The sequence below is a fragment of the Papaver somniferum genome, chromosome 3 (genome assembly GCF_003573695.1).
Source record: "Papaver somniferum cultivar HN1 chromosome 3, ASM357369v1, whole genome shotgun sequence".
Classification (NCBI taxonomy): Eukaryota; Viridiplantae; Streptophyta; class Magnoliopsida; order Ranunculales; family Papaveraceae; genus Papaver; species Papaver somniferum.
The window spans coordinates 68,780,920-68,925,098 of record NC_039360.1 but is presented as its reverse complement, the minus strand read 5'-3'; the positions used below and the strand labels follow the sequence as shown (position 1 = coordinate 68,925,098).

The 144,179-nt window shown below is 36.6% G+C and overlaps 5 protein-coding genes, 1 non-coding gene and 1 pseudogene across 7 annotated transcripts; 3 read left to right on the top strand and 4 right to left on the bottom strand.

Annotated features, from left to right (window-relative positions):
- The first annotated feature begins 4,711 nt into the window (after positions 1-4,711).
- On the top strand, positions 4,712-4,794 carry LOC113362527. Its single transcript, XR_003365777.1, has one exon. It is a non-coding gene; the product is annotated as a small nucleolar RNA U36a (small nucleolar RNA).
- Positions 4,795-9,943: 5,149 nt separating this feature from the next.
- Positions 9,944-13,702, top strand: LOC113356420 (N-glycosylase/DNA lyase OGG1-like). Its single transcript, XM_026599544.1, has 3 exons — positions 9,944-11,071; positions 12,445-12,655; positions 13,233-13,702. Exons 1-3 carry the CDS (start codon positions 10,257-10,259, stop codon positions 13,476-13,478), a joined length of 1,272 nt encoding a protein of 423 aa, XP_026455329.1. The 5' UTR covers positions 9,944-10,256; the 3' UTR covers positions 13,479-13,702.
- A 16,555-nt stretch (positions 13,703-30,257) lies between these two features.
- LOC113359551 lies at positions 30,258-31,103 on the top strand. Its single transcript, XM_026603165.1, has 3 exons — positions 30,258-30,345; positions 30,448-30,645; positions 30,781-31,103. The coding sequence occupies exons 1-3, from the start codon at positions 30,258-30,260 to the stop codon at positions 31,101-31,103; spliced, it is 609 nt and encodes a 202-aa protein (XP_026458950.1).
- A 30,387-nt stretch (positions 31,104-61,490) lies between these two features.
- On the bottom strand, positions 61,491-62,763 carry LOC113359550 (beta-galactosidase 3-like). Its single transcript, XM_026603164.1, has 4 exons — positions 62,739-62,763; positions 62,541-62,646; positions 62,073-62,409; positions 61,491-61,866 (listed from the first exon to the last, which is right to left on the bottom strand). Exons 1-4 carry the CDS (start codon positions 62,761-62,763, stop codon positions 61,747-61,749), a joined length of 588 nt encoding a protein of 195 aa, XP_026458949.1. The 3' UTR covers positions 61,491-61,746.
- Positions 62,424-69,471, bottom strand: LOC113356419 (annotated as a pseudogene).
- Positions 69,472-78,683: 9,212 nt separating this feature from the next.
- On the bottom strand, positions 78,684-86,225 carry LOC113356417 (beta-galactosidase 10-like). 2 transcript variants are annotated; one of them, XM_026599541.1, is made up of 19 exons: positions 85,730-86,225; positions 85,541-85,636; positions 85,304-85,416; positions 85,142-85,208; positions 84,964-85,056; positions 84,501-84,644; positions 84,281-84,369; positions 83,831-83,936; positions 83,606-83,693; positions 83,318-83,436; positions 82,951-83,115; positions 82,209-82,408; positions 81,372-81,481; positions 80,690-80,799; positions 80,405-80,512; positions 79,939-80,049; positions 79,579-79,790; positions 79,053-79,389; positions 78,684-78,974 (listed from the first exon to the last, which is right to left on the bottom strand). In XM_026599541.1, exons 1-19 carry the CDS (start codon positions 85,901-85,903, stop codon positions 78,855-78,857), a joined length of 2,562 nt encoding a protein of 853 aa, XP_026455326.1. In that variant the 5' UTR covers positions 85,904-86,225; the 3' UTR covers positions 78,684-78,854. The 2 variants fall into 2 exon arrangements, with proteins under 2 accessions (XP_026455326.1, XP_026455327.1); XM_026599542.1 differs by having other exon boundaries at positions 85,541-85,626; positions 85,730-85,862.
- A 4,292-nt stretch (positions 86,226-90,517) lies between these two features.
- On the bottom strand, positions 90,518-97,750 carry LOC113356418 (beta-galactosidase 6-like). Its single transcript, XM_026599543.1, has 19 exons — positions 97,165-97,750; positions 95,334-95,429; positions 95,107-95,219; positions 94,795-94,861; positions 94,480-94,572; positions 94,079-94,222; positions 93,816-93,910; positions 93,620-93,725; positions 93,401-93,485; positions 93,203-93,324; positions 92,920-93,084; positions 92,643-92,824; positions 92,454-92,545; positions 92,107-92,222; positions 91,896-92,003; positions 91,655-91,762; positions 91,391-91,539; positions 90,936-91,281; positions 90,518-90,829 (listed from the first exon to the last, which is right to left on the bottom strand). The coding sequence occupies exons 1-19, from the start codon at positions 97,318-97,320 to the stop codon at positions 90,719-90,721; spliced, it is 2,454 nt and encodes an 817-aa protein (XP_026455328.1). The 5' UTR covers positions 97,321-97,750; the 3' UTR covers positions 90,518-90,718.
- Between the last annotated feature and the right edge of the window lie 46,429 nt (positions 97,751-144,179).

Genomic DNA, 144,179 nt, shown 5'->3' with positions numbered 1-144,179 from the left:
ATGACACTGGCTTTCAATTTTCCTCATCATATCTTTATTCTTCTTAGCTGACAACAAAATATTTTTATTTATTGTTGTTAGGAATTTTTCATGGGATTTTTTATTTATTGTATAATACGATCCTATAATTAAACTTTTTTGTTTTAATACGAAAAAAGGGTTTTATTTTATGATAATAAAGTGTTACATTGTTGAATTAATATTGTATCCCGTCAAGAGGGCCTTATCTTTCCACTCTTCTACTGTTTAAATAAATAAAACAAGTTTTGCTAGAGTAATAACAACATCGTTTGCATCTCAATGCACAAAACTACACTTCCAAGAGTTAAATTGAGCTAAAAATAAAAAACAATCCTAAATAATATTTGAGCTTGTCCAGTTCATTGTTCCTTAATTTCCATCGATGTCATTGGTTCCCCTTTGGCTATCCCCTTGCAAGTGTATGCTGCAAAGATCTTTAATCCCTGGCCTTCTTATTGCTATCAAAGATGCCAATGCCTCTACATGTTCAGGGTCTATTGCTGACTCAATGACTATGGAAATCTTCCAAATCCATTGGATGTACCTTCATAATTCCTTAAAGATAAGTCCCACCCCATCTTTATTACTAAACTTACAAAAGGCTACATCAGAATTAATTTTGATTCATTGATGTCGGGACCCTTCCAAATACGAGACTGAGATTGATTCACAGTACTGTGTCGACATCCACCTGCAAGTTACCAAAGACCATGTTGTACATTCCAAATATGCCAAAATGTAAAGAAATAATTGTAAAATTGATTAACATTAGCTGGCTTTGCTTGAAGAGCATGATCAAACCAAGAGGATACCCGCTCATAAGTATTTTTTCCATCTAAACTTTGAAACAAATTTGTATCTCTAGTAGGTAAGCAATGGTTAGCATGGGATAAAAAGTATCAACATGAGAATTATGCTTAGCAATTTTATCTTTAACTGGTAAGCATTGATAGATGAACTTCTAAATAAAGTGTTGGATCTTAATGGAGATATTATTTCTCCATAGAGAATTCCAGTTTATGGCTATTCTGTATGTTGTTTCATAATAACTGACTATCAAACGGAGCATGTAGGGTATTAAGATTCCAAGACTTTAGTGTTCATGAACTATAAATTAGGAGACCAACTTGATATTAACAAAAGCAAAATCAGATTTAGGAGGTCCATTTAACGATGGGATCCAATTATCTTTCCAGATGGAGATATTATTTCCATCTCCAACCTCCCAATAATAAAACTAAGAATCTCTGTTCCATTACATATTTCTCTCCAATCTAGTTCATAACATAAAATAGATGGTTGGAATTCTTAAATTACTTGCACTATAAAAATAGAAGCCCATAAAGAGTCAGGTTCTCTAATATTTTGGGATGGAGGGATAAATTCAAAATGGCAGATTGCTTGATATTTAAACTTCCTAAGTCCTTAAAAGAGAAACACCTTTCTCATTTCCTTTTTTGCTCCATCAAAAATCTCTTCCGATGACATCCATCATATCAATGATGTGTCTTGGCATTTGTAAAACAACCATATGACTGGTCGGTCAAGCGGCCTAGCAATGAAGCTCAATGATGGTGTGTAAATGCAACTTGGAAAATGCCTCAGAGTTGCAGGCTAGGCAAAGGCATGTGTCAAATAGGATTTGGACATGGCCAAAAATACGAGATTAACATCAGTAGGCGCCAAAAGAATTCGGCACATGGTCTGTATGCATGAGGCATGCAGGGATTCAAGCAAGACTTGCATAAACACACTTGCATCATTGCGAGAGTGATACACAACAATGATAGCAACACTTTGGTTGGTGTGAGCTATCATGGCGCGACAAGGCTAGAGACATGTGCCAGGCACATGGCCTTGACGGTTAGGAATTGGTTGCACCGAGTTGGTGTTTTATTTATGCTTTGTGAAGTCTAGGAACTGCCTCTATGGCTTTAGGAAGGAGTTAGGCAAGTTGGCATGGTTGGCCAACTGCCTTGCATAAAGTGGAATTTGTAACTGGTAGTCAGTTTTTTTGTAAATAGCTTTTGTAAGGCAATAAAAGCCTGATCTTGTGAAGGTCTGGGTGTCTGGTACAAGAAGAATTGGTTTAACCCTAAGTGTGTAGTAACAATAAGGCTTCGGCCAAGATTAAAACTAAATTCAAACTAAATTCTGTCGGTGCATTTATACATTTGCTTGGCTTATTTTTTATGCATCAGGTGGAGTGTGTGTGCTGATCTGGTAGCTTAAATGATTGCGAGCAGAACCTCTTGTTATCATGAGCTAAATAGAGTTTTAGTCAACATGATATATTTTTTGGCTAAATGCGAATAGGCTAAGACTGTGTTGTGGAGCATAGTGTCGTTGTTAAGGTTGGTTGTTGCATTATATAGTTTGATCCTGTGACACTAGCTAGACTAGTACCCAAAACAAATTGTGTTTCTTTTTTGACCTTTATTTTTGAACGGTTTTTTGGGGACCAGCCTTTTTTTTGGGGGACCATTGTTTTATTTTGGGTAAGACATTAGAAGTAAATCTAGGTCACCCCTTATCTAAATATTTATATTAATACCAAAATTATCCTGATTATTTTTGTATAATGATTAGTTAATGTGATTAATCATTGATTAAGATTAAATTAATACATGATTGCATTTAAAAGAAATAGAATTATTGAGTGAGCAAAGTAATAGTAGAAGAAAAAGAAGATGGAGAAAAAATTTATTTTGAGATGGGTAAATATGGAGAAAAAACATTCTCTCGGTACCGAAATATGCTTGTAACTTAGTGAATGTTGTTATAAATGGCCTAAAATATCGTCAAAATCAAAATTGTAACAAAAAATTTCAACCAAGTCAATAAAGTTCGGTTATATTATATGAAGAACATGTAACCGAACTTTCTGTAAATGTAGTTCGGTTAATAAATCCAAAATCATAGGCAACCGAACCAAAGCTTTAATGGAGTTTTTGTTTCTGCAAATGTAGTTCGGTTGGGACATTTTTTGCGACGTAACCGAACCCAAAGTTCGGTTGAGACATTTTTTCGCGACGAAACCGAACTTTTTTGCGATGTAACCGAACTTTAACCGAACTTTTTTGCGATGTAACCGAACTTAAAGTTCGGTTGGGACATTTTTTGCGACGAAATCGAACTTTTTTTTTGCGACATAATTGAATTTTTTGCGACGTAACCGAACTCAAAGTTCGGTTGGGACATTTTTTTGCGACGAAACCGAACTCGAAGTTCTGTTGGGACATTTTTTCGACGAAACCGAACTTTTTGCGACGAAACTGAACTTTTCTCTGGAAAAAGAAAAACCTCCATTAAAGTTGAGTTCGGTTAGTTCGACAAAGTTTTTCAATAATTCCTAACCGAACTTCTCTTTACAACTTCCATTTTCAACTCATTTTGGTGATTACTTCTCATTTTTTTCAACCAAAAATGATATATATATATATACATATTTTGATGATATATATGTATATATATAAACAGAGAGGTGGTGGTGGTAGTCGGAGATGGTAGGTGATGGTCGGTAGTGGTAGCGGCGGCGGTGGGAGGAGGTGGTGGTTATTTATATATATGTATATATGTGTGATTATTATAGCCCGTTCGTTTCAGGTAATTGGGAACCCAGTAATTGGATTCCAAGGGAATAGGCCCAATTCCCCTGAACCGAACAGCCCAAAAAAATTTAGAATTGGATTGCTAAGGAATCCAATTCCCTTCTATGGGCTCTATTCTATTGCATTGGTGGGTGGGTGGAAAGGAATTTGATTCCGTAAAAAACAAAGGGAATTGAGCGAAAATTACGAATCTGTCCCTCTGAAAATCTGGTTTTCTTTTTTCATTTTACTGAATAACCATTCGTATAGGTACTGAAATCGATCTGAGATCGAGAGAGAAGAAGAGATCGAGATTTTCTAACCATCTGAGATCGAGAGAGAAGAAGAGATCGAGAGTTTCTAACCATTTCGTTCGATCTGAGATCGAGAGAGAAGAAGAGATCGAGAGTTTCTAACCATCTGAGATCCAGAGAGAAGAAGAGATCGAGAGAGAAGAAGAAAGAAACCACTGAAGAATGAGAGATGGAGAAATACGATGATTAGGTTAGGGTTTTAAATTCTCGTATTTTCTTTCTTCTCTATCTGTATGTAATTTCATTTTTTTTAACTGCTCGTTTTGTTAGGGTTTTGATTTCTTTTCAGTTTGTTGCAGGAATGATTGATTAAAAGACCAATTATCATCTCAATTGGATTTTCGGCTTTGTGATAATCGATCATCAACTCAGGAACAATAATTTCTTCCACAAGAACTCTAACTTTCATTTTCAACAGTACCTATTTCTTCTTCTCCCGACTCAATCAACTACAGTATTATCAGCGTTTCCCTTTGATTCAACTAATAAGAACTTTCAAGGTATAATTCGTTCACCAATTTCATTTAAATTGATTTCGGTAATTTTTTAGTTTTATGATAAAATTAGCTTATGCATGTGTATGTTGGGTTTATGATATAATCCATGAAATCATCTTTTAACTGTCTCTTGATTGTGTTATGTTTTTTTTTACTTACTGATCTAATTACAGCTTTAGTTTTTCGTTGGTTTTTGCCTTTAAAAGTTCTGGCTGCACTTTTAACTATTGAATCTAAATTTGTGTTAGATTATGAGTACATGTTTATGTTTAGTCTTTGATCGTAAAGTTGGCTATGATTACAAAATACCCGCGCTTCTGAGAGTTATCTGTGAAGCTAAATAAAAATGGTTGAATTTCTTGATATGATCCATTATTTATAGTTATTGAATCTAAATTTGTGTTAGATTATGAGTACATGTTTTCATAATGATTTGGCCTGTAATGCTTTTATTTTTCTTAATTCTGTGGTGTTTCAGAGCCTTAGATAATGGTCTGTTGAAACCCTGTGACTGTATGATTGTTAACATAAGTTTGATAACATGTCCTTCAAATGATATTTGACTTGAGACACCCTGTGGCTGTATGATTGTTTACTGTTTTATCATCCGTGTATGTATAGTCATGTATGGTTGACCATTTTGTTCTTATCCTTTTCAAATTCAGACCCACTTCCAGTATGGCACCTCTAGTCTTGACAAAAAAAAAGAAAACTTGAAATGATGACAGACAATATCCGAACAACGATGGATGATGTAACTTTATTTTACATTTATTTCTATTCATATGTCTTGCGTCATCAAAGCTGTGTGTTAAGAGCTAATGATCGTTTTGAATTAACTATGGTACGATTGTGGGTGATGGAAGATTTGGTATACAAAAGTGACACCAAATGTAAATCCCAACTTCGTCTCGATAGACGCACTTTTAGAATTCTTTGTCATAAGTTGCGCACTGTTAGTGGACTAGAAGATAATAGGAATTGTGATGTCGAAGAAATGGTGGCGATATTTTTATATGTAATTGCGCATCACCATAAGAATAGAGTTGTGGGTTTTCAATTCAAGCGATCAGGAGATACGATTAGTAGACATGTGAACACGGTGTTGAAAGGAGTTATTAGGCTTCAAGGAGAGTTGTTAAAAGAACCGGTAGCAGTCTCTACAAGTTCTGTTGACCAGAGATGGAACTGCTTTAAGGTATGAGATTGTCTCAAATGAAATATTATAACCTTTTTAATCTTATATGTCATGAATATCACTAATGAACTATTAACATCACCTTGTTTACCTTTAGAACTGCCTAGGGGCATTAGATGGAACACATATTAGTGTCCACGTTGCAACAGCAGACAAGCCTAGGTATCGTACAAGGAAAAGCGCAATTGCTACCAATGTCTTAGGTGTATGTTCTCAAGACTTGGAGGTTATATATGTATATCCTGGATGGGAAGGATCAGCTGCTGATTCTCGTGTTCTTAGGGAAGCCATTTACAAAAAAAATGGCTTAAAAGTTCCACATGGTAAGTTTGTTAGAGTATTATAACTTGAATCTGCGGATTAGCAAGTGTTTTTCATGTTTTTTATTAAGATAGTGATGGTTGTTTACATGCTTACTTGTTTAGGTTACTATTACCTTGTTGATGCCGGTTATCCAAATAGTGGAGGATTTCTTGCTCCCTTTAGAGGTCAACGTTATCATTTGAAGGAATGGGGGCGAGATCGTCTAGAACCCAGGACAGCTGAAGAATTGTTCAATATGAAACATTGTAGGGCTAGGAATGTGATTGAAAGAGTTTTTGGATTGTTGAAAATGAGATGGGCAATACTTAGGGGTCCCTCATGGTATCCTGTGAACATACATTGCCGTTTTATCATGGCCTGTTGTTTGATACATAACCTTATTAGGAGAGAAATGCCTATGGATGAATTTTTACCGGAAGATGAATATGAAGATGGACCAATTAATTTGGTTTCTCCTCAAGAAAGTCGAATGATCGAACATGTCGATTCCTCGAATTATTGGGATGTTCAGAGAAAGGAGTTAGCTGATCAAATGTGGGAAAGATGGACTGCACTTAGACGTAGGCGCATAGTTAGTTAAAATGATTTCATCATTTTCCTGTATTAGCTTACATTTTTTATAACTTCCATTTGTACTGAACTGGGTATGGAATATGCGCTTTCCTGATTTCGGTTCAACTTCAAGAACCTGTTTCCTGTATTAGCATGTAATCGGAAAAGGTATGCTGTTTAAGTTCATTTAATTGTTTTAGTAGACTTTTCGGCCTCTTAGATCAGGTATATTTTGTTGAGTGCTACTTATCCTCTTGATACGCGAACAATTTTAACAAGGGTGTGAGTTTTGAAACACTTCATAATGGATCGTTTTGTGTCATTATAGCAGGCACCAATAATATCATTTCATGATCTTGAGAACAATTATAAATTGAAGTGTTATAACTGTTCTTTAACTTGTGTATTTACTATTGAGGCTCCTTGTCAAACCTGGAATAACACTCCAGCTAAGAAACCTTGAACCTCGAATCAGTCATAAATTCAATACTGGGGAGCTGATCTAAGGAACCTTGAACCTCGAATCAGTCATAAATTTAGTTTCTTCACTATGCACATTCTTCCCAATCTTAACTATGTTTAAAAGAAGAGTTTTTAATTAACCATTAATATTTTTGGCATCATAGATTATTACTATATTCAGTTGATTCATATTTCAGTTTTTAATTAACCATTAACCTTTCTATGAAAACGTACTAATACGTATTACTATATGTCTGTTATTCAGTTGATTCATATTTTTTGTGGGGATGCAGGCAACTTGCATTTCCTACCTTTCAGGAATTCAACCTTACAAAATTTTGTTGTAAACAGGCAGGTAATGGCACCTCATCGGAGTTGGGTACAAGCTGAAGATGACATATTGGTTGATGTTTTGACGGAACTTGCACTTGATGGCAAGTGGAAGAGTGATACAGGATTTAAATCTGGCTATTTGAAAGTGATTGAGCAAAAATTAGCTGAGAAACTACCCAATTCCGGGTTAAGTACTACCAACATTGATTCGAGAATAAAGACTTTAAAGAAGCATTCAATGGCAATCAACGAAATGTTAAGTGCTGGCAGTGGTTTTGAATGGGATTATGTCAACAATAAGCTTGTGTGTGAGAAGAATTTATTTGATGAATGGGCTAAGGTAATTTCAAACCATTATTAAATATATTCCTTTCTATTTAATTAGCTGTGTCTCTAATTTCTCCTCTAATGAGCATCTTCAGTGTCTAATAGATTCTTGTGTAATTTATTTTGTACCCTGTTTTGACAATGGACACCATAATCTTCCATGCATTGGTTCCACATGGTTTGGTAACTTAGGTTAGGATGGGTCCTTGTTGGCTGTATTTGGAATTGAACATGTTGTTTAGTATCTCCACCCCCTTTGCTCTTTGCATTTGTGGGTTGTTGTTACCTTCTAATATGTGATTACCTTCTTATGTTACACCTGATGCATAACATGTAGTTCCATAAAGTTAGCAGAGACAATTAGGAATGCTCACGTTCTTGTCACGACAAACTTGAATTATTTTGGTTAATTTAGAAAAAGGACTCTTAACAATACTTAGAACTGCAGTTGCCAATCGTTGATGCAGATCAATTGCCACCTCTTTTTTGCCTTATGAGAGAGAGAGAATGTGTACTGAGGTGTTTACATTTGAATTATTATGGGTTTGGTATATCTTGATGTATCTCTGTGATTTGGGATTATCATTTTGGTAAAAAATTGCATTTGGTGATTTTGTCCTGTTTATATTACATGATGAGTAGTCCTCAATCGGATCTGAAATGGGTAATCCTCTTATCTGGTTTCAGCTCCATTCACTTGTGACCTAATCTGATTTCTTGTGATTGTTCTGCATTCTTCAGCTTTACTTAAAATAGTGTTTTGCTTGTGTATTATTGGCTGGTAGTCAAATGGAACAGTTCCTAATTCATACAATTATTGTTAGCTTAGAGTCTCTTTCGCCTCTTGATTTAAGCTGTAATTCTCCCACTGGTGCTGTTCCTAATCAAATGGGTAATCATAGAAATCCTGGATTGAATGACATGATTTAAAACTTGGGTGTTGAAATAGACAAGACTAGAATAAAGTGTTATTAATTGTGTTCTGACCTTTCTAAATGGAATTAAGTCGCAGGCATTGGTCTAATATCTTTAGTTCTAGGTCTGCAACTCTCAGATTACTGCACTGTTATTGCACTGATACTCAGTGCACTGTTTATTTTAACTGCACTGTTACTGCACTGATTCTCAGTGCACTGTTTATTTTAACTGCACTGATACCCAATTTGTGGATTTTGCAGTCTCATCCAAGTATAAAGGGAGTGTATGGGAAAGTTTTTCCTCATTTGGACGCATTGGTTGAAATATTTGCTGAAGATAAAGCAAATGGTAAAGGAGCTGCTTCTTTAGCTGAAGAGTTGGAAGAGATAGATAAAGAAGATGAGCAAGAAAGGGAGAACGAAACAAAACAGGAAACTGAACAAGAACAAAGTAACCAATCTGGATCAGTGGACGAAGCCAATAACAGTAATGATAAAGGTAGGAGGAGGAAGAGGGTTAGATCATCTTCTTTGGATGTTGTATCTGGTGAATCAAGTGGTGATTCGAATGGTCTTAATCTGATGGCTAATTCTTTCAGCAAGTTTGTATCAGGCACTCTTTCACATTTTGAAGCAATTCGTAGTACATTGGACCAAGAATCAGACACCAACAAACAGTTGTTTGAGGAGCTACAGAAGATTGATGGTCTTACTGATGATGATGTGATAGATGCTGCTTCGATTATACTTGATTCATCTACGAAGACCAAAATGTTTTTCGGGATGGAAGAAGGGAAGAGGGCTCACTATGTGAAGAATAGAATACTCAAGTAGTAGTGAAAAAAAGAAGCTTCAGAAGATGGCAAGACCTCTTGATGACAAATCTAGGTTCAAATTTGTTTTGAAATTTGTTTTGAAATTTAACTCTTCATACACAAGTGGAACAATAGTCATCCATGGTTCAAATTTGTTTTGAAATTTTGAATTCTTAAATTTTTGAGTTTTAGCTTTATTAGAAGTTTCAAGGATATTTAAGTAAATAATAGATTTGAATTACAATGGAATCCAATTATCCCAACCAAACAGATTTTGTTTTACCATGTAATCCTTTTCTTGGAATCCAATTCTAAGAATTGGATTACCCTGTAATCCAATTCCTGAGGTTTGAAAAACTTGAACCGAACAAATAGTTAAGTTAGTTTTAAATTAAGTTAGGTTAAGGATAGATTAGTCATTTCCACAATTTAGGACACCCCTTATAATTATAGGGAAAGTGGTCTAATAAGACCACGGTCCCCAAAAAAACCATGGTCCCAAAAAAAATTGGTTCTTATTTTTATGGGTTAGGTTAGTTTGTGACCTCTAAATACTACTAGCAGTTACAAGGTTCCTAACTCCTCCAACCTCCTCCAAGAAAGAGAGCACAAGAACCATCAAGCCACTTAGATTTTCAAGATGGTTCAAAATTGATTTACCTAACTGGTTTAAGAATTTAGATTTCCTGGCTGCAGGGTTATCAATTAAGATGAGAAAAACACTCCACTTTACTTCTTTGGAGCATAAGGGGCACTGCCCCTCCAATAGTTTTCCGACCCTAAATCACTCTGTCGACACAAAATCCAGAAGGGTCATTAAATGGGAAGGAAAAGAAAGGAAGTAAACAAGCTAGCATCGGATTGTCGCGGTCTTTGAGCTACATAGCAACGGTCTTGCTAATTTGGATGTATTCCCTTAGAACTCTATCAGCAACATCAACAGCAATCATGAAGACAGCGCCAAAACCCAAAGTCAGTGATGCGACCAAATCCAAACTCAAAACAACAACAACAAAATCATCAAAACAGCCTAAAAGCATCTCTACATTTTTCAAGCAAACCAAGAGAACTCTCAGTACCAATACTTCAAAAATCAGCATTTCAAAAACCAGTAATAATCTCATAAAACCAGAAACCCTAATAGTTACCCCAAAAGACGAAGGAGACCTAAAATGGGAACCCCTTTTGAATATGGGAAAATCAGAGCTCTTTCTACCTCTCACTTTCCCAACTGGGCAAACCTTCAGATGGAAACAAACAGGTCTTCTTAGGTACACAGGTGTTATTGATTCTCACCTCATTTCTCTCAGACAGCAGCTAGTGGATGATGGCAATGGCGACGGAAATGGAGTTTTCTACTTCGTTCATTCAAATGGCGATAAGGATGATGCAAAGGCAGCTCTTGAGGATTACTTAAATGCTGGGATTTCATTGAAGGAAATGTGGGAAACTTTCTCTGCTTCTGATCCTAAGTTCGCTGAATTAGCGTTGCATTTAGGCGGTGCTCGTGTTCTTAGACAAGACCCTTTTGAGTGTCTCATTCAATTCTTATGTTCTTCAAATAATAATATTGGTAGAATTACAAAAATGGTGGATTTTGTTTCATCTTTAGGTAAGTATTTAGGAACTGTTGAAGGGTTTAAATTTTACGAATTCCCGTCACCAGAGCGATTGTCATCGGTCTCGGAGGATGAGTTTCGAGTTGCGGGATTTGGATACAGGTTAGCACGCTGTTCCTGTCCTTGTTTGTTAGCTTACTGTATTAACATCATGGCATTTGCATATTGGGAAGTTTTTGTGTCTAACTACTTGATAAACCTTTATTTTCTAGCATTTTGCGTGTTACACTGACTAGGAAAGTTACATTTCTTTCATAGTCATGCTTCTTTGCTGTTTAAGCTTCTGCTTCACAAAACTCTTTAGATTTAAATTCTTGACCTGATTACCTGGAAAGTGCTTAGAGCATTTACTTGCTCAGTGTTCAAATAGCCTATCCTTCGCAATTCAACTTTGGCAGTTGCACTGAGTTGAGAGCAGGAATACTTCTAGGGATTGAGGTAAAGGAATTTGTTTTCTCACGTTCTTTGGCCATAAGGAAATGTAGTAGCATATGAGACTAAATACACCCTTGTGAGTAAGCTTCATATTCAGCTACTGCAAATGCTGTGTTTCTATATGTTCTTTCATTCTAGCTAAAGAAGACAAGTAGTCCAAAAATATCACTCTTTAGTATGTGCAGCTGTTTTCATTTTTTTTTGCACACGCAGAACACGTCGTTTTGATGAAACCAATTGATAGGAGTCCTGATTGTGAAAATTTGGAGGGTTCTGAAAGAGGTAATAATATGTTCTTTCAGTATAGCTACCTCTAGATGTTTAGCTTCATTTTTTGCACACGCATGGACAAGTTGTTCTGATAAAACCAAACAATAGGAATCCTGATTGTAAGAACTTGGAGGGTTATGGAAAAGGTACTGAAATTAGCAAACCTGTATCAAATGGGTTTGAACTGGCTAAATTGTGGAACTAATTACTCTGGGTTTTTATTAATCGCTAGATCAATGTTTCTAAAAAACACTTATAGTTTCAAGTTGTGTTGCCGGACTTCCTTAAACTTATATTTCACAAAGACATAATGATTCAAAAAGCATCTGTTAGTCAACTATGATGAGACAGTGCCAGTACATATGATTGAGCATCCCTGTGCCAGTGAAAGAGAAATCACTGAATTGAGTTGTTCCTTTTGAATCTAACAAGAAGTATAAAGTAAAGAGTTCAAGACGTAGCCCTCCTTATGTTTTTATACATGTGTCTCTACACAATTTTGTTGATAAACTGATCATAAAAGAAAAGGAACGCAAAAGGAAAGAAAATTGTTAACAGTACCCTTTTGGTAAGGAAAATCAGTAATTTCGAAAAATGTAAATTTGTGTCAGCACTTCTCACATCTGTGTTTTGACCTGTATCCTTAATGCTGCAGTATTGTGTAAGAGTTTATTATATATAATGTATCCTGGATCTTTCTCTTCTACTGAGGTGTGTTACTCTTAGCTGTTTCTACCAGTTAATGATTTCATCTTGGCTTACTTGAGCAGGGCAAAGTACATAGTTAATACGATGAGTGCTTTGCAGTCGAAGCCTGGTGCAGGTGCGAAGTGGCTTATTTCTCTTCGTGAATTGGGTCTTCATGAGGCTGTTGAAGCACTCTGTACTTTACCTGGAGTAGGTCCCAAGGTAGCAGCTTGCATTGCTCTCTTCTCTCTAGATCAACATCATGCCATTCCTGTTGATACACATGTGTGGCAGGTGCACCTTTTTTCTCTTCCCTTGTCTATATGTTCTGATTATGTGAATTTGAAATTTCTTTTTTCATATTAACCACGGAGTGTAGATTTAACTTAAGTTTTCAATTACTGAGAAACCTAAATTACCTAATAAGCTTAAACAATATAAATTCATGCAAGGATATCATCTTGGCATTTTCTTGATTCTGTATCTCCAGCTGAGGGGGATTTAGAATTGATATAGGTTTAGAAGGTGTAGAATCTCATTTCGGTCAGATATTATGGTTGAGGCATCCAAAGCATATTCATATGACCTTGGCATTGTTGGCAATACATGTGGGCATATACCACTACAGAACTGAGGCGAACAGTTATGGTTTGTTGCTGAAAGTTGGAAATTAACATTCCAATTCACGTCTTTAGAAGCTCTTTTAAAAGATCCAAAATCGAAATGTCTGCTTTGTACTCTCATATGTACTCTATCATTCAGCTGCAGATATTATTCAGCTCTCTAGCTATGTTTGATCAGTTCATAACTTCATATAGTTTATGGTTATCAAGTTCTGACATGTGACTGTTTGTTTTGGGGTTGATTAAAGATTGCAACTCGATACCTCATACCAGAGCTTGCAGGGGCACGTCTGACACCAAAACTTTGTAATCGTGTGGCTGAGGCGTTTGTGAACAAATATGGAAAGTATGCTGGTTGGGCACAAACTCTACTTTTTATTGCTGAATTACCGTCTCAGAAGGCCCTCCTAGCTACAGATGTTGGGACTGTCAGAGTGATCAAACCTGCTTTAACAGTAGCACAGGACCGGTCAACCTCTAAGCAAACTAGGTAATTGCCTAGGGCCTCATATTGTTGGAGAGCCTAGATCTGGCATATTTATTTATGTTTTTATTAGCTTACTCTTGGGGGCTATATATAATTCTATATCCTTGTATATTAATTTTATCTTCTCTGCAAGTTGATATTGCTTTGGTAGACAAACCGAGCCAAATTGTATTTTTCTATATTCTACTCCTATGATATCCTCCCTGGTCTGGGCCTATGCCTTTTATTCGAGACGTACCATTACAAGACAAAAAAAGATATTTTGAAGTAAAATAGAAAATCTCTTACCCACCTATTTTACTTAATGGCTAAATTATCTCGGATTAATAGAGTCAATTGGGTGATTAATTGATGTTTAATCCTGTTAACTTAGAAATCAACTTAAATCATCATCAAAAACATGTAAAAAATTTGATTTGATTTCCGAAAAAATTCAACCCAGAACAGGCTGATGTTTGTGCATTCGTTGAACACTTTTTCCTTGTGGTGAATGTACTTTCCTTCCCCATTACGAATTCGCCGTAGATGATTGAATCGTTCCAGCTACAATTAAATGAACGTGTGCAAACATTAAATGATGTCATAGGTATGAAAATATCGAATTACTCACTTTGCCACTAGAGGAGCTTGTGGATGACGGTCGTACACCATTTTTTATAACTTTAACATACTCTCGCGTTGCACTTTCTATGTATGCAAATCGAAACGCTAAGTCTCTCCATCTACGGTTTTTTGGATTCATGGTGCACTCATAATAGAACTCTTTCACGGTCTTCCAAAACATGGAATATAATTCATTGGGACGTTCGTGGAAGGAGAATGAACGATTTCACGAGTTGTATATCTTCTTCCGAATCCAATTCCATTTTCCAAGCTTCATTTAAATAGTGGATGATGGAGGAGTGGCTTAAAGAGTTTGTCATTATATAGATAAAGACTCAATGATTATTTTTTCCGAAATCAATTTATACAATCGGTTTTAGAATTGTCAACATAGACCGATCTTGGCCTTGCAAAATCATATAAAATCTTCCTTGCCACAATCGGTTTATAATATTCCACATGTAATCCGATTCTTGTCAAAGAAAGATATAGGAAAAGTGCCACTTTTTCTTACAAGAATCGGATTACATGTTTCACCACAAAGACCGATTTTGTAGGTTGTTAATTTTTTTTTTCTTTTTCCAGAATCGGTCTTTAACTATATATAAATTCCCAAAATCGGTGTATGTCATGAACTTGTAAAAACCGATTATGAAATTGTAACCCTAGAGAAAAGGTGGAATCGGTTTTTATGTAGGTAAAGGTAAACCGATGTCTTTATGGAGCGTTGGATGGTGTCAAAGCTTTGGTGAAAAAGCGGGGGTCTAACAACCACACCCAATATTTTCGATTAGCAATCTATATGGACTAACTCCAATATACTTTCTAGAGAATCAACTAGAAAATCAGACTCAATCTAGAAAAAAGTATATCGAGGAGTTAATATCTCTCTCTTGATTTGATTTTTACTCAAGCAAATAGAAATCTGCGAGTCTTTATCAAATACAAGGATAATAAACTTGGATGCTACCAAAGACCAATATCCAAGGATCAATCATTTCCGATCAAAACCAAAGGTTGGATTTCACAATTGATCGATACAAACGCACAACCTGTGATATTTCAATTATATAACAAAATATAATGCGGAATAGAAATAACACAGACACCCGAAATTTTGTTAACGAGAAAACGGCAAATGCAGAAAAACCCCGGGACCTAGTCCAGATTGAACACCACATTGTATTAAGCCGCTACAGACACTAGCCTACTACAAACTAACTTCGGTCTGGACTGTAGTTGAACCCTAATCAATATCACACTGATTCAAGGTATAGTTGCGCTCCTTACGTCTCTGATTCCAGCAGGATACTACGCACTTGATTCGCTTAGCTGATCTCACCCACAACCAAGAGTTGCTACGACCCAAAGTCGAAGACTTTAATAAACAAATCTGTATCACACAGAAAAGTCTACGATGATAGATAAATATGTCTCCCAGAGATAAAACTATGAGTTTTGTTCCTTCTTTTGATAAATCAAGGTGAAAAGGAACCAATCGATAACCCAGACTTATATTCCCGAAGAACAACCTAGAATTATCAATCACCTCACAATAATCTAAATCGTATAGTAGCGAAACTAGATATTGCGGAATCACAAACGATGAGACGAAGATGTTTGTGATAACTTTTTATCTTGCCCTATCAGAGATCTAATCTCAAGACAATCTTATAATTGAACTCATACTATAGAAAATGGCAAGATCAGATCGCTCAACTACAAGAGAAGTAGTTTCATCTGCTTCACAATCCCAATGAAGTCTTTTAGTCGTTAACCGACAGGGTCTCGAGAAGAAACCTAGGTTAAAGGAGAATCGACTCTAGCAAACCAACTAATATCACACAGGAGGTGTGGGGATTAGTTTTTCCATTTGCTAGACGTCTCCTTATATAGTTTTCAAATCAGGGTTTGCAATCCAAGTTACCTTGGTAACAAAGCATTCAATATTCACCGTTAGATGAAAAACCTGATTTATCCAAGCTAATATCTTTCAACCGTTAGATCGAAACTTATCTTGTCACACACACAAATGAAATGTATTCATTTAGGTTTGAGTGAGCGTACCTAAATGTGTACACTTAGTTGGTTCACAAATAGTTAACCAATGGTTAGCCATATGAGCACTTTCATATTAACCGTATTCATCTTTGTCATAACTAGTTCAAATGACTCATAAGAACTAGTTCAAGAGTTTTTCAATTGCTTAGATCTTTATACATAGACACAATTGAAACAAAATCGGTTTGATTCACTTGAATGAATTCATGAAAAATATAGCCACGGTTTGCAAAGATTGCATTCCTTACTGATTTATTGTTTAAGTTCATGAAACTACCGATTTGAGAGATATAACCAGCTTAGGTACGCGTACGGGAACATGTATCATAGCAACCGGACTTGAGTTTGAAAACTCAGCAGAAATTTTCGGTTTGAAAACTTTTGTGGGTACGCGTACGGGTATGCATACCAAGGTGACTGGTTTTTCAGTTTGCAAACTTTACGAACTACAACAGAAATTTTCGGTATGAAAACTTCCGCCAGTACGCGTACCTAACCTGTCTCCTTCACCAATACCGCATGCACACATATGCACGCACTTGGTTTCTGGCACATGGATTTATACACTAATGTGCGAACACACTATATATGCTTATATCCATAGTTGATTACGTAATCTCAACTCTATATTTCAATCGTTGAAACATTCTTCTATAATGTTATAATAGTCGTTAGAGATAAAGAATCGACTGTCGTCATCAAAGCTATTTTCAAGATTGAAACGTCATCATGACTTTCGTCACGGATAAAAATGAAAATGGTTAAAGCAAAAGCTTACCAACACATATTTCGAGAAAAAGATAGGCGAGTAAACTCGGCTCTAAACAGGAAATGTGTATGTATGAAAACTATCATACCTATACGACTTTTGTCTCAAGAGTAGGAGATTGGGTAGATATACTTTTGAGTGACAGATGAGTTCAAGTCTGCACATACCTTTTGGTCGGATGAAGTTCTACTGGTTCCTTGAGTAGTTCTTCGTCTTCGTAAGATAATCGCCATGGAGTCTGGTGCTCAACTATTCTTACTATCCTAGACCGAGACTTAGTCATAAGTATACTAGAAATCAAGACATATAGTTTTGATCACTAACATTGACAAATATGCTTGAGATAGAAACGCGTGCGAGTTCGACCGATCAATGCTCTAACAATCTCCCCCTTTGTCAATTTTAGTGACAAAACTATCAATACATATGAATTACAAAACAGATAAAACTTTGTAGCTTCTCGTCCACATGTTTGATCTCCTTGGTGCTTCAAAATTACTCGAAAACTTTGTCTTTTCCAAGTACTCCCATGATTCCATAGATGTTCAATTCAGCATCATAGTTTTTGAAGTTCCGTAGCCATAACAATGAGAAAATAAAAGCTCTCGATCATTGTTATACAGTGTCATAGTATTATTCCACAGCATCAAAATTCTTATATCACAACTTCGACAACAATGCTATGGTGATATGTATCACCCCCCCTTAGTCAATACTCTCGTCTCAACATGAAAACCACTCCCCCTTACATAATGACCCGCAAAACACGTAAATCATATGTATTTGTAGTGTGAACTACATATTAATTCTCCCCCTTTTTGTCAATAAAATTGGCAAAGGTACGAAAACGAGATCCTAATGAAATTTCCACGAAGACGCTTCAAGACCAAAGAAAAGTACATATCAACTTATTTAGATGCAATCATAAAGCCGAAGCTAAATGCATTCATCAAGGAGTTTATAAAGATACAAGATAACCCCTAAATAATTCCACAGCTGCATTCCCCACAAAGATATGGAAATTAAGCGGAAGTTCAAAAGAACTCTCACCCATTTGATGTCATTCCTGAGAGAACAACAAGAGCGGCCTTACTTTTACAAGAAAAAAAGGATTTTATTGGACATCAAAAAGCATAATGAAATGATTTTCTATATCCAAAATTCTCAATTAAACTAACCACAAGTAAAACCATGATCAATTTAATCGGAATACATAATCAAATTAAACACAAAAGTGATCAATTTAATTGAACATGCTCAACATAAGAGAACTTACGGAGCTACGACTATGTTAACCATAAAATAGTAATTAACTCAATCGTTTTACGCTCAACACAAGAAAACGTTATGGAGCATTGCAGTATACACATAAGATATGGATCAGGAAAAGATCAATACTCCGACATATACAAAGATTCATTCTATTTTCATCATTATTTGCATAACGACATATAATAGACATAATCTTTGCAAACAAAATATTTTAACCTATCTTCCATCAAAAAATTGACATAATAGGCTTAACTTTTGTTTGTCAAAAGTTCATCGATCTTGTATCAATACTTGCATATCGACATATAAAAGAGATAATTTTTGACATCGTATGGGACAATAATAGTTCACGGACGCAAACACACATACCCCATAACATATTGCAATATATAAAACCATAAAGATTAAAATTGCAATCATCATCTTCCAAATCAACTTTAGAATTTAAATAAATAAATCTAAAAATATGAAGATGAAAACGTTGGACATAGCTATGTGTACTCACAATAATGGTTATTCCAAACTCTAGTTATTCTTCTAAAAACACAAGAATAGAATTCTTATAAGAAGATTTACTAGACATTATAGAGCTTTCTCAGAGCATCTACTGAGAATTCCTTCTCATTATTGAAGAAACTATTGATTATGGGATCATTCAATTCCTCCAGATCTTCAGAATTGTCAGGTAACTCACTAAGTTCTCTTTTTAGTACACACAAGGTGTTCTTGGTTAGAGACAACATTTGTTCGTAGTGAGTTATCCTTTCCAAATAGGAAACGATTTGAGATTTTAAATCATTTCTCTTGTTGATGAAATCTTTCACCATGCCTCTAAAATTATTATCATAATGACAAACAGATAAGAGACAGTTAGAGGAATAACCTTCTCCATTAGTTATCGATTTTTCTTTCTTTATCCTTGAGAAATAGATTCCTTCACACAGATACATATTAACTGCTTCCACTGCATCTCTTTTTGTGATCCCTCTAGTTACAGGAGCCATGAGACTGTATCTTATGAACAAGAATGAGGAAGGAACACAAAATCCTAAAAAGACATTAAATGAGTCTTTCAAGATTTGTTATCCGTCTTCCATCTTCTTAGGAGAATATTTTCTTAACAAATATAAGAAAAAAGAAAAAGATGTACAAACCACAAAGACTTGAGCCATTGTAGTCCAATCCTCATTTTTCCCAAGCTAAAAACGAGGATGCGGACGTTACCAATATTAATAGGTGACTGAGTGAGCAATATGCTCAAACCTCTTATTTTTTCGTGGCTTATCACTGTTTGTTGTGTAAACAGATTTCTTACCTCGTCTAGGTCTGGATTTCTTTAAAAGAGCTTGGTTTTCCAGACCCAGATTCATTTTCTGCATGTTCTCTTGAAGTTTGTTGATTCTCTTATTGCTCCTTCTGAATCTCCAACAAGAGTCTTGATCATGCTTCGAATGTCCACAAAAAGAACAAGTCAATGAGGAGTTTTCGTCTCTATGTGATTTTTTCTGTTTAACACAACAATCAACATTCGTTGTTCCTTGATTAGTTGAAATGGACAACTTTGAGATTTGAGTTTTGCTTTTGAACCCTAAACCATTAGTGTTTCCAAAGGATCTCTGACCAAACAACATTGCTGCAATTTTGTCAGAGCTTCCAGATAACCTTTGCAGGTCATATTTGAGAGTGTTAATCTCTTCTTCCTTTAGAGACATGGTTTTGACGAACTTATCATTAAGACGCTCTATCTCAATATTTTTCGCCAAGAGTGATGATTCAACACTCTTCAAGGAGGCCTTTAAGTGAAGGTTTTCTTGAAGAATCTATTCATTCAAGAGATCAAGAAACTCTGTGTCATTCTCAAGTTCTGAATCAGAAGTTGAAGAGGAGAGAGAATCTGTAGTAGACTCATCCGAGACATCCAAAGTAGTTTTGACTTCTATTGAATCATCTGAAGCATTAAATGAAGATGGATATTTATCACATCTATTCTTCCTCTTTATCAAATCCTTGACCTTTATGATTATCAGTGATTTATCAAGATCAACATGATTGGGGCAAAAATCATCTACCCCAATCAGAGTGAGAGGATACACTTGTTTTGGTCACAGCATTGAGCGCGATGTTCTGCCTGTGTCAAGATCAAGAATTTTTAACTTTCCTATCAGAGTGTTTCTGGAAAGTGTATCAAGGTTATTTCCCTCAACGATGGCATGCTTCTTAGAGTCGTATCTAGATGGCAGCGATCTGAGAATTTTCATCACATTGTCCTTTCCAGGAATAGTCTTACCCAATGCAAAAGATGCATTAACAATTTCAGACACTTTGTGATTAAACTTATCAAATGAATCTTCATCTGCCATACGAAGGTTTTCCCAATCGGAATTAAGGTTTTGAAGCCTAGCTTCCGTTTCACTGGTATTTCCTTCGAATACGGTTTCTAAGATATCCCACGCATCTTTAGACCTAGTGCAATTCGACGCATGGTGCTGAAGATTTGGGGTAATGGCATGTATGATGGCATTCAAACCGTCGGAGTTTTTCTTTGCAACAAGTATCTCGGCAGCATCATATTCGACAATATTTTTTAAAACATTAACGTTACTTACTGCAACAACGGGAGCATCATAGCCATTAACAACATATACCCATGATTGAAAATCACGCGCTTGAAGAAAAGCTCACATAACAATTTTCCACCATAAGTAATTAGAGCCATCGAAGACTGGTGGTACGTTAATAAAGATAACACCTCTGTCCATAGAGTCAGATCACTACAAACACATACTTGTAAGGTCTTGAACGTGTTTGCCTGCTCTGATACCAATTGAAAAAGATGGGGTCTAACAACCACACCCAATATTTTCGATTAACAATCTGTATGGACTAACTCCAATATACTTTCTAGAGAATCAACTAGACAGTCAGACTCAATCTAGAGAAAAGTATATCGAGGAGTTAATATCTCTCTCTTGATTTGATTTTTACTCAAGCAAATAGAAATCTGCGAGTCTTTATCAAATAGAAGGATAATAAACTTAGATGGTACCAAATACCAATATCCAAGGATCAATCAATTTCCAATAAACAACCAAAGGTTGGATTTCACAATTGATCGATACAAACGCACAACCTGTGATATTTCAATTATATAAGAAAATATAATACGGAATAGAAATAACACAGACACCAAAAAATTTGTTAACGAGGAAAACCCCCGGGACCTAGTACAGATTGAACACGACACTGTATTAAGCCGCTACAGACACTAGCCTACTACAAACTAACTTCGTTCTGGACTGTAGTTGAACCCTAATCAATATCACACTGATTCAAGGTACAGTTACGCTCCTTACGTCTCTGATCCCAGCAGGATACTACGCACTTGATTCCCTTAGCTGATCTCACCCACAACCAAGAGTTTATACGACCCAAAGTCGAAGACTTTAATAAATAAATCTGTATCACACAGAAAAGTCTACGATGATAGATAAATATGTCTCCCACAGATAAACCTATGAGTTTTGTTCCGTCTTTTGATAAATCAAGGTGAACAGGAACCAATCGATAACCCAGACTTATATTCCCGAAGAACAACCTAGAATTATCAATCACTTCACAATAATCTAAATCGTATGGTAGCGAAACTAGATATTGCGGAATCACAAACGATGAGATGAAAATGTTTGTGATTTCTTTTTATCCTGCCCTATCAGAGATATAATCTTAAGCCAATCTTACAATTGAACTCATACGATAGAAAATGGCAAGATCAGATCGCTCAACTACAAGAGAAGTAGTTTCGTCTGGCTTCACAATCCTAATGAAGTCTTTTAGTCGTTAACCGACAGGGTCTCGAGAAGAAACCTACGGTTAAAGGAGAATCGACTATAGCAAACCAACTAGTATCACACAGGAGGTGTGGGGATTAGTTTTTCCAGTTGCTAGACATCTCCCTTATATAGTTTTCAAATCAGGGATTGCAATCCAAGTTACCATGGTAACAAAGCATTCAATACTCACGTTAGATGAAAAACCTGATTTATCCAAGCTGATATCTTTCAACCGTTAGATCGAAACTTAGCTTGTCACACACACAAATGAAATGTATTCATTTAGGCATGAGTGATTGTACCTAAACGTGTACACTTAGTTGGTACACAAATAGTTAACCAATGGTTAGCCATATGAGCACTTTCATATTAACCGTATTCATCTTTCTCATAACTAGTTCAAATGACTCATAAGAACTAGTTCAAGAGTTGTTCAATTGCTTAGATCTTTATACATAGACACAAGTGAAACAAAATCGGTTTGATTCACTTGAATCAATTCATGAACAATATAGCCACGGTTTGCAAAGATTGCATTCCTTATTGATTTATTGTTTAAGTTCATGAAACTACCGGTTTGAGAGATATAACCAGCTTAGGTACGCGTACGGGTACGTGTACCATAACAACCGGACTTGAGTTTGAAAACTCAGCAGAAATTTTCGGTTTGAAAACTTCTGTGGGTACGCGTACGGGTACGCATACTTTGGTGACTGGTTTTTCAGTTTGTAAACTTTACAAACTACAACAGAAATTTTCGGTATGAAAACTTCCGCCAGTACGCGTACGGGTGCGCGTACCTAACCTGTCTCCTTCACCAATACCGCATGCACACATATGCACGCACTTGGTTTGCGGCACATGGATTTATATACTAATGTGCGAACACACTATATATGCTTATATCCATAGTTGGTTACGTAATCTCAACTCTACATTTCAATTATTGAAACATTCTTCTATAATGTTATAATAGTCGTTAGACATAAAGAATCGACCATCATCGTCAAAGCTATTTTTAAGATTGAAACGTCATCATGACTTTCGTCACGGGTAAAGATGAAAATGGTTAAAGCAAAAGCTTACAAACACATATTTCGAGAAAAAGATAGGCGAGTAAACTCGGCTCGAAATAGCAAATGTGTATGTATGAAAACTATCATATTTATATGACTTTTGTCTCAAGAGTAGGAGATAGAGTAGATAGACTTTTGAGTGACAGATGAGTTCAAGTCTCCACATACCTTTTGGTCGGATGAAGTTCCACTGGTTCCTTGAGTACTTCTTCATCTTTCATAAGATAATCTCCATGGAGTCTGGAGATCAAGTATTCCTAACTATCCTAGACCGAGACTTAGTCATAAGTATATTAGAAATCAAGAAATATCGTTTTGATCACTAACATTGACAAACATGCTTGAGATAACAATGCATGCGAGTTCGACCGAGCAATGCTCTGACAGTTGGGCATGTTCCAACAATGAAAGGTGAAGGTGTTTTTTGTCGTGTGGTGTTGTATAAATACTTATTCATCTTTTAGTGATTGTCATTGTCTTCGTTTCACTTTATATATTCACATGAGACATTTTAATCCTTCTGAAATAGTTGGGTAGTCGTGCTAGATGTGGTTTATCTGCCTTCATGGTTAGAATCTGTGAGTCTTTTATCTTTTGATGTTTTTTATCGTTTCCTGCTTCTTTTCCATTTTCTTTTCAGAGGATCATTGAAAATATGTTATTGTAGTTAGTGATGCTTTTGGCAGGAGGTTTATGATAGGGTTCTCGCTACATTAGCTTATGTTCATTATAAATCTCTTGTTGATGTTATTGCTTTTCAATGTCTTCGTTGTAACTCTTGATGTGTCGTATATGGTTTCCCGTATCCTTCAGAGAAGCATGGTGATTGGCTGGTGTGTTTGTGTCCCAGTCCCATGTCTTCCGCTGGCTTTCCAGAGGTACTAGTTTTTCCCCACTTACTTTCTTCTTTCTTATGACAGCATGAAAATCAGACTTATATTATGATGAATCTGACCTGATGGGTTAGGTCCAAACCAAATAGCTAGGTCGGTCTTTTAAGATATTAACTTTGCAACAACTTATTTTTTATTTTTTCAAACAGAATTAATAAGAAAAAAAAATAGAAATTTAAATACTTTAATCTTAAAAAATTAAATAAAGAAAATTGTCCGAAAATAAGCATAAAACAATTCGCTTAAAAGTATTAAATAGTATCACCATCTCATAATAATAATAAAAAAAGTAAAACAAATAATAAATCTATAACTCATAAAAAGAGTTAAATATTTTCAATGCTTCTTATACTTACATGCATACTGTTAGAGTAATGCTCGGTTGAACCCACAAGTTTTGCTATCTTAAGTTTGTTGTCAATGTTACTTGATCAAAACAATTTCTTGATTTCTAGTTTACTAAGTCAAGTCTTGGACTAGGTTAAAATTATGTAGTTGAATATCAAACATCACCCTCGAAGACTGAAGATCGATGAAGACATTTGGAGAACTTCATTAATCCGGTACGTGAAGAATGAACTATTCTATTTACTCATTATCTCACCATTCTATTTTATGAGACTATGTCGTATGACTTATAGTAGATGTATTGCAAAAAAAAAAAAAAAATGAGTCAAGCTTGTCTTGTTAAGCATCTCAAAATGTGATTCAAGCATTGGATGTTCAAAGGTCCTTTAACAATATTAGTTGAAAACGATTTATTGTTCAAGAATAAATTTGTGAATCAACTAAACATGGCCCAAACAAATTATTTATCATTTAGGAATGTTTCAAACATCAAAAGAGAGAAATTCAGAACTTCTGATATTTCGACTCATGATAGGTTGGCGAACCAATTCGCAAACCACGTATATATGAGTTTCTGAATTACATGGAAGGTTGGCGAATCAGTTCACAATACGCAAGTTTAGTTGGGGACAATTCACAAACCGTGGTGATCTGAAATTTTCAAGTTGGTATAAAAAAGCTAGCAGTTGACGAACCCGGTTTATGAACCGTGCCCATCTGAGTTCACAAGTCGAGTAGGGTTGGCGAACTTGTATCATGAACCGCATGTAACACCCCACTTCGAATTCTAGGTCGGCCTCCCTAAAATCCCAAGTGTGGTATACTCATGGATCATACCAACAAATGGAGATCGGGCTATTATATGGAGCACATTGACAATAATCCATAAATTTAGTTGATAAGGAAAATTATAAATTAAAATGAATCTTGGTATAAAAAAGCTAGCAGTTGACGAACCCGGTTTATGAACTGTGTCCATCTGAGTTCACAAGTCGAGTAGGGTTGGCGAACTTGTATCATAAACCGCATGTAACACCCCACTTCGAATTCTAGGTCGGCCGCCCTAAAATCCCAAGTGTGGTATACTCATGGATCATACCAACAAATGGAGATCGGGCTATTGTATGCAGCACATTGACAATAATCCATAAATTTAGTTGATAGGGAAAATTATAAATTAAAATGAATTTTTATGAAATAAAAATAATCCTCAAATCGTATGTCGGCCTCCAAAATAACTGCGAAGAATTTATTTAAAAGAAACAAAGTATGGTCCTTGAAAGCATTCAATAAAATGTTTAGCTAAACACCATAAATAATAGCGAAGTAGCTTTTCGGAACATAAATGCAATCTACAAGCTAGGTTACTCCACGGTCACGGTTTCCTGAAAAAATAACAAGTTGGGTCAGATCCCAACTAAAAGCAGATTTTCACACCCTTATATTCTCTATGGATAATCTAACAAGCCCGAAATTCCTTATAAAAAAAATGTAGTAAAGTAGAAGACACTTTAGGAACTAATTAATCAGTTTCAGACAATGAAGTACTGCCCGCAACTCAAAGGTTTATATACACAATAAAAGAAAACTCGTTGTTTAAAACAAGACAAGTCAAGACTTCCCACCCCCAACTGATCTAAATGACAAGGTGCTATCGACTGCCCCTCTCTTTACTCCTTACTCTAACTGGAGTATGAACCGAAACACTCCCTAAGTAGTCCAAATAAGTCTCCTACAGTGCACCGGAGAAATTAAATGTTGTCGATCCGAATCAAAGATAATAGATCCATATTTTTTATTAGGCAACTTTTCGGTCATCGCCGTAATATCCCATGGGAATCGAACCAACTACGGGCAACGGAACAACAAATCCTGTTCATTTTCACATAGCATTCTTATTTAGACTGTCCTCACACAATCAAACATATAAAATCACCCCAAAAAAATATCAGAAACAAACACCACCACATACTAATTTGTCACTGGTATATCCATTTTAATTACGATTAGTTAGCATCACTATCCTACTAGAACCTTGAATGATGTTAGATAATTCTCTCAAATTCAAAAAAAATAGTAGCCAGTACCCTTATAGTACCTGGATAAATTGGGTCCTATAGCTGCATGACAAAATAGGATCATTAATTAAAAAATAATTCATAGAAACTCCTTATCCACTATTTATGTTAATGCCTAATATGTCCTTGTTAATTTAGTGCTAATTCGAATAATTAAGTAATTGCAATGAATTTTATTAATGTGCGGTATTTTTCGGAGTTTCAGAAAAATTTTCGTTTCTTTTTTTGATCTTTGATCTATGATCTTTTGATCCGCAAGTTTAATTGCAATGAAGTTCTTACCGATTTCACACTATTCTACATGAGTTGTCTATGAATTTTCTTTTCATTTTTCTTTCTTTTCATTCTATATTTTTTTTTTCAGTTTTACGTAGTTTGTCTAATTAGTTCTATACTGCACCTTCTCTCTTCTTTTCCCTGTTAGAACTCATGTCTTCTTCTTTATATTTGCTTGATATTGTTACACACTATCTAATGTTTCCCTGATTTACTTGCAGAGTCTCATCCACGTTATACCATGGGGGCATCCATTATTGAACCTATCTAATTCTCTTCATTCTTTAAGCCCTATTGTCCCATTCATCAGCAGTATGCACTCCACCGTCTTCGGCAGTTCTGCGAACCATCAAACTCACGATGGATTTTAACAGTATGTCCCAGTATCTTGCTACAAATCATGTTTATGATTTCAATATCTCAACCGAAGTTTATTTTCATGATACAAATTTCGATCTTCAGCGCATGGTCAACTCTCACAATGTTCTGGAGCCAGAAAAATTTCAAATTTTGAAAACCCTTGATTGGCGGCATCTTAACAGCTGTACGATCATTTCGCAGAATTTTTCAAAGTCATTCAATGCTTATACTAGTCATCTATCTGTCATAGAGTATATCTCGCTAATTAAGCCAATCTTATACGCTTTTAAGGCGGAGTATTCGTCAATGATATTTGTTGTTATAGATTTTACGAGGTTCAAAGATTCTCCTTATCTTGCTGTTGCAATCTTTGGTAATTCTGGAGCTTTTTCCACTCTTTATAACCTAAGAAAGAGGTCTCATTCTTATCATACTCTTTCATCGAACTCTCTGTTTCATCCCCAAAGATCAAAAATAGCTTCCTCTTCAAAAAATCCTGTAACTTCTATCACCAATCAACTTCAGAAGGCAAACATCAGAAACATCTCCGCTACAAGACTAAGGCAATCTGTTGGTTCTGTGAGGGCACTCTCGGATGCTCAGGAAGAACGAGGTCATACTTTGATAGGGAAACTTTACAATGAAGACTCTATAGAAACAGACACAGTAAGAAGAGAACTCAAGACACTCTGGAAGCCCTATAAGGCAGTGCTTAAGAAAAACCCTTGGAACGTCTGTAAGTCTCACCTAAATATACTTCCTTATGATGATGATGTTCCCTTACAAGATTGGAATTTCACTCACAACAAATGGACAATACAGTTTAAGAACCTTTTACTTGAACATCACTCTTTCAAGTGATTGATGAAGCTTTGATCGAACTTGGACCAAAAATTTCAACATATCCACCTAACTGTAGGCCTTCTTATGGAAGCATGATTTCTGCTAGAATTACAGTGGATATACGCAAGCCTCTTTTTAGAGGTGGTTGGTGGAATATAAGGCGGGGGGCGTCACTTGGGTAAGATATCATTGGGAGCGCCAACCCCATAATGTCTGTAACCTTTGCTGGACTATAGACCACAACAAGGAGGAATGTGCAAATGTGGCACATGATTTAAAGATTCGAAGATACACAAATGAAGAGTATATCAAATACATCCATGATTTGGCTGAAGAATATGGAGTTGAAATCTGTGAGGACATTGACATTTTAGTGCAGAGAATATGTGAGGCTTGCAAGAATCAATCAGCCGAACAAAGCGATCACCATGAGGAATCTATAAGTCTTAAAAGATGCAGAGGTAATGAAGATGTTGAGGATGACTTTACTGAGGAAGTGGAGAAAAATGATTCTTCTAACCAAAATATGCAACATTCTGGAAAAAATCCTTCGTCTGAGTTTGGTGGAATGGAGCATGATTTAGTAGAGGAGGGAGAGAATAATATCAAGGAGTACCCCCAGGTGATGGATGAGACTGCTGCTGCACCAACTGATTTGGTAATTTCTTGTTCTCGTTTTTTTCTTTTTCAGCAAGTTTTTCTTACGGATACCTATTTGTTTTATTTCATATCATTTTTAGAATCCAAAGTTATTTTCAGCATGAAAATTCTTAGTTGGAACTGCCAAGGGTTCTTAGGCATAGACACTAGAGAGCATCTCCGCTACCTTACCAATCTTCACAAACCTGATATTATCTTCATTTGTGAAACTAAAATTAACGACAACAGGATAATAAAGTTATCTAATTCTCTAGGAATCCCCAATTTGTCCTTTGTTTCTTCTGTTGGTCGTGCAGGGGGGTTACTTTTGCTTTGGAAAGACGGATTTTCTTTCAGCATAGTTCATCAAGATGATAAGATTTTCCATACTAGAATCATTAATGATCCTAGCAGAGGTGAATGGTACTTAACCTGTGTGTATGGTATTCCTTATAATCATGAGAAAGAAGTTCAATGATCTCATATTCCGAATCTTGGTAGGTCTATTAATAAGCCTTGGGTTGTAATTGGTGATCTAAACATCACTTTTACACCCAGTGATAGAAATATTGATTGTAATAATATCACTTCTAGTGATGTGCTAAAAATCATCAAAGGTTCTGATCTAACAGACTTAGGTTTCTGCGGCAAACCCTATACCTGGACTAGCAACAAACATGGCACAGGTAAGTTTAAATCCAGATTAGATAGAGCCTTAGGTAATAGTGAGTGGTATCTTGCCTATCCTGATTCTGTTCTTAAGAATCTTCATCATTATGGTTCTGACCACACCCCTATCATGTTGGAACTCTCTAATAAAAACAGGGATGTAGGTAGAAATTGGAAGTTTTTTGAGCATTGGCTCAAACATGAAACCTTTTCTGATAATATTAAAGCTGCTTGGTCTACTAACTTTTCTGGTTCTAATTCTTTTGTCCTCACAAACAAGCAAGCAAATACTAGGCATGTGCTTTCGGTATGGAGTAAAAGTACGTTTGGCGACTTCAACAAACGTATTACTGATCTTCAGTCAGAGTTGACTCTACTCCAATCTGCAGATGTTAATGGCTCTAACACGGATGAAGTTATCAAACTAGAGAGTGAGATCAGACAATTCAATGAAATCCAAGCGAGTTCTAATCGACAAAAGTCTCGAGATCTTTTTTACAATGAGATGGATATGAACTCAAGATTCTTTCACATCAGAATGAATCGAAGAAAAAGTAGAAATCGAGTAGATTCTCTCATGGCTCCAGATGGTAAATGGTGTAATGACAGAGGATCAATTTCCCAACTCCTCAAGCATCATTTCCAGAAAATTATGACTTCTTCAAACTCGTAAAACAGCTAGAACTTTATCAAGCATATTCCACAATGCATCTCTATGGAAGACAATGAAGCACTGGAAACTATTCCGTCAGAACAAGAGATATATCAAGCCCTTATGATGATGGAACCTTGGACTTATCCTGGACCATATGGTTTCCCGCCTGGTTTTTACCAGACTCAATGGTTAGTGGTGAAGGAAGATGTTTGCAAGATGATTCAATCTTTCTTTCACTCGGGTTTTCTTCTTCAACAACTTAATAACACAAGAGTATCTTTGATTCCCAAAGTGAAAGTAGCCAAAAAACCTGAGGATTTTCGTCCCATTTGTTTGTGCAACATAGTACACAAAATTATCTCAAAGATAATTTCTTTGAAATTGAAAAAACACATCGCAAAAATCATCTCGTCAATGCAGTCAGCTTATGTTCCTGGCAGGCTTATATCTGAAAATATTTGTTTAGTTCAGGAAATAGTGCAAGCTATGAAGAAAAAAGATGGTATAAGTGGTCATCTTGCGCTTAAGATGGACATGTCCAAAGTGTTTGATAGGCTCGAATGAAGTTTTTTGCTTGATATTCTTAAGCAATTCGGTTTCTCAGATAAATTCAGGCAACTTATCTCTCAGTGTATTTCTACCACACAGATAGAAGTCATGTTGAATGGTTCTCATATAACGGCGTTTAAACCAACTCGTGGAATTAGACAGGGTGATCCTCTATCACCCTATGTTTTTATCCTAGCTATGGATTCTTTCTCTAGGTTTTTAGCACACTGTGAAGCAACGGGGAAAATAACAGGTATGAAAATCTCACGTTCTGCTCCAAAGATCAATCACCTATTATTTTCAGATGATTGTCTCTTGTTTTGTAAAGCTAATGAACTTCAAGTCCAAAAATTGTTGAATGTGATCCAGCAGTTCTCTTCGTGCTCAGGACAGCTGCTAAACTTCAATAAATCAGCCGTGTACTTCAGTTCTAATCTTCTACCTGAAGACTGTCAAACCATCGGTGGAGCTCTTCAAGTTAGATATTTAAACATCTCAGATGAAAAGTACCTTGGTCTTTCTTTTTTTGTAGGCAGGAAGAAGCGAATTCGTTTCTCCATACTCTGTGACAAGATGGATAATAAATTTGCAAGGTGGAATGGTGAAAATATGTCTGAGGTAGCAAGATCATTTATGATCAAGAATGTTTCCAATGCAATACCGATTCATCACATGACCAGTTTCAGTTTACCAGATGCCACTATTAAATAGATGAGCTCAAAACAGCAGCAGTTATGGAGGAACAAGAAAACGTGTAAAGGGAACCACATCATTACTTCGAAAAGAACGTAAAAACCGAAAGAAGAAGGAGGGTTGGGCTTCCGTGATATGAAAATTTTCAACAGGGACTTACTTGCGAAATCCACATGGAAACTTTGTTCATATACGAACTCTATGATGACAAAATCCCTTCAAGCTAAGTATTTTCAAGATGGAGATCTTTTTAACCTTAAGAAGAAGTCTAATACAACGTGGTCTTGGAGAAGTCTGAGTTATGAGCTAGGGTTTGTGCACTTAAACCCTTGTTGGTGTCTAGGGAATGGCCGGAAAATTCTAATATGAAAGCACAGATGGATCAAAGCCTTCACGAATCCACCAGTTCCAAAACCAGGATGCATAATTCACCATCATTACAAGTATGTGCATGAACTGTTCTGTCACAGCACCGGTTCATGGAATTTACATACTCTGCAAGAACTGTTTGAACCTAATATTGTCAGTATCATTAAGGATTTAAGGATCCACCTCAACTGTGAAGATAAGTTAGTTTGGCTGTTGGAAAGGAATGGCAATTTCTCTGTAGAGTCAACTTACATGAAATTGTATGGGGAGCAAGATAACTCAGAGTCTGTAGGACCGAGAATGATCAAGATCTATAAATCCCTGTGGAAGCTGCATTTACTTCCCAGAATACGATAGTTCTTGTGGAAAGTTGTTTCTTCTCTTCTTCCTACAAGGGACGTTCTTAGCACCAGAGTTCCTGGAGTTACTTCCCTTTACCCTCTCTGTGAATTAGTGGACCAAACTCCATCCCATGTTTTAATGGAATGTCATCTGGCTAAAGCAGTATATTTTTCAGAAGCTGGATGGTCTGCAGCTGTTTTTATTTCCTTCTCAGAATGGACTCAAAGATGGTTTGATGATTTACACGCCAAGAGAATCACTATTAATGAAATCTGCAAAAGAGCAATTATAGCTTGGTGTTTATGGTTTGATCTTTGCGAGAAGACTTTCCAAAATATCAATCCAATCCAGAGAGAACAATCCTAAAAGCCCGCAGTTTCATCAATGAACACATAGCTAGAAAAACCATGCATCCTGTCATTCTTAATAGAGTTTGTCGTAGTAATGTTCATTGGTTGCCCCCATCAGTTGATGTTACTACTATTAATATTGATGGCTCTTATATATACTCTAACAATACTGGAGGAATTGTACTAATTGTTCACAACTTTGCAGGTCAACAACAGGCAGCAAAATGCATCTATCTAGAAGGGATGAGGAATGCGGCGCAGGTGGAATGTATGGCGTTGTGGGAAGCTGTTAAACTGGCACAAAGGACGAAGCTGGAGAAAGTACATTTTGAACTTGACTCTAAAACAGTTGTGGAAGCGGTTATAACAACGCCTCTATAGACTGGCAATTGCTCAATTTTGTTAAGGTTATTCAATATTTTTTTATTTCTTATCGATCTTGGAAATGTTATTACATTCCAAAGGAAGGAAATAAAGTTGCAGATATACTCTCTAGACTAGCTAGAGAGAAATCTCTTTCAGTTGCTTGGTCTAGTTTTTCACCTGTGGAGATTAGAGCACAACTGTTTGAAGACAATACTCATGTACCGAACTAATATTCATTTAATAAAATTCTTCTTTGCTTCAAAAAAAAAAGTAATGTTTAACCAAGTTAATCCTGAAATTAACTTTCATTAATGCATAATCAACACTTGTAATTTTTTTTTTCAAAAGACTCGATCCAGAATCGGTTGATGTTAGTTATTTTGTAAACCGATTGGGTTGAGTTTATGCCGAATGACGATGTAAACCCATAATCGGAGTTTAATTAATACACACATAAACTGATTCTTAAAATCGGTGTTTACATAAGTCATTATAATCCGATTATGCCTTACTTTAAAAAACAAAATATTGATTACATAGTTTAGGAAATTAGCGCACTACATATATAGGATTCAGTATGGGAATTCTATAATTTCACACATCAAATGCTCGTCAATGAACCTCCGAGCACGTCGGTACAACGTCGTATATTCTTTGTGGTGAATGAACTTAGTTTCCCCATTACGGATTCTCCATTGCCTGTTGAAATGTTCCAGCTGAAATTCAATGAATTCTTAAATGTTAGTATGTGAACTTTTGACATAGGTATAAAAATAATCGCATTACTCACTTTTCCCCTAAGAGGAGCTCGTGGATGATAGTCGTACACCATATTTCTAACTTTTACGTACTCTCGCATTGCACCTTTAATGTATTGGAATCGAAATGCCAAGTATCTCCATTTGCGGTTATTGGGATTCCCGGTACGCCCGTAATAGAACTCTTTAACTCTCTTCCAAAACATTGAATAGATTTCATTCGGACGTTCACGGAACGTATTAACAAACGATTTAATGAGACACAAATCTTCATACAGTTCCCATTCCATTTTCTAGGCTAAGTGTGTGATATGGGAGTGGCTGAAAGAGGTTGTCCTTATATAGATAAGGACTCAACGGCTATTTTTTTCAAATTCAAATCAAACAATCGAAGTTTAGGTATGTCCACATAGTCCGATTGTTTCCTTGCAAAAACATAAAAATTGTGCCTCTCATCAATCGGGCTTTTGTAATGCACATGTAATCCGATTCTTGGCAAAAAAAAGTTACAAAAATTTTCTTCATAACAATAGGATTACATATATGTACATGAAAACCGATTCTTGGCATCAAAAGTTACAAGACTTTTCTTCAAAGAAATCGGATTACAAATATGTACATGTAAACAGATTCTAAGTAAAAAAGTTACAGGACTTTTCTTCATGACAATCGGATTTCATAAAGGTACATGTAAACCGATTCTGAAACAGAACCTCTGGAAAACTGTCTGAATCGGTTTACATATAGGTACATGTAAACCGATTCTGACTGAAAAATGCCAGAATCCTGCATTTTTTGCACACACATTGTAGTTGGTTATTTTATCGCGTCTTGGAGAAACACCAACAATTTTCAAAAGAAACCAGATTAAGTCATTCATAAACTAGGAATATAACCAAACATAATTCGACAATAAGTTTAAGACAAGACATAAGTTTTGACTTCATAATTATCCATAGTTAAAGACTAAACATGAATATAACCATTCATTCATGAACATCCCCACCACCGCCACGACCACGTCCACCGCGTCCTCGTTTACCAGGTTGGGAGCGGCTCGATGCACCTTCTGACATTTTTTTTTTTTTTTTTGGGGGGGGGGGGGGGGGGTCTTCATCTTCTTCTTTGGCTCATCCTCCTCCTCCTCCAGCTCCCCAAACTTTGCACTAGCTTCTACATCTTTGAGAATGTTCAATTCATCAATCAACTTTTCATTGGCCTTAACATTTTTCCCTTCCCTGATTTGTAGCTTTGCTTGGGTTATCAAGTACCAGACTCGGCTTCTCTGTTTTCATTTTAAATAACAAACATTCAACAAAAAACGCTAATAACATTAACAAAACCGTAATTTAGTAACAATACGCATCAGACATTCGAGAGTCGTATCTTTGTACTCTATCTTGGGCCTCTCATCTACTCGTATCACTCGAGTATGCAAAACATTGAGGTACCATGGCATGTAACCCGGAATTGCATCATCATCTGTTCGAGATGGACCATCCAAAGGATATCTGTGAAACGCTCTGTCTTCCCAATAATCACATGATGGTAAAGGCTTGTGAACAATGTCAATATCATTATCATATGATTTGGTTTTTTTTCTCATTGATTTTGAACATCTTGTGCTCCTTTGGGATTTTTTGTACATAACCGCATTGTCTTGCGACTCTCTATTGATGGTGGATTTTAGTTCAGGGCTAAAATTGTAAAACCAAATTTATGCGCTAGTATCCTGCAAAGGATAATGCCCCTGATAAAATAGAGAATACTTCTTCATTGAAAACTTATAGCATTATCAATTAATGCATTGCCAGCCTTGTATTTCCTGTACTGCTTCACTCTTATCATTATTGGTGAGAGCAACACGAATCTCCAAGCATTAAATAAGGAGACATGTACGAAATACCCATACAGGCTATAACTCTCGGAGTGTTATACTAGCCCGATCGAGCATCTGGACTGTCTGTATCAGTCTCACAAACGATCACGACCATCCAACTTCACCAGCATGATTGGATGACTTAGATCGATTCCATAACCCTCAAGCAGGTATTGGAATGTTCAACACCGGACCAATGCGAACCCGCATGGTCGGCCTCCCCAAAAGGGTAGCATGGCTTGCCAATTCGTCCAGCCAAAGCATCGTGGACGAGAAACCCTAAATTAGTGTTTGCAGCACATTACATGTGTCGCAAATCAGTCTCAACCATCCATTTTCGCAGGCATAGATGGAGGGTGAAGATGTAGATTCAAAGGGCCCAGAATATGTCAACACAAACACCGTGGGCCCGCCTACATACATGACCGATCGGTCAGGACCAAACATGGATGGTTGTCCCAATTCGTGCGCCCAAACAAGGCATGACGCACGGCTGGCAAAACCCTAATTAGGGTTTTCGATCACAAGCGTCCATTTTCACCTGATCGAACGAAGGGTCTAGGAGTCGATTAAGCAGGTCCAGTGAGTATCAACACGATCACTGTGGGCCCACATATCTCCACACCTGATCGGCCAAGGCATATCATGCCTAGTCATCTCGATTCGCACGCTCAAACTAGGCGTGGTCACACCTCCCAATTGCAAACTAATCTCGACCACTCAACTTTGCCGGACAAATTGAGTGGCTCTGATCACGTTTCTATGGGGTATTAAGGTATGGACGTGTACACCAGCCCGCCGTCTGTATACCAGACTAATCGGCCAAGATCAACCAAGCTTGGCCGTCTCGAAACGCGCGCCCGAAGTTGGCATGACGCACGGCTTTTGCGGCATCGGATTTCTGTCGCAAATTGATCTCAACCACTCAACTTCGCCGTACAAATTGAGTGGCTTAGATCACACTTTCACGAGACAATGAGGTATGGGCGCCTACACCGGCATGTCGTCTACACGCATGCACGATCGGCCCGGCCAAAGTTGCGTCCCAAGCTTGGTTTCGACCAAGCTGAAGAGTGATGCTTGCGCACCTCTTCATAAACCCTAATTCCACTAACGGTCGCAGATGAGTGTCTCAAAGATCATCTCGTCCATTCAACTTCACCTGCTTGGTTATACAACCCTGGTCAGGAGTTAACTGGTCAATAAGGTGTCGTGGTGATTATCATCCGCCACTCTACCACACCATGTGGTCGGCCAAGTCATGACTTGCTTGCGCAGCCTCCAAACCATCACATGAATTAGGCTGGACATGAAGCTATTTTAAGACGCTCAAACAGCGATGCTTCATACATGCTGAGTATATTCGATGCACTACTTGCATAGAATACACACGATACTTCACAAGTATCGACTTTCTAAATAACTTAGTTATTTAACCTAGCATTACATGCTACCTTATGTGGGTCCCACGATCGACACACTCGAGACATCAATCATGTCACAAACTGGGGGATACATACTGGGGTATTGGTCTGGTGGTTTACAGCGTGCAGCGCACAACGCGCCATCACAAGAACGTGTCAGGAAGTCATGGACAGTTAGTGATGATGGGAGAAGTGGGAAAGACTGATCGTGTAACACTAACATCCGCAACTCCACTACTCCATCACTCCACTTTATCCACTTCCAACTAGATACGTGAGTAAGGATCAATGACTTGTATAAATAGGTTCTCCTCCCTATTTCGACAAGACAAGACAACAAAAACCAAGTGTTGATACAATCGTATTCCAACACCAGAACTGATAGCTTTCATTCTGTAAGTCAATTCATCTTTCTGATACAAGTCATACATAGCCAACACCTTCACAATCTCAACACTTTCTTCGCTTCCCTCCCTAATATCAACCCCATCTCCCTCACTTTGTGACCGAAGCAAGTCTGGAACGGCCATTTCTTGGTTTAGGCCAGAATTGTACAGATTGATTTTTCGAATCATAAAGCACTCCCGTGGAGTGCATTTGTTTAGGGTTTAGATTCATTCCTCATCCACACACCCCAAATTACCAAATTCGGCAGGAATAGTTTTCACCCATAAACAATTGGCGACCACAGTAGGAGATTAATCTCTCGGTTGTGAAGTCAATTTCTTCAATACCAATTCAATTTTACTGATTTCGAAAATGGTGGATCTTAGGTCTGGATCAGCAACCAATCCTGACGGGACTAGCGTTGAAAACACTCTCGGTGTTGATATCTCAGGAGTCACCGTGCAGCCAGTCAATACCATCAATGTATCTCATGGAATTTCTTTCTCTACTACCAGCACCAGCGGATCAGAAGATGTTCCAGTAAGTGTAACACCTCCCATCACCAGAGCCAGAGCAGCCGCAAATCCCGAAATCTCCTCAAAGTGTAACGCCTCCGGCGGTCACCAGAGCAACAACTTCCACCCCTTCATCAGAACGAGGATCTGGAGGAGAAAGAGGACCATCTCCCAATACCATCGCATGGATATGCAGGAAGTCCTTGATAAGACTCAAACGGATATGGCTGTAACTCAGAAAGAGGTACTCACTTTTCTTAAGACATTAACTGATCGATTGCCACAAGAGCCACGACATCCCCTGAAGCCAACAAGGAACGCATTCAACGTACCCGGATAAGGTACTTCAGCGGCGCGGACCTACATGGACCTGATCAAAGAAGCGACATCATATATGAACGGTCCTATCATGGAGATTCATGCACTGGGGACTGATCCTCACAACGATCCTCCTCAAGTCAATAGTTTCACTATGAGCCGGAGGCCGGTGGACCAAGAAGCGGTTTCTATAGTGGAAAGTTTATGCGGACTTTTACACCTCTCGAAGAATCAACGGGCAAAGACGTTTTGCTGCAATCAACCAGAAGAAGGTCACAACCGGTCCCTACACGTCACTGCACGCATCAAGGATTCAGAGTTCAAGAGGTCCCTCATCGACGCGGGAGCGTCTTCGAATGTGATTACTCTCAAGACCCTCAGGATGGCCAAGGTTCGCTCAGGAAAGATCGTACGGCATCCTACCACAATGACAGACTTTGAAGGAAACCAGACCAGCACATACGGGATCGTCCCTTCAACGTATCACCAATTCCTGAAGACTATGATGGATAAAGAAGTCGTTCGTATTCCTGCATCATTGTCTCCTTACGCACCAATATGCAGAGTAGAACTGTTCGAACTGAGGGAAGCTCCGCGGGAAGGATCAGACAAAGTCCATTGCATCCCACTCTCCACGTGGGCGTCAATCCAGGAGGAGGACCGACTTGCATCATTGAGGGCTAATCCCCACAATGCACCTTTGCTGACAAGGCATTCCTCTTCATCCGGTGAAGCCACAACCCATGTTTCGTGGCAAGACGTGACCAGAAAGGGAAAACAATATACCGAAGCCGCTGTTAGCAATTAACAGGAGAGACTGGCACCCAGTCTCTCCGCCCAGATGAGTGCTTCAAGAACGATGGGTCGCAAGAAGAAGTATTGGACGCTCCGTGACAGTTACAAGATGGTACCAACTCCATAACTGATGAGCTCGACGATGAGGAATCTCCTAGGCCTATCTCCATCAGCTCGACCTTGTGTAAGCATTCATACAATCTCCGATCCAAGCCGGTCAAACAATCTCCGAGGTAATTCAGGCGCGAGATCATGTGCTACATGGATTCCAGAGACTTGAACGAATGCTTCCCCAATGAAGATTTCCTCTACCTAACATCGAAATGTTGGTAGATGCTACCAGCGAACACGGCATGTTCTCCTCCATGGATGGATGTAGCGGCTACAACCAGATAAGGATGTATGAGCATGGTGCAATTATGACAGCACCTACTCTGCTAGAAACAACAAGCCTGTCAGTAATGAAGAGCCTCACAATGTTCGTGGAAACATATATTTCACCAACGGGCAATACAATCTTCAGCCTTTGTAAGAAGTTCCGCTGAAGCAGTAAGAGGAAAACCACCGAGATACAACATCCTACGCGTCTAAGATCGCCAACTCCAACTCCAATAGCACATGCACAACCGCCACAATGATGAAACAACGTCCAAGATATTCCATGTCTGGATCGACTGCATCAACATCAATGAGAGACGCTTTCAGAATTTCGTCTCCCGTAGAAGAAGTAGCTGCGTTACCAAAGGAGATTGCACCTGGGTATTAAGAGGTACATACAGATTCTCCATGTCAAGAGCTTCATCATTAGTTAAGTCATTCGCATGAAGGAACTTCCCTACTCCTCAAAGACACTATCCGAAGATGACAATGGCAAAGGAGTATGACATTTAGCACTGCCCATCTCAAAGATGGTGAATTTAGAGAGATGCAAGCACGCTATCGTTCCAAGATGTCCAAAGACGAATATATACTCAAGAGTGAAGAAGTATTGTCAAATGCCGGTGATATTCTTAGACGTCTGTGAGGCGCAACGCGGCGTAAAGACGGTCTCATGAACCCAGCATGGCAACATCTATCAAGTCGAAGGCTCAATGGATACTCGTGGGCAGGGGACTGTCCCCCTCTTCTTCATTCCATGAGGCAACATCAAGAAGCCATCGGTTCCATTATTAGCTTCTCCCTCTAATAACGAGACGAGCTCTACCACTATATGAAGACCGCCAAGTTCGTGCCATCTTCCTCCCAGTGTCTTCTGATCGCAGCTGCGATTGAGAACCGTTGTTCAAGCTTCACCGTAGCAACAACCACTACGGACAGAGGTAATCCGAACTTCTGCATATTTTATTTTCCCACAGAGAAGTAGTAGAGTCACTGAGGAGAGATGGCGATATCTTTATTATGGTAAACCCACCGACCATACAAGATAGAACCATGTAAATCACGCTTGGGGACTGAGGCTCAGCATGAAGTTCCTTCACCGTCAGTCAGGGACTTCTTCAACACGGTCAATCAAGAAGCATGTAATTCGCAAGTGTAAATCCAACTGAAGAGGAAGCTGCTTCACCGCTCTTACACAAGAAGCTTCTTCAACACTCTTTCCAGCAGAAGCCGCTTCAACGCTCCCTCCACCAAAAGCTGCTTCAACGCTCTCCATGACCTGCTCGCTCCAGAAGCTACTTCAACGCTCTCAGCGGGACCCACGCCACGTTCGAACATACAAGGTTCACGTTCGGGCAAAGCAAGCAAGCTGGTATTAAGCCACATCATCAAATGAGGCCGGTGTTGCCCGAGTCCACGAAGCCGGAGTTGATCAAGGTCATAAGGCTGGTATTCGAATGAAATAGGCGCACACAGCAGGGCCGGTTTTCAGTCGAAGCACAGGGACGACGTTTGAAGCATGTACACGGTGGACCCGTGTTTAATTGAAGCATGCACATATTCCCATATTCGAAGCAAGCATGGTTACATCGGGTCTCACGTTCGACCAAAACAGGCACATAGTGGACCCACGTTTAACCGAAGCAGGCACAACAAGCCCACGTTCGATCAAGCAGACGCATGATGAGTCCCACGGTTGAGTGAAGTAGGCGGGCCCACATGCCTATCAAACATGTGCAACAGGGTAACGTTTGGTCGAAGCATATACATCGTGGGTCCACATTCGTTCAGGGTTACATGCACGGTTGTCTATGGGAAGAGGAGCATACAAGTTCTATTCCCTTTTTGGCTCAAATATCTGAAGAAGGAAACCGGTCCCACCAAGGTCGTCGTCACACCTGGCGTACTCCCACGAACGAAGCAGGCGCAGCAGTCCGTCGATTAGGCACATCAAGCCCACGTTCGATCAAGCCCCTCGACCGAAGCAGGCATAGCAAGGTCGATCGAAGCAGGCAACACCAACATCATGCTAGGGGAACGCTCGCCTGTATGCCTCTTGAACATGACATGCTCCAAGGACAAGACGACCCGTCTCTCCTGGTAACATCTAAATTTGTCTCATAAGTTTTATCTTTAACTGTCACCATCTCATGCCTACCCCACAATAATGCAACCATTATGCGCTAGGCAGGGGACTTAATGTTGATGGAGAATTTTAGTTCAGGGCTAAAATTGTAAAACCAAATTTATGCGCTAACATCCTGCAAAGGATAAAACCCCTGATAAAATAGAGAATACTTCTCCATTGAAAACTTATAGCATTATCAATTAATGCATGACCATCCTTGTATTTCATGTACTACTTCACTCTTATCATTATTGGTGCGGCATGACGACTGAGTGTTGCTCTCAGCAGAGCAACACGAATCTCCAAGCATTAAATAAGGAGGCATGTACGAAATACCCGTACAGGCTATAACTCTCGGAGTGTTATACTAGCCCGATCGAGCATTTGGACTGTCCATATCAGTCTCAGAAACGATCACGACCATCCAACTTCACCAACATGATTGGATGGCTTAGATCGAATCCATAACCCTCAAGCAGGTATTGGAATGTTCAACACCGGACCAATGCGGATCCCGCATGGTCGGCCTCCACAAAAGGGTAGCATGGCTTTCCAATTCATCCAGCCAAAGCAGCGTGGACGAGAAACCCTAAATTAGTGTTTGCAGCACATTACATGTGTCGCAAATCAGTCTCAACCATCCATCTTCGCAGGCATAGATGGAGGGTGTAGATGTAGATTCAAAGGGCCCAGAGCATGTCAACACAAACATCGTGGGCCCGCCTACATACATGACCGATCGGTCAGGACCAAACATGGATGGTTGTCCCAATTCTTGCGCCCAAACAAGGTATGACGCACGGCTGGCAAAACCCTAATTAGGGTTTTCGATCACGAGCGTCCATTTTCATCTGATCGAACGAAGGGTCTAGGGGTCGATTAAGCAGGTCCAGTGAGTATCAACACGATCACTATGGGCCCACATATCTCCACACCCGATCGGCCAAGGCATATCATGCTTGGTCGTCTCGATTCGCACGCTCAAACTAGGCGAGTCACACCTCCCAATTGCAAACTAATCTCGACCACTCAACTTTGTCGGACAAATTGAGTGGCTCAGATCACGTTTCTATGGGGTATTAAGGTATGGACGTGTTCACAAGCCCGACGTCTGTATACCAGACTAATCGTCCAAGACCGACCAATCTTGGTCGTCTCGAAACGCGCGTCAGAAGTTGGCATGACGCGCGGCTTTCACGGCATCGGATTTCTGTCGCAAATTGATCTCAACCACTCAACTTTTCCGGACAAATTGAGTGGCTTATATCACACTTTCACGAGATAATGAGGTATGAGCGCCTACGCCGGCATGCCTTCAACACGCATGCATGATCGGCCCGGCCAAAATTGCGTCCCAAGCTTGGTTTCGACCAAGCTGAAGAGTGATGCTTGCGCACCTCTTCATAAACCCTAATTCCACCAACGGTCGCAGATGAGTGTCTCAAAGATCATCTCGTCCGTTCAACTTCACCTGCTTGGTTATACAACCCTGGTCAGGAGTTAACTGGTCAATAAGGTATCGTGGTGATTATCATCCGCCACTCTACCACACCATGTGGTCGGCCAAGTCAGGACTTGCTTGCGCATCCTCTAAACCATCACATGAAGTAGGCTGGACATGAAGCTATTTTAAGACGCTCAAACAGCAATGCTTCATACATGCTGAGTATATTTGATGCCTTACTTGCTTAGAATACACATGATATTTCACAAGTATCGGCTTTCTAAATAACTTAGTTATTTAACCTAGCATTACATGCTACCTTCTGTGGGTCCCACGATCCACACACTCGATACATCAATCATGTCACAAACTGGGGGATACATACTGGGGTATTGGTCTGGTGGTTTACAACGTGCATCGCACAACGCGCCATCACAAGAACGTGTCAGGAAGTCATGGACGGTTAGTGATGATGGGAGAAGTGGGCAAGACTGATCGTGTAACACTAACACCCGCAACTCCACTACTCCATCACTCCACTTTCTCCACTTCCCACGAGATACGTGAGTAAGGCTCAATGACTTGTATAAATAGGTTCTCCTCCCTATTTCGACAAGACAAGACAACAGAAACCAAGTGTTGATACAATCGTATTCCAACACCAGAACTGATAGCTTTCATTCTGTAAGCCAGTTCAGCTTTCTGATACAAGTCATACATAGCCAACACCTTCACAATCTTAACACCTTATTCGCTTCTCTCCCTAAGATTAACCCATCTCCTTGACTTTGTGACCGAAGCAAGTCTGGAACAGACATTTCTTGGTTTAGGCCAGAATTGTACAGATTGATTTCTCGAATCATAAAGCACTCCCGTGCAGTGCATTTGTTTAGGGTTTAGATTCATTCCTCATCCACACACCCCAAATTACCAAATTCGGCAGGAATAGTTTTCACCCATAAACACTCTCGTCGGGTTGTACATTACATATCCTCTTGGGTGAAACAAAGGCCCAAAATAATCACTTTGCTCTATGCACCCAACCTTCTTTCCTTTTCCTTTTCCTTTAGCCAAATCCTCATTGTGAGGATCAAAGACAACATCTTTCGTTGTCAAGTTGTCCAACTGGCGTCTCAACTTCAGATAACCCTTTTTTCGGTTCTTCAGCTTACTTTTGTAGGTGTACTTGTCTCCATAATACTCGTGGTCCCATTCCTTATTCTCAAAAGCCCTTTGAGCAAATATTGGGAAGTGCATATATATCCACGCCTACAGAAAAGCCATATTCTCTTCGATTTGGTTCCTTCGAGCCCTAGAAGCCTTTCTCAACTCGTTCAACGAGTGTGCAAGGATGGCAGTGCCCCAAGAGTATTCGTGAATCTTGTCAAATGGTTGCAACAACTGGATAAAGTTGGCGCTCACACGGGCACCGAAAACGTCGGGGAAAATAACAGCTCCCAAGACGTAGAGGACATACGCATTGGCCGTGGCGATGATACGTTCCGGCGTCACCTCTTTTCCCTCAGCACGAAGCTTCTTTGTTCCTATGAAGTTATCCCTCAGCTTCTAGAGATGGAATATCCTCTGCTTTGCTTTTCCTACTAGAATCTCTGACTTGGTCCTCTCCTCATCCCATTGGAACACATTCTTGGTAAACGCGTAAATCTTGTCCCAGTCAAGCTCTTGCACGTAGTCTTCGTGCTTCACGGCTTTACTTCTATGCTTAGACCGGTAATGAACTTCGCATCATTTGGAGTTATCGTCATCTCGCCAAACGGAAGATGCAAAGTATCTGTTTCCCCGTAATATCTCTCGGCAAAGGAGGAACAAAGAGGTTTGTCGTAACCAAGGTCCAAATTCTCGACCGCAGGTACCAACCCCGTAGAATTGACTAGATCGATTACTTCCTGAACTTCTCCAACGGTTGATTCCATTCCTTCCAGTGGCCATTGCCTCATCATACTCATTGACGTTCCTGGCTTCACACGACGAACGACATCCCTGTGATCCTATAAAACAAAATAAACCCGGTGGACAACAATCAAAACACTACACGGATAATAATTTTTATGTTACATAGTATAAGGTTTAGGTACTTATTATGGTATGGCAAACGATGTGAACCAACTGTCTTTGTACCCCCATAACATCTGTCCTCCATCACCTGGTAACCCATAAACGCGATCCTTAGGGCCGCGAGGAAACATCTTCAACGGGTCGGGCATGTGGTCATCTTTCTTCTTCTTTGGAACATGTATCTTCTTACCATCTGTCTTACCTTGTTCTTGAGCGTCTCCTCCTTGGACTTGTTCTCGAACTTCTCCTATCTCTTCATCAACTTTCTTCTCACTTTCTTCTTCATCACTTTCATCCTCACCTTCTTCTTCATCACTTTCATCCTCACCTTCTTCTTCACCACCTTCCTTGCCACCAATTTCTTCTTCATCGATCTCATTTCCACCACTTTCTTCCTCATTAACTTCCTCATCACTTTGTTCAGTAGGTGTATCGGAATCAGATTCTTCATGTGTTGGTTGCGCTGGTTGAGGTGGTGGGTCATTGATGTTGATCCCTTTGGCTTTACTCCCCGTGGCCCTTCGGTGGGAAGCATTCAAATTTTGACCGTCTTTTCGACGAGGTCCCAAAGGCTTAGGAGAAGCAAGGTCATGTTTCTTCTTATATTCCTTTTCGGCTTGCTTTTGTTGGTTGCCCTTGTTTGGCCTGTAGAATACGGAGTTAAGCGACAAACAACAATGTAATCGAATGCATTTTTTTTAAGTCAAGGTACACAATCGGTATACTCGATACACATATAAAATCTGATTCCTAACATAATAAAACCAACAATCGGATATTTTAACTGCTAATCTAAACCGATTTTAGTAATCGGTTTTCTCGATATACATATAAAGTCCGATTATTGACTAAGCATATAAGAATTCAAAGGCTACACAATCGGTTTTTGGGAACACATATGTAATCCGATTCTAACGAAAAAAAGTTACAGAAACAACGGTTATCCCTACCATAACTGAATCGGGCTATTTATTCACTAACATTTTCCGATTCCTATTCACATGCAGAACAATCGGTTTATGTGAGCAAGAACATAAACTTTTTCTAAACATAATCGGTTTACTTGTACACTAACATAATCCGATTCTGTAAAACGCGGGAATTTTTGACTTCAAAAATTTCGATTTCTAAGCGATTGCATGTTACTAAAACCTAGTTTAAAGGATTGGGTTGATAGAAAAGTACCTGATTTGACCTATTTCCTTCTCTTGTGCGATACGAGAGGCTTCGACTTCCTCCAGCACTTCCTTCGTTTTCTTTCGAATAACTTCAACAATTCCGGGATCGTTATCACTAGAAAAATTCCTGTTAGTAGGATGCTTCATTCTTGATGGTTTCTACATTATATAGAAGAAAGAAAACGATTAATCGTTTTTGGATCGTCGATAATCGACGATTTTTGGTTTTAAAAAAAAAAAGAGGGAGAAGAAGAGATGAAGAATCGGTTTATGAGATAGAAATGAAAACTGATTTTAGTTTTAGATTTATTATTAAGAGTTGATGAGGGCAATTTAGTAATATTAATATTTTTTTAGAGGGTAATTTTGGTGGTTTCAATAAATTTAGACATCACTTATCATTGTGTATAAGGTAGATGAAGTAATCTATCGGTCCCAATTAAGTGGCATAGGCCCCAATTTATCCAAGTTATAGTACTCCGAAAGTGCCAAGAGCCACGTTTACCCCATAATCCCCACTACTACAGATTTGATCCCACCCAACACTTGAATAGTGCTGCGTGCTCCATTCAAGGCTATAATCACAAGTCACAACTTAATTAATTACTAGTAATACACAGATCGAGCAAAAATGCACCAAGGGTTGACTATTTCTTCCAAGCCTAATTGGGTACAAAACTAATAACTATACACCACCTGTGTACCAAAGCATTCACAAGGGAAACATGTTGTGTGTACAAACATGTATACATGAAGCAATTAATCCTACGCAATTAGCTCATCTAAACGAGCGCAACTCCATCACGGTTAAGATAACAAAACATGATAATTAATTGATTTGTACAAATACACCGAATTGTCATAAGCCCATCTTCCTCTTATTCTTCGCTGAAAGTCACTATAAAGCTATTAAAAATCTATAACCTCGGTTCCTTCTTCTTTCTGTCTTTTTATCAGCGAAGGGTTCCATAAAGCTACTTTAGATTTATCAGACCATACTACAAAGGTTATAGGAGTTAGAAAACCTACCTGATTTCGCAGCAATAGTAATCCTGCAAGCAGTAGCAACACCACTTTGCCTCAAATCAATCGTCTCCCTTCTTCTACTCCCTTCACATCGTCTAAGTTTCCAAGAAAAAATGATTTTAGTGCGGCTGTTTTATTTTCTAATATTTTTGTGACAAAAAGATATAATCCTAATCTCCTAAAATATATTCTCTTAATTAACTTTCTAAAACAGTCGAGGTTTTCCTTCACCAAAAATCTCACGACCATTACTGCTATGTGGATTAGTATAGGTCTGTCAATGGATACCGATTTTCCGTTAGCCGATACCGATAATCCGTTAGCCGTTACTGCTACCATCCGACATAGCGGTAAACGGATATCCGATACCGATAAGCTAACGGATAATCCCTTCTTAACGTAATGGTAGTGGAACCGTGTATTTCCGTTAGGTTTAGTTCCGTTATCCGCTAACGTGTGTACTGCATAACTGGTTATGCACATTTTCTTTGTACTGCATAACTAGTTATGCACATTTTCTTTGCATCTGCAGTGATTTATGATAATCATAACCTTTGATGCATCTGCATAACTAGTTATGCACATTGTTCTGTACTGCATAATGTCTTATGCATCTGCATAACTGGTTATGCACTTTTTTTTGTGCCACATAACTGGTTATGCATCTGCATAACTGGTTATGCACATTTTGTTTGTACTGCATAACTAGTTATGCACATTTTTTTTGGGCCTGCACCTAAGTTCCCCTTTTTATACGTTATGTATTGTTTGGTTTATCTCATCTCATTCAGTCATTCTTATGTTCTTCACTTCGACACAACAGAGAAGTTCTCAGAGAGAAAAAGAGAGAAACTACGGATGCTGAATCAAGCATCGTCTTCTCTGCCTTAGAAATCATCATCTTCTCTGTGTGATTACTGATTAGAAACTAGGGTTCTCTTCTTCAAATGGAGATGGAGATGTCTTTTTTTTGCAAAAAAAACATGAAGATTATGAACTTGTTTTCTTGTGTGGCAATGGCATGAACATCTGTATGTCTTTTTTTGGTGTGGCATGGATTTAGAACCTGTTTTGTTGGATTTTAAAGCTGTTATGTGTACTTGTTCTGTGTTTTTAGCCTGTTTTGTGGCTGTCCTGTGACTTACCGGATGGCAGCGGAAAAATATCTGTTATCCGGTAAGTCCAACGTAACGGTAACGTTTTTGAATTTCTTATTTCCGCCGGAAATGAACGGTAACGGATATCCGCTAAATTTTAACGAAACGGCAGCGGCAGAGCCTATTTCCGTTACGTTAGCATCCATTGACTGGCCTAGATAAGTATGGAAACCCAAAACCAAAGGTATTACTAAACAACATGCATTTTTAGGATAAGGGATTTTACACAGCAACACCCTGACTCGTAAACTATTGCATTACGATTCACGAATTGTTTTACCAACAGTCCCAGTAGAATATATCAGATGCTCAAAGACTTATCTTTTAAATATATTTAGCATTGCTATGACTCTCATCAACACATCTAAGACATCATTGATCAGTAAAACACTTGTGTATGTGTATCATGATTAAATTCTTAAGTGTTTAAGTGAACATCAAATTGCTTATGGTTCATCAGGCATATTTGCCAAAGAACGGTCATTATACACGGTTCCGTAACCGGACCATTGTGTATACTCTTCTGTACGATTTCATGACTAATTCTCACATACTTACTTGAAACCCTAATTAGAGTTTCATCTAAACAGAGAAAATTTTTCCTTGAAATTCAAGTTATCTTAGCTTGAATTCTAAGCAATCCTTAGTCTTGAAAAACTATAAATAGAGATGCTCTTTCAAGTGGGAAGTTCAATCCCTGAAACTTCGTGTTCTAGTTGATAACTAGAGTCGTCCTCTATATAGACCTTTTTAGGTTTACGACTGAAATGACTTCACTTAGGGATTCGTGAAGCCAGGTCTTACTATCTTTATCTTGATAATTCATGTATCCCGATCTTTTTGTTCTATTATCGAGGTTCTCGTAATCTCTTTCAGGAAAGATATACCGTAATCACAAAGTTCTCTACGTCTCAGACTATGTGATTCCTCAAGATAGATATCAGAAAACTATCCTTAATTAATAAGTTAAAAATTGTTCTTCAGAGGTGGTAAAGAATCCAAACTTCTCATCTAAGTGAGTGTAAGTATTTTGGATTTGTGAGGTTTGATAACTTTGTCTATTGTAAATAAATTTCCAAGCCTTAATATTTGATCTAAAGGGAAATCAAATAGGCGTATCTGTTAGAGGCAAATTAGTATCCAAAGTCTTCACTTAGATTGAAGCAACTCTTAAACTGTAAAGGACGTCTGCTAAGGGAATCAATTGCGTAGAGACTTTCGAGGTTCAAGAGATGTAAAGAGCACGACTATAACTGAATTTATTAGGGGATGGATTTGGTCTCAACTACATTCCATTCCGAAGTCTGATAGTAGGCTAGTGTCTGCAACGACTTAATACAGTTTGGTGTTCAAATCTGGACGAGGTCCCGGGGTTTTTCTGTTGTTGTAGTTTCCTCATTAACAAAAGTTTTGGTGACTTGTGTTTTTCCTTTTCCGTATTATATTTTTTATTTTTATAATAGGATTTACACAAGTAGTACATATTCAATCTTATTAGATATGTCCATATAATAATGATCGATTATGAGACTTGTTTCTTGTAGAATTCGTATCTTGAAAGATAGATAACAAGTTTATTACTTGGAAGAATCTCGATTGTATTATTTCGATACGACTAGATTAATCTTGGATATTGATTTTTGGATCGTCCAAATACTCTTCTTAACAGTCAGGTTCACCAAAGACTTCATAATCCATACGTTCTGATTGAGAAGAAATATAAATATAAAGTTTACATACATATTGGCAAGGATCATTATTAAGTTGGTCTACTTGCAATTGTATCAAGTTTTGTCCATACAGTTGCCGAACGAAAAAGTTGGTGGTGTACTTGGTACCCTCTCCTTTTCACATGCATTACTTATCAATATTTACCTGATCAGGCAACGATCAACAAAACAGAAACAACACTTGTAACTTTTCCACTATCCATCTCAATTTTCTTATACCAACCAAACTATATATACTGTTTCAAATAAATGTTCTATTGTTTTTGATAAAATTTAATGCTAATATGATAGTGCAATGACTTTGATAAGCTTTAACGTTAATGTGATGATGCGATGGCTATGATTTTCAAATTTATAATGAGCGATTTTCAGTTACCTGCATGCATTAATATATATTTAATTTGTAAAGATATTTCAAAACAAATTTTAGCATTCTCAGATAAAATAATAAAATCATATTATTAATTATGAAATAACATGCACAAGACTGACGAGTGAATTTATTGGCTTTCTTACACGATATATCTTTAAAACAATTCTGATGACATATTTTCTAATTTTGAAATCCATGATTAAATGTTGTTTGGACTCCTTTAATTTAACACCTTATAGATTTTCCTAGTAGGTCACATTCGTATGAGATCTTCTATAAAACCTAGCTACATTTTTATTATCTAACTAATATAAAGAAAATACTTGTTTTCGATCAGAAATATATTTTTTGGTTTGTACCTAAAATATTTAAAATGCCCAGTAAGCAACTTTCCTTTCGGATGAGATTTGATTTCGCGATTTGATTTACAGATTTCTCTGAACTTTTCTCTTGTTGTACCAATATTGCAATAACACATACATATTTAAAGTATTTTTTTATTCATGAAATTGATATTAATTTCTGAAATTTGGGTACGCTTAATGGGTTATTCATGATGGAATACTTAAGTTGATTTGGTGTTTGTGATGTTCCAATTTTGAGTTTCCACAATCATCAAGGTTTCAAGGTTTTGATTGGTGCCAGTTAGGGCTTGAAACCTTATTCACTTTGCAGTACTTTAGTTGTATTTGCAAACGACTTTCAATGATATGAATATGCACTAGTTTTGGTTCTTAAGTGCACTAGGCTTAGGAATTGTAATTTCATATTGAGTTCACTGCTGCAGTGATCCATAACACATGGTTAGAACCGGAAACCAATCAAGAACATCTGCGGACCCAATGGACTCTATTGTATCCATTTTATCAATGTATGTTATTTTATTTTATTTTGCATCACTGGCCATTATTTTCCCCGGCTATGTTTAAGTTGGAACTGATAACAACAATACCCAGAAATGAAGATAACTTTTATTCTGCTTATCTTTTTTATGATTTGTGTTTCACTCACAACAATAATTTTGTCAAAATCATGTAAAGCAACCACGTCTCCGCTCTATTTAAGATGGTGTGGATCGCATATCTTTGCAACTTTTGGAACATAATCACATGGGCATCGTGCAACGGGTTTTTGCTAGAACGTATTCAAATGCATCCGGTAAGAGCTGAATATGACCTAAAAATCTATATTAGGGAGCGTTCATGAAAAATATTCTATATGAACAATTTTTCTGTCTTAAAAAAATTAGGGTAAAAAGTGAATCCTGAAACTTTTTAATGGATATTACTGATTGAGAAATTGTTTTTGAAGAGTTAGATTTTTATTCGTTTTTGAAGGAACGACAGGCGCATCGCGCGTGTGTCTAGACTAGTTGATATAGACAAATTTGATTAGTTAGGTGATATGTTAGATCTTATAATTAATAATTTAGGAAAGATATTGTTTAAATTTTATTCTTTGATACAGTGTTAAAAGAAACTACCAAATAGATTACTAGGATATGAAAGCATCTTTAAAAGATTACTCAAATGATGATGTCACTGTAGTGCAATGGTCAAGGTATTAGGTGACAATACCGATGATCTGAGTTCAAAAGTTGTCAACATCAAACTCTTTGTCGATAATTGCTTTTTGACTGAAGTCATAAATACAACCACTGATTCATACAAACATTGATATAGTATATTTTGGGTGTGTCGAACGATCGATGGAACCTATAATGTATCAGGTGATCGACGTAACCTAAAATGTATGGGGTCCTCCACAAATATGATCGGAAGATTTTCTTTGATATAGAAATTGGACTTTTTTATGAGTGACGACTCAATACCGTCCTTTGTTAGTTGTCTAATCATCTCATAAATCTCATCGTTCAGCAACCCGAAGGTGGATAGCTGCGATTCCAGTCTATGTATAATGTTGAAATCTAAATACAGTAGACACTCTTTTAAAAACAGTTATTTTGATATTTTAATTTGGTGATCTATATAGTAAATAATCGATTTCATTGCTCCACATGTTAAGAACCTCTTCTGTTATATACTACTAAAATTACGGGGTTCCCTATTTTAGTTAGGTGCCAGATTTCCTTGCATTAAAAATTAAATATTAAATAATTATGGCTTATCATGTTTACTGTAAAAAAGAAAATGTCATGATTGTTTGTCTTGTTTCTTCTTCTGGCAAGTAAAATTAAGGTTGAAGATGAAATACTGGAGTGGTTATGTTTTTTATGATCCTAAGAAATTGTTTCCATGAAGAACCTTTTTCCATGTAATTATTTATATTTACTGTGTGTTTGATTGGAGGGAATGAGAAAACTTTTCCAGAAATACAACACCATTCCCATGTTTGGTAAATATGTATAGAGGGCAGTTCGGAATATGAGCCTCAAAAACTAAGGGAATACAAAAACCATGAGGAGTGGTGGGTTTTAGGATTCTTTCCGTCGGGAAATGTGACTCATGAGAAGGAAACAAATTCACTTTCCACCATCCAAACACGTTGTTAATTTCTCTGTCACCAAGCATAGTATTTGATGTTTACAAGTGATAAATCTTTCTCGATTTTCAATGTAAATGTAAACTTGTCTCATAAAACTGATACTATCAAACATATATCCTTTGTTAGAAAACAAATAACCTAACTTTTAACCAACCATGAGATTTAATATATTAAAAACTATTCTCATTTGTTTTATTACTAACATTAATACTTTTTAAGAAGCCCAACAAAGAAACTATTACATGCATAATTTTAATCTATTCATGATCAATTACATTAAATTATGCCAGATGTCCTCGTCATCATCTGACCGAAAATTCGTATAATGCGACGATTATGCATGGAAAGATTTACAATGACAAAGCTGCTTTCCGTCTGCAATCCTACATTCTCCTATAGACCCACAATAAGTAGTGCAAAGGTTCCAGCATAATCTCTGGTCAGATAGGCTGTTTGGATTGCAATTACCGATGTTGGCATCGTGACTGCACAACCCGAATGGATCAGCATTTGTTACCATGACTACGTTGTTGATATCTGCATATATATAGTTCATGATTTTGTTAATAAATATCTTTGACGATAAAACAATATATATCATCATGAAATTGAAAGGATTCAATTAATCTCATTTAAATTGGTATTATATAAGAACTTAAAATAACACTATGAAGCAATTTTTTTTTCATTTTAAAATCAGTAAGTCGATAAAAAAAAATTAAAATCAACAAATCTAGTAATCACTTCATAAAGAAACTTATCGATAAATACCCGAGCAAACAATGAAGAACATGACAAAGACGATAAACGCTACTTTTCGACTAGCCATCTTAATATTCTTGAAAAAAAGAACTCTAATGGCTGATTAAAAAATTTTGCGCTTTCCAGAAACTCGGATACAAATGCAAAGGGTGCAATCTTTCAAATTTATAGACATAGACCGATTTTGAATTACACTGTGCATTAATTTGTATTTAATTGTTAAGGATATCTAAATATTAATTAATTTTATTTTTCCATTAATTGTTTCCTTCGCAGAAATGATAAAACATACATCTCCTTAATCTCGCAAGAAATTTATGGTTTCATAATTTTGAGGAAATAAAGAGACGGTGACCAAGGTCTTTTTTTCTTCTTCTGTTTATACCCTCATGCCAATAATGTAGTAGAACTTAAAGAGTGTGTAGTTATAAATTTTATATTGTCAAGAAATTATTTAAACGACCTACGCAGTGAGTATAAACATGATTGTCAAATTATATAATTAATACAACGGGTAATTTTGGAAATGTTATCTCACTTCTTTTCATTTGTTATCTATCAATTTTGAAAGGGACAAAAAGAGAGAATTAATTGATGTTTGATATTGTACTCAGATTCTATCCAAAATTAGTGTTTGGTCTAATCCAATCTTCAGATTGGTACTTACAAATAACGTTGTCTGTGTTTAACGTTGTCTTTCTTTAACTTAACGATAATGTTGAGTTGACAAATACAAGTATACCCTTGAAGTGGTAATAGATCCAGTTGCTTCAATAAAACCATTATGCCTATGGTCACGATGTGATATCACTTGTACCCTAAAACTCTACGCTTCTTCTTCTGCCTCTATGGACGACTGCATATTACTCTCTCTGTACCACATATATAGGCGAAATATGTTAAATCTCGTAGATTATGAAATAATTTTGATTTCACAAATATCCAATATTTTTCCAGTTTTAATTTTTCTCATATTTCCAACAATTTAGTTGTTATGGTACCCCAAACAACATACATAAGGGTGGTGAGAGGTCATCTTCATGAAATTGGCCTTCAACCTATTTGGTGGGACAAAGAAAATACAAAATTCTATTTTTATAATAGGGACGAAGGGAATAAAAACTACACTAATGAAGAGCACTAGTAGTAATCTATTACAAAATCAAAATAAACAAACTCAAAATTTATCCATTGCACAACCAAACAAGTAAGTCGGTTACATAATCAAATTTCATCCATCGGAGAATCACACACCAATTTCAAATATCAATTAACCCAAAAATTAGAGAAAAATAACAATTTCTTAGAAGACGGAGGAGTATTGTTCATAAAGAAAGAAAAGGTTAAATACAAATAAGAAATAAGTTGTGCAAATCATTCTTAAAATATTTAGGTTGTGTAAATCTATGAAAAATATTAGTTAATATTCAATTATTATGCCATGAATGCACTGGTTGGTATAAATTTTGTCATATATTGTTTGTTTTATATTAACTAGGTACTGTATATTTTATACACAACGGTCATCTGACAAGTAACATATATAGATCACTGATTCACTGTGGAAGATGACTTTACCTACAATAACAGTTAATTGGAATAGCATTTTAGAAAATGATGAAACAACAAACACAGAAGGGCAAAGGAATTGAAGACTATCTTTCCCCAGGTATCCTAATTTTTATTTTGAGAGTGTAATCCCATTCGGATATTAATAAGACCAAAGGTTAAGGGACGAGTATAAGCATCAACATACTATTACTTCGCAATTTAGTAGAAAGGAGGTGAAGCAGAGAGTTTGCTATTATGGGAAGTGACTTAATTATTAGTACTCCCACGTCCCTGTTTAGAGTTTTTTACAGGTTCCATGATGTTTAAAGGTTTTTGCATTTTTCCATACAGTTTCTTGATTTGTCTTTATCTTAAAATCATATACTAAGTTAGAGAATCGTAAAGTTCCAAATTTCTAATCTTCAATCTTAAATACTCGTCTATATACTCCTAAACTAAATTACCTTTTTATGTTTAAGTTTTCTCTACAACTAAAACCAAGAGACTTTAATATTTTAATAAGTATTATTTAATTACTTGAGGTATCTGGAAAAAATTATACGTATATTTTTCTCTTAAATTTTGTGAAAACACCAAAGTTTTATATAAACAAGGATGTAAAGAATAATACTTCCTCCCTGCCATAATAGGTGACCTAGTTTAAGTTTGCACAATTTTTCTGGTAAGGAGGACATATGAGTTTTTTTAAGTATTTTTTGAGTTATATCCTTATGGATAACAATTAATAAAATTTAAAAATGATATATCTCTCAAACTTTATCACAGACATTCTTAAACATTATACAATTGAAAAACCTTTTAAAACACCTATGCAACGGATATAAATATGCTATCAAATCATGCATATTTCTTATACTAACAATAATCAATTAAAATGGTATCGTTAGAAATATACCAATGTTTAATGATATAGATCAAACTTTTAGTGGGAAAACTTTAATGATATAGATCAAACGAAAACATCGTCGATTAAAAAATAATTAATCGTTTTTCTCTCTATATATATAATGATGTGAAACTGATTTAAACAAGCCACTAGAATTACTTATCCCTGTGCCAGTAATCCAGGAATTGATCAAGTGATTCGAAAATCAGAGCAACTCCGTGCAAAAAGGAGAGTTGATTGAACACTGTATCAAGGATGCAACCTGGGCACATACTCTCTACATCTTGGGATTTTTTATCTTTCCCAATGTTTTCGGTTCTCGTGCGAACGCCAACTTACACAACAACTATTGGAACAAGTACGCAAAGTTCACGATTACTCTTGGGGCTGTAGGTGCCTCGCATACTTGTTGAACGAGATGAGAAAGTATACTAGGATTAACATGACCAATGATGAGGGAATATGACTTTTATGTTGGTAATTCAAGTGGTGAAGTTATTGTACTATGTTTATCTTACTCTTTTCTTTTTCGCACTTTAATACTATGTTGAGGTAGGTATGGATATACTTGCACTTCCCAAAGTTTTCTAAAGGGACCCATGTGAACGATGTTTTTTTTGGAGACTGATACTCCTTCAATTATAAGACGAAGATTCAAAAAAAGGAATTTATGGATTTGAGACACCAATTTGATAACTTGATGATAAAAGACGTAGTTTTTGACCTTTATAAAAAAGCATTTGCTAACAGAAGGATGATCCATTGCGAGGACCAATATTTATTTTGGATATATATTTCACCTAAAAGATATGTAATGTGCAATCCAACGAGAATGGAGAGATAATATTATGTTGTATAACAAATTCCAAGATCCAACCACCAAAAGTTTAAATTGAATAAAATCCAATGTAAGGCTCTTGATAACGTTCATGTGGTTGTTCACAAACCTTTACCAACATACTGGATAGCACGGATACCGACATGGTGACGCGGACACAGACATGACCAAATAATGAAAATACTAGGACGCGGACACACATAGATAAATACGAATATAATATATTATAAATGTACGTGAGTATAAATTTCATAAACAAAAAATAAAATATTATGTAAATGTTACGCAAATTTAAAATAATTATAATATAAATATAGAATAAATGCAAAATATGTACAATTAATATCCGAGAAAGAGCTCCGGTGCGATGGTTAAGGGGAAAGGTTAAGGAGTTCAAGTTTTGAGGTTCAAAACTCTCTACCAACACTTGTCGTCGAGTCAGCGTCCTGACCGTGTCCCGCATCCATCGTGAGTCAAACACCGACGCGGCACCAAAACTGGCGGGTCCGTGCAGCCCAGCCAACATCTAATGATTGAGAAGATATGAGGTACAATATAATGAGATAGGTAGGTCTTTGAAAACAAATGATGAGCTATCTCCATATTACATCTGATGGTACTTTAATATTTCTGATACTCGTGTGATACGAAAAGACGAGAGGTCAAGGAGCGAGATAAAGCTCTCGATGTTTAGATACGTATTTTTATTCCCTTGTGGTTTTGTTAATGGTTTTGACATGATTTTTTATATTTTATTTTATTTTTGAAATGAAAACAAAGAAGGAGAATCGGGGTTTGGATAAACAGAGCAAAAACATGTATAAGGAAAGGAGAAAATATTGAGGAGAATAAAAAGAGAATTGAAGAATTGAACAGTCTGGAAGATGAAAATGCCAGTGCATATTTTAGGGAAGCGATGCAGACGAGGCCAAACTGATAACTAGCGCGAGAAAGAACGCACGAGGCGAATCAAGCACCAACTAACATAATAGTGGTGATAATGATACCGACGAAAAACAACCTGCTAAACGAGGCCAAAGTGGTCGTGGTGGTTGTGATATGATGGTGGTGAAGATGATTTGACGGATTCTTGATTTCCAAATCTATCTATCAAACACAAGAAAAATAATGAGTAGTTCGACTGATAATTCGTTTCAATTGTAAGCTGAACTTCACTCTGTAACTGCCATTTAACCCTAGTTTTTTCGATTTAAACCTAGTCTACCTATCAAACACAAGAAAATAAGATATCGGTTTGTGGTACTTTATATTGTACATTTGCGTGCAGTGAGGATATGGTTCTTGCTCTCCAACTTCACTCAATTCAATTCGATTTCTACTTCAACTTCTTCTTCTTCTTTTAGACTAATTTGCAGATTAAAAAAACGATTAGAGCCTCTACATTTAGTCGAAGATAATGAAAATTATAGTCGGGTTAGCATGGTTGGAGTAAAGGAGAGAATAAAAAAAATTAAAATTAACAAGAAAAAAGTAAATAAAGAAATTAATCAAGGTTATCTAAGTAATTTAACTAGCTTTAAACACCAATTATCAACCTATACTAGTTTGGGTAAGCGTTTTGTTTGCCTTTAAACATTTGAGTATGCCTCAAAACATGATTCAAAAAGAAAGTGTTTCAAAAAATTAAAAAAATAAAAAAAGACTTGCTACTAGTGGGCCCAATATATTAAAATATAGCATAAATATCTATAAGTGAAAACTAGTACCACACCCATTTTTCAGACTTTGGACACTGTGAAACCCACAGGCGGAATTCTTCAGGCGCGCATCCATTTTCAGGGGTTAAATTTTTCTCACACCCATATTTTTGAAAACTATTTCTTCCCTCTTTTTTCTCGTGGCTTCCTCTCCTCCGTCTTCTATTTTAATCAAGGAAAGGTTTTTGTTGATCAAATATGGAGTCAGTTTCATGGATTATTGAGTGAAATCAGAGAAGATTATGAAGAAATTTAACCTAGCCGATATCTATACTCCATTTCTGACAAGCTAGGTCTAAATTTATCGGACAAGATTCAACTCGATTGAGAGAGTAATCTGATGCCGTGAAGGAGAAGATAGAAGAGGTTAAGAGGATTATTGTGAGGCTAGAGAGATCCAGGAAGTTGGGTTATGGTTCAATTCGAGAAATCAGTGGTTGGATTTGCAATTTGCCGAGAAGAACACGAAGATGATTATCAGTTGCTGATGATGAGTGAATAACGAAACTGGTGCTGCTACTGAATTTGAGATGGAAGAAAGAGGATTTGATGTTGCAGAAAGAGTGGGTTTCTCTACGAGTTCAAATTGTAGCTTGTGAAGATCATTGGAGATGTTACAAAGATGGGTTAGTTCTGGTTCGACGTTATATGAGAAGATTCGAGAGATTTATGGAGGTTTTGGAGAATCTGAAATTGAACAAGGAATGGGGTTTTTTTTGCAGGTAATTGAGAAATGAATGGATGGGTTTTCTTTGATTTTAAATTGTAGATTTGGTAGTGTTTGTGCTGAGATGTTGTTGGAGTTAGGGGAAGAATGAACTGATTGTGGTGCTCAAATGGAGTCTGCTAGTTACGGATGCAGTGAGAGATTGTTGGTCTGCAGGTTTTCTTGACTATTAGTTTTTCCAACACACAGTAGAATCCGTATTCGATTGCACTGCACAACATGTCAACACCATATGTATCAGAGAATGGACTTGAGTGTTCAGGCTTAGTCACATAGTAAAGATACTTAACGGTCTCTTTTTGTCCGGTTGAAATATATATAATAGCAGTTTAGAGTGGTATTAGGTCTTCATCATCGCCCATCTGGATAAGTTTTGGATTCTTTCTTACTATTGCCTCGGCAGTTTTGACATTTCCATATAAGGCATCTCCATGAAGTTCTGTATAATTTGCGTTATCCTTCATTTCCTGGGCTTCAGGGGTCATGAGTTTCACAAGCTCTTGTGCAAAGCTCCACCGTTCATTATCTATCGCTATATGCAACGCGGTTTCATCATCAAACGTAAGAAGCAGGAGACCCTTTTTTTTACAGTGTAGTACTTGTTTATTGAATTTGGTGTTAAATTTTGCACGAACTGTAAATGGTTGCCACGCACTTTTAAGGATGAATGCTTATAAACTATTAAAAGAGTAGAGATGAGTGGTTTGATGAAGGAAATAATATCTACGTTATGCAGATACCTTTTTCTTAGTATTGAAACCAACAAAAAAACAAGGTTGTATAACTTGTTATGCACCTATAATAATATCTACATACCATGTTATGCAGTAATGAAAGTGGATGCATAACCTGTTATGCATCCGAAAATATGACTGCATAATGCATTATGCATCGAGAAAATTGTTGCATAATCTTTTATGCATCGAGAAATAGATGCATAACCTGATATCCATCATTTAAATATGGCTGCATAACGCATTATGCATCAATTTTTTCTATACGAACTAAAATCAACCAAAACAATGGCTACATAACTTGTTATAGATGCATAACTTTGTTATGCAGAATACATAACTTGCTATGCAGTCGAAAAAATGGTTGCATAATTCGTTATGCATCTGCATAATGTGTTATGCATCTTTTTTGGAGGCTGCATAATGAATATGCAGTCAGTTTTCGAAAATTTTCCCTAAAACGATGATCGCCTCCGATTTTTTTCGTGAAAAACAAAAATTTGATATTGTTGTTTGTACTCGTTGCGTAGTGCTCTTTAAAAGATTTCCAACGATATAAAATTTTTAAAATTCCAAGGCGCGGATTTTTAGATATATTATATCCAAGTTGCGTTGCCAATTATACCCTGAAAAATTAGGATGCATAATGAGTTATCCCTGAAAAACAGTATACATAATACGTCATGCGGATGCATAAACCGTCATGCAGACAAGTTTGAATAATTTCGGATAATTATGGGTGTCACAGAAATATTTATGGGTATCCAAAATTAATTATGGACCTGACAATGAGAATATCTTTTTTTTGGGTCTCCCCCTAGTTTCCCCTATCTATAACAGAAAAAGCTTCTTACAGTCGACTTACGTTTTTCTCGAAAAACTTTTAAATGGGCTTATTTTAGAATATATATATATACACACAGTATGCTCCCTCCGTCCCTCTAAAATTGTCCTGTTTCAAATTTACACAATTTTTAAAACAATATGGACATAGATAGGTTCAGGTGTTTTTTTTACAATTATATCCTTATGTATACCAAATAGTAAAATTTGAAAAAGACATCTCTCAAACTATGCCACGGCTATTTGTAAATTTTATACCGTTAAAATTCATTCTAAAACACCTACGTAACAAATGTAAACATCACTATCAAAATATATATTTCTTACACTAAGATTTAATAACAAATAATCTACTAAAGGACAATTCTAGCAGAGCAGTTCGAGACTTAACGAAGGATTCATTTCTGAAAATCCCGAAACACCTATAGAGGTTGGGTCCCACCACCCCCAGAAAATTAGTACTGGCAGTCTCTATTAGTGCTTCGAGATTTTCCGAAGTGTATTCTTCCGTCAATCTGTCATTTTTCTTTTTTTTGAGAATAAGGAAGAAACCAGACAGAAAAACAGAAAAAAGATTGTTGTCATGGTATGAAAACAGGACATGTCGTGTTCTGAATTTGAGACAATAACCTGTTGGTAGTACTATTACCTTCTTCTTGATTACTTAACTTATATAATAAACATATTTAAGAAGGCTGGTAAATCTTCTGAATTTGATACGGAGGGAGTACTATTTATTTGGCACATTAAGTATAACTCCACCCACAAACTTAGAATGAAAACCCAAATCAATCATATAAACAGAAAAAGAAGGAAGAACAACGTTATGAGACAAAAAGTTCAACTTAAGGAATGGAGAAACACAACCTGACACATTGCAAGTATCTATACATCTTTAGGGATGTTAAGACATTCAATTTCAGTTGCCTTCAAAATAACATACAATGAATTACATTTTTAAGTTAGGACTAAAGTCAGGTTTCGTTCTCGTAGTAGTGGATCATCCCCCTAACAATTTTCTTATTGAGGTGGTCTATGGAGTGTAAACCACCAAATTTTGTGCTCACTGGTATAGCTTAAATATCAGCTGCTGCCACTACATTCAGCTTCAACGGTAAGCTTCTTTGTCGAGCTACGGCATAAAGTCATATTGAAGTTCCTGTTTGACAACGCTATAGAACACTCTAGCTTGTTTAAGCAGACCTGCAAATGAATTGAACACAAGCACTTAACAATATTAGAACATAGCAAACAAATGTTGTAGTCCGAAAACCAAGTAAAATTGGTATACAAATCAAATCAGGAACTGTCGTGTAACATTTTTGTCATGTTACTGTTCACAAGAATCAAACGGACACAACATATTGGTATGACAATAACAAAAACTGCATCAACAAACAGATATTTACCTTTTCAACTTTTAAAAGTGAAGTAGAATCATGACAGTCTCCCACGCTGTAAGATCCGCATTCTCCGGTAGGGGTCCCAAAGCTTGCAAATTTTATTGCAGATATTATTGTGCCCTTGGGACAACTCAGATGGAGAGTTGGGTTGCTTTCATTTTTCACTGTCATGTCCTCTTTCCATGATTCATATTCAAAAGAGGGATAATCCTCCGATATTAGAGCACATACACTGGTTACTTTTCGTCTTGAGAATTTAATTTTACTTGGATCTCCCCCTTTCTCTTCAAAAATCACAAGAATATTTCCAGATGGCTTAAACCAAGACCTTGGAACATGGTACCTGTTTCAAAGATGTTGAGCACATTAAAGGGATGCAATGCCTCCATGTCTAGCTGTGCAAATAAACACATGCCGGCTTAATTATTTACTTTCAATAGAATGATGTATCGACATGTCAATGAAAAATTATACAAGTCCACCCAGATAAACACCAGAAGCTTGACTTCAGGAATCACATTAGTCAGGTCACCAGTTTGAGAACTGATGATGTCAGTTTTCTTTTCCAACTTTTGCCTAACTTTGAGTCATACCAAATTTCAACCAAGGGAACTAAATTTCTTAGATATCAAACTCCAAGCTTAGATGAGAATAGTTGGACTTCCCTCTAACTTGATCTATCAAGAGCCCAGCTCATTCCAGGACTAACTTCAAGCTACTAAAGAAATGTATTAGCTAATCACGCTCAAAAGGGTGAGACTCCAGGTTAGAGACTCAGAATGCTGGGCTGGATTTTCATCTGTGCTGATCTTATACCCCTAGTCTGATTTTGTTATTTTTTAGACAGTTGCACTATATTATATGTAGGTTAGTTGCTCGAGAAATTTCTTTACAACCGGTCCAGACCAACCGGGTCATCTCCAAGTGGAGGATCCACTACGGTCTGCAAAGTGTGGAGCATGATTCAATTTATAGGAGTACCAATAAAAGTCGGCAGATGACAAGTGAAATTCTAAAACTATAATGAATATCAGCTCTTCAAAGATCTATAACCTAATCAACCTAACTGGGGGAACCTACCATGTACCATGTGAGAGGCTGATTTTTTGGTGGCTCTGAGGTTGGCTGCCACTTCACACTGTTCAAACCACTTGGAAGGTATATCTTTAAGTGCTCTCCTTCTAAACCAATCTGGAAAGAGTAAAAAATAGAGAGGAAAGAAACAGGTTAAAAAAGAGGAAAGTTACAAAACTCCATAAATACTCCCTCCATTTCTAGAGAAGAGATGCTATCACTCTTCCAATTTGGCTTATTTTTAAGCTAAAATGAAAAAGTGATAGTAACCCTTTTCCAGAAAGGGAGGTAGTATAATTTCTAGTTGCAAAAAAGATGAGTATGTGAAGCTATATGGAAAATTATGCTCAAATATATTGATGGCTTTTTCATTTTTTATCTTCCAAATATGTAACTCTTTAACATTGACCGCTTAAGGCAACAAGTACTAACTTCGGTTACAACTAAGATTTATACACATACACATGTACATAGTGATTCATGAAAAAGAATTGCAACTGCTACAGAAGAAAGGCTTCACAGTTATTAAGTCAGAAATGCTACTAGAAGCTATAAAAGCAAAGAATGCTAATCAAGGAATCACCTTATAGATCCAAGCATTTGATGACAAGTCAATGGTTCCATTATTGAACCCCTCCAACTTGACACTTGTTAGGCCTGCCGGCATTGAATCATAAAATGGCCCTGCATGCTGATATAAAAATAAAATAGAATCTGTTGATCATTAAATTATAAGCACGAATTACAGTTGTTGTTTCTTTGATGGATAACACTGTAGAGTATATTAAGGATGGAAAAGGGGTCAGGACAGTCCAAAATCCAAAATTTAGAACTTTTAAAAGGATTGACATACAAAAATACACATATTTTGAGCAGATGTTAGAACATATTTAACAGGACCACCACATTGACAAATATATAAAGGGAAGTGGGTGAAATTATTTCCTGTAGGAGATCTACAGAAAAAACGTATGTTTATACAACTATTATACTCTGGCGGGCCTCCCTATCTCATTCATCATGTATCTGTTTGTCATCTTTTAGGCCTGGTCAGGATATGTGTTCTGCATGGTCTGTTAAGTTTTTCCCCCTATTGTTACCCTCTTACTAAAATGTTATGAGTAGCAGCTTTATGGTCCCTAAAACTCAAGTATGGTGTACTCTAACCTCAATTTTAAATGATGAGTGGAGAACAAGTTATACACTCCATGAATGTGATGCTTTTAGAATATCCACACGGCATCAAATGATTATAGGCCAGACTTCGATGATTTGGTCAGATGGTATGATGTGTTCATGATACTTTACTGAAGCCAAAAGGAGGTACATCGGAGAATACAAACTTTATTAAATGATTGTGTAATTTTCTGGCACTATTAGGTTTCGAGTTGTAAGTTTCTAGTCTCAAGAAACTTAAGTGGAACAAGGCCCCTAAAGAAGCACGGGAACTTAGATTACTGAAGAAAATAAATTACTTACTTGTAATCCCACTGTCATGCCAAGAATTGCGATGTCATTCTTCCCAGCCTTCAAATTAACGAGACTTTCAAATTTAGAATCTAAACATGTGCCATCTCCAGAAGCGCTAGCTACAAACGTATACAGTAAGATTAATCGTGGAGCCAATTAATAAACATGCTGATATCAACGAGAGTGATGTATGTATTGGTTTGGGCAATTGTCATGACGGTGCTCAACTGGTTTTGCATTTAAATCCCCTTCCCTATCTAGTATTTTTAGATCATGACACTGGTAATCAGTTGCACCTATGTTGGGACCAAATAAAGGATGGGAGTCACTCAGAAACAATCCAGTCTACATCAAGAAGAAAAATTCGAAGATAAAACATGTACATGAAACTTACTTCTCAATTTGGAAACTTCACTAAATAAAGAATCTCCTTCCAGCTTTTGATTGATAAAAGCATATAGAGCATGACCGTTCGATGAAATTACAAGCTTTGGAAGGGTTCCATTACTCAAGAAGCTCTCATTTTCATAAACGTACACACTGCCAGTACAACATCATTCGGAAACAAATTAGTATCCTAAAATGTCATGTACTTCACACAAGCAACAAGGCGCAGTTTTTGAGAGACATACATGAAACATAATCGATATAGAGAACGAGTTATGAGAGATTCTCTATGAAGAATCAGATACACACTTCCACTAGACCTCTAATTCGCTTTCTATTTGAAAGAGAGGCATGTATTCTTATAAGAGGTTGAAGGAAAAGCTTAAAGGTAACTGTTATGTACCTTCCAAGATCTGGTTTCCTGTCACCTCTCGGTTTTCCTAGAGCATTTTTATTCAAACAGTGCACAGAAGTATTATAAACTGCTTCTCATAAAAAATAAAGGTTTTCCAGATCAAAGTTTGTCGGCTTCCACACCCCAGAGGTGAACAAACACAATAACGGTGCATTTTCAATTTATGGAATCTTTAAAGGTAACAATAGCATGATTTTCTATTTTTCCTACTATCCACTTCAAAAACATAACACGGTATGGAACACTACGATCAATACGGATTAACAAAATTTGTGCCATATCCCCCGAGAGTTTTCTTTGAACTAGGTTTTCAAAAGACAACTTGTTCCTATGGCTTTTGTATGAGAAAATAAAAAATATACCTTGTTGTATACCAAAGATAGTCGGTAGTATCTTTTGTGGTATTTATGTACCAAATTATGTTTAGTAAAATCAGCTTCTCCCCAGACCCCTGCCTTTTCCATAAATATATTCCACTGCATTGGTGAGGCCTGCAAATTTTCTGGTACCATTTCCATTGTGGAGCTTTGGGATCCAACCTGTTGAACATGTTCTATAGTGAGATAAAATTAAGAAATGGTAACTCACATTCATAAATATGATAGCAACCAGTGTATTACATCCTTAAGTCTCGATTCCAGAGAAGAAAATTAATTGTATCTGATGGTTAGTGAAATTTAGTAATGAAGTAAGGCATTAAGTAAAATAGCTTTGTGAGTGACATGTGCAGAAGGCTTCAATTTTGCTATGGAAGTTTCAGAACATTTGTAATGCAGTTAACTAACTGAGAACTAATAGCATTAAGCACACAGCCCCATGACAGGTATATCTAGAAGAGACCTTTGCCGTGTTAAAAGCGACATTTTTGCAGTCGGGCAAGATGCTGACTGACCAAGCTGGAAGGTGATATGATACATTCTGAAAGGTCACTGTTTTATCATTTTTGTCGTCGGTGTTAGATAGGAAAGCAGCACATGCTCCTGAAGCTTCAGAAAATACATCAGCCTGCATAAAGATAAAAGATTCGATGAATATTTGTATGAACCATCCTGGTTATCGATTAATTGGAGAAGCTATTGCAGTATCCTTGATAACCATAATTTCCACATGATTGTCAGTTTAAGAACTAAATATTCACTGAATCGGAGTTTGCATTTCCATCTAACTAGATACTGGAATTTAAAAGGAACTGTCACCTCTTGAGAAGGACCAAGCGACAAAAGGGTTTGTTCACCATGAAGCAGTGCATGCTCACATGACATTATAGCTTCATGGAGTTGCTTAAGGTGTCCCCATTTTGGAAGCTTCACAATTCCTGTAATCAATTAGGCCATAAGGATTCTGTTTTCAAAATAATCGAAACATGTGTTTTTCTAGTCCTCTACAGTACAGAAAATTTGCAACTAGCTATTCTTTTTAGAAATGTGATAGACGATCATATTTAAAATGTCAAGGGATAGCTAACCATATTCATCAATTGGTGCATCATAATCATAGCTAGTAGTAACAAAAGGTCCTCCTGAGGTCCGACCAAAATTTGTTCCACCATGATACTGAATCCACAAAGTTAAAGGTTTAAGTGAATAATTCATAATGAAGTTCTATGCAACATGTAGGTAATAAAGTGAACTGAGTATGAATAAGAAGATAGACGCAGTATCTTTCAGTTTATAGTCAGATTACCATGTAGTAATTATGTACACTACCACCTTTTTGAAAAAAACGAGCAACGGAAAAAGCAACATCTTCAACTGGCCTGTGAGGATCCCTTTCCCCAAATTTCTTAAACCTGGATGATTTAAGAAGAGAGAAAGAATAAAACCAGATAATGACTTAGAGAGACATTTAACTATGGGGTCCTCCTCCGCCACCTTCTTTAATGGTAGTATATGATTCCGCACAAACTATCTGGGATAGTAAAAACCAGAGAAAACTACATGTTCTTACTTAAATGATACTTCAAAACAGCAGGTACTGCAAACGTGACAGACCATTTTAAATATGATTGAAAACACCAAGGGAGAGCATTACCATCCAGGCCAGTTCTCAGTCCAAATTTTTGGCTTGCTGTCAGAATTGGGCTTGAATTGATCACAGTAAAACGAATTGCAAGTATCGATCTGCACATGCAGTAAGGTAAAACTCATTTATCAAAGTTGAAAATTGGCCTTCTGAGTTGCATTTTTAAGACCTAAACAGAAAGCATAGAAACACAATTCAAAAATACTACTACACTTTACTTGCAAGAAGCAAATATCACTATGTTGATTGGACTGCTTATAGGTTCAACCAGATACATTCGTAAGTGTCATGATCGACTACTAAAACCTTGTTGGTGGAATGCCAACCATTATAATGTATATCTACTTACTCTTCTCGAAGAAGCGTACCTACCTACTACAAAGCATAATGATTAGACTCTGGTGTACAGTATAAAATGGTTAGATTCCTTATTACAGCTTAAGAACACGATAAATAGATCATATGCTTACCACTGGATCAGGTGCATCATACTGCCAGCACATTATCCAAGGCCAGCACATTATCCAAGGCACACCTATATTTTGAGAAACAGCCATTTCTGCTGCCCACATTACATATGACTTGCCCCCAATTCCATAGACTCTCTCAAGATCTCCTCCATATTCATTTTCCACCTACGCAAAATAACATATCCGACTGAAAACAAAAATCATTTGGATGTGCATAAAACAGGATAAATCTAAACAGCAAGATGAACGAAAAGATGCAAAAAGAAACTCTAACCAACCAAATCTAGAAATTGTGGTACAAAACACAACAGTACAACAATGGGTTATAGAGGTTCTACATATTCCTATTAGTCTGTACTAAAAAAATGCAGCTATGCACCAAAAAACTAACCTTCTAAAATGAAAAGCTACATCCCAATTTCCATACATATCGACAAATATTAAGCCGAAGTTCTAGTCCTAATGATAAAATTACAGTTAATTTTCCCTTTTCACATACCAGTTTGAAAATGTTACCTGGGCCAAGATGATAGGGCCTCCCTGTGATGCAAAAAGTTTCTCTTTCTTCATCATGTTCACTATATATGTAGTAAAGTTTTGCAAATAATACTTGAAGTGCAACAAAGAAGGAAAAAAAAAAGATAGTTAGAGGAGTATTCGAAATTCAAATAGGAACAAGCTCATCATTATAACGAAAGTTTTATTCTTCAGGGAGAACCAATCTACTAAAAATTATGATCAAATAGACTGCATTACCTTAAAGGGTTCGTTATCAGTTCTAAAGACAGTTCCAGGCACATAATCGAGCCAAACAGGTATACCCCTGTTACCGAATTTACAGTTAGGAATTTTCACTCAACAAGGAGTATTAAATTGAAATGAAATAGACAAAAAAGTTCCTAAACAAAAAATTACCCAAAATTCCATTCAGTAGCAACAAATGGACCAATCCTAAGAATCAAATACATCCCTTCTTGTTGCACAATCTTTGCAAACTTCACAAGATCATATCGCTTATCGAAATAATACTACAGATTGAAAAGTAACATACTCAGTTTCCAAACTCAATCCTCCTCAAAATCAATTAACAACTGAAGAAACACTCACATTTCCAGGAGAATGTTCATGCCCATTCCAAAACACATACGTGTCGATCACATTAATCCCTCCTTCTTTGGCCGTCTTAATTAGTCCTGGCCACATCTGCATAACAAACAAGAACTCAGAAACAAAACTACCGAAATGGTAACAAAAATGAATAACGTTATCAAGAATTCAGAATACTTACAGCAGGTACACTGCGAGGGTAATGTATTGATGCAGAGAGGAACAATTTTCTTTGTCCGTCGATATTCAAAGAGCAATGATCATAAGTAACATTAGAAGCTAACGAAAACGAAGAAAATACTAAGAAGAAAACCAAACTTAAAAGAGTAATATTACTAGCACTAGACATAATGGAGTACAACAATAACAAGTTCAAGGTCTCTTCGGGTTCAATAGCAAAAACCAGAGGCTTATTTATAATAGCAAAATGAAAGTACTAGTACAAGGTGTGCATCAAATGAGATAGAAGAAAAGCAGTAATAACGCGGTTATCATATAATGTAAGTGGACGTCAATATCAACTTTAAGATAGTTACGTTTAAGACGATAGTGACACCCAATATCTGTGTTGGGGAATTTTACATACATGATTCATTCAGGTTCAATTATGATTCTTTCGGAAAAGACAAATACACACACAAAAATTGAGTTTGTTTCCAAATCTGATGAAATCAAAGTTTAATTTGAGAGTACCTGATTCAACAACTTTTGCCATTTCAGGTTGTCACGATTGTTAGATCGGCAGATGCATTAATTGTTGTGCAAACCGCTCTGCCAAATTCTCTTGACTTTGTTGGCCAAAAACCACCAAATCATAATTACTACTAGGGTTCTCCATCCAATTTCCTTTTCTGCAACTTCTAGTTCAGGAAGTAAATGAAATTTCAACACTCTTTGATAGAATTGATGAACTGAATTACATTCCAGAAAAGGATTAGCTCTTGGTAATGCCATTTATCAAGAGTTTGGGTCTAAGGTTTAATGGCAGCAGAAATGAAACTAAATAAATCAAGCTTATTATAGGGGCGGCATGGTTTACTAGAGGGGCGTATTGCGATAGTAATGTCCCTTTAGTTGGTTAGGGGATGTCCAAAAGGGGATGTAAATTAACTACATTATCCTTTTCACCTTAAATCAACCAAAATCAAATCAATTTTTTTAAAACCTAATGAATCAGAAAAAATCAAATCAGTTTTTTTTTCATCTTCTTCTTCATCTTCTCTTCTCCTCCATCAACTGTAACCTCCATTAAAACTGGAAATTTCGTCGTCTTCGATTAATCAGCGATTCGACAATTAATCAAGTGTAATGACTTATATGAGGTATATTATGAAAAACCCAGTTAGGGTTTAGTTTATTTTTTCGATTTAAGTTTAATTTCTATCAGAAATTAGGGTTTTAGGTGAAAACTGGAATTCAAATTTCTGGGTTTATGTGAGCTACGGTTGATTTTAACTCTATTACGAACCGTAACTGGAGAATTTGATGTTGTTACGGTTGGTAATAGTTCAATTACCAACCGTATGTTCTTATATCTGAAAAGTTTCTTCAGTTACGGTTGGTAACCATTTTTATTTACCAAGCATAACTCAGTTACGGTTGGTATCGAGCATTTAGTTACCAACCGTAACTGGTTAAATTTGGGGAAAACCAGTTACGGTTGTAGTTCATCTTTTACGAACCGTAACTATGAATTACGGTTGGTTACGAGCGAAATGCCAACCGTAATTAGTTCTGAGAATGTAAGAAATTGAATTTTTTTACGTAGTTGAGCAACAAAAAGCTAGTTGGGACTAATTTAGAAGTATACCTGGTCATTTTCAGGCATATGGTTTTCACTTTGTTGGTTAATTTCTTCAATTGATTGAGATTGACCTTCACTTTGGGTTAAAATTTCTCTACCATCTTCAAACTTTTTTTTTAAACTCTAAAATCTGATTTTGTTTTGATTTTGAGTTAATATAAGTGAATTTAATCATTAACATTAAACTTGATTATCATCACTAAACTAGGTTATCAATTATGAGGGTTAATTTTTCATTTCCAATTTTTTTTGGTAAGGGACACCTTGAATGATCATGCAATGATCCTTTTTGTCCTATTAAAATGCCGCCCTTATAATAAACCATGCCGCCCCTCTAATAAGCTTGAAATAAATACATAAATAAATTGTTACAAGAAATCATAAGAATGTTTGGTCAATGGTGGTCTTTGATAGTCAAGCAACACCAATTTTAGCCAAAATGCACCAACACTAAATAACCTCGCATTTTTAGGGGCGACCCAAAAGGAATTATGGGTGACACTAAAAGACGAAAAAATGTCACCCAAACGTAATTCTAAGCTACCCCTTATCTCTGATTTTTCGAAATGGCCAATATGCCCTTATATAATCGGGAGCCTACACCATAATCGGTAGGTTAGAGGTGAATCGGTAGGTTAAACTGAAACTGTACCTACCGATTATAGTGTAGATACTTCGGCTAATAATCCCTTTTATAATCGGTAGGTTATCCAACTTATATGACTACCAATTATAAGGAGCCCCATATTCAACCTTGGCCAAATTATATAGGTTCTAAGGGGTGTAGATCCAACCATAACCACTTGGCTTAAGTTGTGGATGTAGCCATAATCGGAAACTAAATAGGTTACAAAACCTACCGATTATAAGTTGCCCCAAAATGAGTTTTTTCTAAAATCCTTCACGTAATGAATTTTGAAACCTGTTATAATCGGAAGTTTGTACAGCTTAACAACCTACCGATTATAAGGAGTCCCAGATCGATCCCTTGCCATATTTCATAGGTTTTGAGTGTACACAGCCATCCACAACCACTTGGTTCGTGTTTTGGATGCAGCGGTAATCGGAATTTTAATATGTTCCACAACCTTCCGATTATAAGTTGCCCCAAAATGAGTTTTTTCAAAAATCCTTCATGTAATGAATTTTGAAATCTAGCCTAATCGGTAGGATATATTACTTCTTAAAGTCCGATTATACGAAGTCCCAAATCCAACCTTTGCCAAAATCCATAGGTTTATAGGGTACAGAGCCAGGCATAACCATGTGGCTCGTGAATTTTGAAATGTGCTATAATCGGTAGGATATACAACTTATAAAGTTCCCGATTATACAAATAATCGGAAGTGTAATCCTGTAATCGGTAGTCTGGGGTCTATATATTAGTGTTTGGAAATTGTTTTTGGGTCATTGTGAGATATCTTCCGATTGAGTGAGAGAAGAAGAAGAAAAAAAGAAGAAGAAGGGGTATATGTCGCCAACTTCCGATTGTTTCCAACTTCCATAAACATGGATGGGTACGAAGAAGAACGTGAATTTGTTGAAGTTCAAGGTTCACTACCGTTTAGAGATGACGATTTGGGGTATATGTTGAATGATCAAAACTTTAATGGAGATGAAACCCTAGACAACGACGCTTTCATGGAAGAATATGGAGAATCACCCGAGATCGAAGCTAACGATGCATCAAACGCACAGGTATGTTGTTATCAAACTCTAATACCCAAGTTATCCATGTTATGTGCATTTGTGTGTGTTTTTGAACGTGAAAATTCGATTTCTGCATGCATTGAATGCCATGAACGACATATATTCGGTAGTTAATTTAGTACCATATCGACCGATTATTGGAAATCGGATATCTGTTGATGTAATAATCTGCCGAATATGAAAAAAATCCCCAAATTGAAAGCTTCAGTTTCTCACAATCGGAAGTTTTATACATCCACAAACGTCAGATTGTAAAACTTCGCTCCAAATACGAAATTATCCAAAAATGAAATATTTGTGATTCTTGATATTTCATAATCGATTGTTTATGAATTACTTTTACCTCCGATTATTGAAGTTTTCTTTACAGGAAAATTGTTCATTTGTCTATTTCGTTAATCGGTAGCTTATGGTCGTAATAGGCTGCCGATTAATCTATAATCGGTCGGTCTGTGTCCTAATGGTACCGATTAATCTATAATTGGGTGTGTTGTCTCTAAACTATGTTCCGATTATTAATCAACAACTTGTTCTTATGGTGCGTAGGCGATTGTAGCGGTTAATGACGATTATTATTTGAGGCCGGATACTTCCCTACGCTATGCAAACGATTTGGTATGGTCATGAATCATCTTCTATTTTTCCAATCATGTATGTTACATGGTTATGCTTATTATTTTTGTTTTTTTATATGCACATTTAGATATTTGGAAGTAAGAAGGAGGCAAAGGTATGGCTTGTGAAGAATATGTGCGTGGTAGTTCAGAACCCTTGTGTGAAGGACGTTAGGTTTGAAATGGTGTGTGAGTCAGGTGGGAAGAAAAAGAGTCACGAGGGAAAGAATAATAAGTATGTAAGGAAGACGCAGAGGAAGAAGTATCGAACTCATACAAAGAAGATTGGATGCGCATTTAAGATTGTCTTATATAAGCCCTATGGTAAGGAAAGTAAAGAGTGGGAAATGTCTAAAGTTGATAATGGTTGTCACAACCACGATGATCCGGATACTCTTATTGGACATGTAATGGTTGTGAAGTTAAAACCACATGAAATGTAGACGGTGAGGTCTATGCGTATCCAAAAGGCGAGTGTGATCTTAAGTAAAATAAAGGCGGACGACCCCGAAAACTTGTCTTCTTTGTCTACAATTAAGTCGTCCCTAGCTACGATCAAAATGACGGAATGGGATGGTAGAACGGTCATGCAACAATCAAAGTGGTTAGATGAGTTACATGACTACACGTTGAGAACGGAAGAAAAGGATGGTAAAGTGGTACGTATTTTCTTGGCACATCCCGAAATGATAAAATTAGCTTAGTGTTTTCATCAAATTTTGTTGATAGATGCCACATACAAGATAAACAAATATAACATGCCTTTGTTGAACATTGCTTTTCACACTTCGGACAAAAACATGTTTACCATTGCATGGGGTTTAATGGATCATGAGAACAACGTGAGTTTCATTTGGATGTTGGAGACGTTGAGGTCCATTTATAATGGAAATAATTTTCCAAGGGTTATTGTAACGGATACGATCAAGCCTTAATGCATGCAATAGCGGTACTGTTTCCTGAAGCCCAAAATTTGCAATGTACGTGGCACATTCAATGCAACATCAAACACAATTTCCATCTCCATTTCCAAGCTAAAAAAACAAGGAAGGGTACCAAGAGGTTGAAGGAAGAGGACGAGCGCATTAGTAAATTAACCGTGGAACAAAGAGAGGAAGAGAAGAGGTTATTTGATGAAAAATGGAAGGAGGATGGAATGATTTGGAGAGCGTTCATGAAAGCATGGGACAAGATCGTTTGGTCAATAACCGAGGAAAGATACGAACGTAACTTGAAGAAGTTTGAGGATGAATATGGCACGGACTACCCAAAGGCCGTTGAGTATTGTAAAACACAATGGTTACCGATTAAGGAGAGGTTTGTGTATGCATGGACATATGAATATCGTAACTTTAAGAACGAGGCGACGAGCATTGCGGAGGGGTCTCATGGCCGATTAAAGAAAATACTTCTAGGTAATCAAAATAGAGTTGTGTCGATCCAAGAAGCAATCCATGAATTCACCAATCGTGATCTCGTAAAGATTAAGGATTCTATGCAATTTAGTGTGCATAAATTTTCTACGGAACATGAAAAGGAAAGATTGCTTCTAAGGGGCATCATTCATAAAGTTTCAAAATGGGAAATAAATCACATGATGGAACAATTGAAGTTATATAAGGCTTATGATGACGAGAATACGGTTTGTGTTTGCAAGGATATGATAGGTATTGGTCTCTCATGTCGTCATAAAATGGGTAGGTACGTCGATGTGATTGACATCAATGATATTCATCCATTTTGGAAGCAATTAACTTTCACTCCAAGCACCCCCGTAGTTGATGGTCCGTTGTTCATGGAGTCGGAATTGTGTGCAAGAATAGCCGAGCGTTATGCTACATCAAATGGCGCCAAGAAGCAAATATTGATGCATGATTTGAAGAAAGCTCTTCACCCTCGTTTAAGGGAGGTTGATGAACCTATCAAGAAAAACAGTGCAGGTAGGCCAAACACCGAAGTTTCGAGGACCATTGAAAGAAAAGAATTGAAGGAGTATTTGTCTAATAAAAGAATATTGTGTAGGCATGAGCATTCGGAAGCCGAATTTGAAGATGAGCCGGTACAAAAGAAAAAAGGTTGTCCAAAAAAAGATCAAAGTGGACCGACCGTTCGACAAGTGAGGCCAAAGGTCTCTACCGAGCCTTCTCAAGTAAGTCAAGCCGAGGCGGTGGAAGAAGTTGTGTTGGTGGAGACCCAAACTAGCTCCGTAGTTATTGATCAAATGAGCAACTCGCAACAAACACAATCAACGGAAATGGTGACTATAAGAGAGAAGTATGGTACTCTTCGTTGTCCTAGGGATTTTAATGGAAGACCAACACGATCAAGGTATACGATTATAGAAGAGTATATGGAACAACTCCCTCCACTCATTGTTCCATTTGTTTTGTCCACCGTCGAGGTTGATGGGGATGGCAATTGTGGGTTTCATGTCGCTATGGAACAAATTGGTTACTTTGGAGAGACGGTGAACGAAGATGTCACCCAATGGAAAGATTTAAGAACTAAGATGGCGGTACAACTAATCAAGGACAAGGATTTCTATATTGGGATGATGAAGGAAGAAGATAGACACGACAAAGAACTACAATTCAAAGACTTAGTTGCGCGTGTAAAGTGCCGAAACGGATTGAAGACAATCAGATCCAAGTATTGGATGACAATGCCTAAATGTGGATATCTCTTAGCGGACACTTTGAATTGTGTGGTACATTTCTTTGTTCCTCCTAAGTATGGACACTCTTTTACGTTTGCACCTACAAGGATGGTTTGCGATGAATCGGTTAAATATAGAAGAATTGTTATGGCATTTGTGAATGAGATGCATTTTATCGGTTTAAGAGTAAAGAGAGAGTGCCCATTACCTCCGTTGGGTGGTTGGAGTGATTACTACCCAACGAATCATTGTAACGATTGGTTGAAACAATATGAGACCAACATGTTGGATTGGGATCGCGTCATGAAGGACAACTTTCCGGAAGGCCTACTCGAATTGGTTCCGTCAGATGATGAAGATGAATGATCGTTACTTTTGAAAGATGTGTTTTTTTGGAACTTTTTGGAAACTTCTGTGAAGTATAAAGCTATAATCGGTAGGTATATTATTAATATATCAACCGATTATACAAGCTTTTGTAAACAGAAACAATCAATGTTATAATCGGTTATCATATTTTCTAATGCTACTTCCGATTGTAAGTCTGACAAAAAAGCTGAAAATTTTTCCCAGAATCGGTAGATTACATATTAAATAAACATCTGATTGTCAACAAACTCTGACAAAAAAGAGTGAAATTTTTTACCAGAATCGGCAGACAACATCTGAAATAAACTTCTGGTTTCCTGTACTCGGTAGACTACATAACTTAATAACCTCTGATTGTAACCATCGATCAATCTTCACACTGTTGCCACAGACTTCAGGAATTCATAACTCCCATCATAAGTGAATTCTTCACCCTTTTCCACTAAGTACTGTCTTTTTGCGAGTGTCTCCTACATAAACAAACACAAAATTATGTCAACTTCGTTTTAGTAAGAAAGATTAGACACCCGGTGTTATTTAAAAAAAGTATGCAAATACTTACAAATTGTTGGATCGACAAGCTTAAGTGGCTAGTGTTAAACATCCTCTTTTGTATCGTTATGTAATCATTTACCCCTTTTTGGACAAGTCGGAAACGATCATGAACTTGTTGGAGTGATCTTTGCTTTGGATTTCCATACTCTCGCACAAATTGGCTATATACCCTCGCCCAAAAGACTTCGGGTGTTAACCTTCCTGCTATGACATCTTCACGTCTTGTTTCATGATACCATGTTTTCACAATGACCAAATCTTCAGCTGCGTCAAACGTTGCCATGCTTGTAAATTAAGATATAGAATGAATTCACAAGAGTAGACGATGGAAAATGTATTTGTAGAATACACGATGCTATATATGTGTTTTTTGGTGCACAAATAAGAAGAGTTTACTCTCCTCATATAGATGAGAGTCCCAGCGTCTCTATTTTTTGAAAATATGGCCGTTGATGCGTACTTTTACAAGACTGTACTGAAATTACGTACAATTATTCCATAAAATCGGTAGGAAATGGTTGAACCAAAGCAACCGATTATGCGTAATCGGTAGACATTGATAGTCATATACTGCCGATTATAGGTTGTTTTGTCAACAGAGTTCTCAGTCTCATTAGAGTGGTATAATCGGTAGACATTGATAGTTATATACTACCGATTGTGTGTGGTTTTCGAGGCACGACTAGATTCTTTTGAAAGAAATAGCCGTTGGAGTATAATCGGTAGGTATACAAAGAATTAAAACTTTCGATTTTCATAAATATTTTGAAATTCATAACAATATCACCTACATATCATCATAATTTTTCATTGAACTTCCATAATTCTATTACAGGGTACTGTGATTAGCGTCGTGGACGTGTTGGACGAGTCCTAAACGGATTAAATCTTTCCATCGCCCTAAGGATTCTAAAATGAGCTTCATAACGAAAGCTTGATCTTTTTCATCTCCGCCATTCCCCGAGAGATCGTTCTATAATCTCATCATTGGTTTCACCCCTCAATCGATATTGATTCACAAGATAAGTTAAATGGACGAATTCTTCGACGTGTCCGTTTATTGAACCAATTCGGCAGAAAAGATCAGCGGAGTGGCGGTTGTTTGGGTTACCGGTGTCGGTGCAAAAATTTTCGTGAATTCTCCCCAAATAACTCATACTCATTATGCCGCCTTGCCTACGTTCTTCTCCTCGTCTCGGATAGAATTGAACATACCGCCTACATAAAGATAAATCTTCTTCAATCGTGAACTCCGTTGGATTGATGAATGGTTGGGGCATTATGTTGAAGATGATGTTGGAGAGAGTTTAAAGGTTCCATAGAGGGTAAAAGGATACAATCCTTATATAGAGTTTAGAATTCCAACGGCTCTATTTTGTTGGGGAAACTGTATAATCGGTAGTCAAATAAGGTGTTGTAACTTCCGATTATACAGTTGCCCCAAATTTGGTTTTTGCAGAAATCTCAAATTTTTCGAATTTGAGAACTAAAATAATCGGTAGATAATAGGACTTCCGATTATGCAGTTGCCCCAAATTTTGTTTTTGCAGAAATCTCATTTTCTCGAATTTGGGAACAAGAATAATCGACAGTTAATCTGCCTACCGATTCTAAGTTGCCCCAAATTTCTTCTTTGACGAAGTCACCAATTTTGGGAATTTAGGAGGTACTATAATCGATAGCTTAGTGAGGTTCTCAGTCCTATCGATTGTTATAGAAGCCAGATACGAGTTAGGCACAAAAACGCACTTAATCGGTAGTATAATCACGTTAATAAGCTTCCGATTGCGGTATATTAATCGGACACAAAAAAGCTTCTGATTGTGTAAGGGCACTAACGTATTCTCCGCGTTTTTGGACATCCCTTAACGTTGTGTATGGGTTGGGAATAAAAAAATCGCCCCTAATTTTTTTTGGGATCGCCCCTAAAAATGCCAGGCTAAATAACCCAAGCAAAAAAGTAAATGAAAAGAAAAAGGAAACTCTTTATTTCCCTCTTGAGGAAAAACATTTATATCGTTTATATATTGCTTCTATAGGCTAAGAATCTGGCTGGACCCGTATGACTGACAAAAATGGAACATTTGTAACGTGTAGATGTAAGCTGACTTAGTTGCTGCAGCTATTATAACTCATCAGCTGCTGGTACTGCATTCAGCTTCAACAGCTAGCTTCTTTGTTGAGGTATGGCATATGGTCATATTGAAGTTCCTCTTTGACAATGATAAAGCACACTCTTGCTTGTTTAAGCAGACCTGTGAATGCAATTGAACACAGTCATTTAACAAGCAAATAAACATAGCAAATAAAAACTGAATCAAGACGACATTTACCTGTTCAACTTTCGAAAGAGAAGTAGGATCGTGGCAGTCCCCCTTGCTGTAAGAACCGCATTTTCCTGTTGGGGTTCCAAAGCTTGCAAATTTTATTGCAGATATCAGTGTACCCTTGGGGCAATTCAGATGGAGAGTTGGTCTGATCTCTTTTTTAACTGTCATATCCTCATTCCAAGATTCATACTCTAGAGAGGGATAATCCTCTGAAATAAGAGCACATACACCTGTAACTTTTCGTCTTGAGAATTTAATTCGACTTGGATCTTCCCCTTTCTCTTCAAAAATCACAAGAATATTTCCAGATGGCTTGAACCAAGACCTTGGAACATGGTACCTGATTCAAAGATGTATTAGTTTGTCGTTCAATAATTATAAAACAACTGCAGAGTGTGCAAACAGAAATGCCACAAGTTTGACTTCAGGATTTACATTAGTACGGACACAAGTTTCAGAATTGATATCATCAGTCTTTGTTATGTTTTATATAGTTGTGTAATATATGATTTAAAAAAAACGGCCGTACCATCTTTGAGTTGGTTCACCACAACCAGTGCTGCATTTGTTTGGATTAAATTTGCCTCTGTAATTGCAATCAGCAGTGCAGGTCTCATATATAGAGCTTGGCCTTGGCCAGTATCTTCCAATTTCTTCTCCATTCAGCCAAGCAAGGCCTTTGCCCATGTCTACCATATCTAAACCAATTGGTTCATCTCCATTTGGAGCATCCACTACAGCCTACAAAATGTTGAGCATGCTGTAAGAAACAGCCATAGGAGTTGGCACATAACCAAGTGATATTTCTCCAGTTACTATCCCTCTGGAATATCACATTTGTAAACATCTTGAAAAGATTAACCTTGTCAATCGAACTGGGGGCACTTACCTTGTACCATGTGAGAGGTTGATTTTTTGGTGGCTCTGAAGTTGACTGCCACTTCACACTGTTTGTACCACTTGGCTGGTATATCTTAAGGTGTTCACCTTCTAGCCCAATCTGGAGCAGAAAAAGAAGAAGAAAAATAGGTAAAAACGAGGACACTTGCGAAAAGCTATGTAGAAAGTAAACCATTGTCGCTCAACAGCTTAAGCATGTTGCTGTTGCGCAACATTTATTACTTGCGTTATTAAATAGTTCAGTAATAACGTCCACTGCAACTCATTTGGATCAGATGGGTTGGCTCGGTCATATTTCTATATCCCTAGTTGCACAATACACTAGCACAGAAAGTGATACATGAAAAAGATATTGTAACTGCTACAGAAGAAAATGCTTCAAGAATATTGAGTCAGAGACTCAGAAATGATACTCAAAAACTACTCAAAATAAAGGATGTGAATACTGGGATCACCTTATAAATCCAGGTATTTGATGACAAGTCAATGGTTCCATTATTGAACCCCTCTAACTTCACACTGGTTAGCCCTGCTGGTACAAAATCATAAAATGGTCCTGCATTCTGAAATGAACAAAACAGAAGTTGGTGATCATTATGTTATGACTTATGAGCTCGAATGGAAGTTGGAACTTACTTTTATAATGATGTAATTGTGGGAATTATTACAATAGTTTGGTGTTACTCCGCTGGAAAAAAACTGTTAAAAAATTAGATTATTAAAGAGAATCAAGTACTCACTGATAAACCCACTGTCATGCCAAGAAGATCAATGTCATTCTTCCCAGCCTTCAAATTAATGGGACTGTCAAATTTGAAAGCCGAGCCACCACCGTTTCCAGCTGCGCTAGCTATAGATGTACAGAGATGAATGTAGCTGTAAGATATAAGTCATGGAACTCACTGATATGTATCTAACCAAGATCATGATAATAAGGAAATTGGTGTATGTGTTTTACTGCTTTTGCATGTGAGATACCATATTAATTCTAGTACGGACAGATTGATAGTTTGAATCCTCCAGTTACAAAGTGGGGTTATGTGTTTTTTTTAACTAGAGTGTACGTTTCCTTCGATTCCCTAGTTTTGTTAAATCCATGATATTTGTGAATTGCATGGTCTAGCCCGTCAAATTGGTACTAAATGAAAGGTAGGAGTGAATTTGATTCTGGAGGCACTTGAGGTGAAGTGGAGCAGGGGAACACGATCCCTGGTAAAAAGACTGAAGCATGGTTTTTAATTATGAGTCCCATGACTATGTCATGTGACATGGTTAACAGCAGACTTGAAGGTGTGGCTTTGAATGAGTAATTGAGCAATATGTTATATAAATTCCACAACCAGATGAAGAAAATGGAAGAAAAGACAGGTCAAGAAAGTGATTGTTCAGGTAGAAAGTTTTGCAGGATAAAGAAAGAATTACCTTCAAGCTTCTGATTGATAAAAGCAAGCAGAGCATGACCATTCGATGAAATGACAAGCTTTGGACGGCTTCCATTACTCAAAAAGCTCTCATTTTCATTAACATACACACTGCCAGTACAAGGTCATTTGAAAAAAATACATTAGCATCACAGAATGCAATTTACTGAACGCTTGCACTTTTTCTTTTCTTTTTTTTTGCTGCTAAGAACGCTTGCGCTTTAGTGCCATTGGGCTAAATAGATAAAGCGATGCAAAAACTACGAGATGCTTGAAAAAGAGGCAGCTATTTACTGTACACATCTCCAGTAGACCTGTAATTTGTCTAATGTTCAATAAAGTGGCATGTGTATAGCGAAAAGGTAACTGTTATGTACCTCACCAACACCTAGTTTGCTAACAATAATGCTTTATCTTTCTTCATAGATTGCAATATCAGGTTATTGCAGGGAACTGAAAGAAAGTCTCTGTTTTAGAATGGTGAAAGATTGCACCGAGTAGCCCTTCAAACATCGTGTGTGGTTTTGCTGTCTATATGCTTAACTAGTTGTATGTAAGAGAACTATTGGTTAATAAACTGCTTCTCATCAAAAATGGGTTTTTACGATTTACGTTGTTTTACTTGAACACATTCTAGTTGTGAACATAGACAACACTAGTGCAGTTTCTATCAACAGAATCTGTAAAGGTAATAATAGCATGGTCTTCAGTCCTACATACTGGTCGGTTTGGAGCACTATGATCAGTACTGCTTAACATAATTACCCTCTGAGAGTCTACTTTGGACCAGGTTGTAAAACCAATGCCATAACATTTTATACGAGATAACAAATCCTACCTTGTTGTGTACCAAAGGTAGTCAGTAGTATCTTTTGTTGTATTTATGTGATCTACCAAACCATTTTTAGTAAAATCAGCTGCTCCCCAGACCCCTGCCTTTTCTGTAAATATATCCCACTGCAGACTGCCCGACTTTTTATCTGAAGACACCTGAAGATTTTCTGGTGCCATTTCCACTATGGAGCTTTGAAATCCAACCTGTTGAAAGTTATTGTGAGGAATGGTTAAAAGTACTAATCATCCTGGAATTACAAGATCAGAGGAATTCCAACTATGCAGTCTATAATTATCAGGAATATGATACCAAACAGGTATTGATAGGGGAGATAGCATTTAACTTGCATCGTTGATAGTGCAGTTCATATTCTATTTTATGTCCTGAAGTATTTGGTTCTAAAGCAGCAGAGAAGTTACAGTAAGTGATGGTTAATGACATTTACTCACGCGGTAAAATAGCTTTGTACACCAGCTCAGGAGTCAGTAAAGTATTGGATGCACTATAGATAGACAAGGTTAATGAATATTGAATATTGACAAGGTGAAACCTTATAACTAAATCCATGAATAATGACAATGCCTCTTAAGTATGCAGCGCAGTAGGCTAATATTTTGCCTCATCTAGAGAGAAAGCTAATTTCTGTATGCAGGTTTTTTGAGATATTTATAATGTTTTTTGAGCATTAACAAATTTTAATACTCCTATAAGAATTTGAAAAATTGCCGTATGACAGGTGTCTGACCTTTGCCGTGTTAAACGCCACCTTCTTGCAGTCTGGCAAGATACTGACTGACCAGGCTGGAAGATGATATGTTACATTCTTAAAGGTGACTGTCTTATCATTTTCTTCATCAGCATTAGAAAGGAAAGCAGCACAGCCTCCCGAAGCTTCAGAGTAAACATCAGCCTACATAGAGATGAAAAGTTCATGAATATTTGCAGGAACTATTCTGGTTGAGATGGATGCAGACTACGCACATTCTCTTTTGAAAAGCTATCATTAAAAATTCTTGATGTTCCTAAGCTTCACATGATAGTGTAGAAAGTTCCTTGATAGGTCCCTATTCCATCAAAGTAGATACTCAGTACTCAAAAAGAAAGAAAGTCACCTCTTGAGAAGGACCAAGAGACACCAGAGTTTGTACACCATGTAGCAGTGCATGCTCACATAACATTATAGCTTCATGAAGTTGCTTGAGGTGTCCCCATTTTGGAAGCCGAGCAATTCATGTAACCCATTAGGATATTGTTTTTATTGAAGTCACATGCAGTTTCAAATAGATCAAATACGTCCTTTTTTAGTCTCTACAATTTTAGACAATTTTCCAGGCTAGTACTCTACTGAGAAAGCTTTTAGCCGTTCAAATTTTGAATGTCAGGAATCTGGAATAGCCAACCATATTCATCAATTGGTGCATCATAGTCATAGCTTGTAGTAATGAACGGCCCTCCTGAAGTGCGACCAAAATTTGTCCCACCATGATACTGGAAAAAACAAATGAAGTGTGGAATTCAGTAATGTCATTAGGAAGTTAGATGCTACAAGTAGATAGGAAGTGAAGCATATTACACCAAGACAAAAAAAGAAAGAAGTTAAGTATCTTCCTTTGTAGTTAGATTACCATGTAGTAGTTATGTACACTACCGCCTTTCTGAAAAAACCGAGCAACAGCAAAAGCAACATCTTCAACTGGCCTATGAGGATCCCTGGACCCAAATGTCTTGAACCTGAATGAAGTACAGAATAAAGAAATAAGCAGAAAATAAGAACTGTTTTTTGGAATAGAATCACTAGAATGTCAAAATAACATGTTTCACCAAGGAGATTATATTTTTTAACCACCAAAGAATATTGAAAAATTGCCTACACATCTATATCATGTGACGTAGGACTCAAGGTAGCTTAAGTGCATGAAATATGGTACCATGCCATCTCTTTTATCAGAACTAACAACCAAAGGAAGTTACATTTTATACTGAAGTGATCCTTCAAGAGAACAGGAAGCTGATTCTGAATAGGAAAGATACAGTACATTTAAGCTAAAACTGGAAGCATAAATGTGAAACATTACCATCCAGGCCAGTTCTCAGTCCAAAATTTTGGCTTGTTATCGGAGTTGGGCTTGAATTGATCACAGTAAAAAGAATTGCAGGTATTGATCTGCATTCATATTAAGGTAAAAATGCCTTAAGTTATAATAAGACATGCGATATGTCCACAGATGCAAAATGTGGGGTACAGAACATGGTTACCATCAAAGAATTGTTATGTTAAACCGACATTATGCTTACCACAGGATCTGGTGCATCATACTGCTGGCACATTATCCAAGGTACACCTATATTTTGAGCAACAGCCATCTTTGCAGCCCACATTGCATATGGCTTGCCCCCTTCTCCATACACTCTTTCAATATCTCCATACTCATTCTCTATCTGCAATATAAAATATCATACTAAAACCTCAAAAACTTCGGATTTGTTAAAAATAAGACAGGAAAAACTGAAAAAAAATGTGAAAAGAGAAGTAATCTACAAGATCTAAAAGAATGCAGTACCAAACACAATGTTGAACCTATGCCTATTGACTCGCATTGAAAAATGCAGGTGTGTGCCAAGACACTTACATTGTGGATTTGGAATTTATGGCACAATTCCCATACATTCTAGACATGTTAGGAAAAAAATCCAGAATCCGGTGGAAAATAATACAACGATCCTTTGTTACTCCATTTAGCAGTTTGAAAAAGTTTACCTGGGACAAGATGATAGGGCCTCCCTGTGATGCAAAAAGCTTCTCTTTCTTCATCAGGTTCACTATATATGCCGTAAAATTTTGCATATAAAACTGGAATCACAAAAGAGAAGACGAAAATCCCAACAATTAGAGAACCTAAAAATTCACAAAAAATTATCAAATCATGCTGCATTACCTTGAAGTGCTCGTTATCAGTTCTAAAGACGGTTCCTGGCACATAATGCAGCCAAACAGGTATCCCCCTGTCATCAAAAGTATACGCAGTATGATTTCTAACTCCAACAAGAAGTCAAAAATTGAAGTATGAAAAACTCAAAAATTCCTAACAAGACATTACCCAAAATTCCATTCAGCAGCAACAAATGGACCAATCCTCAGAATCAAATACATCCCTTCTTGTTGAACAATCTTTGCAAACTTGACCAAATCCCATCGCTTATCGAAATAATACTACAATTTCAAATTAACATAATCAAAATCCAAACTCACCCCTCTTCAAAATCTATCAAATTACGAAACAAAAATACTTCAGAAGGAAAAAAAAAATTGAACTTTATTTTGAGAAAACACTCACCTTCCCAGGAGAAAGTTCATGTCCATTCCAAAAGACATAAGTTTCAATGACATTAATCCCTCCTTCTTTGGCAGTCTTAACCAGTCCTGGCCACATCTACACAAAAAATCAGCACTCGTAAACTTAAAAAAGAAGCACCAAAATGAAGAAATTTATGAAGAAAACAAAGAGAGGAAATACAATACTCACACCAGGTACACTGCGAGGATAATGTATAGATGCAGAGAGGAAAAGTTTTCTTTGTCCATCAATAATCAAAGAGCGACTATCATAAGTAACATTAGACGCTAATGAAAATGAAGAAAACGCGAAGAAGAAAATGACGCATAATAGCAGAGTAGAATTACTAGTATTAGAAGACATAATAAGGGAATGGATCAGTGTAACAATTTGAATTTCTCTTCTTCAGGATGTTCTAATTTATATAGTACCAAAATTGAAGTAGAAAAAATGGATATGGAGAGGATTTGCATTAAATGAGACTGAAGAAGAGAAGTAGTACTATAGTAGTAATAATGTGGTTAGCTGGTTATAAAGTGGGAAGTAAGTATAGACGCGTTAATTTGAGTTTGAAGAAGACATTGGACAGTTAAATTTTTGGACAGGAGAAGATAGTGATATCCAATCCAATACAACTGTGTTGATACACATTGATAACCTGCAGATTTTAAGGGGTTTTGCAGAATGGACTGACAGATTGATGATGACTACCCAAATTTCTCGTGATGGTCAGAGAGTGAGAGAGAGAGAGAGATATGACATAATTTAGATATCCAGGATTGATTGGATCATTACTTTTCTACGACCACGATTCTTTAGTTTATTTTTCTTGTCTTTTTATTAGGGGTAGAAATGGAAAGCAAAATGGACGCATAGGAAAAACAAAGTCGAAAGATGTGTGAAGATGATTTTCTGCACAAAAAATTTTATGAACAACTGAGAGTGAAATCGAGAGATTATAAAGGTCGCTTAATTGGGGGCCCGGAAAATAATTAGGGGCCTCATCAAATTTATACCCATTCCATTTATGTTAGGGATTCCAAAATATAGTGAAAATATTATTTTTTCCTTCCCTAATGATAAAACTTTTAACTCTATTCACCTTTAGTCCCAAGCCTCTATTTCTTTTCCATCTTTTAACAAAAAACGGAATCTCTTCTCCTCCTCTTTCCCTCTCTCAACTATCTCACTGACGACACGAAGAAAACAAATTCAGTTACGGTTAAAGGTCGTTAACCCGAAAATCATAAAGGCTAACGATTTTTCATATGCATGTAGAGACTATGAAAAATCGTTAGGATATATGAGGAGGGAGATAACGACCCTAATTCTGGTTTTTCATTTTTTTTGCTCCAAATTAGAGTCGTTACCAAAACATAGAAACATATAGCGATCATTTGCGAACGACCCCATTTTAAAAATTAACGACTCTATGAGAAAAGAAAGCAAAAAAAAACGATGCTCACTTTAGAAGTTAACGACTCCATGTGCAAAAAAATAAAAGACGGTAGCTAACGACCCTTTTCATGAAGATCTTTGTAACTAACAAGCTAACAACCCTTTGTTATAAAGATCTTTGTAGCTAACAAGCTAACGAGCCTTTATATTAGAATTAATTGTCCATTGACGATCATTGTTGGAGTCGTTAATTTTGAGGGTCGTTAATGTGAAATTTTTAGATGACGACCTTTGTTAGAATTGTCAGTGTTCATCATATTATCATGACGATTTTTCATAATCTGAAAAAGTTGCAGGTTTGAGTCGTTAACGGAGGTATCAATTAATTGACGACTTTCTAACTCAGGACAGTTCGATTTTAATCTAACCATAGTAATTAACTTAACTTACCTAATTATTAACACTAATGATTTAGGAGTAATTTAACCATTATTATTATTTTTGGATAAGAAATAACCCCCAATTAAATTTTGATGATATTTTTTGTCTTGTAGTGTGAGGCCCAATTATTTTCCGGACCCAATTTTGCCTTGATTATAAACCACGAACAATTGTCTCTCGACAATAGTAAGAACCATAATATTGGGCATACCAAAAACTTTATAGGCATACAAAGTCATTTTCCTAACCAGGGTGTATTGATAAGGGGTGTCTAATGGGCATGCAATGACCTATACACCCTTAAACACTTCGAAAATATTGATTTATAGGCTTTAGGTTCGGCTGACTCGTGTTGATGAGTTATCAGCCGAACTTCCCGTTGTAGACTGAATTTTTTCGATCTTGTTTTGATCATGACTTCTTCGTCCAATGTCGGAATGACCTCATTCTTTTTGCGTTATCTTCGTATTTTCATTCTCTTGAAGATGAAGATAAAATCTACTTGATTTTAATGGGTTAAAATCTACGATTTTCATTATATAAGCTGAACCATTAACATTTTTTATTCCTGAACTCTCAGGAATAGGTTCGGCTTACATCTATGAGCCGAACCAACCCATTCATGAACAGTTCGGCTTACATCTATGAGCCGAACCTCACATAATTTTTCTTCCAGATCACATAGGACTAGGTTCGGCTCATTATGATATTTTTAAACAAGCCGAACTAGTTGGTTCGGCTCATAACAATAACACTTTCAGCTTGCCGAACTGTTCATTAGTTGTCAATATCCAGGTTTCACATCAAGGTTCGGCGCATAATTTAGGTGAGTTGTGAGCCGAACCTAGGTTCGACGCATAATTTAGTTGCGTTGTGAGCCGAACCAAAGTTCGGCGCATAATGTTGTTGTTTTTTAAGCCGAACGGTTCTTCAAATTTTCAGCCTGAAAGTGTATATGAACAGTTCGGCTGATACGGTTTTCATTATATAAGCCGAACCATCAACATTTTTTATTCCAGAACTCTCAGGAATATGTTCGGCTTTCTAGGAAAATTTTATACAAGCCGAACTAGTGTCTAGCAAATGTTCGGCGCATACCTAAACAGTTTCAGCTAGCCGAACTGTTCATAAAGGGATCGGTTCGGCTCATAAATGTAAGTCGAACCTTTTCATCCTCCAATGGTTTGGGAATCATTGGTGTAGTTGATGTGCATTTTCCTAGGTTTTTTAGATGATATATGACCCTCCTCATCCTCCATTGAATCAAGAATTAGAATTTTCTCACTTTCTCCTTCTCTTTCTCTCCTTCTTAACCAAACCAAAACTTTGATTTTTTTTTCCTCAAATTTTTCATCTAAACAACTCTTATAATTCAGAAAATTATTTTAATCACTAAATAAAATATTTAATCACTAATCAAAATTATTAACACTAATACGTAAAGGGCAGATTTACCATTAAAAAAATTTGGGTTAAGGGGTTATCTGATTTTGCTATTTCACAATCTTTTTTTGTCTTCATTCAATATGCCTTGGAAGATTTTGGTATGCCCTCCATTATGGTTCCAATAGGAAAGGGTTTCTTGTTCGGTGAGGATTAATTAACGACAACAATTCTGGTGCATTAACCAAAACCACACAATTTGTTTGATTTGATATCAGAAATACTAATTTAAAATTGATTGATCAGATATGACAAGAGGAGCCCACCCTCACTTACTTAAGATGATCTACCCCTGTCCCTTTTTGAGCACCGATTTCTTTTTTCTTTTCTACTTTGTGTGTGCTTTGGGACCAGCGACCAACCAAGATTTTATGTTTGGATGGGCTATTTTTCTTTTTTTCTAATGACCTCTCAGTTTCGTTCATCCGAAGAAAAAAAAATGCAATCTAACAACTAAAGTGAGCAAGGTCCACAACATGTTTTGCCTTTCCCTTTTCTTGTATTTTTTTTTGATGCAAAACAGGGGATTTTATTAACTTATGAAACTGGAACAAAAGATTCATATATTCCAATATTACACTTGTAATAAAATTTGGAGGACATTCGTACCAAGTCTGCGTCCGTTTCAGAACTTGCAAACGTTGTCTTTCCTTTAAAACACAAAACACTGAATCAAATACTTAAGGTTTAAAATTTGCAAACTTGCCCAAATTTTTTCTGGTTTTGTATGCTAATTTTAGCCCGCAACAATACTATAAAATACTTAAGGTTTGTTGCACATAAGCATAGTGAGTTACAACATTTTTCATGGTCATAATGAATGTTAACATTTTCAATTATTTAAAACAATGAAATTAGTTCATACATAATAGGAAAAATGCATTTTTGGGACAACCAATTGCATTGGGTGAGAACAAAATAACTCTACATTTCTCATATTATAAGCAATATACGTGGTTAAGTCTAAAATAAGCGATGCATATGTATCATGAGAAACATGTAATAATAGACGGCTGTGATTTGAGTAAGTTTCCTTGCTTTTGTCTCATGTCAAAACTACACTATGTAAAAAGTCGTTGGATACTCATCGAGATGACATCAGGTTTGGAAACTATTGGGCTATCCAGATTGAAAACTATTGGGCTATCCAGATTTCTACCTGGGCTACAGCCTGGGTAAGCCACCCCACCTCCGTCCCTTTGTTCTTGAAATTACTTTAAGATGCCGGATTGGTGAAATCGCTTGGTGTTGCAGATATTTATGATTTCATTGACATGGGGAACTCAGGTTCTTTGATACGTATTGCAGGTTCATTGTGGTACAAAATGTTCTGTACAAGGGACATCTCACCGACTGGGTACTTGATTAGGCATGTGGCTTCATATGTCAAGGGCGCACTAGCAATTAATAGGATGGGGGCCGGGGCCATACTTCCTCTTCTCATATCTGCATGTGCCTTTGTCCTTAGACTCACTACCGGATGGTTAATTTTCTAAATACTGATGGATCTACTGCTAGTCACATGATACTTCCCATGACTTATGGTGGGTGCATTTTAGGTTTAGTCCAAGTTTTCCGACATCATCCTAACTATAACATTTGTTTGTTTGCTTCTTGTTAGAAAAAAGCAAGTACCTACAACATTTGATTTGGCAGAAAACATATGGAGTCACTGTGGGAAGACAAATGAAATGATGAATTGGGAGCCAGTTCTACCTGCCATACCTTAGCTTATTATTCTTTATCAACATGTATATAACATATCACTCCGTATGATTTTTGCATATACAACGCATTTTATATTGATTTCTTTTTCTTTTTTTCGCTATCAAAGGATGAAATTTTAGACATGTGTAAGGTGGAAAATGCAGCATGAACTGCGGAATGGACATTCTTTCATCGGCATTCTGCTACAACCCGTAGTCTTTTGGAAATTCCTGGACATGGATCTTTCCCGAAATAATTGGTCCATTCCGTGATGATGCAGCGGCTCTTCCCTAAACAAGCCTGATCATCAATTATCAGAACAAACAAAGTTTATTATTCTGTAGTAAAAAATGGGAAATAAAAGTGAAGCAAAAGATACGAGGGAAGTAGGGGAGATTGAACTTACCTTCTCGACAACTGTTTTCGAGTTGGATGAATGACACCTTCCGACGGCATATTTCTTGCAATGACCTGTAGGTGTTCCGAAACTTGCAAATACGATCTTTGAGATTGTTTTTCTTGAAGGGCATTTAATTTGAACCTTAGGCCTCCTACCAAAGAGCATCCTAGAAGTTTGTCCAGATAAATTTAACGGGGAACTATGGAGGTGTGAGACCTTCCCGCATACCCGACATTTTGGCTGTGATAATGTGATTGTATCCAGGGAAATCTGTAGAGGGTCCCCATGCATTTCTTCCAACAGAACTAGCTGATTTCCTGAAGGTTTAAGGAAGGATCTAGGGATATGATACCTGTTGTTGATACCGAACAGTGAACATGTTAGAACGGCACCATAGGGTAGCAATTTTGATGAAAGTAGAATCAAAGGATGTTATAAGTGAACTTAGAACAGTCACATACAGAATTTGGGACGGAACTCCATCAGAGTTGTTAAATGACACCCAATAACGACCAATGCTTTCGCCATTTATCCATGCTTCTCCTTTTCCCATCGAATGAAGGTTTAATACAACCGGGTCATCATTTTGAGTAGGTGCGTCAAATGTCCTCTGTGGTAAAACATTCTTAAAGGTTTTACATACCATTGGATGACAAAGTACAACGCTGATGACAAAAGCAGGCATATTACACTGAACAGTCAGACTGCAGGTCCAAATTGTTTACCTTATACCATGTGAGAGGTTGATTAGTAAAACTTGTAAAACTGCTCCATTGGACTTTACCAGATCCATCATCTTTGTATATCAGTGATTTCTCCCCAAGTAAGCCAACCTACAGCAGTACATACGTAAATTTTGAATCAAATTCCCTGAATAATATTATGTGTCAATGATACAATTAACAACGGAGAGTAGAACTTGATAACCATATCCTTTTCAACAATCTAGGGAAACAAGTAATTAACCTGATAACCCCATGCATGTCTGGTGAATCTTGTAAGAGTTTTGCCGTTGTATTGAATATACACATCACGTAAACCAGCAACCCGCTTCTCAAGAAATGCCCCAGAATCCTACATTTTTATTGTCCAGCTAAGAATAATTGTTTTCTAATGTCACAACTGAAAAGGTGATAGAATTTAAGAAAAAGATGAAGATATAATGAATAGCCAGTACCGGTAGTCCAACCATAGCACTCAGTATAGAGACATTGTTCATCTGCCCATCATTTAGTGGGATAGGGTACTCAAGAGCACAACCTTGCCGAATGTCATGACTCCCATGTACAACTCCTAATCAAACAAGATGTTCCAAGAAAAATTGTCATATGCACTTTGTTAATAGTGTTGCAGAAGTCTATGCAAGTCTGTCTCTAATACAATGAAGAATGTTTGCAAATTGCGGCAATTTAGAACTGCAAATATTGCATTTGTCTTTCACATACTTTTGTGAGCCTTAAATGCTTAATAGATGATTTCCTCAAGTACTGATGAATGTATGCACTATGGTGAGTAATAACCTACCAATATATTTGTTGTTGACAAAAGCATGGACTACATGCCCAAGTGAGTAAACATGAAGAACAGCATCCCCGCCACTTTGTTTATTTTCAAAGCTGCAGTTCCACATACGAATATTAACTTCAAACATTTATAAAGAAAATGGCCCTTAGTAATATATTTAGGGAAAGTTTAATTGATAACGACTGTTACCTGAAAGTATACCAAAGATAATCAGATACATCTTTAGTTGCATTCATGTGTTCTAACAACATATTTGCTCTGATTGACGTATCTTCATAGTTAGGTACTACATCTTGGTATTGCTGCCATCTCTCTGCTGAATTAAACTTTTGGCTTGATCCTATCGACCTCGTAAGGCCTTGAGCGCTAACCTATAAAATACAGGACTATGGTAAGGATCCATATTATACTTACTTGACTTGCACCTCCGCGAGTGAAAACTTTTTAATCATAAAACATAACATACCTTGGAAGTGTTGAAGATTACATTTCTGCAATCTTGTAATATAACAATTGTTCTTGGAGGCAAGTCATAGAAAGAATCTTGATACTGAACTTTGACATGATTTTTCGGGTCACGGTTTGATAGAAATGCAACACCTTCTCCCGAATTCTTTTTGAAAACATATGCCTAAAAATGAAAAATGGGCGTTTGAGATAATGTCATAGTCGTAAAACCAGAAAACACTAAAGAAACCTGCGTGCTCTGTGATATTGACAATCGAGAAAAACTAGGTTCAGGCTCCTACATCTTGTAAATCGCTGCCTAATGAGGAATTAGTCCTGGTTCCTGAGAGTAGTGTTTCAGATATTTGCTTTATTACAGAATGGAGCTCCTTCAAATGCCCCCATTTAGGTTGCCTTATAAGACCTGCGTGGTTACATCAATTACTGAATATCATACCGAGCTAAATATTAAAAACTCTACATTGTGAAACACAACTCACCGTATTCATCAAGAGGAGCTTGATCATAGTAACTTGTAGTCACGTATGCCGCACCTGTTCTTCCAAAATTTGTTCCCCCATGATACTATATTGAAATACAAAAATGAGAAACGGATATATGTGTACATTAACTGATTTATTAGAGAAACCATACTCTTTAGTGCACGCCGACTTACTAGTCTAGTGTGTAAAACCAAGATGAGTGCTGTGTATATATACCATGTAATAGTTTATGTAACTCCCACTTTTTGCAAGAAAAAGGGCGACAGCAAAGGCGATATCTTGGGCAGATCTTATGTTTGCTTTTCCCCCAAATACTTGAAAACTACAGGAACAAAGAGCAAGGTCAGTCCATATATCTATTACTTGACGAATATGCTAAACATAAGAAGATGAAGTTAACTGATTAACTTACAAGGAAGTCCAATTCTCTGTCCATATTCCCGGCTTATTAGGTGAGTTTGGTCCAGCAAATGTTTCCCCACAATTCCTTCCGTTGCATGCATTAATCTGCACATATATAGACAATTCAAACAAAAATATGTATATTATGAAGTTACTTATTGAATTTGGTGTGTGCATTTCATCGAATAGCTACTGGACGGGATCGCGTATTTGCAATTTCTAGTACTAGAGATCAGTATAAGCGAAAATGTATGCTAAAATACATGCACATACCACAGGGTCAGGAGCATCATCTTGCTTGCACATGACCCATGGAGAACCAGTTTGAAGATCCACAGCCATTTTTGCAGCCCAAATAACATAAGGTGGTCCTTTCTCATGAAATGCTTGTTCCACATTTTTGTACTCATTCTCAATCTGCATTGATTTAATTCTCAGGACCAACATACTAACATAGACAATAGCTTGCAGCGAGTAAATTTAAACCATATAACTCCGGACGCAAACTGAGCTCACGAATGCGTTGAAGGCGGAACTCAAGAAATGTGTTCAAGACCACTGATATGCCCATGAGTCCATTCAATGGCATGGCTAATATCTTCCACAAATGTGTATATGTTTACGTATATATGTTGTTACTGACTGTACTAATATTCATGGATATAAGTAACTACCTGTGACAAAATGATAGGCCCTCCTTGTGAAGCATACAATCCTTCAGCTTTCATCAAATTTACGATCTTCGTAGTAAAATTTTGCATATAGTTCTTGATTATTCATATCCACATATAAAACCAGCATAAATGTTAGGGAGGTTAAATGCAGTAGCTAAAATGTGCAACGAATAAGGAAACCTGACAGACTAGATTTTTCATTAGTCATTAACTGTAAGGAACAAAGAAAGAAAAAAATCTGTGAAACTGGCAATTTAATCAGCATTTACAGGTATCTAAAAAAACAAGGTCGAAAATATGGATTTTTGATCATACCTTAAAAGGTTCATTATCAGATCGATAAACAATGCCTGGGACATCATGCAACCAAAATGGAAGGCCTCTGCATCCAAAGCAGGGTCTAGTTAGGATTTGTAACCAACAAAAATATATAGTGCCATAACAATTTTACATTCTTTTTGGGCTTTCTCTTGGGTATCTCTTCTTATACTTTCGATTCAAACTTCAAAGTTATATTTGCTTGTAATTTTTCTGTTTTGGATGTCACTGCAAACATTTTTATTTTTTAATTAAATTCTCTCTTTCATATATATATATAATTAAATAAATAAATACTCCCAGACGTACCCGTATGTCCATTCGGCTTCAATGAAGGGTCCAATCCTAAGGCATACATATAAGCCTTGTGCTTGAATTTCTTTAATAAATCTCACCAAATCATTCCTTCCTTGGAAATCATACTGAAGATGTAACACACACGAAAGCAGGTACACCATTACATACATTAATTTCTACCGAAACAGAATAAAAGAAGAATTGTATATATAACATGCTCAAGAGACGGATGTACAAACCTTCCCAGGTTGGGGCTCATGCAGATTCCAGAACACGTATGTTTGTATCACATCAAGTCCACCTTCTTTAGCTTTAGATATCAAAGACGGCCACATCTGTGTTTATACATATTGGTAAATGCCGTTAATTATCTAGCAGTATTTTCTTAATGAAGGAGGATCCATGGACACTCTTAGATGGACAAGGTCAAACAAGATTTGAAAATAAAACGAACCGCCCAAAAAACCGCTGAAAAACACCGCTCCTTACGAAATTTTGAAACTTGTGGTCCCTAATGGGTCCGCCCTCGAGAGTTTAGCAGAGGTCACATGTATTATGTCTTGACGGGTTTTTTTGTTGTTTTTGGCGTGGTTCGTGAAGACTTATTGTTATTAGTTATACTACCCATTACTATGCTAATAGCTTACATTTTTTTTCCTCGGCAAAAATAATAATATTGAAGAACACACAAACCATGTGCATGCGTTTACAACTAAAAGTATAAACTAACAAATATAGGATGGGCTTTAATTTTAAAGTAGCCTATCAAAATAAATCAGTTGCCATCTAATCAGGGGCGGAGCCAAGGGTTGACTAACCGTGGCTCTAGCCCCCTAAAATTTCCAAAACCATAAAAATACCCTTAATTTTATAATATATTTTACATTTAGTCCCCTGATTTTTATATTTAGTCCCGTTGTGTGTATGGAATGTTTTTTTAGTCCCCTCATTCCCAAAGTCCGGCTCCGCCACTGCATCTAATGATAAATGGTGAAGGAGAGATCTCATCTTTTATTGTTTTTTTTGGAACTTTTGTATAAGTTTGTTCGTATGCATGGATTGCCAAAACAGTGTGCATTTATGGAGCCAAAGGAAACTATGAGCATTGGAATTGAATTTAGTTTGTTATGAACCATACTTTCTTGTAAGCAACTTTTTTAGAGAAACAAACAAAGAATATGAGCTCATTGATTTGCCGATCAAGAAATCCTACCACGATGTCTAAACGAACCAAAGTAAATGGTGCCTTTGTTTCTTACTCCAAAGGCAAATATGCAAGTTCCCCTGACATTCACGAGCACATCGTCCCATGCATCATGCATGCTTTACTTTCCATAAGAGAAAACAAATTTCTTGCAGTATTTAAGCATGTAATTAAAGAGAGTTTCTCATTATGGTCACGAAAATTCTTTCCCCTCATCAATATTTTCGGCATATATTTAGGGGACGGCTATTTGGAAAAGATGCCCAACCAAATTTCCTCCGTTAAATCTTTCTGCTAAATTATTAATAAACCCTTGCATGTGATGCATTTTTATCAAAAACTAAACCAGTCTAAGATTTCTTCCCCTAGAAGGTCATGCAGAATTCGACAGACTTTTTTTTTTTACATTTTGTTGAAGTTTGATTTTTCTGTCTTTAATTTGGTTACTCAGAATTCAAAACTTCTGCGAGATAAATTTTTGCGTAAATTACACAACATTTTTTTTTACAGATATTGAATCATATGTATAACTTTTTTTTTTGCAAAAGCACGGAGAAGATGCGAAACCAACTGCAACAAGTTTAGAGAATTACCTATAAATTTCAACTCTTTCCTCATCTACCGAACATTAATGCATGCAATGATCAGACTCACCATCAGAGTATATTATAATTCTCTCAGCAATAAACATAATAAGTTAAGGTGGTCTTTCAAGTAATTGTGTTGTTTGATGAACAACTGTTACTATGCAACCCGTGTTGTGAATATAATGAAATATGTCTTTTACTGGATATATATCTGTTCATCATAGAGCTAAATATATACTTTCAGAGAGAGAGAGAGAGAGAGAGAGAGTGGTGCAGTACCTGAGGAGTACTTCGTGGATAATGAATGGAACCGGAGAAGAGGATCTTCCGTTGTCCATCGATAATCAGTGATCTTCCATCGTACGTAACATCACTACTATATCCTCCTATGAACCCTGAAGTCACCACCAAACAACACCACCAAAACCACAACATGTTCTTCTCTAGCTAGTTTTCAAATTCAACTACCTCTCTCTCAACAACCACAGTGCATGACCAACCTTTACGCATTTAACTTATATATACACATGATCTTAAATCACCTCTAAAATGTGAAGGTACAATGTACTTCTTATGCAAACTTAAACTTTGAGAATGAGTTGCAAAATCAAACCTTTAAATTCCTTTCCTGTTTCCTAAGTAATCAATAGTAATTGCTGGCTTACAGGCGTATGTTTTTATAAATGGAAATTTAACAAAGACGGGTATTAGTTTCCAAGAAAACTTTCCTTGATCTGTATAAGGCAACTGTGGTGCTCATTACTAGAGATGCAAAGGTATGTGGTAGAGTTTGTCAACTTTTGTTTGCTGAAACAAATCGATTAAATAGAGAAACTCTAAAACGAACTTACAAACAGAATGTTGTTATTTTGGCGAAGAGGGATATGTATATTACATATACCTTTTGACTATGTTGCTAGTTGCGTGTGTTTTGTTTGGTAACGGAAATCTTTGCTCAAATCCTCCATTCTAAGCCACTGCTACTACAATTTACACAAAAGTGACTTGTAAGTATGGGTAATGGGATGATATCACTTGTAAACAGAATTAAAGACACGTCCACATTATTGAATTGAATTAATAAATGGAAAATGGGTCATTTGTCCAAATATTTTTAAAACATGGTTCAAATGGACGAGTAAAAATTATTATGGGTGAATGGACACCAAAAAAATAGCAAGGATGAAAATGGATTCATCCTGACTTAAACTTAAAAAATAGTAAGGATGAAACTGGATGCATCATGATGTAAATTAAAAATAAGAAAGAGTATTTGAAAATGGGTAGGATAAAACTGTTTACATCCTGGCTATTTTTACATTTTTGTCCATTTAAACAGTATCAAAATCTAAATGTCATTTTCACCCAGGAATTGTTGATTTTGATCTTTTTAATCAATTTTGTGAATAATAAACTCAACACACAAATTCACGAATCCTCAACATAAAAGGGGAAAGCATATTATATCCCGATTCATAAGGATATGGACTTGAACACACATACCCAGAGAGATAGCCAGATAGGAGGTGTTTTAAACTTTGCCAGGGATATGTGTTTCGATGCACACGCAGAAATTACTTATATTAGACGTCAAAAAGAAAGAAATCAGTTTGGATATAGAATTTAAAATGGCTTTTAGAAGCAAAAAAGTTAACCTTTTGTGAATCAAAATAGTTTTGCTTAAAACATCTTTTGCGTCATGTTTAATACTCTGTGCGGTCAAATATAGGATTCTTAACAAAATGGTCTATGCTATTCGAGGTTAGGAAAGTTTAAAAAAAAATTACTCAAAAAAGGCGAATTCATTTGTAAAAATAACTTTCCCCTGTAGAGTTGAGCAAATTTACAAGAAAATCTCAAAAAAAAAAGGCTTTAAAGAAAAAAAGATTAATTACGGCTTCTCTTAAATATCCTGGCTAAATTGGGGCCTATGGATTTCTTCATCCACCCAATAAAGAATGATAAGGGGTGTCTAAAATATTGTAAAAATATTAAACTAACCCTTAATTATTCTAACACAAATACAAATACAAAATCATAACTTAATTAACAAATACAAAAATCATTAATCAAAACTCAATTTATTTTTCAATTTCCATCAAAACCAAAACTAAATCTTAATCAATCACAAACAACAATTAAAATCTTCTTTTGTTGTTTGTAAAAAGAAAACCCAAAAACAGACAATTCAAGTGATTGAGTTAAATCCCTTTAAACCATTCCTTGTAAGAGATACTCTACAATGATTTACCTCTAAATCTTAAAAATTCACTCATCAAGTTTTCTGAAAATCCACCCAGAATCGATTTATATGTTCAGCACAGTAATCCGATTGTAATCTTAATCGGATTTTAATGTGAACCTACATAAACCGATTCTGGGTTGATGTAATGAACATCAACTATAATCAGATTACATTACTACACATATAAACCGATTTAGGATTCCTGTTTGGATCATTTTGGACCATATGATTGTTTAGTTAAAAATCTTTGTACCCTTTTCTTCCAATAATCGGATTACATTATCCTCCATATAAACTGATTCTGGAAAAGCTGCAACAAACTAACTCCAGAATCGGACTCTATAAATGAATAAGAAGTCCGATTTTGTTACAAATTTCTATAAATGAGCCCAAGTTACCCAAAAAAAGAAAACCACTTTCATTCATTAAGGTTGGTTCAAGTTTGCAAAATACAATATAAGAAAGCGACAAAATGTAAGCATCCGATAGATCAAGTTTTTACATAAGGAAAATACTCATTCCAATAAATGGAGACCATCGAATTGATCCGGCACGATCAATTCCTCTCATCGCCTCATGTTGGGATCATATTTTTTTAGTCACTCCTTGGTGACCTCTGAGACCTCATGAAACTCATCTACCGGTGGTAATGGACAATCATCACGTACTCTAAGACCGATATAATGTATGTTGTTATGGTTGAATAAAACAATTCTCCGATCCTTAATCGATTCATCCCAAATGGTGTATTTTGGTGCGTATGTATAACATGATCCCTTACCAAATAGATGAACAACGCAACTCCACGTTTCCGCCAAGAGATGACCATATAGAGGCATACACATCCAATGATCTCGGGTAATTGGTCCATTCCCCCTTGGCCCTTGTACTCTACCAACCAATTTTTCAAAAATCCCTTCTTTGTCATGTCTTGTTTTTCCTTCCTTCATCATAGGTCTGTAAAATTCCTTGTCTTCTTCTAAGCGCAATGCCATCATCTTTCTAAAATATTGACATTGGGTTAGGTTCTCATCGTCTGCCAAACTTATATGGCCTATTTGTTCCGATGTAACGTGATAACCACAATTCCCATCCGCATCCACGTCGTCGGTGGATAACACATAGGGCTTAATGATTTCAGGAAGTTTCGAGTAATACTCCTCGAATATGGTGTAACAAATTCGATGGGGTCTACCTCATTCATCCCTAGGAGTGCTTCCATCACCAAGAGCGACCCTTAGAGTCACCATAGAACCCTTTTGTCTTGTTTCTCCCTTCCATGCACGTAACCTTGATACTCGTGTTGTACTCGCTTGACTCTCTTGAGAAGGATCAATTACATCCATATGTTGCGAAGGAGCGCTACTTGTCCCACTTTCTCCCTTCTTTGGTCGACCCCTTTTCCTCTTAGCCGGTGCCTCTTCATTCTCAATTTGTGAAGGAACGTTTGAAACATTTGTCTTGGCTTGTGCACTACTTGTCCCGCTTTCTCCCTTCTTTGGTCGATCTGTTTTCCTCTTAGCTGGTGCCTCTTCATTCTCAATTTGTGAAGGAACGTTTGAAACATTTGTCTTGGCTTGTGCGCTACTTGTCCCGTTTTCCCCCTTCTTCGGTCGGCCCCTTTTCTTTGGAACCTTCGCCTCTTCATATGTAGCGTCTTCACGCTCATGTTGACAAACGATTCTTTTATGACTCAATAAAGGGTTTTTGCCGATACTCATTGCAACCTTAAACTCTTTCCTTTCTTCCTTCCAATCCATGTTGGTAGGTGGTCTTCCCGTTGGCGGTAGCATCGTTGGTTCTCCGACCGGTACCATATGGGGGTTCGCGGCTAGTTTTAAGTCGTACATCAAAACTTTTCTTCCCAAGACATCCTTTTTTGCGAAATTCTCGATGATTTCCCTTCCAATATCCGTGTCCACAAAGGATTCGATTGGTTCTTCGGTTGGGGGCGGTTTGAAACTAAGTTGCTTCCAAAACGGATCAATGATTTCAAAAGGAATTTCTTGTTGGTACTTCGCGATCATGTGACGACACGGAAATCCGAAGGCCGTCATCATCATACATGAGCATTCAATTCTTCTTCTCCCCATCTCCTTATCCACATAATATTTGTAATCCTTCATCATAGAAATGATTGCCCAGTGAGACACCCTATAATTTAAATTTTTAATCAACCGATGGTGTTCCTTGTAGCTTGTGATGATTTTCATCCCACTCTCTTCCATTTGAGCGGTTATCTTGATGATATCGGCCTTGGTGTATTCATGGATGGCATCTTGTAATGTAACCACTGTGTTTTGGCTCCCTCGGAGCAAGCTTTTCAAACGTCCATGAGATCCTTCCGCGATACTTGTCGCCTAATTCTTGTAATGCATGTGTTGGTACGTGTAAGCATACACAAATTTTTTCTTGTACGGATCCAACAATTCCTTCAAGCAATAAACCACACACTTCTCGTAATCTTTCTTCCATAGCCCAATAAAACTCTCCAAGTAGGATTCAAACTCGGCCATGGACATTGAGTGTACCATTAAATCCCAATGATGTTGAAAAGCCTTCCATAGTAACCCATTCGCTTCATACTCCGATTGCATTTTCTTCTTGTCCTCCTCTCTTTGTTCCGAATTTAGTTTTTGAAGACGCTCATCTTCGGCCTTTTCACGAGCGGCACCTTTTTGTGGCTTTAAACCGTGAAAGTTTGCTTGTCGGAAGTATGGCAAACAATGTTTAACAACGGCATATTGTACTTATTAGTCTTGTATGTACAATCTATTAACAAAACTTGATAGAAGCATTGTGCCAACTTGATCATCTCCGGATGCGCCAAGAAAATACGAGTCACTTTGCCTTCCAATACTTGCTTCCTCATTGTGTATTCGTGTTGATCGGCTAACCTTTGAGATTGTTCCATAACCGCTCTACCATCCCATGACCTCCTCATAAAGGCTGCTCTTGCCGTGTAAATTTGTCTTAAAGTGGACAAGTTATCCTTATCATCCTCCTTAATCTTCCTAAGGATGTCACTTGGTTTACATGCTTTCATCGACCTCACCGTTTCCAATTGATGTGGTTTCAACCCACAAACGGCCACGTGTCCAACAAGAGATTCCGGCTCATCATGATTGTGACAACCATTCATCACTTTAGAGAACTTGTATACCTTACTACCATCGGGTCTCTTGGGTCTATTAACTATAATCTTAAATGGGAAACCATACTTCTTTGATTTAGTAATGTATTCCCTTGTCGTCTTCTTCACGTACAATCTTTCCTTTTCCCAGTGATTTTCTTTCTTTCCACCTCTCTCACAAACAATTTCCAAACGATCTTCACTTGAATGACGGCCTAAAACTAAGGCGCATTTGATCTCTATTCCCTTGTCTATAAACCATTGCTTTGCATCGTTTCTATCTTGCCATTCCAAATCGGTGAAATAGTGGGAAGAGGTATCAGGACCCAGCAGAGATACAACTTTGGGTTGATCTTCTTCAAACACCACGACAATCTACAACAAATATCAACAAATTGATGATTCAAAATCGGTTTATATGTTACAGTAGATTAAACTGATTCCTCGCAATCGGTTTATATGTGCAACTATAAAGACCGATTTAAGATTTGTCTAAAAAATTTCAAAGTCCACAATCGGTTCATGTCTCGTGTCATATAATCCGATTGTTGTTCATATTTCTCCTGGAACTTTAAAATCGGATTACATATACACGAAAACAAACCGATTGTCGACTTACATGATTATTCAAGTGAAGAAATCGGGTTATGAACATCACCAATAAAAACCGATTCTGGTCACGTACCCATCGCGCCAAAAATTTACTACAATCGGTTCATATGGTGATGAACAAAGACCGATTTCTGTACCCAATTTGGGGATTTTACCCAGAATCTGTTTATGTAGTATCGAATAAACCGACTCCGGGTTAAAGTTTTGAAAAAAATTCCCTTTTTGGGAGATTGAGACATGCAAATACATGTTTCTAGATCATTATCATCTTCTTCCCGACGAAATTGTTCTTGTGCTTGAATAATATCCTCAAGCATTCTTTGGTTGACATCCTCTTATTCTTTCAACAAATTATCCAATTCGGTAGGATCGAAATCATGATAATCTGATGCACCCACTTCTTCATCACTATTAGAGTCTTCATCATCACTATAAAGTTTCATTTTTGCTAAGAAAATCACAAACCCTAGTTTTTTTCTTTTTTCCCTCTACTTCTTCTTTCCCTCCAAACCTTAAAAGAGGAAATGAATTTCTACTCTAGTCCTAACACTATAATCAAACTCAAACACTAATTAATTTAACAAATACTAACTTAATTAATCATCACTAACTTAATAAGGGCATATTAGGAATTAACATAAATAGTGGATAAGGGGTTTCTACAAATTACTTTCTAATGACCCTATTTTGTCATGTAGTTATAGGCCCCAATTAAGTGGCATAGACCCCAATTTAGCCAGGTTAAATATGAACGCGAAATTGGGGGATAAAAAAACAATTGGGGGATATAAGAAAAGGACAAAAACTGGATCCAGATATCAATTCGGGGTCACCCCTTATCTAAGTATTTTATGTATTACCTAATCTACCCCTCACTAATCATGATTAGTGATTAATAATAATTAGTAAAATCATAAGATTTTTGATAAATGATTAGTGTGTGTTTTATTTTAATTTGGGTGAGTGAGGTGAGAGTAGAAGGAGGGAAAAATATTTTTGAGTGGAAATTTTTTTGTGAAAATGGAAGATGATTTTGAGGAGAGAATTGAAGCTGCTGAATCTTTAGCTCAACTACAACAAGGAGCTAACGACAACAGCTCTCAATTACAACTCTTTGTTGAGCCAACACCCTTGAATGATGATTTTGACGAGTATGGAGAGTTTTTCAAAGAATCTACACAAGAAAGTAAACTTGCACAACATGCAAGCATCCCAATACACAGGTAAAGCTGCTAGGAGGTTGAGAAATAGATTTTTTTCTTTAAACCCGCCATTTTTTTAACTGTAAAACCTAGGTGCCGGCATAGAAATGGTATGAATACCATGCCGGCAGACTCAATACCGGCATGGTATTCATACTACGACCATGCCGGTAGAGCGATATCCCCCATTTTGAATATTGATCCTGCATAGTATTCTACCAAAAAACTATGCCGGTACGCAGTTAACTTTTTTACCTACCAAGGAATATACTACTGAATATTCAACCGACATGGTTTCATTGATAGGTTTTTATGCCGGAACTGCATGAAAAACATACATGAAACATTTCCATCTAAAACCAAATACCGGCATGGGAAATTAATAAACATCAACGCCGGAACTTCGTACCGGCGTGGTACCATCAATATCAAGAATGCCGGCAGCGCAACCGGCGTTGTTAAGTTTCAATTTTACAATGTCGGTACCTACCAAAAAACATACATGAATAAATGTTTTCCAAAGCTAAATACCGGCATTACATATCAATTATTTTAATCCCGGAAGCGTGTACCGGCTTGGGACAATAAATTACGAGAATGCCGGCACCTTGGCTTCCGGCGTTGCTGTCTAATGAATCTTTTATGCCGGAATATGTTTCAAATTTGGTCTTCAGTTTTGGTTAAGTTCGACTATGCCGGAACATTGGTCGAGCATGCCGGTACGGGTTTCCGGCATAGTGTTTTAATTTCGTTTGGAACTAATTTTCATTCGATCTTTAGGTGGTGACATATATTGATCCAACAAATGCAAAGCCGCTTCATCGGGATACGTCGGAATACTATAAAATACCTCCGGTATGTGACCAAAGAATACTTTTCACCTAGTATCTTGAACTTCACTAATGGATTGCTAGTAATGAACCTTCTAATGAACGTGAAATTGATCTTATGTAGGGAATAATAGATCGAAATGAAGAAATCGCTTGGGCTAAAGAGACGGCTCTTAAGAACATGTGTGTGTTGGTGAGGAATACCGAAGGTTCAAAGAGGCGTTTTTAGATGGCTTGCGAGAGAAGTGGGAAATACAAGGAGAAGAATAGCCACAAGAGAAAGGATTATGTATATCCAAAGAAGACTAATAGGGTATACAAGACTCGTACGAGGAAGAATAATTTCCCGTTTAAGCTTGTATTCCGTTTAAATGACATGAACAATTGGGTTGTGAAGTTTTGTGTGGCTGTCATAACCACCGGGATCCGAAAGATTTTGTTGGTCACTCCCTAGTTGCGAAGCTAAAACCTCATGAGTTCGAGGATGTAAAGAGATTGACCAAAGCACTTATCAAACCGAGACAAATTCTCATAGGCTTCAAGGAAAAGAGTGCGTCTAACGTGTCTTCTCTACGTACAATTTATAGCGCACAAGCAACTATTAGAAGGGTGGAATGGGAAGGGAGCTCCATTGTTCAACATCGTGAGGCAAACCTCGGACAAGGTAACATTCACATTGGTTTGGTGTTTAATGGAAAACGAGAGGGACTATAATTATCATTGGGCATTACAAAAATTGAAATTATTCTTCCGGGAAAATCAACTTTCGAGGGTCATCGTAACCGATCAAGATGACGCATTAATGAAAGCAATATCCGACGTCTTCCCGGACGCACAAAATTTCCTATGTACATATCATATACGTCAAAATATCATAAAAACTTGCCATGCCTTGTTTGAAACCACTAAGGCGGATATTAAGAAGAGAGTGATTGTTCAACTAGAGGAAGATGTTCGAAAGAACAAACTATCCCCCAAAGAAGAAGAAGATGAGAGAGGCAAGATAAAGGAGCAAGTGGACAAAGAACATGCGGAAAATCATAAAAAGTGGTTGGAATTTCTAAAAGATTGGGACAAAGTTTATTGGTCTCTTACAGAGGTTATGTACGAAAAGAGATTGGAGAAGTTTATTGTCGATTGGAATGAAGTTTATCCGACTGTCGTCTGGTATTGTCGGACTCAATGGTTGGATAAGTTCAAGGAAAACTTTGTGCGTGCATGGACAAACCGGTATAGACACTTCAAGAATGAAGCAACTAGTGCAGCGGAGTCCGCTCATGGGAGATTTAAAGATCTCATCCAGTCCGGTCAAAGCAATGTGGTTACGGTCACTGAGGCAAAGGAGCAATACTTTAAGGCTGATATCAATAGGATCAAGGAGGCTTTTGAGAAAATCTCAATGGAAAGGATGACTCAATTTCTTCGTTATGGTAAGTTTCTCCAAGGAATAGAATTCAACGTCTCTTATTGAGCAATAAAACATATGATGAGACAAATGGAATATGAGAAAAATTACGGAAAATCGGGTGATGTGTGTATTTGTCCCGACATGTCTTCACTGGGGATTTCGTGTCGTCATATGCTTGTGAAGTATGAAGAAGTGATACCTATTGAGGTTATTGATCCGTTTTGGAAGCAACTATCTTTCGACCCTCCCCCTTTGGGAGATCCCGGGCAATCTCCATGGGATACAAACGAAGCAAAGGAATTCTTCGAAGCTTACTCACGCGGCACATTGGTAAGACGGCAAGTCTTGTTGAGACAACTAAGGCTAATTACTCGTTCATGTATCGCACAAAGCGAAGAGCCAAGAAAGGGAGATCCAATAGGTAGACCACAAACAAAAACGTCAAGGAGAAAACAAAGGGTAGAATTGAAAGAAATGACTCAACGTGAAGAAGAACACGCGGCAACTAAGAAACGAGATCTAACCGCATGTGATATTTCGGAACAAAGGTTCGTGGAAGCGCAGGTTCCAAACAAAAGAGGTAGGCCGAGGAAGGAACCACTATCAAGTCAACAACAAACGAAGGATTTCGTATCCACACCAAAATCCAACTCATCGGAGGTTCCAATGAAGAGGGGTAGGCCGCCAAAGGTATCAATATCAAGTTACAAAGAACAACAAGGTGAGCATTCCGAAGCCATACCCATAGTCGATCTAGCGGAGGTTCCAAATAAAAGGGGTAGGCCTCCAAAGGTATCAACATCAAGTGACAAAGAACAACAAGGTGAGCATTCCGAAGCCATACCCATAGTCGATCTAGCGGAGGTTTCAAGGAAAAGGGGTAGGCCTCCAAAGGTATCAACATCAAGTAATATAGAACAACAAGGTGAGCATTCCGAAGCCATACCCATAGTCGATCTAGCGGAGGTTCCAAGGAAAATGGGTAGGCCTCCAAAGATATCAACATCAAGTGACATAGAACAACAAGGTGAGCATTCCGAAGCCATACCCATAGTCGATCTAGCGGAGGTTCCAAGGAAAAGGGGTAGGCCTCCAAAGGTATCAACATCAAGCGATATAGAACAACAAGGTGAGCATTCCGAATCCATACCCATAGTCGATCTAGAGGAGGTTCCAAGGAAAAGGGGTAGGCCTCCAAAGGTATCAACATCAAGTGACATAGAACAACAAGGTGAGCATTCCGAAGCCATACCCATAGTCGATCTAGCGGAGGTTCCAAGGAAAAGGGGTAGACCTCCAAATGTATCAACATCAAGTGACATTGAACAACAAGGTGAGCATTCCGAAGCCATACCCATAGTCGATCTAGCGGAAGTTCCAAGGAAAAGGGGTAGGCCTCCAAAGGTATTAACATCAAGTGACATAGAACAATAAGGTGACGAGGCAAAGGTGGTGACAAACCCGAGTGATAGCAAAGTTGATGTAGTTTTAGTTCCAAGGCGAAGGGGTAGGCCAAGGAAGTACGGACTCCCATCACATATCGAAGACAATGCAAGTGTAGAGATTGCAGAGGATGGTTTGGATATAATCAAGTTAGAAAAGGGTAATATGAAGATGTATAAGGATCCCAGAACAGGTAGGACAATTAGAAGTTATCATACCAAGATACAGTCTTACATAGACCAACTTCCTGAGGCTATTCGCGAGTATATTGTACATACGGATGATGTCGATGGAGATGGAAATGGAAATTGTGGCTATCATGCTGTGACAGAACAATTAGGAATCTTTGACACGGCGGTTAGTAGAGGTATGACACCATGCCGATATGATAGAACGAGGGTGGCCGAACAACTTGTGAACAAGGGGAGATTTTATGAGCAATTGCTTGGTGTAGGCAAGGGGTTTGATGATATGCATGCTCAAGTATTAGGGCCCCAGCAAGAGATGAACTTTCTTCCTTCTCAATATTGGATGAGAATGCCGCTTTGTGGGCATTTAGTGGCGGATACATTTAGATGTGTTGTTCATTATTTTACCCCCACCGTAGAAGTAACATTTACCCCAAAGTGGCAAAAATGCGAAGGATCCCTTAAGAAGGGAAGAGTTGTTTTGGCGTTCGTGAACGGTAATCATTTCGTTATTCCAAAACTCAAGGACAATTGTCCATTTCCACCTGTTTGTGGGATGGTAAAAAACAAGGATCTAGATCCCAATATCTGGAAGGGATGGATGGCATTGTATGAGGAGAATCACCAATTTTGGGATGCGTTGGCCTTATCAAAGAAACCTCTTCAAGAGGAGGAGATTCAAGTTAATACGTGTGGAAGCGATGATGAGTAATTTCGATATATGTGGTTCACTAATATGCAACCTTTTGTTTTTTTGGAAGTTTGAATTGTAAACATTAAATCATATTTTGATGCCTTTGCCGGCATAGTTGTGTTTTATAATTATCACGCTGGAACTATGGTGCCGGCGTAGATTGTTGTTTTGAAATCATGCCGGAAATACAGAAAAAAAACATCCAGAGAAATCAGTAAATTCGCCGGCATAGAAGTTAACATCATAATAGTGCCGGTTTTCCGTCAAAAACATATTTTCCAAGGAGATTGCATGCCACCGGCATAGTATCCAAACACATTTGAATGCCGGAACTCTTTCATTTAGGAAACCGGCATTGATTTTACTCTTTTCGAGCATACCGATATTGGAGAAAACTTAGAAATTTATGTGATCTTGCCACATTCAAACTCTGTAAAAGAGGTAATTTGACACAAGTTTATGAACATAATAAATATAATAACAATACTAGATTGTATACCAGAACAAACTCCAAAGTTATGTGGTTCCAAACCAAAAACAAATCAAACATAAACCAAGTCAAGCAAAGAGTTTAGCAAAACACACAAACAAACACATTGTTCAAGACTCACAAACAAACATAAACCAACACTAGATTGTTCAAACCCAATTAATACTATAGAAGAAACACATGATCACTCGGTTCTTGGCTTCTTGTGTACCCTCTTCTTCCTTTCGTCCCACAAGTCTTTTGCCTCTGGATCTTCAATTCTGTCTATCTTTTGCTCGACGTTCTCCATTTCTTTCTGGGTCAGCACCTCTCCTTTCTTGTTCTTTTTCTTAAAGAACTTTGACAAATTTCCAATCCGCCGACGCTGTTAAGGAAATTTTAAACATGTACTTAGTATGTACAATTGTATAAGTTCATAGATATAGATAAAAAGAATAGTAATGAACCATACGTACGTACCAACAACGTAACGAGCTGTAGAAGTGCGGGTACAGTTTTCGGAGTTGTGGAGGGACGTGCTGGTGGTGGAGGAACATCTACGATATCCGGGCGTACAACATAAGGATGCGAGAACTTCCGATGGCCTCTTAGGAAGGTTGGTTCACTCTCATAACCGTTCTCAGCCAATTCCCAATCGGCCCTATCCAACACAAGTCCTTGTTCTTCCCTTTCACTCCAATGTGCAAGAATAGGTTTAGGGTCGTAAACTGTGAGAGTATGGTTCTCATTTGATTGGCATTGAGGAAAGTCATGAGAGAATTTCTGATAATATGTATCTGTGAGATCTTTCTGCTTGTACCCAAGTTGGCGCATTACACGGCGAGGGTTGTGCATAACAAATCCTTTTGGATGAACTAACGTTCCGTTGTAAAATGAAACATTGTCACGCCTTTGCAAGTAAACTCCTCTGGCATTCCTATACGGGTCAAACACAACATCTTGGACAGCCACCGAGTCCAAAGCCAATCTCATTGCACATAACTGTTTCTTGTTATTGGGCCTCGGGGTATTGTCGAAGAAGTATTTCTGACCTAGAGGATTATTCTGTTGATATTCAGTGAAAGCACTCAATCCTTTATACCGTATGAACAATTTTGGGAAGTGTTCATAAGCCCACACCTATGCCAGTGAAATGTATAAGAAAATAAATAATTGGAAATTAACAAATTTAGTGAAAATGATCACAAAATAAGTAGTTCACTATACCTGAATTACAGTGAAATTCCCATTATATTGACGGGCGTAAGCCTTAGAAGCTCGACGTATTTCTGCCAAAAAATGTGCCAAGAAAGCAGTGCCCCATGAATACTCATGAACCTTTTCCAACGGATCCAAGTATTGTAGGTTGTTCATATGCACCCTGTTACCATTAGCGTCAGGGAATATAGCGGTTCCCAAGATGAACAACATATAAGCAGCGACAGTTTGCTGAACTTATTCGGGATTCAATTCCCTGTTCTTCGTATTCCCAAACAATTCAATGAGTTTGACGAATGTGATAGTCTTTGTCTGGGAACGGTTTGTCTTGTACATATTTGCCAAAGTGGTTTCCTTGTCCCATCCAAACAACTTTTTAGCCAGCTCATAGATCTTGTCCCATCCTAGGTCCTTAGAGTCATCTCCTACCTTAACGGCTTTCCCAAGAACCTCAAGACCTATTATCCTTTGGACATCTTCAGGGATAATGGTCATCTAGCCAAAAGGAAAATGCATGGTATCAGTTTCACCAAAAACCTCTCCAAAAAACAGTTCGCCGTGACGGTATCAGTGCCCACATAATTTTTTATCGCGGGATACAACCCAGATGCTTTGACTACTGCTTTAACAACGCCACACTCAAGCTTCAAAGGCCATAAATCTGATTGTTGATGGCGGCTAACACGAAAGGATTTCTTGTGGTTCTATAAAAACGCACCAAACTTAATTAAATTCACTCGATCACAGATAAATAATATAATAAGAAGATGCAAACGTCTTACATAAGTTTGATAGATCCAACGAGCCCAAGAGTGTTTGTAAGAAAATAAGAATTGCGGGTTTATCGGTTCACCCAAATGTTTGCCATCATCGCGGTCTGGAATCATGTCATATTTATCAGGAAGGTGGGCTGGGGGTGCCTTTTCATTATCCTTAGGGGCTTCAACTCCGACACTAGTTTGTCCTAAGCCACCTGCTTGTGAGGATGAGCCACCTGCTCGTTCCAGTACAGGTAATTGTTCCTACTCATCATCATCACTGTTGGTTGAGTCGCTTATAGTTTGATCCCGAATTTTGACCTTAGCAGTAGTCAGATCAGGAAGGCTACGTCGAGAAGACTTACATTTTGCTTCTAGAACAGGTATGCCTTTTCCTTTGTTCTTTTGTTTTGCTGTAGACCTATATTCCAATATGTAAACTGAGTTAAATAATCACAGCCGACATATATATTGAACATAACATCAATGCCGGGATCTGATTCGGTATTGTAAATAATTAAAAATACATGTCGGTTGTCTTGAATTTTAGACAAAAAATTAACAATATTTGGTAAAGAAAACCGGCATAGTAAGTTCACATATAGACACTTCCGGAACAGGAGCCGATATTGTAATATAGATACTGTGTATGCCGGAACTATGTGATTTTAGTACAGAGTTTTTAACAAAAGATGCTAATGAAAACGACATAGTATTGATCAAATATACAACGCCGGCAACTAAAACTGGCATAGTATTCAATTAAATATTTATGTCGTCAGGCTCATGCAATAAAATAGGGATTCAAGACACATAATCTGGCATGATTTTCAAATTGAATTCTACCGCGAATCAAACATGTAACTGAACTTCAAATTTCGATTTCAAAATTTACTTCTAGTGTATTAGAAAGACTAAACAACCAAGTTTCACTTTGGATAAACCCTAAAAATACTTTAATTCAACATATACATCACTTACCAGAGCAATTGTGTTATTCCCGCCTCACCAACAGACTTTTCAGGCTCAGGCATTTCATGCGCTTTTGATTTCGATTTACCACCATCATCAGCAGATTCTTCAGGATTGGTGATGGGTTTTTCACGAGGTTTGCGACGACCCAGTGTCTTTGGTATAGAAGATGAAACAAAAAGGGAGAGTGAATACAAAGGGAGATTGAATAATTTCCTTTTTATAACCGTCACTTAAATAGAATGAAGGAGTTTGTAACCGACGCATAAACTGGTATTAAGGATTTTATAATCGTCAAATAAGTGGGATAAAATAGTTTGTAACCGTCAAATTAGTGGAATGAAGGAGTTTGTAACTGCCACATAACTTGTGTTTGTAACAGTCAGGATGCCGGCATGGAAAGATGGCACAATTGAATGCCGGCATTCTGACAATAAGTTTCAATTGTAACCATAAAACCGGCATAGTAAGCTGATCAAAGTTCAACGCCGGTAGTGATTCTTGATTCATTATTAACGATTCTCCAAAAGGTTTAAGCAAGCAAACTGACCCAAATTGGGCTTCATATTAATACTAAGGAAATAAACTAAAAAACATTAAACACATAAACAACGTTACACATAAACATTAAACACATAAAATGAAAGATATCAAGCTAATTGCAACTAACATCATTTCTTGGTATGAGATTCAACAAAGAACGCAGCTTCGAAATGCCTAAAAGGCTCTTTTCTCCATTTGGTATATGCAGCCTGAGCTTGATACCTATTATCTCGGTATGTTGCGAGAAACTCGTTGTATTTGCGACACAATTTTATGAGGGCAATTGTCCGATTCGCTACAAACTCATCCCCGTAATCCATTTTGCGTTTCTTGCACTTACCGTCATATAACCTCGACATATAAGGACCATCCGCAACAAGACCCAAAAAAAGGTTTGAAGGGCGGTGGTCTTCCGGCAAATCCGAAACTATGAAGTAATTCTTAATCCATGCGGTTTCTTCCTCAACATCCGCTTCTATGTTCGCTTGTTTTACACGTTCGATTATCTCTTTAGTTTCTTTGCGATATTTTTCTTGTATTGCTTCCTCTTCTTCTACTCTTTTCCTTCTAAGTATCTCTTCTTCCATTGCGGCAAGTGACTTGGTGGTTTGATCCTTCCTTTTAAGTTTTTCTAGTATCATGGGAATTGAGTTGGTGGTGGATGATGATTGATTCCCTATCGGAGTGGATTTTTTGTCATATAAAATTTCTCTGAAATCAGTAGTTCATGATTTCTTTGCCATGAGAGAAATGTGTTGGAGCTCACCTTTTTTTTTGAGGTATCAACTGCAATAGGTGTATCCATTCCTTTAAATAGATGAGGACACAACGACTCTTTTCCACTTTATTATTCCGACATTGTCAATATCTTAGATCCCACGCCGAAAATGGTCTTTACTGGTTTATGGTTCAAAAAAAAATAGTTGTTATGCATTGAATGCTCTATTCCGGCAGTGTAGTTAGATTTTCGACAATGCCGAAACCAATTGCCAGCACACTAATGTATATAACTAAAAAGCCGGAACATTGTTTATTGCACTTAGAATTTTGACACTGAATTCCGGCATACAATAATATAGAGTATATATAATATCTACGCCGGTACCAGCTACCGGCATGGAATTATGTAAACATAGAATGCCGGAAATGTAATTTATTTCAAATGTAATCCTTGTCGACGGAAAAAACGAATGCACTTAGCATGTGCATCAAGCCTTTGAACCCCTAGGCGACCCTAGTGGACGAGTTATAGACTCATGAGGGTTTACATAGAGATCTACCCACAAAACCTACACTAAAATTTCTAAAGCCATCAATCTTTGTCCGAGGACGATACACTCTCCATCATCTCCGGGTCATACTCCGGGATTTTGGATTCCATGAATTGGTAGCTTGCATCGAATGCGAATGCTTCCCCCTTTTCCTCCAAATAGCGCGCTTTGACGACTTCATGCTACAAAAACATAACACAAACTTACTTGGTTAGTGGTGTTTAGTAGGAAGATTAAACAACATGGATCACGTAAAATAAACCACAACAATATTTACAAATTGGTCAATGGACAAGTTAAAGTGGGGATCGTTGAAAATTGGTTTTTGGATTTCTAAATAAGAAAGTATCACACTTTCAATGACTTGGTGCCTATCATGAATCTGTTGAACACTTCTTCTATTCGGATTCCCAAAATCTTGCATATATTTGTTGTATACCTTACCCAAAAAGGTTACGGAATCCACCCTTATGGAGGACAGCCTCCTAGCTCGAGTTTCCACGTACCAAGCTTTGGTGATCCCCAAATCTTCATTTGAATCAAAGGATGCCATTGCTTTGTATGTTGCGGTATTGGGAGAGTTAGAAATATTATATAATGATATCAGCTTTGGAGAGTATATGAAACCAGGTGTGTGTTGTTTTGTAGGGAGAGCAAGTGTATTTATAGGATGGTGCCAAAATATGGCCATTATTTTACTCAATCAATGAAGTTGTACTTGCAAAAATTCGAATTTTGAATTTGCCGGCATAGTAGTAAGGATAAACGAAACGCCGAAAAATGGAGCCGGCATTGTGTCATCTATAACATCAATGCCGGTACATGGTTTATTATACACAGAAACCATATAATTTTTGAAACTATATACCGGCATGTAATAAATATATAAGATCTACGCCGGTACAGGATAACGGCATGGAATTATGTAAACATAGTATGCCGGAAATTTAATTTATTTCAAATGTAATCCTTGTCGACGGAACAACGAATGCACTTAGCACGTGCATCAAGCCTTTAAACCCCTAGGCGACCCTAGTGGACGAGTTATAGTCTTGTGAGGGTTTACATAGAGATCTACCCACAAAACCTTACGAAATACCTAACCAAATGCTCTAAAAACCTAAGCAAACACCACTAAACTATCAATCTTCTTAAGAAGAATCCGTCTCTGATTCACCCAGTTGGTGGTACTCCATGACTTTGGTTACAATATGGTTGACGTTGGCTTCAAACATGAATGCTTCCCCCTTTTCTTGTAAGTAACTCGTTTTCACGTCTTGATGCTACAAAAACAACACACAAACTTTGTTTGTTACATAAAATTTGCAAACGAGTAGATTATGTCGAATTAATCATAAAGATACTTACGAGTTGTTGAGGGGAAAATGTATTGCAGGTAGCGTGATTGATCCGGTGTTTCATTTTTAGATACTCAACCACCGCATTTAGGATGATGTCGTGTCGTTCCTCGATTTGTTTGGCAGTTCTTCCTTTCGGGTTACCGTGATCGTGAATAAATTTGTTAAAAATCTTCAACCACATGGAATCCCGCGTGCTGTTATCTATAGTTGAAGGACGAGTTTCGGCGTACCATGCTTGGTTGATTGCTAAATCTTCCTCCGAGTCGAACGATGCCATTTGTTGTATATGATATTAGGTATTATACTAAGCTATTTTTAGATAATTATTCTAGGGTTTAGGGTTTCTAAGTTAAGAGGCTCAAGGAGATATATAAGAACACACCAGTTTAGGACTTTTGGGTCCAAGTATTAGCTTACTTTATATAGATAAAAATCTCAACGACTATTTTTTTTTTGAAAATCACCAAAACCGGCATTGTAGTAATTGTGACATAAGATGTCGGCACCAAGTACCGGTACAGTGTTGCCATAAGCTAATCATGTCGGTACAAGGGAATTTCTTTACAGAGATTGGTCCAAATATGCAACCATTACCGGGATGGTTTTACAACAATAATCAATGCCGTTACAGGGAACCGTCATTGTATCTATAATAGAGACTACGCCGGCGTTTGTGAGATAAAAAAAAACGACTAGTTTTTTGAAAAATAAGACCGTTGGTGATTCATTTCTATATAATACTCCCCATTCCTTGGGGAAAATCTACACAAACCACCCACCAAATAAAAAAAATCCTTCTCTCAAGAAAGCAAGCACGGTTAAAGCTTCACAAGGGATGGAAGATTCATCATCTAGCTCTATTTGCAAAGTAAGTAGATTAAACATTACTAACAATATAATCTTCACTATTATGACGCATAACTAATATAATCTTCTCTTACAGAGTCATCATTGCAAGTGTCAAATTTGCAAGTCACCTTCTCATCTAGCCATGGACTGTCCTTTTATTTATTCAAAGTGTAGAAGCTGTGATGGGACATGCCGGTTTTGGATTGCAAAAACTTATGATGCGGAAAATGGAAGAATGTTTCTAAGGTGTTTGAATCACCCAAAGTGCGATGAGTTTCAATGGTTTGACAAAGCTGTTGAACTAGCAGAGTCATGAGAAAACCACAAGGGCCAATGCAAGCCTATTGATGGGTGTGATGGGTGTTATATGAAGGGAAAGGAATATGTTGAAAGAGAAGAAGAACCAATGAAGATGATCCTTGACACCCCCATCCCGTACGATGTCTTCGAACAGATTTGGGAAACGCTCAAAGGTTCCGCAATTGTTGAAAAGGGATGGAAATAGATAATCTTTAACCAAATGTAATCCATTCTATGTTTGTTAGCATGTTTTAATTTAAAGTTTCAAATCCAATGTAATAGACTACTTAGGAATGAAACAAAAGAGTGTTTAAAATGGATTTATACTCAAAACTAGCAGAGTGCCGGCATAGAAGCAACCAAGCTTACAATGACGGTTTTCTGTCAACTATGAAAATTTGGAAAAAATCATAAAACCGGCAAGATGTTAGAAAAACGACTATGCCGGTGCCTTCCAATTTCTATACAGGAACATGAAATTTTTAATCTTCTAGTTCCGGTGTGGTTTTATATAACATTTCATTACCGGTACGAGGAACCGGCAATAAACTGTAATTTTTGTGCATGCCGGAACGAGTACCGGCATTGTTGAACCTAAGCTTTTCCATGCCGGCAGCAGTCGTAAATAAATATTGCAAAAATAACATTTCACTAGAAATCTAAACATGTTCAACATAAAGCAATCACTAGAAATCTAAACATATTCAACGTAAACCAAACAACTGGATTCTGCTTAAATGTTCTTAATCCAGGTAACATAAACTAAAAGCAAGCCAAACAACTAAAGAGTTAACCATGAGGTACAAACGAAAACAAGTTCGGAATTGTTCAAGACGTAACAACCACCATCCATAAAAAGAAACACAACTAAATAGTTAGTCACTTGGTCTTTTTCTTCTTTTGTGCCGGTTTCTTCTTAATTTTCCCGAATAAATCTCTTGCACTAGGGTCGGTTTCTTCAATTTTATCAAGCTTCTCCATGACTTCCTTCACTTCTTCATTGGATATCCCCTCTCCTTCATCGTACTTGCAACATAACTGCTTCCTCAACTTGCCAAGCCGACGTCGTTAGTTTCATACATACAACACATAATTAGTATATATATGCTAATATAAGATTATTTGTACATTAAAAGACTAAGTAATTAACAATACTTACTAGCAATCCAACGGTCTTATTAAGTTGGGCGATCGTAGGTGGTGCCTGTGCGGGAGTTGGAACGGGAGGGTGTTTATGGGGTGGAACTTGGACGTCATCCGGGCGGACGACAAAAGGATGTGACCGTTGCAGGTAATCTTCCATGTAGTCGGCATCAACCTCATCACCGTTTTCCACAAGCTCCCACTTATCCCACTGACTAATATCTACCAAACGATGTGGTTCCCTATCCCTCCAATTTGTTGGATCCGATTTTGGATTATACTCTACATGCAACCGATTAGGAGTTGAAAAGCACCGAGAAAGGTCAATAACAAAACATTGAAAAGAGTCCGTCTTGATATGTGATAAAGAAATTCTTTGTTCCTGTTTTTGTTGAGCAATCGATTTTGAGTTCGATTGGGCATTTGTTTTCTTTCGTGGAGGCATTGTTTATGATTCGAGTAGGTTAATCGATGAACAAATTTTTGAATCAACGATTAATCGACGAAGAACGGATGAAGAACGATGAATTTTTTTTCAAAACCTAACCCTAAGAGTGCCGGTAGTGAATTGAGAGAATGGGGGATATGTTTTGGTTATTTGATTTTTTTGTTTTAGGAGAAAGGGTATAATGGTATTTTCATAATGTTTTTTAATTAATCAAAGGGTATTTTAGTATTTTCTTCACCCAAAAATCACCCCTTAGCACACACCATGGGTTGAGGGAAGTAATCAATATCCCCCAATTACTTTTTTATCCCCCAATTTCGCATTCTTAAATATAGCCCACGCATTTATTAACCATAACCCATTCAAAATAATCGCTTAAGCTAACCAAACAGATCTTTATAATCATTCGATATAACCCACCAAATTATGTATAATTATTATATATAGCCCATAATAATAAGATAATCATCCAATCCCTAAATCAAATTTATCTGATCAAACTTATGTAAGATATTTGACATAATTAATGTTTTTTTAAGAATAATCGACACCCTCAATCAAATTTAGTATAATCATGATTGAGAAGAAAAAACATCATCTTATAGATTTTTTCTTTTTATAGATTATGTTTATGGAGTTCTAGGAGAATGGTCTTAGGAAAAGAATTAAAACCTTAGTTGATTCCATTTTGATTGTTGTTGTGGAATTTTTTAAGGGAACAACTAGAATATACACCCTGATCAATTTTGATGTAATCATGGAAAATTTATTTTAGAGAAAATAAGAATTATACTTTATTTTGTTTTGGGGAAAAATAAAAATTAGGGTTTATAGATAATTGTTCAATTTGTGAGATTTCTAAAAGAACAATTATAATTAATTTTAAATATGATTAAGAGAAGTTAGGGTTTATTTTGATTTTTATTAAGAAGGATTTAAGTTTAGTTGTTAGAAAAAAAACTAAGACTTGTTTGGTTTTTCGTTTTAACTTTTAGTTTTTCATTTTAACTTAAACTTTTTGGGCTATGGTTAATAAAAATGTGGGCTACATTTAAGAGAAGCCTTAATTACAACTATCTTATGACATCATCCCAGTTATCAAGAATTGTGTTTAAATGAATACCATAAAAGATATTAATTCCAGCACACCACTTATAAATAGAATTAATATGTCAAACATCCTTTCATTTATCTTAATCCAAACAGCCCACCGAATAACAAATGGAATGATATGCCAAATTCTTTTCCTAATAAACACTTTTCTTTCTCCATCACCATATATTACTTCAGATAGAGTTATGAAATACCCACTGCAAATTATATGAAGTCAGAACATAATGACATACTGACCGGCGTGTCACAATGTAGAAGGAGATGTTGATTTGCTTATGCAGTTTTCTTGCAGTGTAAGCATCCACTCACCGTAATAATATTTATGTAAGAGTCCATAGTAGGAACTGCATTGTAACAAATAGACCAAACAAAATAGATAACCTTTCGAGGGATTTTTTTGATTCCATACACTATGATGTGGAAACACCAAAAACCAATCATCTTCTAAAGACTTGTAACAATCTGGAACAGAAAAACCTTTGCTTCCAACTTGCCCCACTCTTTGATGACAACCTATGTCATTATTGATAACTAGAATTAAGTCCAACAATCACTTTTTCAATTTCTTTTTCTTTTAATAGTCTCAGAAAGAAAAATTCCAACTGGTGTCGCTACTGATCAAGTGACAGCTCTAGTTATTAGTTAAAAGTGCATGTATTTTGATTAAAGGTGAACCATTAGCCAGTATTCTCAACATATTGATCCTTTTTACTCATTCTTGCTAGTATAATTGGTTTAATTATTTTAGATTAATCTCAAAATCCTCCCTTGTTACATAAATTTTCAAATACGAATAAAAACCCATATCTCCATATGGATCGAATATGTTGTTATTGCTATACTCTTATTTATAATTGTGAAGTCAAAGAACTTGAAATAATCTTGCCCGGCTGACAACCGACCAAATTTTGGCGCCGTTGCCGGAGTGGCATAGAGGATTATTATTTGTTTTTGTTTTTGATTTTTGATTTTTAGTTTTTAATTTAGTTTAGAGAATCTTGTTTCAGGTACTTATCTCCTGAAACAAGATATGCTGGAAGAAAAACAAAATCTTTAAGTATAAGAAGAAACTCCAAGATAAGAGGAAGTAATGGGTGATGAAAATCGTACATTCAAGGACTTAACTTCTCACAAGCTAGCTTACGCAACAATGATGTATCCAAACGACATCTAAGTTCGAGATCAAGCCACGGTTGATTCAAGAACTACAAAAGTTTCCTGAAATGCATAATGAGGATCCAAATAAATAACTAATTGATTTTTAAAATATAGTCACGCTCATGCTACCGGTGGAAAATAATGTATATGGAGCCATGCTAAGGGTTTTTCCGTTCTCCTAGGTATACACTGCTAAGGAATGGTTATACTATCTCCCTTACGGTAGTGTCACAACCTGGAATGGTTTAAGCAAACTCTTCTTAGAGACATATTTTTCTGCATCGAAAGCAACTCAAATTTGGAAGGAGATTTGTGGCACTAAGCATATGGAAGGTGAATCGTCGTATGAGTGGTGGGAAAGTTACAAGAGATTGGTGGCTAGATTCCCACATCATCAATTCAGTAATTTATTGATAATTCAGTTACGGGAATCTTCTCGACGCTGCATATGGTGGTGTATTAGTGAACAAGACAGTCTAGAGAGTTTATTGAGAACATGGCCGCCCTCAATAATTCTTAAATCGTGTATCAAAACCACAAGTCCGGAAAGTTAATAAAGTAAGCAAAGTTTTTGAGCTTCATCAGCAAATAGGTAACATGACAGGCCAGCTATGATGCAACAAATTGTAGCCGTGGTGGTGTTATCATCTTCCCAAGGATATGGAGAATGCATTGTTCAGTTCAATGCTATTTTTCAAATTAGCAGAGACAATGGTATGATCCTTATTCCAACACTTAGAATCCAGGATGGAGAGATCACCTATGCAAATAAGCAAGTTGCAGTTCCAGGGTCGGTTTTAATCGTACTAGTGGTTTCCAACAACAAAGACAACAACCACAACCGTCTCGAAACTTAAAATTATCAGAGATTCTTTCCATGATGAAATATGACATCACTGATGCAGAAAATCAGCTACCAACTGATAGTGCAATTAAAGAGCTGCAGACACAAATGAGCACAACGACAGATAAACTAGATCATCTAGAGACATAGAATAACAGGAAAGTCCCTTCTAAACCTCTTGATCCAAGAGAGAATGTCAACATTGTGACATTGAGAAGTAATACACGAATCTTGCAACCAGAAGATGCTGAGAAGAATGAAGACCCTAAGGGGAAGGTTTTGGAGAAAGAAACTGCTGATTCTTCCCAAACTGATCAGGTATGTGCCTAAGGAAAACTCCAAACCTCATGTTTCTACCTTTTCCTTTTCCTTGCATGATCACTAACTATAAAAAAGTGGAAAAAGATAAGGATTAGATATTTTGAGAAAGATTCATGTGAATTCTGTTAGACTTTATGTTGGTTTAGCAACAAATCAGTCTTAGCTTAAGTTAATTTAAATTTAGTTCTAATCTAACATGGATTAATTATATGCCACATTAAGAACAAATTAGAGTTAAACTAAGGTATTAAGATTAACTTAAGAATAGCTTAGGTGTCATGATGACTAAGCATGACTCACCTAGTAAAGTGTCATCCAACTAATGATGGACAAGTTGGGTGACATGGTTATTAAGTGATGACTAATCCCTCTTCTAGCCTCTTGATTATATATTCCAGAATTTGTATTCTGCTAGTAATCAAGCAAGAGGAAATAGAATTAACAGCTAAGTCATGAAACCTATCTAATTATTCATGACATTTCTATGTTCCTCTCATAAACTTGTGTATTAATGTTTTGCACCATGCTATCATTCAGTTATCATTCTTTTTAATTATTGTCTGTGATTCTATTTAGCTAATAAGGAAAGAATCAATTGTATTGTGCAGCTGTTTACATGATGTTCTTATACGCAAATCAGATATGAATATGTTAATAGTGGGGTTTATTTAATTTCAGCATATGGGTACGTAATTATATAATCGTTTTAAGCTAACAAAATGATGATGAATATCATGAAGCTGAAATTCCAACATTCTACTTTTATGTCCGCTAGTATTTCATGTTCTTCAACTAGGGTATATACAAAATTCAGTTTTGGTTTAGTTATATAAGAAGTTGGCTTATGTGCTGATTGTTCTGTTGTTCATCATGGTCTTGGTGTTCAAGTTTTAGTTTTGTTGGGTCGACAAATCTATATTCATGGACACAAGAGCGGTTAAAGAGAATGCCTATACAACTTGACTTCAAACCTATTTACTGTATTTGTTGATTGAGATGCAATAGGTGAGATGGCAAACATTCTTCATCCAGTGACGCTACTAGTTTTGTTTGAAAGTCTATTGGCGCATGAAGGTTTAGTAAGTCAGGTCCAGACCTAATGCCTCATTGGCTTATTTCCCTCGTAGATTTGTAAACTTTCTGAAGCTCATGGGGTTGTTAAAAATGGATCTCTCAGTCTCTCAGTCGGATGGAGTGAATTTAAAGCCAAAATTTGGGAGGCTATATTATGGTTGTTCAAAAGCTAGTGGCATGTTTGATCTGGGCAACTATGTGGCTATTTTTAAGCAGGGGATATCCGTCAAAATGGTTGTTGCTAGTGTTGAACTTACAGTTACAGTTACAGATAATAGTGAAATGCAAGAGCATCACTTACTGCAAATGATTTCACGGATTCTGGAATGGACATAACTTTATGATGTTGTAGCATTGCCTATTGTTCATGGATATTTTTGATGTCAAAATTTTCTCCATAAAGTTGATGGAAATGTCAGGTTGTATTTTTCCAATAATAATATTTATTGAATCAAAAGGTTTGAAGCTGTTTGGATTAGAGAACTTAGCAAATTGGGATCACATGAGTCTCAGATCCAATGGTGGCTCTTCGTCTCGCTGGAATATCATTCTATTGGTGCTGATATTGGTGAAACTGTCACTCTGGTTTGTGGAATACAAATAGATGTGGTTGGATAATTTTTGTTGATTGGAGCAGCTCCCATATTTGTAAGGAGGAGGCACAATACATAACCTCCAAAAGGGTCAAAGATTACAATGTTGTTCTTGAATATTGGCCTTGTCTTATGGGTATACTAGTTTCAGGGTACAACTAACAGTAGATTCTGGAGCTTGTGATTAGTTCAAACTTTTGGGGACTATTTTATGTTATTCTTAAGAGAAAGGGGCCCTAAGTGCATCAGTGGCTGTGAAAAGTTGATGTTCAAGCTGCATGTGAACTAACATTTACAGTATTACCTTTTACTATGGATGCAGACACCATTGTACTGAAGTGTTGTGATCAGTTTTGCAAGTGATGGATTTGATGGCTGGTTAGTTCGCAAGTTCAATCAAGTTTGACATTTGGAGATGTTCTAGACATGCTTTGACATTACCATCCACTGACTACAAATATATAGTACTTCCCAATCAGGCAAGGAAAGTGACAGAGATGTCAGAGACAATACTAGTTGACTCTTTGAGTTGTACTACGTACAATGGGAATCGCTCAATCATGGATTGTTGTTGTGTGGCATCTGAGTCTGGTCATTGAAGGTTTTTTCTCCATGCGACTTCCTATACTTTTATGTTAGGTATTTCATCTCCAATCCCGTTCAAGATATGTTTTCCTTTTGCGGTGCAGATTTAGACTTCATAGTATACTGCTATGTCGTTTGATTTTCAGTTTCTGAAAATTGTAATTTTAGATAATTTGTACGTTTTCATTACTCGAATAAACGTTTCCAAAGTGATGCTTTGAGAGTGATGAAATAATTTTAATGAGAATAAGCCTATAATTATTGTGGTTTGCTTGTGATTCATTTGGAGTTTATGAGTATGTATTAACCCAAAAGTGATACGCACTTATAAAATCTTATGTGAATTATTCTCATATGGTGAATAATTTTTCTATTAGACCCAAAGGTTTAATAGTCGTATTGTTTACTCGGTATAAGATGTTAATCTTGAACTTGTTATGACTCATGTATGCCAGAGTTCTGCCCAAAGATGAATTTGCGATGATTCAGAGTCATATGTTGAGTTTAAGATGTTTATATTTGCTTATTAACATGTTATCTATTGTTCATATGTATAGTTGTTTAAGTGATAATAAGCTTGTATATTATGGTTAGATGGAGATTCGTACATTCTTATTTGTTATAAATTTTACTTGGCATTTTAAGATTCTTGTATCATGGGTTTACCCAAAGGTGAACTTGTGATGGAATTGAATTTGTAGATTTTATATTCTGAATGTGGGTTATGTTATCTTCAGAAGAGATGATTGCTACTTTAACAACATAGTTCATGTCATATGAGTAGAGATAGTTGATGTTGTTGTAAGCAATTGACACTATCTGAACATAGAATAAAATGATGAAGTATAAACAGTGACATAATTCTAAAGAACTATGGGAGTATCATAACTTTTTTTTTTCTTATCATTTACACTTGTTCTTGATGTTTATATTATTTTTTTCCAAAAAAGGTCTCTTCGGAGACACGGAAAATAACTCATAACGAGCACAGAAAAAATCTCTCTGAAGATAACCCTTAAATGAATGCAGAAAAGACTTTTTTGAGATGTATGTCATAATGACAACATAAAGTACTTAAAGATATAGCTCATGTTGAGCACATAAAATCTCTTTGGAGATTAGAAAGAAATCTCGTATTGAGTACATAAAGTCCACATAACTTATATGAGTATAAGAAGTCGACGTAGCTTATACTGAGCATAGAAATTCTTTGCGGAGACAGCTCACATAGAGTAAAGAAAGTCTCTTCGGAGACATATTTCATTAGGAATTTGAGCTTATTGTAGTCTCTTAAAAGAGACATTAGAATATCTCACTTGAGATCATAAAGAATTTCATTATAGTCTCTTAAGTTAGACATTATCACATCTAAAGTGAAATCACAAAGAGTTCATTGTAGTTTCTTAATTGAGACATAAGTAAATCTCTTTTGAGATCAAAAAGAAACATGTCGTATCAGAATTAATCTCTTTCGAAGTTATAAAGAATTTCTATTTGCAGAAGTCTCTTAATTGAGATATTATTAGATCCTTTTGAGATCATATAGAAATCTCTTGATAGAGATATAAAGTGGGACTAATGAAATATTTTAAAGGAGACATAACAAAAGTATCTAGAGTGAGATACAATCTTAATTGAGATTATAAAGAAGTCTCTTGAATAAGACATGGGAATTTCTTAAATAAGAAATGTAAGAAGTCCCTGAACAGAGACAAACAATCTCTTCGGAGATCATTAATCTCAGTTTTGAGGTGTTAAGATCTTTGTTGTAAAGATCAGGCGAATACATAAAGTTAAATTTAAGATTGTTGTATGTATACTTTTCTAATTATAGAAATAACATATGCATCTTTTAAATGGTGTATAGGTCTTTATAGTCGAACGACGTACTTTTATCTTAGGTTTGCGTTTTTCGGTAATAGATTTGTTGCTAACCAAAGTGGGAGATGTTGGACTTTATGTTGGTTTAGGAACAAATCAGGCTTAACGTGAGTTAACCCGAGTTTAGTTCTAATCTAAGATGGATTAATTATATGCCAGATTAAGAACAGATTAGAGTTAAATCAATGTATTAAGATTAACTTAAGGATAGCTCAGGTGTCATGTTGACTAAGCATGACTCACCTAGTGAGGTGTCATCCAACTGATGATGAACATGTTGGATGACACATAGATATTAGTGATGACTAAACCCTCTTCTAGCCTTTTGATTATATATTCCAAAATTTGTATTAGAGATAATTAGTGTTTGGGTCGTAGGTTTTTGTATGCTTTAGTGTTTGGGTCCTAAGTTTGTCCAATTTAGTGTTTTGGTCATTGACTCGTTAGTCAACTAAGTCAACTAAGGTCAAGTTGTTAGCTATAGTGAACTTGGTCTTCTTGAACACGCATGTACATCCATGGTTGCTATTAAATTTGAAAAAACTTAACATTTCTGTCAAAACTTCAATTCTTCAAACAAGATCGACGGACGAACATGATATGGGAACCTTTTGTCAGTAAGAAAGAAGGATCAAGGGTGAGTTCCAGATCCAAACAACACTTATCCATACCTTGAAATAGTTATTTGGCATTTTGACAAACATCTTCAGTTCAATTTCGAAAACCCCATGAACCCATTATCTTGAGTTTTATTCCGTCACTTGGAGATTGGGATGGGTTTAAAGTCTGTGTAAACCACCACCCCTCTAGTTCATGTACAAGTAGAAAAAAATAATGACAAACAATATCAAAATCAAATTCTAAATTTCATAAATATTTATCTCATATCTCATTCAACTCCATCCAATCTCAAACCAGATATGACAGATACTATTTTTTTTCTCCGTGTTCATCTCAATTATGTTGATTTATCTTCTACGGCAGAAATCAATGAGGATTTTCCAATTCCGTTGAATTTTTTTGAACACCCTTTCAAAATTACTAATGTGATGTGATTCATCGGTGTTGTGTTTATAATGATGATATTGGATCCTCGAATTCAAGTTTGACGAGCACAAGATCTACTAAATTAATTACCTGACTATACATTGAGAAGTTGTTTGCTATCAATAGATGGGATAGCATCTGTAGAAGTGTTGATGAGCTGAAATTATGTCACAGCTACAGAGAAATCAATTTCTCAGCTGATACTATGGCCAAAAAAGGTTCAAGCCTGGGACAAGGGGAGCAAACTGTATTCAATTCCATACTATCTTTTCTACTTCAAATAGAAAATGAGAACCAAACCTACTACAAATTTTCTTAGAATGTAAGAGAATGTAATAAGTCTATCTCTGTTTTTGCTCTGCTTTTTGTTAGCTTTTGTTTTCCTTTTTTATAATTATTTTGGTTATTAATAAAAAAAATTATTATTTAGCAAATAAAAAAAATACATTGAGAAGTTATAAACATTTTATTTTTGGTGAAGATGATATTGTTGATCAATTGAGTGCACATACAAATTAGAGCTAGACAGAGAATCTATGAATAAGGTGAAGAATTGGAGGATGAGATTGTTGCTCGGGAAAATTGAGAACCTAAGATCGAAGTTGCCTGCTAAGATGCTCTCGATAAAGAAAGAGCGATCAAGTTAAGTATAACTAACGGTTTGACAAAACCTACTATTTGACCTCGTTGACTAACGGGTCAACGACCCAAATACTAAAACGGACAAACTTAGGACCCAAACTCAAAGACGTACCAAAAATCACCACCCAAACACTAATTTACTCTTTGTATTGTGCCATTAATCAAGCAAAAGGAAATAGGAGTATAATCCAAGTCAGGGAGCCTATTTGATTGTTCATGATATTTCTGTGTTCATTTTCTAAATTTGTGTATTAATGTTTTGCATCATGCTATCGTTCAGTTATCATTCTTTTCAATTGTTGTCAGTGATTCTATTTAGCTAATAGTGAGAGAACCAATTGTATTGTGTAGTTGTTTACATGACGTTCTAATACCCAAAATCATATATGAATATGCTAATACTAGGGTTTATTTAATTTCAACATATGGGTAATTATACAATCAAGTTTAAGCTAACTAAATGATGATCATGAAGCTGAAATTCCAACAAATTCAACGTATAAATACGATTAAACAAGTACCCAGATATGCGAGAATTCTGAATAATTTGTGCACCAACTCTACAAAAATAATCATCTTTCGCTACGAAAAGAACACGTAGCAATAATCAAAAATTTATGGCAAAAAATTGTTTGCCACGACCACTAGCCCGTAACAAACAGTCTCATTGTTAATTCTAATAGACAGGACTTCAGCCAATTGATACATGATTATTTTCTACAGTCTCTAGCCGTCACTAATTAGCACATTTGTGCCATCATTTTCCAAGCTTTTCATATCATAGTCGTTGAAAAATCCCACTTCTCAGGTTTTTTTGTATATTATGTTTATGCCTTGCATAGCTTGATTATTAGCAAGTATCTATGCCACGTAACAGTCATTAGCTTGGTTACGTACAATTTTTGTGTCCATTTTCAAATGTCATATGATTTTCATATTCTTCTATAGACAAATGACTAACATGGAAGAAGATACAATTTTACATAATTATGGAAAATTGTCAAAACCGGTCGAGTACATTTTTTTTTTTTTATCGATGAGGCAGAGAATCACTACAAAGAATATGGAAAAAGCTTGGGATTTTCAATTCATAAGAGATCATCATATGTTACTGGACGGGGATCACTATAACTAGAGTGTTTTTTGTATGTGGTTGTGAAGGCACATAAGAAAACCTGATTAAAACGAGATCGAGCTTAAGAAATTCACGTATAACTCTATGATGTGAAGCAATAGGAGAAATAATTATATTGGCCACGGGTCACCTATTAGCCCGCATTTTTTAAGATTAATCCAAGTCGTTTTCTAATAATTGTGTCTAACGATCTTAATCATTCCTTATTCTTAAATGTATGGCTGAGCTGCTTTGTCCATAGTTGTCTTTTAAGACTTCCCCTAATTCCCCCTCATATAAAAAATTAAAAAAAAAAAACTAAAACAGTATGGCAAAATATGCTAGAAATAATGTTACAAATCAATGCAAAAGTTTCTAAATCCATCCACGACTGACCATGAAAGACTATACTATACGTATATACGAAGATAAAAGAAAATTATTATCATTTGAAAAAGCGGGGGTCTAACAACCACCCCAATATTTTTCTTAGCAATCTGTATGGACTAACTCCAATGTAATTCCAAGAGAATCAACTAGACAGTCAGACTCAATCAATGGAAATATATCCAAGAGTTGTATCTTTGTTTCAGAATATATTCAGCAACCCAAACAGATAGAAATCCGCGAGCCTGATTATTATGTGAAACTACTTGAACGGTACCAAAGACCAATGTTCAAGTGTCAATCAATTTATAACAGCAACCAAAGGTTGGATTATCTAATTGATTGAACTACGCACAACCTGTGATATTTTAATTATATAGAAAATATAATGCGGAAAAGAAATAACACAGACACCACAAGTTTTGTTAACGGGAAACCGCAAATGCAGAAAAACCTCGGGACCTAGTCCAGATTTTAACACCACATTGTATTAAGCCGCTACAGACACTAGCCTACTCCAAGATAACTTCGGACTGGAATGTAGTTGAGCTCCAACCAATCTCACAATGATTAAGGTACAGTCGTGTTCCTTACGCATCTAGAACCGCGCCGGATTCTACGCACTTGATTCCCTTAGCTGATCTCACCCACAACTAAGAGTTGTTACGACCCAAAGTCGAAGACTTGATAAACCAATCTGTCTAACACGGAAAAGTCTATTGAATAGATAAAATATGTCTCCCACAGATACACATATGATTTTTCTTCCGTCTTTTGATAAATCAAGGTGAACATGAACCAATTGATACACCGGACTTATATTCCCGAAGAGAAGCCTAGTAATATCAATCACCACACAATAATCTTAATCGTATGGTAGCGAAACAAGATATTATGAAATCACAAATGATGAAACGAAGATCTTTGTGACTACTTGTTATCTTGCCTATCGGAGATTAAATCTCGAGCAAATCTTAGAGAAGATATTACTCAATATGATAGAAAAAACAAGATCAGAACACGCAACCACAGAGAAAATTGTTGGGTCTGGCTTCACAATCCCAATGAAGTCTTTAAGTCGTTAAGCTACTGGGTTTTGGAAAAACCTAAGGTTAAAGGAGAATCGACTCTAGTCGCAACTAGTATCACACAAGAGGTGTGGGGATTAGGTTTACGAGTTGCTAGAGTTCTCCCTTATATTTTCATCAAATCAGGGTTTGTAATCAATGTTACCTTGGTAACAAAGCATTCAATATTCACCGTTAGATAAAAACCTGATTAGACTCAAGCTAATATCTTTCAACCGTTAGATCGAACTTAGCTTGTTACACACAAATGAAAAGTGACTTCATTTAGATATGAGTAATCGTACCTAAACTGCACACCTTTGTTGGCTCAATAATAGTTAATTGAAGTTAGCCATATGAACACTTTTATATCAACCTTGTTCATCTTAACCATAACTTACTCAAATGAAACTAGTTCTAGAGTTGTTCAATTGTTTATATTCTTATAGAAGTATACAAGACATAATTGAAGCAAAATCGACTTTTGATTCACTCGAATCAATTCATGAACATTATAGCCACGGTTTACAAAAGATTGCATTCCTTACTATATAAATGTATTAGTTCATGAACAAACCGAATTTTAGAACATAACCTACTCAAGTATGCATACGAGTACGCATAACTAAGTGATCGGACTAAGTTTGGGTTCGCCAGTATGCGAACGGGTACGCATACCTTCTAAACTCAGTTGAATTTCCGGAACTTGAAGCTCATGCCAGTACGCATACCTTTTGTTGATGAAGTTCCACAAGCTCCCCTTAGTAGTTCTTCGTCTTCAACCGATGAATGTCGTGAAGTCTAATGCTCAACTACACTTTATATCCTAATCCGAGACTTAGCTATAAGTAGACTAGAAATCAAGACTTATAGTTTTTGCAACTAAACTTGACAACAAGCTTGAGATAGCAACGCTTGCGAGTTCGACCGAGTAGTGCTTTAACAATCTCCCCCTTTGTCAATTTTAGTGACAAAACTATCAATACATATGGATTACAAAATAAATAAACTTTGTAGCTTCTCATCCAAATGCTTGATTTCCTTGGTTCTTTAACATTACTCGAAATCCTCGTCACTTCCAAGTACTCCAGTGATTCTGAACGTGTTCAACCCAGCATCATAGTTGTTGAAGATCCGTAGCTATAACAATGAGAAAACAGTAGCTCTCAATCATTGTTATATAGTGTCATAGTTTTATTTACGGCATCAAAGTCTAATTGTAGCACAACTTTGACAATAATACTATGGTGATATGTCTCAATCCCCCTTAGTTAATACTTCATCTCACATGAAAACCGCTCCCCCTTACATAATGATCCGTAAACCATATGTATTTGTAGTGTGAACTACACATTAATTCTCCCCCTTTTTGTCAATATAAATTGGCAAAGGTACGAAAACTAGTGGGACATAATGAAATTCTCATAGAGATACTTCATGACTAAAAGAGAACATATCAACTTTGTTTCGATGATTTCACATAGTCGAAACTTAGTGTATTCATCAAGGAGTTCATAAAGATACAAGAAAACTCCTACAATATTCCGCAGCCGCACTCCTCACAAAGATTTGGAATTTAAGCACAAGTTCAATTAATAACTCTCCCCCATAAAATGTCATTCGCGAAAGAACAACAAGAGCGACCTTACTTTTACAAGAAAAGAAGGATTTCTTTGGAAATTAACAAATTACATGAAACATGAATTTGTATCCAGAAAACTCAATTAAATTAACCACAAGAGAACCCATAATTAATTTAATCGGAAATACTCGACATACGAGAACTTACGGAGCCACATAGTACTTTCACATAGAAGTGGATCAGGGAAAGACCAATATTGTTGAATATTCAAAGATTCATTCTATTTTCATTAGTATTTGCATAAAGACATGTAATAGACTTAATCTTTGTGAAAAAGCGGGGGTCTAACAACCTCACCCAATATTTCGCTTAGCAATATGTATGGACTAACTCCAATATACTTTCAAAAGAATCAACTAGACAGTTAGACTCAATCTTAAGAAAAGTATATCAAAGAGTTATATCTCAATTTCTCAATTCAATCCGCAACCAAACAAATAGTAATATGCGAGCCTGATTGAATACAAGAAAAATAACTTGAACGGTACCAAATACCAATGTTCAAGGATCAACCAATTTCAATTAAAAACCAAAGGTTGGATTTACCAATTGATCGATTCAACGCACAACCTGTGATATTTCAATTATATAACAAAATATAATGCGGAAAAGAAATAACACATACACCCGAAGTTTTGTTAACGAGGAAACCGCAAATGCAGAAAAAACCCGGGACCTAGTCCAAATTTGAAAACCACACTGTATTAAGCCGCTACAGCCACTAGCCTACCACAAAGCTAACTTCGGTCTGGAATGTAGTTGAGCCCTAATCAATCTCACACTGATCAAGGTACAGTCGCGTTCCTTACGCCTCTTGAACCACGCTGGATTCTGCGCACTTGATTCTCTTAGCTGATCTCACCCACAACTAAGAGTTGCTACGACCCAAAGTCGAAGACTAGATAAACAAATTTGTATCACACGGAAAAGTCTATTGAATAGATAAATATGTCTCCCACAGATATACCTACGAGTTTTTGTTCCGTCTTTTGATAAATCAAGGTGAACATGAACCAATTGATAACCCGTACTTATATTCCCGAAGAACAACCTAGAATTATCAATCACCTCACAATAATCTTAATCGATTAATGAAACATGATATTGTGGAATCACAAACGATGATACAAAGGTTTTTTATACTACTTTTCAATCTTTCCTATCGGAGATATAAATCTCAATCCAATCTTACGATTGTACTCAATCACGATAGAAAATAGCAAGATCAGATCACGCAACTACAGAGAAAATAAGTGGGTCTGGCTTCACAATCCCAGTGAAGACTTTAATTCGTTAACCTACAGGGTTTCGTGAAAAACCTAAGGTTAAAGGAGAATCGACTATAGCTTATACAACTAGTATCACACAGGATGTGTGGGGATTAGGTTTCCCAGTTGCTAGAGTTCTCCTTTATATAGATTTCAAATTAGGGTTAGAAATCTAAGTTACCTTGGTAACAAAGCATTCAATATTCAACATTAGATGAAAACCTGATTAGATTCAAGCTAATATCTTTCAACTGTTAGATCGAACTTAGTTTGTTATACACAAATGAAATGTATCTTCATTTAGGTTTGAGTAACCGTACCTAAACGTGTATACTTAGTCTGTTAGAGCATTGCTCGGTTGAACCCACTAGCGTTGGTATGTCAAGTTAGTTGTAAATTTTAGTTGCCAAAATGCATTCTTGATTTAGTATACTAAAGATAGTTTCGGACTAGATTAGGTCTAAGAAGAAATACTCTTAAGGATGAAGACTGGAGATTACAAGAAGACATCAACAAGGACTTCATCAACAAAGTTATGTGGTAATTGATTTCATTTGGATTCTTGTTCAGTTCTACCTTTCTAGTCTATTGCAACAAATGCTCACTCTATGGAACAATTCCTATGACGGTTAATGTACATTTATGTATATATACTCGAGGTTATTTGTGCCACGACTTTTGTGACAATAAACTTTATCCCTGGAAAGGTTCTCATGGTATAGTGAATGAGCTTACGAATTCAATGAGCCAAGAATCACTCAATTCCGAGTTATAACGATGAAGTTATGAGTGATTTATTAAAGTAACAATTATAAGTTTTGTTGTAGTTGTTACAGTTCGTTAGTAGGAAACAATCCACGAACTGTTTGTAACGGTTCACGAACTTGAGCCCAATTACGTGACTAGAAGCCATTTTTGGTCATATTTGTGATGTTTCCTTATCTAGGCAAGATAGTTATTACTCCAAACATATGTGATTACCATATTAAAGTGTTTGTGATTCCTTTCTAAGTTAGAATGTGATTTATTCATATAAATACAATTATTGCTAATTAATTATTTATTTAATTATTTTGGCAATAGTTGTAACTTAGGAAAGACTCCCAAATTTAGGAGAGTCTTGAAAAAGGAAAATCGTTATGCTGCTTTCAAGCAACCTTTCACTATAAATAAAGGATTCGTGAGTGTTACACGTTTTTCATCCCCTTTTGGAAAATTGGTGTAAGCTCATAAGGTTGTTTTCCATGTCTTATGTTCTTCGTGAACAAGAGTGAAATAAAAGTCTTTGTTTTTGGGATCACAAAGTCAATTTGGTTTTAATCTTCGTGATTGATTATACAACTTGTAATCTAGGTTTTTCACCTCTTGTCTATTCTAAGGTTTTCTCTTCTGATATAAAACCATTCAAGAGTTGTTGATCATAAACCCTAGGTTTTAATATATTTCAGTTTCCGATCGTATACCAACACTTGTTAGTCGAAATAGGAAGCTAGAAAGAAAACTTTGATTAATGTATCTCGTAAAAATCCTTAAGAAGTTTTAAACAAGATAACTCTAGATTTATTCTAGTTGTTCTTGTTGTAGAATAATTAGGTTTCTCTTCCTTCTCTTGAAGAGTATAATAAACCCTAATCTACAAGTTTGTTTTGATATTACTTTTACCTAGTAATTATTTTTATCAAAATAAACACAAGATTTCCAAAATATTGATTTACATCTAAAGGGAAAACAAATCGGTGTTTTGTGCAAACAAAAGATCGAATCGTATCAATCGTGTTGTTGTATCTTCTAAAGAGAGCCTTGGGTTCTGCTAGAAGATTTACGAGAAGAATTCATAAAGACAATCGGTGTTGTGCTAGGAGATTTATTAGTGGTGAATCAGGTATTACATCTAGTCTGAATAGGTAGTAGGAAATAGGTGTAACAACTTATAATCAGTGTGTGTTTATTCTGGACGAGGTCCCGGGGTTTTTCTGCATTTGCGGTTTTCTCGTTAACAAAATTTCTGGTGTCTGTGTTATTTCTTTTCCGTATTATATTGTTTATCTTTATAATTGAAATATCACAGGTTGTGCGTAAGTTCAATCAATTGGGAATTCAACCTTGGTTGTTGATTAAATTGATTGACACTTGGATAATGGTTTTTGATACCGTCCAAGTTATTTCTTATATTCAATCGGGCTCGCAAATTCCTATTTGTTTGATTGCAGATTGAATTGAGAAATAAAGATATAACTCTTTGATATACTTTTCTCAATATTGAGTCTGACTGTCTAGTTGATTCTCTTGAAAGTATATTAGAGTAAGTCCTCTCAGATTGCCAAACGAATTTGTTGGGTGTGGTTGTTATACCCCCGCATTTTCAATTGGTATCAGAGCACGCAAACACGCTAAGACCTCATAAGTCTGTGTTTATAGAAATCTGATTCTATGGACAGAAGTGCTATCTCTATTCACGTACCACCAGTCTTCGATGGCACGAACTATTTATGGTGGAAAATTTCTATGCGTGCTTTTATACAAGCATGAGATTTTCAATCATGGGTTCGTATTGTTAATGGCTATTATCCTCCATTAGTTATAGTAGACAGTGTAACTGTTGCAAAGGATACTGGTAAATATGATAAACTTGAGATTCTTGCTGCAAAGAAAAATTCTGACGGATTAAGCACCATGTTACTACATGTAATAAGTCTAAAGATGCTTGGGATATCTTGGAAATCGTATTCGAAGGGAATGCCGCAGAGAAAGAAGCAAGGCTTCAAAATCTAGCTTCTGACTGGGAAAACCTTCGCATGTCCGATGATGAAACCTTTGATGAGTTTAACCAAAGACTTTCTCAAATAGTTAACTCCTCATATTCATTAGGAAGAATTATTCCGGAGAAAGTTATTCTATGCAAAATTCTCAGGTCTCTACCATCAAGATACGAGTCTAAGAAACATGTCATTGAAGAAGCAAAAGATCTTTCTACACTCTCCAGAAATACTCTTGTTGGAAAGTTAAAGATCTTTGATAATGAACACGCATCTAGAAAAGAGGTGATTTCTCTTAAAGCTGCACACAATTCTGAATCCTCTAAGGATAAATCTGGTTCGCAAGATACTAAGGATGCTACTCCACGACAATTTAGAAAACTCTTGAGAGATAGGAAAAAGAGTTTTTCTAAAGTTACAACATCTCCTAATGATGATGTAAAATGCTATAACTGTCGTGGTTTCGGGCACTTGTCTTCAGTATATCCTAGCTGGAGTCGTAGACAATCGGCATATGCAGCAGATTTGCCTACTCTTGATGATGGACCCGAATATTATGATCACCAAGAGTACGCAGGCGAGGTTGCATTAGCTTCTGAAAAAATTCTTTCGGATACTGATTATGATTCTGTCAAAGAAGTGTTCCATAAATATCCAGTTGCTAATACTTTTTAAGGAATGTCATCCAAAACTCTCGGAAGATGAAAGCACCATACTCAGTGAGAAAGTTAAATATGGCAGACCTCGTTGTCATAATAAAGACTTGCAAGACCAACTGGATTCTATTGGTGCAAGAGATTATCTCAACGAAATACGAATGCTTAAAGAAGAAATTGCTGGAAGTCGAGATCGGGAAAATATTCTTCAAGCAAAGCTAGATAACTTGGAGAACGTTGAGATGAACTTGTTATTTGATTCAAAACGAGAAGATATCAAAGTTCAATTTGAATCATCCAAGAATGATCTAGTTATTGCGCTCGAAAAGGTCAAAAGGTTGGAAGAAGAAAACTCGAGCTTAAAATAGAGTTTGTCTAGAAATAACAGCTTAGAAAAATTAACCTCGATATTGTGAGCATGTAGAATTCATCGTGATACACGAGGGTTGGTCTATGAATAAATAGACGCTCCTGTTATTAGCAAAGAGGTAAAATTTATCAGAGCTAAAGATTCTTCTAAACCAAAACCTTCCACGGTTGACAAAAGTGAAGGATCTCTACCAACTGCCGATGAAGAAACGAGGAAATTTCGTCAAGCTCCAAAGCAAGCACATACACATTCAGGTAACACTAAACATAAAAATTTCCATTCTACTAAACATTGCTTTTATTGTGGAAAACCAGGTCACTTGCAAAGAAATTGCAGATATCTTAAACGAGATAAAACCGGATCTGATTCTGTTAAGATGACAAGATCTGATGTTCCAAACTGGAGAAAAACTGAGACTCATAATTTCAGTTCTTCTAGTATTCCCTCCAAGAAGTTTCATAATTATATTGGGGAGAAAAAGAAATACGATGCTCAAAAGCTACTCAAAAATGGGTACCAAAGAAGATCAATAAAGCAACAAGTACTATTTAGAAGGATCTCCCAGACAAGAGTTCGACAAGGGATAACATCTTAAAAAGGTATGGAACAGTTACTGAAAGTTTCAAGGAAGTTGTTAAATTCCTAGAGTCCATGCATGATTTTGTTTCAAATACCTGTGGTGAGCAAGATTTTGTTCACCTCAACACAACCTGATTGTGTTGGAAGTGCATCCTCACCAAGAAGCCCTAGTAAATGTCGTGAGGATTGAAAAAGAATTGGGGAACACATATTGGGTCAGGTAATTGCTCTGACTCACTTACATATTTCGAGCTGAGTCTAACTCACTTACATATTTTTGAATATGTGGAACAATTTATTGTTTCGAGCTGAGTCTAACTCACTTACATATTTCTCGAAATATGTGTTGGTAAGCTTTCTCTTCGACTAAGTTCATCTTATATTTTCCGAGTAACATCTTACATGGTTTTTGTGATACAATCATTTGATGTAGGCTTGGAATGTTTCGATAATGATTATTTCAATATCTTGAAAATTGCCCTGATGCTAATAGTGTGTGAAAACGGCTATTGTCGTTATAGAAGAATGTTTCAATGATTGAAATAAAGATTTGAGAACGTAACCATGTTTGGATATAAGCATATATAGTGTGTTCGCACATTAGTTTATAAATCCATAAACCGGGAGCCAAGTGTATGCATATATGTGTATACAAAATTTGGTGAAGGAGACAGGTTAAGTATGCGTACCCATACGCATACTGGCGGAAGTTTTTGAACCGGAAATTTCTGATGAGTTTGGAAACTAAACAAACTCAAATCCGGTTGCTTAAGTACGCATACCCGTACGCATACTTAAGATGGTTACTTTATCAAATCGGTCAGTTCATGAACTTAAACATTTAAATTATAAGGAATGCAATCTTTGCAAACCGTGGCTATAATGTTCATGATTGATTCAAGTGAATCAAATCGATTTTGCTTCAATTGCGTTCTTGTATAATTCTATGAGAGTATAGCAATTGAAAAACTCTTTAACTAATTTCATTTGAGTCATTTGAACTAGTTATGGTTAAGATGAATATGGTTAAATACCACGCTTATGATTCTTAATTACCAACTTGATTTGTGATTAAAATTCTTAAGCATAACGGGTTAGAAGCAATAAGCAAAACCATTGGATGTTGGTTTTTATTGTCAAAGAATCTTTTTCATACACTCATGGTAACCATTCTTGGTGTAAATCCTTGTGAAAAAGGTTATTCTTCCTTCTAAGCATATCAATTCTTGTTTATGCAAGTGTGTATCTTAGAAAAGATGATCACAATACTTGATATTCATGATTATATGTTGTGTATTGTTACCATGAGATAGTTCTATTTATTTAGTAACACGATATCATGAGAGACTTTCAATGATTGGTCCTTAGCTCGTATCTCCTTGTGGGATTTCTAAAATCCAATATATAAATCCTTCTCCTTGGAGAAAGGTCACTCTTGTTGTTCTTTAGGGAATGACATTTTATGGGGGGGGGGGGGGGGGGGGGGGAGTTCTTTTCGAACTTGAGCTTAATTGCCATATCTTTGAGGGGACAAGCGGTTGTGGAACATGTAGGGGTTAACTTGTATCTTAATAAACTCCTTGATGAAGTCACTAAGTTTCGACTCTGTGATATCATCTAAAGTAAAGTTGATATGTTTTCTTTTGGTCAAGAAGTTTCTCTATGAAAATTTCATTAGGATCCCACTAGTTTTTGTACCTTTGCCAATTTATATTGACAAAAAGGGGGAGAATTATTTTGTAGTTCACACTACATATACATATGGTTTACGGATCATTACGTAAGGGGAAGTGGTTTTCATTGTGAGATGAAGTATTGACTAAGGGGGAGTGATATATATCACCGTAGTATTATTGTCAAAGTTGTGATACAATTGAACTTTGATGATGTGTAATAATACTATGATGGATCTTCAACAAGTACAGGATGAGCACACGCATAGTTGAAGAACCAAGGAAATCAAGCATGTCGGATTTTGGAGTTGTAATGCTTTTAACAAGTACAATCCATATGTAAAATGGTTTTGTCACTAAAATTAACAAAGGGGGAGATCGTTAGAGCATTGTTCGGTTGAACCCACTAGCGTTGGTATGTCAAGTTAGTTGTCAATTTTAGTTGCCAAAATGCATTCTTGATTTAGTATACTAAAGATAGTTTCGGACTAGATTAGGTCTAAGAATAACTACTCTTAAGGATGAAGACTGAAGATTACAAGAAGACATCAACAAGGACTTCATCAACAAAGGTATGTGGTAATTGATTTCATTTTGATTCTTGTTCAATTCCACCTTTCTAATCTATCGAAACAAATGCTCACTTTATGGAACAATTCCTATGTTGGTTAATGTACATTTATGTATATATACTCGAGGTTATTTGTGCCACGACTTTTGTGACAATAACCTTTATCCCTGGAAAGGTTCTCATGTTATAGTGAATGAGCTTAAGAATTTAATGAGCCAAGAATCACTCAATTCCGAGTTATAACGATGAAGTTATGAGTGGTTTATTAAAGTAACAATTATAAGTGTTGTTGTAATTGTTACAGTTCGTTAGTAGGAAACAATCCACCAACTGTTTGTAACGGTTCACGGACTTGAGCCCAATTACGTGACTAGAAGCCATTTTTGGTCATGTTTGTGATGTTTCCTTATCTAGGCAAGATATCTATTACGCCGAACATATGTGATTACCATATTAAAGTGTTTGTGATTCCTTCCTAAGTTAGAATGTGATTTATTCATATAAATACAATGTTTGCTAATTAATTATTTATTTAATTATTTTGGCAATAGTTGTAACTTAGGAAACACACCCAAATTTAGGAAAGTCTTGAAAAAGGAAAATAGCTATGCTTAGCTTTCAAGCTACCTTTCACTATAAATAAAGGGTTCGTGAGTGTTACACGTTTTTTCATCCCCTTTTGGAAAATTGGTGTAAGCTCATAAGGTTGTTTTCCATTTCTTCTATTCTTCGTGAACAAGAGTGAGATAAAAGTCTTTGTTTTGGGGATCACAAAGCCAAGTTGGGTTTAATCTTCGTGATTGATTATACAAATTTTAATCTAGGTTTTTCACCTCTTGTCTATTCTAAGGTTTTCTCTTTTGATATAAAACCATTCAAGAGTTGTTGATCATAAACCCTAGGTTTTGATAGATTTCAGTTTCCGATCATATACCAACACTTGTTAGTCGAAATCGGAAGCTAGAAAGAAAACTTTGATTAAGGTATCTCATAAAAATCCTTAAGAAGTTTTAAACAAGATAACTCTAGATTATTCTAGTTGTTCTTGTTGTAGAATAATTAGGTTTCTCTTCCTTCTCTTGAAGAGTATAATAAACCCTAATCTACAAGTTTGTTTTGATATTACTTTTACCTAGTAATTATTTTTATCAAAATAAACACAAGATTTCCAAAACCTTGATTTACATCTAAAGGGAAATCAAATCGGTGTTTTGACAAAAGATCGAATCGTATCAATCGTGTTGTTGTATCTTCTAAAGAGAGCCTTGGATTCTGCTAGCAGATTTACGAGAAGAATTCTTAAAGACAATCGGTGTTGTTCTAGGAGTTTTATTAGTGCTGAAGCAGGTATTACATCTAGTCCGAATAGGTAGTAGGAAATTAGTGTAACAGCTTATAATCAGTGTGTGTTTATTCTGGACTAGGTCTCGGGGTTTTTCTGCATTTGCGGTTTCCTCGTTAACAAAATTTCTGGTGTCTGTGTTATTTGTTTTCCACATTATATTGTTTATCTTTATAATTGAAATATCACAGGTTGTGCGTAAGTTCAATCAATTGGGAATCCAACCTTGGTTGTTGATTAAATTGATTGACACTTGGATATTGGTTTTTGATACCGTCCAAGTTATTTCTTATATTCAACCGGGCTCGCAAATTCCTATTTGTTTGATTGTAGATTGAATTGAGAAATACAGTTATAACTCTTTGATATACTTTTGTCAAGATTAAGTCTGACTGTCTAGTTGACTCTTGAAAGTATATTAGAGTAAGTCCTCTCAGATTGCCAAACAAATTTGTTGGGTGTGGTTGTTATACCCTCGCATTTTCATAGTCGGTTCAAAAATAGTTAACCAATGCTTATCCATATGAACACTTTCATATCAACCTTATTCATCTTTACCATAACTAGTTCAAATGACTCAAATGAAACTAGTTAGAGAGTTGTTTAATTGCTTAGATCTCATAAAAGTATACAAGACACAATTGAAGTAAAATCGATTTTGATTCACTCGAATAAATTGATGAATATTATAGTCACCGTTTGCAAAGATTGCATTCCTTATTATATAAATGTTTTAGTTCATGAATAAACCGATTTTAGAAAGTAACCTGCTTAAGTATGCAAACGGGTACACATACTTAAGTAGCCGGATTGAGTTTGTTTTTAACTTCCAAACTCCGGAAGAAATTCACGGACGTGAAACTTCCGCCAGTATGCGTACGGGTACGCATACTTACCCGGATTTCCAACAATCGCCGGTACGCGTACGGGTACACATACTTTAGGTTCCCAGTTTTGGACTTTTACACAAACGTGAGAACACACTATGTTTATATCCAAACATGGTTACTTGTTCTAAACTCTCATTTCAATCATTGAAAATTTCTTAGAGGATGTTGTACGATTAGAATCTCGCACAGAAGAATATGCTTGCGAAATTTTTAGCAACACATCGCGAAGACATCGCAAGATGATTTCAGAAACGACATAACAGATGACATCAACTTAAACATGAGAAAAGTGTGATTATCTTGCGAAAATTAGGAATGTTTCGAATGTTACATTTGTAAGCTTGCGAAAATACCGCAAGCCAGATCCGAAATTAAGGGAAATGTTAGTTGTACATTAGCTGTCATCCACTATGTAAACACCTATATAAAGAGAAAGGCAAGAGAGAGAAAGGAGATAGATAATCAGAAAGAGAGACACACTTTAGGAGAGGATACATTCTGTAGAGAGAGAAAGTAGAATTAGTTGTATTATTATTATTATCTCCTTCTTCTTCCTCCTTCAAGAACCTAGAGCTCCAAATACTCATTAATGGAGTCTCCATGTAATCAAGATGTAATTACAAATAATCATAGTAAAACCTAACCCCGTGGATGTAGATCAAATTGATCGAACCACGTAAACCTTGTGTCTCTTTACAATTTTAGCATTCTTATCATCATTTTTATGTTTAGATCTACAAATTATTACAAGGGGTGTGTTGTAGGATTTCCTGCAACTACATTTTGGCGCTAGAAACAGGGAGGAGTAAAGGATTTATCCTTCCTGTAACTTGTTGGATCAAGAAATTTTCATGAAGATTAGCTACTGTTCATATTTTTCTATATCTACAATTTTTAGATTCAAAAATGGAAATTTTATGGAAGAAATCACACTTTCAGGGAGTAAACATCATCAACAATTCAAAGATATGAAAAGAGGGAGAGAAAAAAATTAGTTGTTGTGGTGAAATTTAAGGAAAAAATGGAAGTTTCAGTGGAAGATTTTCATGTTCAGGAGAAGAAACAAGGGAAAGACGAAGATAAGATAAGAGGCAGGCGCTGTAATTTTTGTCACAAACAGAAATTCGCACAGATGGTTCAAGGCTGAGCGAACAATAAATTGGTCACGGGTTCAAATTCGCAGAGACACATATTTTTCATTTTCTTCTCATTTGCATGGGAAAATAAAAGAATAAAAAAAAGTTATGCGCTAATTTCGCAGAGAGGTTCTTGCACAATTGGTCCAGAGAGCAGTATGTGTGTTCGTGGTCGCAAGTTCGAATTCGGCTGCGAACATAGTTTTCTTCTTTTTTACAGATAGCGAAAAAATGAATAATTTCGCAATATTGTTTCATTATTTCGCAAACAAGAGGCAGCACAATTGGTCATCTGCGAAGTTAATGAGTTCATGGTCGTGTGATCAAGTCCCAACACCTGCGTATTTTTTCGCACATATATTTCTTTGATTATTTCGCACAGAAGAGAGTTGATGATAATTTCGCAGAGATATTTTGCAAAGAAGAAGCTTGCACAGTTGGTCAGGAGGCATGAATGCAAGCAGCAGGTCGCGGGATTAATTCTTGCTTCTCGCATGTTTATTTTTGTTACGCGAAATTTATACAGAAGTGCCTCTCACACAGTTGGAATTTGATTACTTCGCAAGAACTTTGATTACTTCGCAAGAGAGGCATAGCACAGTTGGTATGGTGCGAGAAAATCCAAGAAGCAGGTCAAGAGTTCAAGTCTCACTTCTCACACTTCTTTTTGTTGCGCGAAATTCATACATTTCAAGGCATTTATTCACTTCTTTGACAAAAACAACGACTCACATGAAAGATAAGTACCACTTCCTTGAACATTTTACTTTATACTAAGAACGAATAAAAAGATTTTTGATTTGATTTACAAAAAGCGATTCAATCGCACGATTACAAAGATTTCAAGATCTCAAAGATTATAAAGATTACTAAGATTTCAAGATTACAAAGACTTCAAAATTACAAAGATTGCGAGATTTCAAAATTATAGAAAACTGAGAAAATTCAATTTATATGTTTCTCTAGAATATTTCTTTTGCAGAGAATACAAAGATTTTTGTTTTGATTTACAAAATGCGAAACAGTCGCAGAATTACAAAGATTTCACAATTACAAAGATTTCAGAATTATAATGTATTAGAATTTCTCTTGAATACTTTGCTTAAAATGATATGATATTATGAGAATGAAAGAGTGGATGAAAGAAATGACAGAAATGAAAGAATGAATGAAAGAATAAAAGAACAAAGAAACGCGAAAATTTCGCAAGAGACAATCTAAGATCCATAAAAATCTAAGATTAGAATGGGGCGAACCTTTATGGCGTACACCCTAGTTCGCGAATAAAATTTCGCAAGAGGCAAATGTAAGACCTAAAGTACGTCATAGAAGGGGGTACCTGTAGCATGACTCAGGGAAAGGTTACACCGCCCCTGGAACCTGAGTCATGGAGATTTGGGGTCAATAAAGCCCATCCGGGAGAGGCACCTTGGATTCTCAGCTTAAGCATATGACTTAGGTTGGGCGACTAAGGTAATAAGGACTCTCCCAAGGAGTG

Excerpts from the sequence above, each read along its gene's own strand:
- LOC113356420 (XM_026599544.1), top strand. The coding sequence starts at position 10,257 with ATGTATTCCCTTAGAACTCTATCAGCAACATCAACAGCAATCATGAAG. Across the intron at positions 11,072-12,444 it reads GTTGCGGGATTTGGATACAG|GGCAAAGTACATAGTTAATA; the intron begins GTTAGCACGCTG and ends TTACTTGAGCAG. Across the intron at positions 12,656-13,232 it reads TTGATACACATGTGTGGCAG|ATTGCAACTCGATACCTCAT; the intron begins GTGCACCTTTTT and ends GGTTGATTAAAG.
- LOC113359551 (XM_026603165.1), top strand. The coding sequence starts at position 30,258 with ATGCAGTCAGCTTATGTTCCTGGCAGGCTTATATCTGAAAATATTTGT. Across the intron at positions 30,346-30,447 it reads AGCTATGAAGAAAAAAGATG|ATAAATTCAGGCAACTTATC; the intron begins GTATAAGTGGTC and ends TCGGTTTCTCAG. Across the intron at positions 30,646-30,780 it reads AGCAACGGGGAAAATAACAG|GACAGCTGCTAAACTTCAAT; the intron begins GTATGAAAATCT and ends CTTCGTGCTCAG.
- LOC113359550 (XM_026603164.1), bottom strand. The coding sequence starts at position 62,763 with ATGAGCTGGGCTCTTGATAGATCAA. Across the intron at positions 62,647-62,738 it reads CTGGGCTCTTGATAGATCAA|TTAGGCAAAAGTTGGAAAAG; the intron begins GTTAGAGGGAAG and ends TATGACTCAAAG. Across the intron at positions 61,867-62,072 it reads CACTTTTAAAAGTTGAAAAG|GTCTGCTTAAACAAGCTAGA; the intron begins GTAAATATCTGT and ends ATTCATTTGCAG.
- LOC113356417 (XM_026599541.1), bottom strand. The coding sequence starts at position 85,903 with ATGTCTTCTAATACTAGTAATTCTACTCTGCTATTATGCGTCATTTTC. Across the intron at positions 84,645-84,963 it reads GCCCTATCATCTTGTCCCAG|ATAGAGAATGAGTATGGAGA; the intron begins GTAAACTTTTTC and ends TTTATATTGCAG. Across the intron at positions 82,409-82,950 it reads TGGCGTTTAACACGGCAAAG|GTTGGATTTCAAAGCTCCAT; the intron begins GTCAGACACCTG and ends AACTTTCAACAG.
- LOC113356418 (XM_026599543.1), bottom strand. The coding sequence starts at position 97,320 with ATGTTGTGGTTTTGGTGGTGTTGTTTGGTGGTGACTTCAGGGTTCATA. Across the intron at positions 94,223-94,479 it reads GGCCTATCATTTTGTCACAG|ATTGAGAATGAGTACAAAAA; the intron begins GTAGTTACTTAT and ends AAATCAATGCAG. Across the intron at positions 91,282-91,390 it reads GGAGTTCCGTCCCAAATTCT|GTATCATATCCCTAGATCCT; the intron begins GTATGTGACTGT and ends TATCAACAACAG.